Source organism: Empidonax traillii, unplaced genomic scaffold (genome assembly GCF_003031625.1).
Source record: "Empidonax traillii isolate 1590-97213 ecotype Southwest subspecies unplaced genomic scaffold, ASM303162v1 scaffold69:size3087049, whole genome shotgun sequence".
NCBI lineage: Eukaryota > Metazoa > Chordata > Aves > Passeriformes > Tyrannidae > Empidonax > Empidonax traillii.
The window spans coordinates 1,407,518-1,551,696 of NW_020955262.1; the positions used below are offsets into that span (position 1 = coordinate 1,407,518).

General features: G+C 39.7%; 1 protein-coding gene and 1 long non-coding RNA gene across 6 annotated transcripts; one reads left to right on the plus strand and one right to left on the minus strand.

The window, feature by feature from the left end:
- Positions 1–7,686: 7,686 nt before the first annotated feature.
- Positions 7,687–94,183, plus strand: NR5A2 (nuclear receptor subfamily 5 group A member 2). Of its 5 annotated transcripts, none has more exons than XM_027880407.1 (8): positions 7,688–8,005; positions 18,204–18,341; positions 19,917–20,035; positions 21,294–21,435; positions 24,131–24,777; positions 57,796–57,915; positions 67,598–67,745; positions 90,948–94,183. In XM_027880407.1, the coding sequence occupies exons 1-8, from the start codon at positions 7,942–7,944 to the stop codon at positions 91,193–91,195; spliced, it is 1,626 nt and encodes a 541-aa protein (XP_027736208.1). In that variant the 5' UTR covers positions 7,688–7,941; the 3' UTR covers positions 91,196–94,183. The 5 variants fall into 5 exon arrangements, with proteins under 5 accessions (XP_027736211.1, XP_027736208.1, XP_027736210.1 ...); XM_027880409.1 differs by lacking the exon at positions 7,688–8,005 and adding an exon at positions 17,062–17,084; XM_027880411.1 differs by lacking the exon at positions 7,688–8,005 and adding an exon at positions 17,483–17,579.
- On the minus strand, positions 35,799–39,441 carry LOC114055854. Its single transcript, XR_003570850.1, has 4 exons — positions 38,858–39,441; positions 37,821–37,857; positions 36,776–36,942; positions 35,799–36,150 (listed from the first exon to the last, which is right to left on the minus strand). It is a non-coding gene; the product is annotated as an uncharacterized LOC114055854 (long non-coding RNA).
- Positions 94,184–144,179: the final 49,996 nt, after the last annotated feature.

Sequence of the window (144,179 nt, forward strand, 5' to 3'; positions counted from 1 at the left end):
AAGCATTTTGCTTGACTTCCAGTCAAAATCCCAGAGTCTGTCACAAAACTACAAAAATTTTCCAAACTTCTAAAATTTCAAAAAAATAAAGTCTCCGTTCTTGTCCCTTCTCAATATTTTATACTATAGCAATTCGACTAAAACAGTTTTGACCAGGATAAGTTCGAAAAGGATTCTAGGTCATTATTTCTTTTAATAAAGAAAACTATAGAGCTGGCTGAAATCTCCACCAAATGAAGTCAGTATCTCTATTTGCCTGAACACTGATCTTGAGTCAGAAAGAACTTCCACTCCATTCCATCCCTCTTCTGTCATTCAGTGTTTGCCATTTCTCTCAGTGTGCTTTGGATAAATAATTGATAAACATTTATTTATTTTAAGCTTTACGGATATTTGCTCCAAGACAGAAAACCGTCACAAACATGTATATATTTTACAGTCTGTGAAATTCTGATGCTTTCATGAGAGAATTCTATTCAGCTTCTTGAGATACAAGGCAAGGTCCTGGGATAGGCAAGTAGACTTCTTTCACAACCAAACAGGAATGTCTACACCAGCATCCTACCCTCACTATCAGATTCAGAACTTGCCATGCCGTTAATATGAAATGAAAAATCAATAGCTATTGTTCAGCCATTATCCCCCATCAACTGATGCAGGAGTGTCAAACATGGCAGCTGGTTAATGGTAAAACAAGGCACAGGGATTGTTTTTCAAAAGCATGCCTGAGCTGCACTTTACGCATGTGCTGGCCCTAACTTGCACTTCATCAAGTGTTCTGTCAACTCTTGAGACATTGGTGAGCAACTAGTAAGGGTTGTGCATCCACACAGCAACCACCTGGTTGGAACTGGTGCAAGCTTTTAATAAGCAAGATCTTGTGAAGGTCAGCAGTGTCCTGTCCAGGTATGAGCAAAGGGAAAGAGCGTGGTCTTCTTAACCAGCCGTCATTGGGAACTATACGAGCAAAATCCTTCCCCCTCTTATTGAAGAGGAAAAAAAAAAAAAAAAAAGGCAAACTAAAAAAAAAAACACATGTCCATAGGAAGAACCCTAACACAATCAGAATGCTCTCTGAAAAACCTCCACATTCTAATTGAAAAGCACATTCAAGACACCAGCAAGTCCCTGGGCATCATCACAGAAGTACTTACTGCCAGCTCACATGAAGGAATGAGAAAAACACCTACAAAAGCTGCAAGGGCCAGTTGCACCCAAGGAGGCAAACTGGGAGCTAAGGGAGCACGAACATAGAGTGGGTAGGAGACTCACCAGAGGAGCGCAGTCCTGGAGCAGAGGAGCCAGCCAAGCAGAGTATTGCCCAATCCTACCAACACTCCAATGGTCATTGGGTGAAAGCTGTAAAATCTGCCAAGGTCTGTAGTCAAGCCAGAAAATCCAAAGAGTAATTTGCGAATGGGTTCCCATCCAGCACAGCCCAAGGAAGGGGTCTGTTACCAGCTGGGGCTTAAATGAGCAGTTGGCCCAGGGGAGCACGTGGGTGGGGTCCAGGTGAAACTGCTTAGGGCCATTAAGGCCTGTCAGCGACCTGGGGCCCTGACAAGGCTTCTCTTTTGTATCATCCTACTATTGATTTATTAAAGACCTCTAACTGTGTATACATATCTTTGTAGGACAGCATTTTCCAGAGGTCATGATCAGGTCTCCATCTTAACTGTACACTCTTGTGTCTGGACTGCTGAAAAGCATTGCAGTCTAGTGGTGACCAGAGGAAAGAAAGAGAGCAACAATTTTAGGATGAGAATAATGTGCGTTTACAGATAATAAGGGCACCTGAACATCTGTTCATATTTCTTGGTGTGGTAGAAGTACCCAGAAGCCCTAGTCTGAGACAAAGAACTTGATCTAGGCACTACACAAACAGAATGTCTGAACAGGCACTAAAGATTTGCATGCCACTGCAAGTGCATTAACAGTCTCATTTACAGCTGGTCCTGAAAGTCAGGACTCCTCAGAAGTCCCAGGTGCTACTGCTTTCCCCAGAAATACAGGGAATTCTAGGGTCATCTGCATATTTTTACTGCGATCTAACCACGTGAAATGAGTATACCCTCTAACAACCTGTGGCACATTGTATAAAAGGATATAAAAATATTAATTAATGTTATACTAATCTATTATTCATATAACTGAATTAGGGAGACCATGTGCTTGAAGGAATTAAATATTTCTCAGATGTTTAGTCTACTTGGTCTTGTTTTTAAGACCTGCAATATTTAACAAGAGTGGTGCCTAGATGACTTGGAAGACAATGAAAAAACTGTGTTTCTTCAGTGATATATACTTTGGAAATATATCCATTGGACAAAATATATACAGCCTTTTATTATGAAGCTTATAGGTATAGTAGATTTTGTTGTTCAGATTTTGGCATATGCCTCCAGAAACCAACCACCTTAAATTTTAAATTGCCAAGAGAAAGACTAGTGTTCTGTTTAATTATTAGTGCCATAAACCAGAACAATATTTACCTGCCTCTAACAGAGCTTAGGAAAATCCACTTATCTCTCCTGCCAGGTGCTACATTTCTCACAGTTATTAATAAAATGATCAGAAATCTTTATTTCTGAAAGGCCTTTACCCCACTTTTGTCTCCTGTCAGTGTCCTTCCCAAAAGTCAACTTGGAATTTGGAACAAATTCTGCACTTGCTGACTGGGAAGATAGAAAGAAGTGGGAGCGCTCCTCTGCACCAGATCTGACCTACCACTTGATCACTAAGCCTTGATTTCTCCTCCCTCCAGCTGGAATGTGGCCCATCGAGCGTGTGTTACACACAACTCCACAGTTCAGCAGCCTCCAGCCTGCCTTCTATTCCTGGTTCAATAAATGAGTTTCAGTAAGGAGACCCCGTCTGCTTAGACATGAAATGCCACTCTGAAAACTGCTTTCTTTTGCCAGTCTTTCACCTCCCATTAGCATTCAGCTTGCATTTGCTCTGTGGTCTCAAGCAAAGCCAGTCCATGCGTGGCATAGCACACGTGCAGCTTCCTTCAGGAGTAGAAATTAATCAGAAACTCATCAGAACTCACCAGGGTCTTTCAGAATAGAAGTTCTTGACTCAGTATTTCCATCCTGCCTCAAGCTAAGGTTTTGGGAGGTTTTTGGGTTGGGAGGATGGGGATGGGAACAGTCATCCCTGCACATATGTATGGATCTTAGAAAAAGAACAGATAATCCAGATACCAAGTTCAGAAGGTTTTAAGTTCCACTTAAGATCCACTTAAAGGCTCCTTCTCACCTCTTTTGCCTCTCCTCCTTACCAAGTAATAAATTCCTGATGTTTTATTAATCTTGTTCTATGAAGAAACTGTTGTATGCTCCCGAGTGCTATGTGAGATGATGGATGAGTTCACAACACCTGTTACTGATACATACGTGGAATTAATTTCCCTCTGCCTGTTTCACAGAAATCTGTTCTTTTCTCACAAAGTCAAACACTCTGCTCCTATTTCTAGTAAATATCTCCTAGATAAGCTTTGGAAAGGTCCATAACTATTTAATAACATTTCTCTTTGTATGCCAGTAAGGTAGATTAGTGAAGAAAAGGAGGTGTTCAAGAAATTAAAATTGAAGCTACTTACATAGTAGACAGACAGGCAGATAAAACTTTGCTAGATAGCTCTCCTCACCCCATGAAAGTTCTATTTCTTCAGTGCAGAGTGCTAGCACTAAATCTGGGTCCCACTAAAGCTTATGCTATCCTTCAGTTAAGGCTAAAAGAGGACTTTTGTGATCCACAACTGTATGTTCCCATTCGCACAGGACTGAGTTTTCTTTCTAAGTAGTCCTGGAGGTTACTTGACTGCTCATTTAACCTAAAAAAAGTGCTTACAAATGTCTGAGTTTGCCTCCTCACCTAGACATTAATTTACAAAGAGAAATATTCACTGAAATAATTTTTGTAAGTAATTATTTAGGATAAGTCACAGGAAGCAACGTTGTAATTCCTACAATTCATTAGTCATCTCCAAATATGATTTATATTAACTTGTATTAATCCAGAGAACAGAAACATGAGAGACTAATATATTCTGATTAATGTAATCAAGTAAAACAGTTCATATTTTGACACCCAGGAAGAAGGTACTATGCTTCTGCTCACCAGAGTTCCATTTCAATATGCTGAAAATCCCAAGTAAAGGAGTAGCATGTGCTGAAATGTATTTTAATCCCATTGCATTCTACTGAGGTGATAAATATAATTTGTAAAATATATACAAGTAAGAAAACAAAACCAACAAGACATTTAATAGGGAAGTCATACCATAAGAACAAAGAGGAACTGAGAATCAGCTGAAGGAAATCACTCAATAAATGAGACCTTCAATCTCAGTACTGTAATAATTACTTCACTGAAAAACCAAAAGGTAAAGATCACCAGAGAGATCAGATTCTCCTAATTTCCTTTACAGAACTACTAGGGGAAAGACATAAAACTATATTTTAATGCCTTGGTTTTGCACACGTGAAATAATATAAAATTCATGAAGGTGGAGAAAATACACTGAAGCATCCAAAAGAATTTTAAATGTCTGTGATAGATCAGGAGGAATACTGGCACAACTGAAATGGAGAAAAGTTTTTAAAGAGTTATTTCTAGATCAAAGAACAGAGTTTGCAAATCTCTTTCCACCTAAGCAAACCTCCAGCTGAAACCAACTGGACTGCTCTCAGGAGCAGACAGCTCATGCCTGGGAGGAACCATGCCAGGATCAATGCCACATTTGGCCTGAACTTTCAGAGAATGAGGATCCCGCCCCTCATTTGATACGTGCTGTGCTGAAGACGTACCTTTTCTGAGGTCTGCAGATAATGACAATGACAATACCTTGCGATGGCATAGAAAGATGGCAAGGAACAGGCTGAATACAGATATCCAAAATATCACAGGACAGTTACAAAATTGTGACTGACGTCACTAAATTTGCACCGAGATATACAAGTCAGGGATGAAAATTCTTTGAAAAGGTTACTATTAATCAGTCCATTTTCAGAGCTTGTTTCTTAATATCCTTACATGCCCAAATGAAATGGCACTTGTGGAAATGCCCATGGGAGAAGAAACTCCTTCAAACTCCATTATTGTGGTAAACGGTTGCAAAATAATTTGATGTGCAAGAGTCAAGGGAGGGATTGTTGCCAAGCTTTTGAAATCAGGTACAATTTCTTTGAGGGACATTTGCTCAAGGGACAAACAAGGGACAATTTCATCATACAAGAACTGGCTAAACAAAAAAAGACACTAAAGGTTTATCAGTTAATTATCTTCCTGAAAGACCTGAGAGAGAAAAGCATGTTGAAAATAACGAAATTACCTTTCAAAAGCCTTGTCTCACCTATCCAGGATGAAAACAGGGGACAGTGGGGGGGGGGGAAGGCAGGGGAGGAGCAGCACCGAAAAACACAGAGATACCAAATGAGTCTATAATGCTTCAACCACAGGAAAAGCTGTTCTGAGTGAGGTCAGTGGCTGCCTTACCAGGGACTTACACATGAAAAGCTGCAGTTCAAAATTCCTGGTCAAGCAAAGCATCCAGCCATAAACTCAGGTACTTCTCTTCAGTGGCACAATTCGGACGCCTCATTACACCTCATACCCTTATATATTTGTTTCAGTTGGGGTCCAAATGTATCACTGCTAAATACATCAAGCTGCTGGATCATAAGCTGATATAGGTTTTCCTAGAGTTTCCCTATGAGTTTCTTTTCCCCTACTGGACTAGGTATAAAGAAAGGCAAAGAAAGCCTGTCTGGCTGTGCACCTGGCATACATTCCTCTATACGTGGAGACAAAGTATCAGAAAGGGAAAAACAGAAAATTTTTCAGTGACCCTGACATTTGATACTGATGCAAAAAAAGGAAAGGAATTACAGTGTTAGAAGCCAAAGGCATGAAGTTTCTTTATATTTCCTATGATTTAATATCTCTCTCCCCCCACATACGGCAGATTCCTTTATAGAGACTCTTGAAGATGGGCCAACAGTGCTCCAGCAATGTCTCTGATGACATGGTGCAAAGTTTCTAACCACAGTATCATTTGCAGCATTTCTCATTTTTTTATCCCCACTCCCCAAAGACATACTTTTTCTGATGGAATAAATGTTTCTCTTAATTTTTTATGAATAGTACAGAAAATCTATTCAGTGACCAAATGACTTAAAATAGACACCGAGTCCAATTATTTAGGTTTGTATGAAATCTGTTGTAAAAGCTGGCTTCCAGATTTCACTCAGTCTAAAGAGATAAAAAATATCAGCAACCCTGAAAAAAAAGTCATAGTACCTTTTTAACCAGATCTGTAAATTAGTTTTTTCCTTTAATAAATATGGAGATAAGAATTTGGAAAATCAGGCCTTCCCTCTACAGCCTGTCATCCTTACTACCAGAGGCTCTAGGGGAGGGCAGTACTGCACAGAACAAGTGATAATTCAGGCTTCCTGGCTGTAAGGCCCAATCACTGCATGGTTTGCCACATCAACCCCATTTTCAGACCCACTCAGAAGCTCTCATCCTAGCTGAGAAAAGCAGTTCAGTTTAAGCATGAACTAACCTGTCTGCCACTGTATCACCAAAGTCTAACCATCACGACAAAGTATATAAAAAAGCATGTGCTGCTTTACAGCCCTCTGCAAATTTAAAGAGAAAAAACTCCCACTGACTTCAAGAGGCTTCAGATCTAGCCCACAGTGGAATAGCTTCACTCTATTTTTCAAGAGACTTGAAATATCAAATACCATCTGATTATTCAGGCTTGAGTCTGATCTCACAAAGTGTATGCAGGCTTAATCTACTGGGCTAGAGCTGCAAAGGCTGTCGGTGGCACTGCAGTGCACTCAGGCTGCTGTGAATGTAGCACAGCGTCACCCTGGGAGCCGACGTGTCCCTGCCTTTCCTCTGCTGGGAGTGAAAGCAGAACATGATCCACTCACAGCTGAGCTGAAAGATCACCCAGTTATCTGCACAGCTGCACACCTTTGTAAAAATTGTTTAAATGAAAACACTTGACAGCCATTCGACATGCTGTGAGTAGGTGTTGAACCTCCCAGCCCTAGGGGTGAGCGCAATACTGTCCACGTATCATAATCCCGGGATATCAATGTTTAACCACGCTGGAAGGCTCTTTAGTGAGAAAGCAGTGTATGCTTTTAACTAAATGGCTACAACCTGGAGCTAGGCTCCAGCCTGAGGACTGGGGCAATAAAATGGTTTTGTCTGACAAACCATTAGCAGAGATTTGCTAGTGCTGTTAGTCAGAGCGTAGAATCCCCAGAGCATTCAGAAGCCTCCCTTAAGGAATTAATGCTTGATTGTTTTGCCATCCAAAGAATGTTTACAGAAGCCAAAACAACCATGCTTGCTGTCCACTGTGCAAAGAGGTGATGACATCAAGAAGACAGGTCACAAGTCTGAGTTTATAGTCATTACACTTGTGTTGGTATGGCTTTTCATCCACTCAGTATGATCTTATGACCCCACAACTTTACAACCTTCCACTCTCTGGGCTTCATAGCACCTCTCCACTCTGGGTTAATCATTTCTCTGCCATTATCTGCCAACAGTTCTTATCTCTTTTGCTGTCACTTTATAACAGGGTCTCTTATCAAGCTGTACAAAATCACGTGATGATGCCAAACCTATCACAAGTTCCAATTCTTCTGATTAGAGACTATCATGAAATGGGATACATGGTTTACAGCAGGTCACTAATGCTGGAAAAAGTACAGAGTCCACTCAAAGACATGCTTGTTACTTTCTGAATTCTTGGATAATTTTTTTTGTTGTTGTTCATCACGCCGACTTTCACTGAAGGCTATTATAGCCTGGGTCTCAAGGCCAGAAAAGTTTACAGGCTGCACCTCTTCTGCACTCAATGCTGTACACCTTGTACCCAAGGGTACGGTATATTTACACCTAATAATGTCTTCTGGTTCCCACACAGCCATCATACAGGAATCTATAAAGCATGGACTTACATCAGTTGGTAAGTAACAGTTTTCCAACTGTTTTGAAGACTCTGCATAAATATGTTAGATTTGGGGCTGTCCAAACTGGAAAAATCACTACAATAGGACAAGTCAAAACTGGGTAATTTGTACGTGTATTTATGCAAGATAGAATTTTTACAATTCAGTGTAAAAATGTAAGAAAACAGATGATGATTCATTGAATAACAATTTTCACTAGAGACAGTGCCATTATCAAATATGTAATCAGATAATTACCAGTATCTTTATCTATTACCATTGATAATAACTGTGAAATTGTGTGTGTGCATGTATAAACATTTGCATAAATTAGATTTAAAATGCTTCTGGCCTGATTATTCTTGTTGAAGAAAACCTCAGGAATGTTTTTGTGTCTTTTCTGTAGTACTGTAGTTTCTGTCAAATGCAGATTCTTTTTTATAGCTAAAAATGAAGATATATCATGACTCAGTGGGGGTAGGCTGGATAATAAAAGCCAGTTAAGACTTCAGAGCAGCAAATAAGTGAATACTTTCAGTAGCATATGGAAACAGCACCCACTCCCCTTCAGGAAGCCATCAGGCATGGGTTTCTCTGGCTTGCAGGCACAAGGGGCATTGCACAGCCAGCTGCCCTGGGCTGTCCCAGGCTATGCGGGATGTGCCCAAGCCCCAGCCTTGTGCATCTGCCCACCAGCTCCCTTACCTTCTCTTCACATTCCCTATCTCAGGCCATTCTGGCTCTCAACACACACACCGAGTGAGGTGTCTTCCCTTTGACAGGGCAAGAGCATCCCCTGCCCCACCAGCCTGTGCCCAGGTCAGGACTGGGGCCAGACAGGGCTGGAGAAGGCTTACCAAGGCAAAGTTTCCTTCACAGAGCAGAAGGTGCTTCACGAGCCAGCCCAGCAGCACTGCAGGTTCCACAGCCCAGGGTTCTGCAAGGTTGTGCCTCAGCACAGCAGTTCCTGGCAAGGGTGAAAGAAGGGATCTTTGGCCCTCATGCAGAACCAGGGCACGCTCTACCTCCTCCTGCCCCAGAGTGCGTCATCACACGGCAGGAGAGGAGCTCGCCCTGATGCTGGGTGTGATATGGGCACCTTGCCATCAAGGGAGGTTTAGGAACTGCGGGGAAGGAGAGTGCAGCAACAGCTGCAGGAAACAGCCTCAAAGAGAGCTGATCTTTATCTTCTGGGTGGAGCTGCTGCTTCTCCCTGGAAAGGGCTCCCACCTGACCTCGGACCCAGCTGTGTTGCAAGCAGCTGACCCCCAGGGCACCTTCTTCAACTGCTCTAAACCTCCTGCACAAGAACTGTGCCCAACACTGTACCAAGATTTACTAGGCTGCAAATGTATGACTGGAGAACTAATGCCCCATGGATCACACCACCAGGCTCATGACTACCTACTTCCTAGACAGCTGTGCCTGGTGGCAGCCCCATTCTGGGATGGGTTCCTGGTGCCTGTCTTTAGAGGAAGTCTTGTGGTCTCTCTGGCCCTCTGGCAGTATTGTCAGGGTATTCCATTTACAACAAACAGAGGGCACAGGACATTCCTGGGCTGTTGGACATGACTGTGACATGTCAGATCATACCTGGGCCAGGAGGGATGATCCCAGCAAAGCCAGGAATTCAAAGCCAAAGCCCTTCTGGTGCTTCTCTACAGGTGTGGGGTGCTCCTCTGCACAGCTCTGCCCCCAGAAACACATGGAAAAGGAGGCAAGTCCAGCTTCCCTGCTGGCCCTTGCTTTCCTGGGCCTTGCTCTAACTGTTGCTCTTTCTGGCTGCCAGGGAGGGACCTTCTGGTTCCCCCTCCTGAGCCTTCAGTATGGGATAGTAAAATAATTATACAACTCATGTAACCAAAGAGTGGTCACTGAGATAAGGCTGAAAGAACACAACCCAAGGAGAAAGGAAAATAAGATGCTTATCTGTGATATCTGGACCAATAAACTGTCGTTTTCATGATTTCCAAAAGACTGGCAGGTCTGCGTTCCCCAAATCATGTTGATATGAGAAACAGACTGGTGGAGTAGCAGAGACTCTTGTCACCATACCTCCAGTATGCACTTATATGTGAGCTGTGTCACAAATACACCAGGACAGATTCACAAAGCATGGCCCAGAAAAAGCAGGTCTAAATCTTCTGAAACTCTCCAGAGTCCTGTGTGCTCTGAGTCAAGGGCAGGATTCTGCCCTTGCATGGCACTGCTCAGCCAGAGCCTGTGGTGGCATCCCTGAAAAGTGCATCTAACTCAGCCTTCTAAACTGATCACTGTGTACCTGCAAGGGTTAAATGTAACCAGCACCACCCTGCGGGCCTCTGCTTGGAGGTGGGGGAACCAAATAGGACAGAGCTGGATTCTGTTCTTATTTGCACTGGAGAGCAGTTCTTTAGGAGATAGAGCTGTCCTCCCAGAGTATAAGTACAATCAGCAGCAGGGTCAAGTGCTCTTAAGAGTAAATCCTGTCCTTGGCTTTTCACTTTTGTCCAGTCCCTCCCAGCATCTCCCTCAGCTTTTCTCTTCTAACCAAAGCAGAGCGGGTGGGCTTGTGAGGACTGCCACAGCCTCTGCAGCCCTCACCCCACCAGCCCCTCCAGCCAGGGACACGTGCTGCTTCCCACCACAGAGACTGAGAGTTGCCAGGGAGCATCTGCTTTGCAGAATGCACTCAGTGCATTCACCCATCTTGGGATAAGTTAGTTTTTCTTATAAACCAGTGACATGTCACAGCAAGAGCGACTTAGCTTCTTCCCAGCAAGGAGGGCCTCATCCCGCTCCCATGAATGCAAATCCAACTCCTCTGATAGAAACAGCAGTTGATCTCTCCCTCGAAGAGCAAACAGAATCAGCCTGAAGCTGGAGTGTGAGTGGGCATCACCAGTTGTTGACACTTGCTTTTAGGTTTACAGTCATATGGTCAAACAGGCAGCTAGAATTCACAAAATCTTAATAGTACATCCTATCTTCCAGATCATGCACACCATGTGGACTTGTAAACATTTTTATGGAAGTGCCATGATTTTTTTTTCTACTACTAGATTCTGAGGCAATACAAAGATACTTGACTAGTTTTATTTTTCCTCTAATTAGCCTCTTGTCTTAGTGTCATCAGGGACACTATGCAATTTTTATAAGCATTAGCTATGATTATTTAACAGAAATAACTGTTTAATTAACTAGAAAAATGGTTATATACGAAGAAAAATAATCTACTTGTGGTTTCCAGCTGTGAAAATTTTCAGCTTGTAGAATACTTACTGCCATCTTATTTTAATGTATGTCCTCAGGCAGTTAACAGTATTATAATTAGGACTCCTGAGTTTGGCAAGCTTGTTTTTATATTTAGTAGTAGTAGTAGCAGCAGTATTTTCATATGATTAAAGACACCAAATACTGTCTTTAAAAGTCTGGATTAGGATTTTGGCCAGCATTTATGCTGGCAAAGCTTCCACAGAAGCGAACAGTTTGGGCTGTGTGAGGACTGAAAGATATGCTGTAGGTTATTTTTTTTGTATACCAGTGAACTTTGGCTATTATTCTTTACTTTTATGAATTTCTTCCCACTTTCCTGTGGTTAGACTGCAAATGAGCTCTCTACAAAAGGGACAGTACTTACATTTACATCCGATTTTTTTCCAATTAGTCTGATTTTAAATACCAAAATACATGAGGCAAAGTAGCAATGTTTATGCTCGTGGTCTCCAGAGGGAAACCTCCAATACTGACAAAATGCCTCCAGCCACTTGTCCATGGGGGTAATTTAAAGGACAGCTCTCAAACTTATATAGAGTGAAAGGGAAGAGTTGTCTGCAGCAGGAGTTCTGTTGGGCTGTATTGTAGGGAAAGCCTTTAAAACTTCTCATGCCAGTTATTATTAACGTCTAGAGTTTACTCACATATTACAGGAGTACATTATTGCTTAGATATGCAACCTTATATATAATAATATATATTAATACATTCTTATGTACAATGAACAAACATGCATATGTACAAAATCCTTATCAAGATTCCTCAGTGTAAACTATGTCTGGTTTATCTTCTCGTGGTTTGTTTTATGATTTTACACTTATGTGTAAAGATGTATAGATATAGATGAGCTCAAACTTTTTTCCTTATAAAGATCAGCTATTAAATTATTTTTAAATTAAGTTTTCCAAGCTTTGAAACATGAGGTGGGGAGAGGTGGAGGAAAGAAGCAGACCTGAAACATCTTTTTTTTTTCTACCAGCAGATCAAGGTCAGTTGCCTCAGCAAAAGAAATTTCATTTTTAAGCCTGTCTGTGCAGGATAGAAATCAATTATCTCTTATGATACAGAGACGGGCACTCAGTCCTGACAGGAGCCTTGCTGTATATACAAATATATTTGGAGTTCTATTTCCAGACCAAGCTCTAGCTTTTTAATTAGAGGTTCCACGCTCGGCTCCAAAGGGGCAGAACGCGGGAACAAAAGACCCTCGTCAGAAAAGTAATTATCAATGCTGGGAAGGGGCAGGGGGATGGCGGCGGCGGAGGGGAGCGTCGGGATGGTCCGGGGCGTCCGTCGGGACCTGGCCCCGCGGCCGCCCCCGCCGGCAGCTCCGCGGGGCACCGCGCCGGGCAGCGGCTCGCTTCTGGGAGAGGGGCCCCTGCTGATGGATTCACCTCCTCGCCTCCGGTTAGGGGGGAAGCCGCCAGCCCCGCAGCAGACAGGAGCGATCAGGGCGAGCGCGTTTCCCCGTCGCGCCGTAAGCGGCAACAGGTCCAGGCAATGAGGAACTAGAAGGCGTTTTCCCCACGGAACTCATGTAATTTATGGCAGGGAAAAAAAAAAATCTACCAGAATTCCTGCTTGCAAAAGTGGATGTTTAAGTGTGGCGCGGAACAGACCGCAGTTCGCTGCTGATGGGATCGAAGCAGGGAAGCCCTCCCGCCGGCTCTGGGCACGGCTCACCGCCTCCCCAAGGGTGCACGGGGATGCCTTAGCTCTTCCACGCGCTCCAGTTAGATCGGCAGGATCTCCTTTGGGGAAGCCGCCTCGCAGCAGGCACTGCCCGGTCGTCCCTGCCCACTCGTGCCACCTTCGGGCGGGCGGCCCTGCGGGGGGAGCGCGCCCCGAGCCGGGCGATGCGGCGGGGACACGGCGGGGACACGGCGGGGACACGGCGGGGACGCGGCGGGGACACGGAGGGCCCGAGCCGGCGGGACGGAGCCGACGGCGGCGGGACGCGATGAAGTGTTCCGACACCTCACTGATGACTCACTTAGCAATAAAAGAAAGGCAATCGCAGCGATGCTTTACCACCCACTTGGCCCTGCTCGCTCCTCACTCCGAGTCCAGTGTCATCACGCTGCTGCCAGGTGTTCATCAGGCAACAGCGCATTCCGGCGGGCAGCACGAGCTTGGCTGGGCTTGAAAAATAGCTTCTCGGTCAATAATTGACTGTTTGGAAATGACTCTTTATGTCGGACCAGAGAGGGACGACATCTCCGTAAGGCAACAGTGAATGATTAGCTGCAGGAAAAAAAGGCAGAGGAAAAAAATCCTCTGTGGCGTGCGTTTTACTACTAAAGTATTTCAGCCTGAAGCACCCACTCTGTTTCGCTGACAGTGGATCAAAACAAAAAAAAAAGTAGGGGAGGAAAGTTTATTTTTGTGTTTCAGGTGGACTGGTTTTGTTGGTTAGGGATTTTTGTTCAGGGGTTTTTTTTGGTGTTGTTGTTGTTGTTGTTGTGTTTTTTGGTTGGTTTGTTTTTTTCAGTTCTCTAGACAGGACAGTTTGTTTTCAAAAGCCTGAGTTGGAGGCAGTAGCAACCCCCATTTAATGAATCCCTAGGAATTCAGTGCAGTATTGCCTCGGCAAAATGATGAGAGGAAACCGGTTTCGAGGTACTCTCCCCTTTGCACTCTAGAGGGGATCTGATTGTGACAAGGAGTGGAGGGGGGAAAGATGAGATGAAAGGGAGAAGAGGGACGAGGGACGAGGGGAGGAGAGGAAGGGGAAGAGGAAGAGGAGAGGAAGAGGGGAGGAAGAGAGAGGAAAAAGAAGAGAAAAGAGAAGAGAAGAGAAGCGAAGAGAAGAGAAGAGAAGAGAAGAGAAGAGAAGAGAAGAGAAGAGAAGAGAAGAGAAGAGAAGAGAAGAGAAGAGAAGAGAAGAGAAGAGAAGAGAAGAGAAGAGAAGAGAAATAGAGCAGAACCTGTACTGAAAACGCTTTTCCTGATGTAAACAGTCTCGTAACGCTGGGTGTGAGAGGTGTGTGAGGTGGAGCAGCAACCTGGCGTTATGAACTTTGCCGGCTGCAGAGGGATCCCGTGTCTGCCGCACGCTGCCTCCTCCGGGGCACTTCCTGGGCCGCGCCCGTCTGTGCCGCGGCCGCACCGCTGCGTGCCCGTGGCCGTGCCAGCCTGTGCCCGAGGCTCTGTGGCTGCGCCAGGAACAGGCTGCGTGGCGCTGACTCCCTCCTCGAGCCTGGCTGAAATCACAGCTTTCACTGAAGGATGGCTCACAGAAGCTCTGAGCTGGCGGCCAAACGGGAATGTTCAGCGGGAGAGAAAGTGGGACATGATGCGGGTTTCTCCCCTTTAATACTTCCATTTAAGTCTTTTTGATCGGATTTAGACTTCCCAGAAGAAGTTTGTTTATTTGTTTCATTTGCTTCTGCGAAGTTTGTCTTGAACATTTACCACCCCCACCCTCAAACGTTCACTTTCGCTAGTTTGCTGAGAAGATAAATCAAACCGTCTCCGGGACACTTCCCGACACAAAGCTCGAAGGGAGCATGCTGTTCGTTTCTCATCAAGTAGACCTTCCAAGTTGGAAATTTCTCTGTTCAGGGAAAAAGACTTGGAAATTTGCTCAGGTTCTGTGGACTCTTGGAAGCTGTAAGAAATCGGAGCTTGCCCAGAAGTATCATCACACAGAACCCTCTGCCTTGAAAAGAGAGAGGTGGAAGAAGCTTCAGACTATTTAAAATTAGACAGTGGGGTTTTTTTAATGTAAATGTACATACATTTAGATGGGGAAGTATAAAATATTCCAGGTCTTGCTCCTTATACTAATCAAGGCTGCTGGAGGCTCCCCGAGCCATCATCTTTTATAATTATAATTACACGCGTCAATCAAGACCTTCAGGCAAAGTCAGAACAAGGCAGGCAAACTCAGGAGAGAAATCGCATTAAAAAAAAAAAAAAAAAAAAAGTTTGGAGAACTTAGTAAGGAATGGAGAAGATATTAGAAGAAAGGGTAATTAAGGTTGCTCAAGGCAATCGTGAGAGCTAGAACTCCATGTTAAATTAAATGTAGCCACAAGGGACCAGGTATCATTTTTAATATGTACTGCCCTAAACTGTTACTTCGGAGAAATGTGGATGTGTAATAACCACTCCAAAGTATTTTCATCCATAGCGACAGCTCGCAGAGTGACTTTGCGATGCACAGTTAGAAATCTCTCCAAACCTTTCCCTGGCGGAATGACATTAAGCCCACGAGTAGGAGCGAAAAGCCCGGGCACCAGTGCTAGGGCCATATCCTCGGGGGAGTGTTGTCCAGGGAAAGCCAACCCGGCCCAGGCCACCCGCTGGCGGAGACACTTGGCCGCGCTGCCCGCGGGGGCCTGGCCCCGGCTGCGCTCGGGCTGGTTTCGCCTGCTCTGTCCGGACGCGGGATTTCCTTCGCCGGCTTTTCCCCCTAACGGGGATGCCTTCCCCGGAGCAGCGGTAACGAGAATGGCATCACGGAGATCTCCGTCGGGGTGTCGCCAAGCGGCGTGACCCACCCGGCAGGGAGCGGGAGGGAGGGGACCGGCTTCCCCAGTGGAGCCCAGCGGGCTGCAGTACCCAGGTCCGGGGGTGTCCTGGCGGTCTGCTGTAGATGCGTCCGGAGCTGTGCTCTGACAACACTTTTCCTCCGGGAAGGGCTGCGAGGAGCCGTCGCTCCTCTGCGAGCCGCCCCCGGGAGCGCTCTGGCCGCCCGTCGGGCCCAGGCGGCCCGGCTACAGGCTCGGAAGGCCGGAGGGCTGCGGCCCCGCCGCGCCGCGGAGACCCCCGACCCGCAGCCCCCGGGGCGGGTGCCCGAGCGGCGCCGCTCTGGATGCCGTCAATGTTGAGCCGCCCCGCTCAGCGCTGGGCGATGCTACACGGCGACGCCTGCGAGACAGGGTTGTTTGCAACTAATGTATCTGGAGGCTGAAACAGAGTCTCAGTCCGAGTTACTTCTGCCTAGAAACGCGGGCATTCCCTCGAGATGGTTTTCAGCCACCCCATCCTAATCATCGAGCTGTTTTCCCCCGCAGCTCGCCCTACTGCTGTCCTAAAACATATTCGCAGACGACTTGTTAAACTGTGAAATTATAACTTGAGGTATAAGGTGTTGATATAGTCCAGCCGCTCGCACTCCCGCTCAAGGGGGAATGGGAAAGGTGAGAATGGAAGGAGTCCGAGAGGTCCGAACCCCTCTGCGCTCTGGGCTGTACTCCGCTGTTGCTGGTGTTGGGTTGGCTCGGGATCTGCGCTGAATTAGCAAGGGTCTCCCAGCTACTGGATGCAAAAAGTTAAGAGCACAGCCGAGTCCACTCTCTGCATGTGGTGCACTTGTCCCACTGCAGGTTCACCCTGCGATCACCACCACTATCTAATAAGTTACAACAACGACCAGTTTTAACAATCTCTCTCCTAGTCGATGGGAAATGCCATACTCTGCGCTGGAGACAGTTCCGCGCCCCACTTCCCATCGGAAACAATTTTCACCGCTAAATATTTTCAGCTCTTAATATACACAACGGAGATTAAAGAGTCAGAGGAGTACGGGCAGCCGAGCTCTCGGATGGGGAGCTCAGATGCTTACCAAGGCGCAAATATCGCTCATCCCACACCACCAAACCTATGCGCCGCAGTGGGAACTGCGAGGAGCCTCCCGGACCCTCCCGGTGAGGAAGGGGTGGGAAGGGCAACGGGGGCGGGCAGAGTCCCGGCCCCACTCGCCGGGCGGTAGGCACCCCGTCGCCCTCCGGGCTCCCCCACCACGCCGCGCCGCGGGGCCGCCCGGCTCTCACCGCTGCGTGCGAGAAACGACTTCTTTGGGACAGTTTGGAAAACAGTGCCACTTGCTGCACTGTGAGCCGGGGAAGGGAGCGACGGCTCTGCCAGGGCACTGGCTTTTGTGCAAACGATGCTACCGGCACCGACAGATTTCGCAAGAAGTTTAGAGGAGGGAGACCTAAAAAGCCTAAATAGGTACAGCGAGCTCCAACGCGGCTCCCGCCCGCTTGTGTCAAACCCTAGGGCTGCGCCGCCGGCAACGTGGCCGCAAGGGCTGGGATTTCTGCTGTGTACCCCCGCCCGCCCCGAGGGAAGGCGAGGGCCGGGGTGTCCGCAGCCGCCGCTGACTGGGCGGGGGCATTGCCCCCCGGCCCCAAGGGAGCTTGAGTGTGGCTGCCCGCCGGCAAGGAGGCACGGCCGCGGAAGGGAGAGTAGGCGTAGCCCGGCTCGGCGGGGCTGGTGGCCCGTCGGGCTCCGCTGGGACGAGGAGGGGCAGCAGCAGCCCAGGTCCTCACACCGCAGCTCCGTTTAACCAGCGGCGGGTGACTGCGCTGGGCCAGTGTGTGTGCGGTGCGTGTGTGTGCGCGGGGGGTGTTGCTCATCCCGCCTCTGCCTTATTGGCTGTCAGGGCGGTGTCGGGGCCCCCCTTCGCCGGAGACCCCGCGCCCCGCAGCCCCCGGGAGCGCCTCCCCGTGGGCCCGGGGCTGGAGGTCCCGACTCTGCACCTCCGCACTTGTACCGGGGGGAAGCGGGGGAGGAGGAGGAGGAGGAGGAGGAGGAGGGAGGAAGGGGACGGGGGTGGGAACCCTGTCCAGCAGCACCAGCGGCGGCAGAGCGCTCCTGTGCACTGTGCCGCTCCGCATGGATCGGGGCGCCGGGCTGCCGCCGTGCTGAGCCCCGGGCGGAGCTGCTGCGGGCTCCCGGGGTTCCTCCTTCCTCCACGGCACCCCGGTCTTCCTCCTTCTCCTCATCTCTTCTCCGCCCCCCGCCGCCTGCAGCCCGACTACCGCTCCGTGGCTCCGCTAGCCGCGGGCACCCGGCGGCGCTTCCCGGAGGCCAGGGCCGCTCGGTGCTCCCGCTCCGGCTGGGCAAGGGCTGGCGTGGAGCAGAGGGAGGGGAGAGGCGGAAGAGGGGGAAGAGGCAGCGGCCGCCGAGCTCCCCTTGCTCCAGCTAAATCTGTGCTGCCGTGTCCAGGTGCTGTTGTCGCGGACGGACACGGAGCTCCCAGACCGGCCCGCAGCCGCCTTGTCATGCTGCCCAAAGTGGAAACGGAGGCCCTGGGACTCGCCCGGTCGAATGGGGAACAGGGGCAGATGCCGGAAAACATGCAAGGTAAGGGGGGAGAGGCATGGCGCTCCCCCTCCGCGAACGCTCGGGTTTCCCTCGGCAAAGCGCTCCTTCGTCCTGCCAAAAAAGTTTGTGGCTGTTGCTTGCGAGCTCCTCCGGTGCCGCCCGCTCCGCGCCTCGCAGAGCCCCTGCCTTCGCGGACCAGCTTGCAGGGCTGCTCGAGCGGGCACTGGGGGTCGGGGCACGAGGGCCGAGGCGACGGAAGGGCCCTGGTCTGAAGGTGTAACCGCGGCCGGGGAACCGTCAAGCACCTGGCCGGCCGCAGCCTGGGGTGCAGACGGCCCATCGGCCACTGCCTCGCCCTGCTGCAGATGCAGAGGATCTCGGTCTAATTCCCAATCCGCGCAGCGCCCGCGCCCCCAGCCGGGCGCCCGGTCCGGGGGCTTCGGGCGGAGTCTGAGCGCTCCAGTGCCCCTGAACTGTGGCAGCCGCAGGGTTAAAGACGAAAAGGCGACATCCTAAGCAGTGCGGCGGCGATGCCCAGCGCCTCTCGCCTTGCTCAGGAGTCCCCCGCTGCTACGGTGCTTGCCGACGAGGTCGGAGGTTTAGCAGCAGGGAGGGGAAAGGAAACCGGCCCCGCATCGAGTGGAAGGGTTTCATTTTGGGAATAACCAGAGCGGCTGACCAGGGCTCCTTGGAGGCGGAGGGGGCCCGGCTCGAGTGACCGCGCTCCCTGCCTTCATTCTGCATGTTTTAGGTCCCGTCCCCTCCTGACGGCTCCTCCCCGCCTTTTCCCCGAGCGGCAGAAACTTCAGGCGGTCCCGGCGCGCAGGTTTCACGCCCAAGCCCCGGCAGCGGGGGATGCCGAGTCTGCGGGCCGGGCAGACCTGACCGCATCCCCCGAGGATGGCGGTGCCGGTGCGCTGTGTCTCTGCCGACTCGCGGACAGCTAAAAAGTGACTCTCCCTGTCTCTCACGCGGGCCGTGACAGCTGGGGGGCTGCGGGCACGCAGCGCTCACCCAGCGGCGCGGGCAGGGTGCGAGGGCGAGCTGGCTCGGAGGAGTGGCGGGCACCCCGAGACGACGGGTTTAGGGGGGCGCGGAGCTGGTTTTGAGCTGGTTTTGCAAGCATCTGACTTGGGTTTCACGCGGTGCAAAAGTGCTAGGTCTGTGAGATACAGGTTTTGTCTAGGTAAATATTTGCAGGCTGATGTTGAAAGAAAACTTCAAAGGAAACGAATTGCTTTAAATATGCAAGTGACAGTCTTTTCTTTCTGCTTTTTTAAACCTTGCCCCTGATAATTTTTGGATTTAAATTCTTTATGTTTGTGATTCCACAAAGTAAGCACTAGGTTAAGGGCACTCTATAAATATAGATATTTAGAACATAAAACTTAGAAGCTGATGGTTCTTGCTACGCTTGCTAAGTACCATGCAGATTTGATGATGATGAAAAGTTGCATGTCTCCATGCAAGTTGTTTTTAAAAATAAAAAGTTTTTTTCCCCCCTATTTTCAATGGTGTACTTAAGTGAGCTTTCTCTCTAGCTGAGAACAGTTGAAGAAAATTTAAGTTAGTAACTTAAATTCTAATTGAATGTGCTATTTTTCCTTTCCCCAGTGTCTCAGTTTAAAATGGTGAATTACTCTTATGATGAAGACCTTGAGGAACTGTGTCCAGTCTGTGGAGACAAAGTGTCTGGGTACCATTACGGACTTCTCACCTGTGAAAGCTGCAAGGTTCTGTACTAATTACTCCATATAAACACAAGTACAGCAAATAATGTTTCAAATATAAGCAGACAAAAAGATAATTAAAGAAAACATATGTTGTTCCTGATATGTTTCTTATTACGCTCACAAAAAAATTAACCACCAAAAAGCTTTAGGATTTAAAAGTCTCTTTGAGAGAGATCTTTGAGAGAGATATTTGCACAAATGGAAACAACTTGGACTGGTTTGCATTGTAGTTTTGTTGTTGCTTTTAAGTATTTTGCTGTTGTCATGTAGTTCCAGAAGAACTTTCATTCCTAACTGTCCTAAATACTGGTTGTAGTTGATTTATATCCATTCAGAGTATTTATTTTCTTGGAGGATAAAGTAAGAAAATTATCCTCAGTACAGATCAGCTTTGCAAAATCTAATGCAGCTTTCTTAAGATTTTTCTTTCATCCTTCTATATTGTAATGTATATTTTTCTGTGACTGTAATGACTATGCATTTTTTTCATGCAAAGTAGAATGGTCAGAGCTCACCTGACACGCAAAGTCAAGTAACCAATTATTTGGTTAGATGATTCATTAATTTTGAAAATAAAATAAAATAAAATATTAGTAAATGCAACCTATCATATGGAAAAATGAATATATCAGCACTGTTTTATTATACTATATTATACTATAAGGTTTTAGTGTAAAATTTTTAAAATATTTTACAGTTACTTAAGTAGTGCACTGTAAAGAAAAATCCTTTGCCAGAACAATGCAATTTAACATTCAGTTGCATGAAAAAATGAATTTAGCCCATTATATTTTCACTAAAAAACAATCAATGAGAAGTGAACAACAAGCACTTACTATGCCTCTGGCATGCTCCACTGGGATGTACAGTAGCCAGAGGTATTCTGTACTTCTGTTATCTTTGCAACAGTGTCCCTACTTTCTTCACGTAAAACTACTTTAAAAGAAAGACTTTAGTAATTCTGCTATGATTGAAGAGTACAAAAGGAGCTGATCAGTGTCGCTATTTTCTGCCACCAGTGTCAGAGGCACAGAAGGCTACAGCCTTACCAATCTTTGACATGAGCCAGTAAAACATAGCACTATGACAAGAAAACCTTCTCTGGAGTCTGGGTTCAGATCACTCATTTAAAATAAACTGTGTTACTTTGTAAGTCGTTGAATGGATCTGAAAATTATGTTACAGTGATTTCCATAAAATAAAATACTGAAACACAATATTCAAGCAAAACAGGCTAATTTTTGTATCTGTCATACAGGGATTCTTTAAGCGAACAGTCCAGAATAACAAAAGGTACACATGTATAGAAAATCAGAATTGCCAGATTGACAAAACACAGCGAAAACGATGCCCTTACTGTCGATTTCAAAAATGTCTAAGTGTTGGAATGAAACTGGAAGGTAAGAGCTATAGTCTTGCTGATATCTTCAACTATACTATAAAATTATAGGATTAGATGTTGCTACATTCTATTTTATATTTTAAAAGTTACATATTTATGGGTTTGAAATTATAATAAAATGTTACTTTGTATGCTCAGTGAAATTGTTGCTTTATAAAAAAATCTAATGAGTAAATGGTACATCACTAGGAACTGTGATCCATTTTTTCATATACATTTCATATAGTTTGATATTTCAGGGGTTTAAAGTTTGCGAATTAATGGAGCTAGATACAGTAGTTTTGCAGCTTTCTTAAAAGGCTTACTTTAAATTAAACATAAAATACATAAGAAGTGTCCGGATTATAAAAAAAAATTATTTGTTACTATGGAGAGTGATCTGATTTTATTTGTATTTTATCTAGAGTTGATGGGGTTTTTAACATACATTCTTCTGACAATAAGGCAGAAAACAAAGAAACAGATAAAATAAGGGTTTTTTCTCACACAGACTTGCCTTTGAGATTAAGGAACCAAATAATCTCTAAAGTTGTGTCCTATATTTTTGTAATGCTACACCTGCGAGGCTATTGCAATTGAAAGAGAATAAGGCATTTTGAAGTACATTTCCTGACTTCATTTCGCTTTCTCATCTACAGAGAATAATGAGAAGTGTACAATACCCTTTGAGGTAACCGAATGCAGAAATGTCAACTTGAATTTGTGCATCGTACATAGTTCATTCTAACTTTGATATATAAAATACTGAAATTCAGATTTCACAGCAGATGACATTTTTCCTTGACCAAGGACAAGCTCCTGCATTCCTTATTGTTACAACTGTACTGAAATGACATTCACCCTAGATGCTTAACCAGGAAAAATCAGGCCAAAGGAGGGAAACCGTAAACCACGAAAGGAACCGTAAAGGATAAGACCCAGTCACCTGACTCTGGCAAAGGAAAGCTGTTGATATAACTGAAGATAAACAGAAAAATCAGCCTCCTGCAGTTTAGTTGATTCAGTACTGTTCTATTTGCCCACAAGACTGAGCTAGCACTGACACACTGCACTAAACATCTTGAATCACTGCATGTGTTTCCAAATTCAAATAGTACAATAATAGGACGTGTTAAATCCTTTTGTAATTGTTAACATTAAAGATAAGGATAAAATACATTTATCTGCTCCTACTTTTAACTCCTCTCACTTGCTGACAGTGATACAAGACCAGAATTTGTCTTTTGTGATTACACACAGTTCACCTTAAATTTAAGTAGGAGTTATACAAAAGCACTTGCTAATCCAATTTTCTCAGTTTTCACTTGCAGAATACCTGGGAGGATACTATGTATACAGATTTAAAATTAATTCCCTTTAGCAGTGATATCATTAATTTCTTGCACTTTGTTCAAAGTCAACAGCAATATTAGAAGCATCACTTGTACTACAAATTCAAGCAAAGTGCCTGTACTTTTAAAGATACTGTAGAAAATGTACTTTAGTTTCCTTATCCACACATCCATGCAACTTCTTTTTTTTTGTTTAGAAAACTGGAAGAGCACATGCTTCTATAATAGTAAATATTTGTGACATTTACGTGTGTATTTCCCTGACAGTCATATATATGTGGCCTTACAAGTCTAGTTCGTAAACAACCATGGACAAAAAAAAAAAAATCATTAAATGTTACAGTCCTTATGATAGGGTACAGTATTATGCATATCTAGCATTCATAATAAATGTTTAATGTCCTACTAATCCCTAAGATAAAAAGCTCAAGAACTTAACCTCCAGCAATCTCAGCAGTCTCAACATGTCACCAGGCTGTCAGAAGTTCCTCTTTCAATCTAATTGCTGTTGGGCAAGGTGGGCTTGGTGAAAGCTCCTTGCTCACTAGTCCAGTACATACATACCGTGGTGACAGACACTGCTGTGACAGAGACCACCAGTATGAATCCCAAGGCAGCTGTTGAGTAGGATTTGTTTTAATTATTCCTAATTCCAGAGACATTGTAAATCAGAATGGTGTCAATAGTTTCTGTTTCACTTCCACCTTCCATGTGGAAGGCAGCAAGCTGACAGCTTTCTCTCTGCACATTCCAACTGCAGCTAAACATTTCAGTAGAGCTGCTCAGCTAACTAGAAGTGCCCGAGTTTTACATCAACCTGAACAGAATCATCAGAAGGAAATATTTCCTTTTTGCCAAGAGAAATGTGTTCACCTTCATGACTACTGAATGTTTCACAATTTACATTTCAGATGTTTTGCTGCAGTGGAAGGCAGTAATGGAATGATTATAATGAGACAATATGAATACATCTCAGACACATTCTGGACATCAGCCCTTGTTCTTAATGACATAGTAGCTTGACATAAAACCAAATGTACACTGAGATTTCCACATGATCCCATAGCAGGTGTGAAATTCCTGCAGCCATCCATTGTGTTTGTCCCTCTGTCCTAATCAATATACAGAGAAGTCCTCCTTTTTAGTAATATATGCATGTGACATTTAAGTTACTAGAAAAAAGTGACACTTGTTAAGTCAAAATAAATCTTTTTCCTTAGGAATAAAAGTGCAACTTTGAATTTGGGGAAAAAAAGAGAGAAGTTATATTTTTACATTTCTGCTCTTTTCTAGTGTATGTTTCGCTACAGAATGTCTATTCCAAGATTTAATTCTGATTTACTTCCTCCTCTCCCCCGGCAGCTGTGCGAGCTGACCGAATGCGTGGCGGTCGAAACAAGTTTGGACCAATGTACAAGAGAGACAGGGCACTGAAGCAGCAGAAGAAAGCTCTTATCCGAGCAAATGGACTTAAACTGGAAGCCATGACTCAGGTGATCCAAGCAATGCCGACTGACCTGACAATATCCTCTGCAATCCAGAACATCCATTCAGCCTCCAAAGGCCTACCTCTGAACCATACTGCCTTGCCTCCCACAGACTATGACAGAAGTCCCTTTGTAACCTCTCCAATTAGTATGACAATGCCACCCCACGGCAGTTTGCAAGGCTACCAAACCTATGGCCATTTTCCAAGCCGCGCTATCAAGTCCGAGTACCCTGACCCTTACACTAGTTCACCAGAGTCAATAATGGGCTACTCATACATGGATGGTTATCAAACAAGCTCACCAGCAAGTATTCCACATCTGATATTGGAACTCCTGAAATGTGAACCAGATGAGCCGCAAGTCCAAGCTAAAATCATGGCATATCTGCAGCAAGAGCAAGCCAACAGAAGCAAACACGAGAAGCTCAACACATTTGGGCTTATGTGTAAAATGGCTGATCAAACCCTCTTCTCCATTGTTGAGTGGGCTAGGAGTAGCATCTTTTTTAGAGAACTTAAGGTAGGTAACAGTCTTATACTAATTTTTTAGTCAAGAAAATACTATTTCTTACAATGTTGTACTTCAAGCAGGAAAGCGTGGTTTACATTTTCTCCCCCCAAGCATCTCATTCTTTATTTATTTGGCTTGAAGTAGCCAGACTATTACAAGGAGAATCGTGATGTTTGTCTTCCTCCTGAGCCTGTAATTAGCTGTAGCAAAGAGATTCAATATTCAGTTCAGCTCTTCTGTATTTTAGTATTTATTATAACTACTGCTAACATCCAAAGGGCCTTGCATAAATTTTAAGCCTTCTCTGTCAGCATCACTCATTGTCTGGTTTGTATTCAGAGTTGTAGGCACACCTGTTACACCATTCCACATTCATTTATGTCATAAGTTCATTACCTTATTTAACATATGGGGGAACATCATTTCAGTCCATCTCTGTTCACACTTTATGTTAAAGTCCATATTTGGAATATTCACTTTCTCAATGGGATAGTATTTTATGCACTCCCTTGCATCTCATTAACTGTGAAGGCTGAATCGTAAGCAAGTTATACACCGAGCAGAAAGCAAGGAGGAAGAAGATACCTTAAGGACTCCTTTTGGTTCTCAAGACCACTGGTACACAAGGGATTCCTTTAGTCTAGGCTGCTAGAATAGCCTTTCAGCTCTTAATTTTGTTGGAGCACCCAGTAAACCCTCATGCACAGCTTTCTGGTGGCCAGAAATTGGTCCATTTACACTTTTCATAACTGTAAAAGCAGTTACATGGTCTGTTGTAGTCAGGTCTGAAATTTTAAGTCAGAAATCTGAGATCAGACAATAGATATGAGCTACAGTTTTTAATGACTTTCTTGATAAAGAAATTAGCTCTGGAAAGAGTAATATCTTCTGTCTCAAAAAAGCCCTCAAGATGATGAACTCAACTCAGATCTGAATCTCCTTATTATACTGCCAGTAACCGTATTTTTGTCTACTAGAGAGAGACGTTTTTGCCACAAGTATTTGCTGCTGAAATCTGTAAAGTTTTGTGGCCACCCATAATTTCTGACTGCTGTCAAAATAATTGAGTATCCAAATACAGCAATTACTGTAGAACTTCAATGAGAACTAAATCTACATGAATCAAGAGCACAAAAGGTAGATGCTATTAAAAAGCTGCAGTCAGAAAGCTTGCCACGTTTCTGTCATAACCATAATGACATGGACACATGAAATACAGCTTGATTACAAGAAAAGCAACCTGTATATGTTGCATTTACAACTCCAACTGCCCTTCATTTTTTTGTGGGAATGATTGCAGGAATCACCGAAAACTCAGTCTATATAAGGAGGAAGAACAGGGGAAGCTTACTCAGAGAGGAAAACCAAAATGCATTAAAGAGAGGAAAAGGATGTCACATATTTGCTATCTAAGCTGTACCCAATTTTATAGTAAGCTATAAGCCATGCTACCCATTTTAAATAATATAAAAATTGAAGTTGCAAATGTTATTTTTTCCAGTAGACCATGTTCTAAATATCTGAGACCAGATCTTTCTATCCATACACTGGGGAGTACTTTAGTCTAGAGCAACAATGTTAAAAATCACTGAATCTTGCATATACCTTTCAGCGTAAAAAATTTTAAGTTATGATCTACCTTAAATTCCATTTACGATTAAAGTGAGAACATGAAAAGATATTCAAGCAGTATTTTTGTTTTATAGTTCCATAGGTTAGTATAGAGGCAGATTTTATAAGTGTTCAACAAGATATACTGGGAATAGTTTTAGAGAGGCTCTTCACCTCCAAACTCAGCCTGAATGATACTCTTCAACAAACATATGTTCACTAGTATGGACACAAAAGAGGCAGAAATTTGTTTAATGTAAATGCTGACCAACTTCTCCTGGCTCTGGATGTCTGTATACACTACCATGTACATACAGCGTTCTGGAAATACATATATTCTAAAAAGTTGGTACATAGAGCCTTTGGCTAGTGAACTGATTTTCACGCCTTTGTGGAAAGCATTAGTTTCATCTTAGTGTTTGCACCCTTTACATCTTAGAAGCTTAGAAGTCCAACAGTTTCATGCCTTCTGGCATATCCAGATTATTTTTTTTTTAACTGGACAAGATCCACAAAATTGCACAGCATTCCAGAACAAGAGCAACTCACTTGGAAATCCGTCCACATTCAAAATTTAGGGACCAGATTATACACAATGCTAAGAGCTTAGAGCTTTTCAATTTCAAAAAAGAGAGGTGCTTAAAACACTTTTATATCAGACCCTACATTTTTAACAGTACTGGGTAACGCCATCTGACTTTCCAGTTGTGAGTACAAGATCAGTATTAAACAAAGGGTTTTCAAACCTTTCCTGAAGGCAGCTCTCTTCTATCCATCCATGGTTTCAGGTCCTTCTGACCAAGTTAGCAAAAGCAGCTATTTCAGACTGCTCCACAGAACATGAACATTTACCCTGTGGGAGAGGGTAAAAAAAATTAAAAACCATCTAAGAATACGACAGAGAGATTTTAAATGCAGAAGGAAGGGGAGGCAATTGTGATAAAGGTGCAATTAGATTTTCAGCACAGCTTTCTTTCCTACCTGTACACAACTGAGAAATATGCATTTGCTCAAAAAGATATTTTATATTTATTCCTACCTAAATGTCTAAGCAACTGAATATTAAGTTGTCTTTCAGATAGGACAGGTGCATTAGCAGATCTCTGGGACTAAAATTTTAAATTACTCAAATAATTAAGCAGTAGAAAAGTATAAATGTGTTTGTATGAAATTCGTCTTGACTTTGTCATCAGGAGTGATGCCTTGCACAACTTTCTTTGAGTTACTAGACAGCATGTTTGCAATTATTTACTGTATCTTTTCACTTCATTCTAAATTTTGTCTTACACACTCATCTCTTCAATTAATATAAAAGAGCAATTATTTTCCTTTCTTCTAAACTTAAAGATTTGTAGTTAGGAGAATTCAGGAGGAGGATATGATAAAAAATGCTGTCCCAGTCCATCAGTGGTTTAGGCCATATTTACCACAGAGATAATAACCCAGCACTGGGCTGCAGCTCTCAAGTTTTGGGTTTTTTCTTTTGGCTGAAGATTGGATTTTTTTAAAGAGATCTTAAGGGACAACAAATATGTTTTAAAACTTTATTTACTGAACTGTTATCAGCTTATGCTTATCCTATGTCTTCTCACTTGCTGCTCTACAAATTGTCCTCACCTCTTTGGAATCCGTTATCCATTTAAGGATCTAAAAGGTAAAAATACTGACTGGATAGAACTACCTACAGCATGCACTGCATTTGAATATGACCTGTGTATGGATTTAAGTATGTAATTTAAGGCTAATGTTCACACTTGCTGGGGAGCAGATCCTCTCATCTGCAGAAATTATTGGAAAAATTACAGAAAAATTAAAGAAGCGAACTAGTCAGGATTAATAATAATAATACCAGAATAAGATCCAAAGCAGCCAATTGTAATCCAGTAACTTTAACACCTGCTAAAATTTCAAATGTCCCTATCTTTCTGGTGAAGTTGGAATACTTTATAAGTAGTAATTACATCACAAATTCTGGAGGTTGACATTACATATTAATTTTTTATTCATAGTGAGAAATGCTTCTGTGTGGTTCTTTATACACAGATGAAATAAGAATACAGAGATAACCTTCCAACAGACTCACAATGATGTTATTAATAGTAATAGTAAAGAAGGCCTTTGTTTGCTATTCTGGAGTTGTTGAAAGCTCAGTAAATATAAAAGTAAGATATATCCTTCTTATCCTCAGCTAAGAAAACTCGGGAATGCCCTGGGGATGCTAGATTTGTAGCCAGCTGTCTTAGCCAGGTGAAAGGTCTTTGTACAAAGCTAAAAAGAAAATATTGCAAGAGTTCCTAGAGTCCAAAGGTTGCCTGGCCCCAAGAAAGGATGCAGACAGCTCCGCTGGACTGGTCTTTCCTCATCAGGCCGCATCAGTGAAAATTCAAAAACTACTTCCAGAGCTAAGTGTTCCTGAACCCATAAAAGAAAGCAGGCCAGGAAAAACACCTTGTAGAACAGTCCTCAAGATACCTTCTTCTGGCTGAGGATCAGAATCAACTAAACGTTAGTAGTTTAAAAAAAGGCACTAAAAGATCGGTGACTCACAAAAAATACTACCTCAACTTACTTGGCTATTTTAGTGAGGATGTCATAGGTCAAAGTACTATGTGAGCACAAACCCATTTAGGGAATGATTGCAGGAAGAGAGCGTACTTCATGTTAAAGAAGCTCATCCTACAACTATTCACTGAGTTGGCAAATTTAGGCCATTCACTGATGTCAGACTGTATCAGTTCCGGGGCAGGTTTCTTGCTGGAAGTCTAAAGTTGCCCGCGCTTACATGAGCTGTGACCTTCAAAGAAATGATGGTTTAAGCACATATCTCAAAAGGAGCCCATCTATAGAGCTTGTACTGTACGTGGCAACACATGTTTTGGCAGCTCACAAACTAACAAAGGCCTGGCTTTGTATGATGTATTTCTCGTAAGCACAGCTATGTTATCAGAGTTTCAGATTATTTCTCAAAGAAGTGCAAACTTAGTGTGAACAGGATTAACAGAATTCCTGGGATCTCTTAATTTTTTTCTGTAAAATCTATTTAGATAAATGTAGTAATGTAATACTTGATACATCAGCTTTAAATTCAAATTTCACTTAAGTATGAAGAAATGCATAGAAAATAAGGAATTACAGAAATTCAGTTATTACACAGGACTAGCATAGAATAGCAAAAAAACAGTTTTGGGTTTTGCCGAGTCTCTGGTTTTTGAGAAAAAAAGTCAGCTGGGAAATACCTTAAAAGATCTCCTTCAGGGTGATGAAAGGTTGGTAAAACATTTAGACTTTAGTAATCAAGTGCAATTTGATAACTTGAAGTGCTTTTGGACTTTGTAGTGTATGTATTTATCAGGACAGGAAATGTAATTTGCGTAGCTGGTGAAATAAAATTTCTGCAATGTTCTTTTGGTCAGGAACCTGCCAGAAACTGAGGTCCAGGACTACCCTTGATATCAGTAATCAAATCAGTTAATCTATTGTCATGTGTAGCTGTTGGTTTTTAATCTGTCTTTAGCATATCCGGATCTGAATAAAATACTTCTCAAACATTTAAAAATGTAGAGGAACACACTGTTAGAAGTAAACTTCATGATGATCTGGCTCTTCTCTGAGCAAAAGATGTAATTAAATGCTGTATTTAAGCATGTGGGCATGTCATTTTGCAGCCTTTTTAAACAGTTTGTTCCATGCTAAACCTCTGGCATGTTCTTTAGGCATAAAAAAGAAAGATGACATTCTCCTATGTCCTTCTATGTCACATATGGATACTTTCACTCTGCCATACGATGTTGTTATCAGCCCCGGTAGCAGGAGACTGAGTTCAGTCACTCTGGGTTTAGTAATTTTTCTATCTAATAACATTGAAATTAAGAACCATTTTCCATATAGGTGTTTTTTTGAAAGACTGCTACTTCTACTCTTGAGTGGATCTGCCATCAACAGATCACTAGCAAGCTTACTCAGGTTTTCATGAATAGCCATGATGGAGTAACGGAGTTTTATCACTTGTTAGAGAAAATTTGAGCAAATAACAATTCCCAAAGCTGCCCAGCCCATAAGCAGAGATACAATAGGCTGTAGTATGGACATGATTCCATAGCTACAGCCACTCCTGCTACATGTCCTGAAGCAGACACTGAGTTATTCAGAGTTTGAGGTATTTGTTACAGAAAACAGAAGTTTAAAATTACAGTTAATTGTTTTCCTTCAAAGTGTAAGTTTCCAATTTGTTTGACAATTGCCAGCGGTGACATAGAAAGGTTACTTGGGTGCAGTAGCAAATGCAGATCACATTGCTGTAGGACAAGATGAAAAAATAGTGGTCTTTAGATCTTGCACGCTGTGAGTAGTCCAAAGTGATGTTAAAGTTCACTCCAGCAATAATGGCTGTAGCAACAAATAAACCAAACAACAAAAGCTCAGCCACGTCGACAGTCTATTGTATTTTCAGACAATTTTTAACTGTTATTTTCTGCTATGAAGTTCTGAACTTTTTGCCAAGTGATGGAGAGCTTTGCACTTCAAAAATTAAACAATTCCAGTTTCTTGCAAAAATTATAGATTTCACCTGATTTAGCTTTGTAAAGTCACATTTTATTGTCAAAATGACAGACCTTCATTTGCAAAGGTCTCCATTTTTTGCAAGCTTCTGCAACAAAAAAAACCAAACGAACAAAAAAGGCAAGCCAGTTTTCCATCTGCAAATTATGACATTTTGCACAGCCAGGCAATAAATCTTACTACAGGAAGAGGACTTGTTTCATTCAGATCCAGAGTTTTTGTATGATACCTGTATCCTTCAGATCCAGCACTTGTGCATGATACTTGTATCATATTTCTGTTCTGTGGGATGGTTCCCAGTTACAGTGAAAGTTTGCCTCTATAAATTTATCAAGGCTGTTCAGATTTAAACAGTTTCTTCTATTAACCTGTAGCCCTTAGGATCACCCACAGTAAGGATGAAATCCCAGCCGTGCTGAAGTCACTTATAGACTTTCTATTAGCCCTGCTAAAGGCCTATAATATAAATGGGTGTTCTTTTATATTTTCATATAGAAGAGGTAAGCTACTCCAAGTCAAGGGATTATCATCTTTGTACACATATCACTGAGGAGACAATAGCTTCAAAACAATCCACTCAGGAATAGGGCTGAAAAATGCTGACAAATGGCAAGAAAAGCAGAGGAAAGTTTGATTTATGAAGAAAGATTAAAAATCCAAATATTCATAGCTTGATGAAGCATCGAATACATCCATATGAAAGCCTTGTAGAAGCACAACATCTGAACTAAACAAAGGCCATGGAGAGTGAGGAACTGTATAGTTCCTTACCTCTCGTGCTACCTGTGGTACTGCCAATAGTATGTTTTCCACAACACCCAGTCATCAGACTCATTATTGGAGAGAAAGCCTAAAACTGAGATCTTTCAAATTGTGTTGCAAGTTGTAAGATTGCTCGGAACAGGTTGGACACACTGTACAGCTATATAAAAGCACAGGAACATAGTAAAGGACTGAAGTATTTTCCATTTTCAATTTTAAAGTTATTATAAACTGGAGTTTCAAATAGAGGCAGTAAAACCAAGGGGCAGACTGCTTTTAAACATCTGTCTGGTATCTCCATACTTCCAAACTTTGGCCAGTATGCACTAACAAGTAGATTTTCAGACTTCTAAAATAGAATAATGCATCAATTGCCAGGGAAGTGTGTTATTTTATACTAGCCAAAAACTTAGTACAAGAGGAAGTAATATTTCAAAAATTAATTTAAACCTCAGCACAATTCAAGAAATACTCAAATCAATTACAACCATTTGATTTGAACTCTATTACAGCTAATGTGAAGCCAGTGGCTATGGCCAAAATCTGGTACTCAAATAAATGAGTGCAGTGCAGATCTTGGAGTAAAGCGACATATAACATAGCTATTGAATCCTTCCCACTTCTCCCACACCTGGCTGGAAAGAATAGTTAAAAGCAAGTTGGAGCACAACCACTATTTTTAGGGCAGCCTTTAACCATTCCCTGATACTTTTTTTTTTTTCCTAAAAGAAGTCTGTTAATTATCAAGTCTGCAGCCATTTCAACTCTGAATAAAAAACACAGTTTTGTTCAGGGTTAATGTCAGCTAAATCACAACACATCATCTTACCGCATTACAAAATGGATTTGAAACATTTACTCTCTCCTGTGCTCTCACTGGGTGTCACAGCCCCATCACCTCAGCCGGAGTGAGGGGCAGGGGCTGCCACCCGTCCCCCCTCCCCCAAACCAGGCCCGGTCCCGGGGATGCTGCCAGGACCGTCCCACCCCACCACCCTCACAGAGGCCCTTGAGAACCCCAAGGACAAGGCAGGATTTGAAGGGATGCGGAAAGGACACGCAGAGACAGGGAGCTCAGGGAGGGCTTCGCTGGATCCTGAATGGTGCCATGGGTGTGGCCCAGGTGGGGCAGGGCAGGGCAGGGCAGGGCAGGGCAGGGCAGGGCAGGGGTGTGTCGGGGTCGATACCCAGCCCTGGGCTCCAGACCTGTGGGGCTCCAGCTGCCCTCCCTGCAAAGGGGTCACTCCCTTGCCTGTGTCTCCGTTAGGAGCGGGCAGCACGGGCTGCTCTGCCCTCCACCATCCCAGCCAGGCGCGCTGCTCCCGTGTACAGCGGAGACAGGGACACAGCCATCGGCTCTGCCCTCAGCCCGTCCTCCATGTCCGAGTGGGTGGCAGCGTCAAGGGGAGGAGAAAGCATTTCTGCTGAAAGGCAAACCACCGGTTAGTTTTGCTTTAACATTTCCCCAAATCCATCTGCTTTCAGTAGAGTTGAAAGACTTTCACCAAATTTTTCGTTAAAATGTTCTTCATTTGCTGTTTCAAAATAGGGACTGAAATTTGTTACAGTTGGCATCACCACAGACACGTTTGTAGCACAACTACAGAAGAAATAATAGGGCAGATAAGAAAAACTAAGAAAGAGACATAATACAATGCAGGTAGGAAAGTGAGATTATAATTTTGTGTGGACATTCTCAGTGTCTCTTTTCCACTTTGGTAACTGATGGAAGTTCAGTTATAGCTGGTTAGGAAAATGCCAGAGCAAACAAGTATTTAACACTCTGTTTTGGAAACACCCCAATCATTATGCAACCATTACAGACAAAAAAAGGGATACCAAAAATTAGTAAAATAAAATACCAAATATTCATATTGCAGTGAAAAAAAGAAATTTAATTTTGTTTAATTCTGGAATTGTCTGCCATACCCATCACTCAGAGAGGGAAAGAAACTAAAATTTATTTTCGGAAATTCAGAAATAGAAAAATGCGTTTTGCATCTAAATACAGCTCTTGCATTTGTTGAAAGAAAAGTTACTTTGATATTTGTTGCTAAATAAAATCTTGGATCAAGTAAAATTAATTAAAAAAATTAGTTAAGGCAACAATAAACACAGGAAATATACATGAATAAAGTGTTCTAAAAGTCAGGCAACTCTTTTAAGACTATAAATATCACCTAAGCAAGGCCACTATAATTAGCAGAGGGTGAACAAAAGAAGACATCCAGAAATAGATGGGGAGGGGGGAGGTGGGGAGGGTGAAATGTCTTGGTTAACCTTATTTGAGTGTTCTTTCCATAGCATAGGAAATGGTTCCAGCTAGCTCATGAGTTCTGTTGGTATTAACTGATTTTTTAAAAGGACATTTCCATGTTGTCTCTATGCCAAGGAAATTCTTTTACTGGCGTGTTTGCTGAATACAGGAAACATCACCCTAACTAAGTGACACTGAATGTGACGAAGAATTGTATCTTTATTCTGGTGTTCCAGTCAACACTGTCTGTTTGTTTCAGCTGGAAACCTTTTGGTATTTATTGGGGAATACTTACTGCAGCCTCGCAGTTTGTCCTGAGTAATGAGCAAACACAGTGACTGGTGGTGCTGAGTCATAATCCCTCACCACTCAAGAAGCAGCTTGCTGCATCCCTTGGGCAGCAGCTGATTAGTCTGAGGGATGATCCAACACTTTAGGGGAGGTAGAGACAGGGCTGTGTAGTCACACGCTAATCTACTTCATCCCTCTTCAAGTATGGGCAGAAAAGACTAACAGTGCTGGGAATCTTCCTTGTCTCCATGCTATGGCCAGAATTCCTTGTGCAAGGAAATAAATTTGTGCCTACAACTGCTTACTATCCTAAATAGAGAGGTGAACAAGTCAGTCTTTTGTATATTAATTTTCTGTGTAAGTCAGGCTGTGCTGATAGGTCCAGTCTTGTACTGAGTATCAGAAGAAACCTTTACTGAAGCCAGTGAGAATTTTGTCTGGATGAGAAGTGCAAGTGAAGATCTTGAATTGTGTATTTCCATTTTCACTCACAGCATTTGCCAGTTTCCTGTTTTCTTCCATAAAGGTGCCTGTGTCAAGCATTTCAGTTTCATTTGCTACATGTTATTTCTGTACGCCCTTTTTATTATCTGTTTTCTCTTCTTTTCCCTTCTCTGGAACTGTGCTAGTGCCACAGCCACTACATAGGCAGCAGTAACTGCAATTATTTGTGGCTCTGAGCTCCACTGACCACAGAGATCTTCAACAGTCAGTGGTTTCAGTGACAAGCCCTCAAATTCCTTGTTCATACTTTTCAGAAAAGGTGAAAATATTTGAGAAAAAATTTCAGAGTGGGTGGTTAAGGCAGGCCAGCAGTCACAGTGTGATACTTCTGGAGCTCAGTGAAAATTGCAATAAAACCACAAAGATACTTAATTTCCTTCATATAACAGCAAAAACATGTAAAAAGAATAACAGATGACAATCATGCAAAGTTTCTGTTTCTGCTTCCATTTGTCTGTGCACCAGTTCTAAGGCAGTTAAAATTGTGGAAGAGGGTAGGGTTGTAGTAGAAAGGCTGCTTGCTGGGAGGCATGAGACTAAATTAGGCGGTAGTGCAAATCATCTAATGTGCAAGTGGAAGCCAAAACTAATGTGTAATTCATACCCAGTCACCACAGTATAAAATAGTTTCAGCTTCTTTTTTAAGGATCCACAGTAACTGATGTACCTTCTATCTACACATGGAGGAGAGAGCAGTAGATAGAAAGCCAGCTGCTCAAAAACAAATACTGATGGAGTATTGTTTGGATTAGTACACATCATACTCATGAAAAACAAAATCAGGCAATTTTCTGCATTTGAGGCTGAGACCTAGAATCTCCTAACACTATTTTGAATATTGGCCATATTGCTAAGATTCTACTCAGACTTTCTAGTCTTTGAGCAAACCAAAATTGCTATGAGGAGTAGCACTGCCTCTCTGCTGCAAGACTTTGAAAACAGTGGTCCTTGTTTATAATACAGCAAATAAACAAGAAGAATAGTAACAACAGCAACAATACTAAGAACAACAGCAACAATAGTAATAACAACTTTAAGTAGAAATAAACACACGGCAATCACTTTACATTGCTTTGGACCCATCATTCACAAGATAGGTTCTCGTTCAGCAAGTGTGGTCAAGGACAATGCTGTCTCCTGACTAGGAATGAACTTTGGGAAAGAGTGTTCCCAGTAGGAAGGTTTAGACCTCAAAGCGAGTGTTTACATGACTAGCTCATTTGGTAACACTGAACAGCATTTATTTTTAATTTGCATGCCTCTCCTTTAAGTCATACCCTTCTCCTCTTGACTTCAGTGGGAGCTCCACATGTTTTGCCTTTGATTCTGCTGCATGCTGACAACTCTAATTAGTGTTAACAGCAGTTTCAGTGGAGTTTCTCATTCTCTCCCTTTCTCTGTAAAAGAGTTTACAGATCAGGAGTTGGAGCAATATCAAGCTGATATATGGTACCTATCAGGAATGTATCTTCATGTCTTTTCTGTCCCTGGCAAAATGGAACTCAACCTTTTTTTTTCAGGCTGCGTAACAATGGTGGCCTAACTATAAGAAAAATGACATTGATCATTTTAACAAACTCCTCTCAGTTCTGAAAAGACTGCTTATTATTGTCTTTCATTTTTAATATTAAAAATTTCAGTTAGTTAACACAGTCTTTCTCTAGAAGTTGCTATCATAGTAACTTGGTGCAATAAATGTGAGTTAGAACAGCTCAGGGCTAAAACCTGCAGCTCACACTGAACCTCAGCCTGTTCTGCCCTATAGAAACTGTTTTGAATTTCAGAGATACTTTGTATAGGGAAGAAATACTGTTCGATTTTGAGGTTTTAATCTCAGACTTTCATACCCATACGTACAGACAGACACAATGAACAGGAGGCCCCTTTCTGCTTCTTCGTAAGAACTATTGCGTTTGGCTTTCAGTGCTCGCATAACCCTCCTTCCAATATTTCAAAAGACACAGAATTTCCCAGCATGATGATAAAGTTTTCCTGTGTTCCAATAATAAAAGTTGAATGTACCAGTAATTTCCAGTTCCTCTGTGGTCGGGCAGCCTGTGAAGACTAAATCAGAAGTACCCAACCTGCAGTATCAGTGTGGGAGTCGGAAACAGATGTTCACCGGACAATACAATTTGTTGTCACTGTCGATACTATATGGCACTTTTCCCAACAGAAATTGTCTGTAGCTGAAAAGGAATGTAAGGAATGATTCATGCCCCAAATTATTATTATTTGTTAAATTACTGTTAAATGTTAAACGCTCTTGGTTTGTTTTGTTTTAAATGTCTGAATCAGGGAGGCACAAGCACTCAAAATACAATTTCCTGGGATTTTAGCACCTGTATACTTTGTGAACCAATTAATTTAAGGCCTTTTTCCTCAAGACAGGATATTATATTAAAACTAAGAGTCAAATTCTCTTCTTTAGAATCAGGGTACCTTAACTTTTAATTTTAAAAAATATTTGGTCAGTAGCTATTTACACAAAAAGCACATGACAGGAGGTAAACGAGACACATAATTTTGTGCATATCTGAGTGTGTATCTATGAAAACTAAAAATTATTATTTGAATATAATAGTATTTTTATGCATATAATAACATCCTAAAGTAGTTTATGTCTTGGAAATTCTAATAGGCCTTTTGGGCATTCAAAACTGATCAAACACTCAAACGAGCAAAGTCCTCTATTAGCATATGATAGTAACATATGAGACCTAGCCTTGATTTCCAAATTTCATGAATATTACAAAAGCAGAAGCACTAGATCACACTTACTGTAAAAGGCAATAGATTGGGTTAGGTGCTTTTTAAATTAAATATTAATTTTTTCAGGGACACATCAAATAAAATGAAAAAAAAAAAGTACGTATAAAGCCTAAGTGATATCCAGCCTAAATACAAATTAATATATTCAGTGGAAGTGTCAAAAAGAGTTAAAGATCTGAATGCCAGAAACCTTGGGTATAGCACCTATATTCTACATGAAAAAGTAACACTAGGTATTTTCGAAAATTAAGACATTGGGAATTTCGAGTTCACTGAAACCAGTGACAAAACTCACATGCAGCTGCTGACTGTTGTATCTTGAGCAGGCTTTCCTTACAGATATTAAAAAGAGGAAAAGCAGTGTTTAATCATACAACCTGAAAAAGAGCAAATGATTTTAGCACTGTAAAATCAAACAGTTGTCTTATTTTTACAAATGCATGTGATAACACTTCACACTAATGTTTTTGTAACTGATTTTGCATTTACTGTGTTTACAAGTCAGCATATGACGAGACAGAATGAAATAGCTGATAAGGTAACATTCAGCACACACGTAAGCAGCGTGCAGAATTTTTGTATATGTGTCTGTATACGTGTATTTTCATATACATTCTTGGGTCAGACTGAGTTTTTCATCAACTAGGTGTTGGCAAGTGCCAAAGTGATTTAGGATTAGAATGGGATTTAGGCTGATCTAGCTACAGTTGTATTTCTCATTTCATCATCATGCCACTGTGACAGTTGTGGGTTTTCTTTAATTTATGAAATAGACAAAATTAAATGTCCATACCAGACACACCGTTAGGTTACAGGGAGTGAAAGAGCAACACTGGGTTAGGCCTTATTCTTTTGTCTGCACCCAGCAGAGTCTTGAATGTACAAAACAGCTGGGAAACTTCCTATGTAGCACACAGCTTGAAAAATGAACTCAAAATTTTTTTTTTTTGAAAATCAATCTGATTAGGCTTATTTGAAGGGACTGTTATTCTAGTTCTGCAGTGAATCTCTTTGTAAAATATGAATCAGTACAGAAGTGTGTTTTCTGGGTGCATTACATCATTTTAAATACTAACTCTACTCTCATTTTTGCCATCATGATAGTTGAATTCCTATAAATGTTTTAGACTTTGAAGACTTGTCATTGCAATACCGGAGACAGCATGCGCTCATACAAAGTTTTAGTACTACTCATAATTTCAAAAATTAGTGGGTTAAAACAGACCCATTTGCAAAATCAGTTAATCAGCCATTTTCAATCATTCTGCTTTTATGTGCGAATTTTTATCTACTGAATGGCATTTTGCTGTCTTTCCTCGTCAATTTAATTACCTTTTTTGAAAAAGAGAGGCTTTGGAAGGAGGCAAATTTTGATGTTCAGGTTACAGGAAAGATTTCCAAAGAGAGAAAAAGAGATTACCGAAATTAGCAGGAGTGTGTTCTGCCCGCCAGCCAGCGGAGTGAGCAGCATTTGGAGGAGAGGAAACCCTTGGCCACCTTATAGTGTGGCTGTGTACACCAGAGTTAGTTAGAGTGCTCTGAATCTCATCTTTTGATCTCGGGCGATATTTTTCTCTGTTATGTCACAGAGGTCACCTGGCTCATGTGTGACAAACTGCCTGCATAAGTCACAGTGCCAGTGGCAGAGATTTGTAACCATGTCCCTGGTCCATTGCCTTTGAATTATTTCGCAGGCCCTCTGCTTTACATTTACACTCTGTCGGAAGATGAACAGGGGAAGGGAGTAAAATCAAGGGCAGGGTCTCATCCTGAAGGACAAGGGGAAACAGGTGGAAGGTTAATGGCCCTGGAGCGTATCCACAAGCCTCTCAGGCTTGATATATGGGCCTCAGGCCTAAAACGGGCATTGGCTTTCAAAGATATATTATTTCATTTGAGGAGAGACATTCTGGAGTTCCTGCATTTGTCTGCTGATAGATGATCCTCTGTCCACAATTGGTTATGGCGTGTGAGTTTTCCTTGGGCCTGCTCCCGTACATAAAAATTTTGCTGAGCTCTCCAACCTTTCACATGCCTGTGAGAATGGGACGTGTGCGGGCCTTTTGGCAGGCGGCTGGATTTTTGTTGCTGCTATTTTCGTAGTTCCTTTTGAAGCGCCAGGCAAGTGGGGGATGAAAGGCACTTCTGTTCATTCATACGCGGCTGGGAAGGGGCAGCTTCGCAGGGACTAAAATGGGGCAGGAGAAGATGTGAGGGACCCATTATGCAGACGTGTGTCTGCAGCCCAGGAGGAAGCCACTCCTTCTGACCCCATATTTTATACCAGCACACACCCACCTGCAGAAAGATAAAAACGGGGAAATTATTTGCATAATTTTTACGGCCTCTCTTCTTTTATTATTATACAGTTCTGGTAGGGTTTTGGCATGTGCTCCAGCTCTTGGGCAAAAGAAACTAAGATAGTAACTCCATATCTTAAAATTGCATTTACTGGGGCCCTCTCCATAACTTTTACCTCAGGCACCTTATGAAAACGAGACATCGGTGCCCACGTCTTAGCAAAGGCCCAGAGGACCCAGAGCTGGTTCTGCTGAGTGCGACAGGACTGGGCTGCGGGCAGGGCAAAGCCCAGGGACCTGGCCCTGTTCCATCTGTTGTGCCCGGCTGGAAGAGGCACTTAGGCATGTACAGAGGAGCCTGGTGTGGCAAAGGCCTCGGTTCAGAGAGGAAGCAAGTCCTGGATTCCCATGGTGTCTTCTGTCATTGCATAACTGTTGTAAATTGTGGGAAAATCTGTTTAAATACCAGAGTTTAACAAAAAATCACAAACCCTGTAACATATATTATGTTGTAGTGTAGCCTGCATAACAGATTGCTGTTATCTTGATTTTCACCTGATTGTAGTTACTGTTATAGGATTGTGTTTTTAAGACCTGTTACTCCATGACAATATGATTTCAGGAAAGGAGGGTGTATATTTTTACTATATAAAGTATATTCATTTAGATTTCATAACAAACAACTTTTCAGTTTCAGTAGATATATTTTTCTGGAAGAAATTCACATTAACTATGCTTAAATATCTCCTAGTTCTACCTTTTTTTTTTTTTCCTGTGCTGCTAAAAAAGCAAAGTGCATTATATATATGTTAAGTTTCAATGCAGTTTGTTTGCTTTGGTTTTGCTACAGTAAAATTTGTACTTACGTAAGTTGTAAAATATTGGCACGGTGTTGTTTGAGTAATTAGGATCTGCTTTTGCTGTCACTGAAGTCAATTGCTAAACTGTCAGCACTCCATTGTGAGCAAGGTCGGGTGCATTCTGCATTTCAGTCACTTTCTGTAGAAAATGTGCTGGTGCAATGCAATTATTCTTTCTTCATTTAGTGTTCTGCAGAGTTTTAGTTAGACAAGTGAGCTAAAAACTTGAGAGATGTTTAGTGTCTCTTGCAACAGTAGGAAAGAAATCTGAGGACTTGTTAAAAGGAAAGATTGAGGAGCAGAAATTCTACAGAGAGAACTGAACAGAGTGTTAGCAGGCAGGAGGATCTGCTTTTCCACTTGTTGCTTTGATAACGGATAAAAGGCTGTCATGAACTGCAGGCTACCAGCTGGGAGCAGATAGAGTAATCCCAGCAGAGGGCTGGCCCCAAACTACACAGGCATTCTTTTAAATCTTCGAGACCGTAGGAAAGTTGTTTTTCCCCTACCATTGTCATCATTATTCATGATGATGTTTTCCACCCCAGTTTAAAATGTTGGTCTAGAAAATCTACTTTACAATACTTTTCTGTTTGAAATACAGGCAAATATAAGCAAATATCACGTAGACATATATATTTCAGCTATTTCACTCAACTACCTAATGATTCCCAAAATAAATTCCAGAGAACTGGATCTGCCATCGCATACCACTGCTGTAAGAAATCTCTGTCATTTGATTGTAAAGGTATATTGTGCCCAACGTGCAGACAGTCATAGGAACAATTTGTAACCTATGTCTTCCTTGTAATCAACACGCTTGATAAATGAAATCCAGAGGATGTGTTACTTGAAAGAGAATGGCAGGAGAATGTCATTAGTTAGAAAACGGGCCCAAGCGAGCCCTGCACGGTAGCCATGCAGGCAAACACAGCAAGAGACAGAGCCCAGCAAACCCCTGCCCACAGGGCCGTACTGATGTGCACTGGACCACCAAGGTCACGTTGCCAACATGCTTAGACACAGGCAGGACTGGGCCAACAGCATTTGTTAGCATGTGTACAGATGCTTAACAAGCTGTGGTGTTGCAGCCTGCATTATTGAAGAGAAAGAACAAAAATTACTTGAAGCCTTGATTGTCATTCTATACCGTTCATTTTAATGATATGTGTAGGGGTCTAGCTTACTTTGTATTCTTATGTGTAATTACCCATATAAAAAAACACCACTCATTAGTGTTCTGTTCCACTGACTTAATTATACCCCTTAATTAAATCTTGACTAACTGGGGGTCACTGCAGTGTCAGTGGGATTTGTCACTGTTTGTCAGCAGGTGTCTGGTCACATCTATTTCTGGTTTCCCTGTTGCTGTATGCTGTTTAAGAGCACAGTCTTTTCTAAATGCAAAGGACAATTATGCATTACCTTGCTGCGTTTTGTTCCTTAAAGAAACATCAGTGAATCTGTTCTGTAATACCAGTGTTCTCCCAATATTTATGTACAGGAGGTGGGGAATGTAGCAAATATAAACCTTTTCAAAACACAATTCATTACCTCACTTATGCTGCTTTTCAAAGCCTTATTCTTCCTGCACTCAAAAGACATGGTCTTATTAATTTATCAGATAATCTTGTGTTCAACAGGCATAAAACTATCTTGCAAATATCAATCCAGGGATACTTCTCCTGTTCCCTATCTCCTAAACATGAAATGAATTTGAAACATGACCAGCAAGAATCAGCTAAATCAATATTACATGCATAACAAATACTACATGGCATGTGCTGCTATTGCTGTGCTGCTCTGAGTCAGAAGACTGAAGCTCCCGACTCACTGTTCCCTGAATAATTCAGCTGGAGTTCTGCATGTGCAAGAAGTGCATAATAGTGCCATTTCTGTCTCTTTCAAATTTGCATGTTTTGGGCTTGTTATTTTAGAAAGTTACTTAGGGGAAATATAATTCCCCTGTTTACGCATATAATAGGCACCTAATGTTCATCTGAATAATTGATTAGTCAAGTCAGGCTTTCATAATTAGCTATCGGCTTTCCAGTGTAAGCCCACAAAACACTTGTCAATCTACAGACATTTTTAATTTATTAATATATATGTTATCAAAAGAACTGCAGTAGTTACCTAGAAAGCATTTATTATTTATTCTGTCAAGGCTGAGGAAGCATTTAGATTCTAGACATGTATTTTGAATCTGTTGTAACTTTCCCAGAAGATTATTTTTTTGTTCTGAAAGTTTTCATAAATGTTCTCTGCCTGTAAGTGCTTGCTTACAGTGGAAATTGGAAAGTGGGTTTAAAAAAAAAAATAATCCACTTCTAGGTTACAGGGAAGCTAGTGACATGTTTCACTAACTATAAAATAATGTATATTACTTATTTTTACTCAGATACCTAACAAACATCTAAATAGATAACCACTGGTAGATATCCTTATTGCAGCCACAGACTCTGTGACCAGACAGATGTATCTGTTGATAGCACAAGTGTGACAGTGATATTGCAATTATGAGTTGTGCAGCTATATGGTGAATTAAAGAATTATAAGATAAATTGCATTTATCATGAACTTCATAACACCACTTGAACTCTACCACTATTCCACTTTTGCTTCTGCATATTTCTAACTAGTTTTCAAGTGCTTGTTTTTAAAGGGAAAAGACATCCTCCTTACTCTAGAAGTGTATTTTGAGCCCAGTGGTTTGAAGTTTCTAAACCAAAACATTTGATTGTGAAATGCAGAATGATTGTTCAGTTCTTACGAGAAGTATGCTAAAGGTTGAACACCTGATAAAACAATAGGACTAGAAATCTTTTGATTTATTTTATTGGGAAACAAACTTTATGTTTCCATTGGGAGGCAGCATTTACTTCTAGGACTTCTTGAGTGTGAGACACTGAATTTTTAAAAGATAGCATTATTATTATTTATAGAAAAGATATTTTAGTTCTGTATATGCTATGTTTACTTTTCCTGACCGCTGCTCAGAAGAATAACCTTCATTTTAGGGAAAATATATAAGCATCAGCTTCCCATCAGTGAGATCAGGACAAGTGCTTTCCTGAATCAAAGTCCTTCTGATGCCTGTACTGTTTGAAGTGTATTAAGTTCTGTGCTTTGTAAGTGGAAAGATACAAACATAACATCAGAATTCTAAACCCCTTTTAGGTCTAAAACACTTCTATTATAGAATAGCTTTTTAGTTTGTTTGGAAAGAACATGATGAAAAAACCACAACATAGTGGTAGGAAAAAAGTATGCCCATTTTGGTGATGTGATTTATTTAACTGTGGTTCACCACTTTGAATTATGTGGTTTCACAGAATTCACACAAGTCCTCGAGCAATACTACAGCACCTTGTGTACCACAAGTATTATGTATATACTCTCATTTTCTACTGGAAGGTAGAAAAAGTATTAGAACCCTACTCTTTAAGAAGTTCAGTAACATACCTCCCATTGAAAAATGCAAATATATTTCTAAGGGTGTCATTATAAAGGCCCTCCTCTACATATTGTACTAATATAACATTCTGTTATCTATTTTATATCCATTGCAAAATAATCAAAAATTAAATGCTACATTGCAGAGAACATGATACCTATGTAGGGTTTGGAGCCGTGTTTGCAACTGCTGTTTTAATTTTCTCCATAACATTTGTACAGTGTTAACATATCAATCAGTGTTATAGAAGGGTTTTCTATTGGGATATTTTTAAGCATAGTTGTTTCTACCTGGAAAGCATTTATAATTTGGGCTGGTATGCTAATTAGGGATTTGAGCTGTGTGAGCGTTGAAACGTCTGCATTCTCACTATGAACGTGCAAAGTTCTCAGAGGTTCCCGTGTCTGTTACCCGGGGTTCAGAAACATTTCCCAGTGGTATTGTATGGCCTAGCTCGGTTCTTCCATTTAGATTTTGAAAGAGCATTGTTTTCACAAAGTGTTTTACAACTGGAAATAGATGTGTCTGCTAAACAGATTCATATTTGCATCATTAGACAGGTGATCTGATCACAGGGCGGAAGAGAGATCATATACATAAACAATGAATTAAAGCCCTGAATAGGATTGCTAAGGCTGTTTTTCTAGGTTACAGCTAAATGAGGGCCATTATGTGGGCTTTCAGATAAACTCACAAAGCTCTTATCTGTATAAACCTGATAGATCTGCCATTATTCTTAGTGACTAACAGAAGTTATATCATTCAGTTTCATTAAAAATGCATTAATCCTTTTTTAGTAACCTTTTCCTAATTCATTGATTCAATTATACAATGAACAATAAAAATGTTTAGTGTAATAAAAATACAGTATTAAGAGTGTGTTATATACATAAATATTTCATTGCAATGAAATTATTCAGGGTTAAAAATATTAACAATATTAATATCATACTCTGAGACAACAAAGTGTACTTTTTTTTTCAGCATCTCTGAAACTATAAATCAAAAGGACAAGTCTTTAAAATGAGAGTCCCAAAGTAGTTGGTTACAGTATTACATGTGGTCCCATATGCACACTTCCTGTACAGTTGGTGACACTTACCAGCACAGGTTGGTTGAGGAACAGGAGAGTACTTTAGAATGTATGCACATATTGCTCATAAATATCATGAAGCCAGGCTCCTTCTTATCAGATCAATTCTTCCCAAAGTCACTGTCTTCTGAGATGTCCTAAAAGAAAACAGATTGACTCCCAGGGTTGGACCCTGGGTTAACAGAAGTATGGGGAACATCTTGCTTGGTGAAGGTACACTCAAAGAGCACGGTACCACTCTGAGCAACTTTCACAGCAGTGGCAGCTTCCACTTACACCAGCTAAATAATTCAGACCACCAGGACTCCAATACTGCTCTCAATCTGGCAGTTCACCCAAGATGGTAATTGATTTTGACACAGTTAGTACTCTTTATCATTTTGTATTTGGTTTTCTTTATTAATTTTTGTGTCAGGAGAGCAAACTATCATTTGGTTGTGTCATACCTTTCTCTCAAATGCCAATAGCCCAGCATGGCTGAGTGGTGTCTGTGCGACAAAGTTGATGTTGCTGCTCCTGTGAAAACCTGATGTGATTTCTGCAAGCATTCCAAGACCAGAGGAGCAGAAAGCACTTCATATTTTCATTAGTCATCCCTTTACAGATTTACTTTTAATTCTTTCAGCAAAGCAGATTATTAAAAGCAATGACCTGAGGTCTTCATTCAGATATCAGACTTGCAATCCTGTATAATGTGCGCCGCAGGGCAGAGGTCACACTGACGAGTCTGTTAATGTAGTCACTCTGGGATAAGATCAATCTCCATACTTCACCATATTGATCTAATAGCTCATTGGCACTTCCCTCTTTGAATTGATTAGCTCATGTGTGAAAAGAGATTGATGCGTTTGTGACCCTGAGGAGTCTGTCAGGGGCACACCCATGGCAGGGCAAGTGCATGTTTTCACTGCTTCATTTGGGTGGCTCATTATCTGGACGCCTCACAGGGAATAAGGGTCATAACGTTGTTTTATGAATTATTTACAAGAAAATATCAGGGGCTTGTTTTATTTGATGCTCTACCTGTACTGAATTCGTTCTAAACAGAGCATGAAAAAATACACGTAAATGGCCAAAGGTACCAAATATTTGTGTAAAGGGAACCACGACATATAAGTGACCTTAAAAAGCAATTTTACTAATATAAGGTAATCATAATAGATATGAGGGTAGGAATAGACTTCATGGGTCACCTAGTCCATTCCCCTTACGCAATGACAGAATATTGATGATATCTAGAAATGAATTACATTTTAATTGCATATTCTGGATAAGTACTTACAGTGAATCTAGTTCAGACATCTTAGGGAACTTCATATGCACATTGCACTGTAGGAAGAGGCAATTTGCATGCAACATGTGAGCTAAAAAATAAACTATGCACATTCCTCAATTGTTAAAAGTAACCAAAAAACCCCCAAGATTCAACTCCATTTGTCAAATAGTCATATATTTGCAAAATGCATATATTTGATACAGTAGATTGGATTTTGGTGCAGTGTGTGTGCTCATGCAAGAGGAAATATAAAAGGAGCTGTCGCAAGAAGCAGAATTTAGAAGTTGGCTTATGTTAGGGTGTGCTTAAAAAATGTAGGCATTATCAAAGCCTTTACAGAGATAAAGGAATAAAGCTGAGAACTGGCTCCTTGAAGCCTTTTGCTGAAAACCAGGCATTTTTTTATTTCTCTCTGCATACAAGGTATAGAATCAGTCTGAAGGACATTCATAATGAAAAAATCTCTTGTATGCCATCCAAGCTCTGGATACTGCATAAACCATACCTGGGATGGTGTTATGTAGGATGCCAGGTTATGTGACTATGCCACAGTGCAAAAAAATATTGAGAAAAATATTTTCATGGTGTCATTAAGCTGATGCTTATATTTATGTAAGAAGACAGTAAGCTTCACTAATAATATCTTGTATTATTTAACTGGACATTCTGGGTTTATTTTGCAGGCTAGCAGTTAAAATTGAAAAACTGATCATTTTACTTACAGAGAAGTGTCGATATATGCTCTATACAGTCGGGCATCCCTTTCCTACTATTTGATTTATAGTAACATAAACAGATACTGCTTAAGACAGTAATAGTCAGTCCTTTCCCTAAAGACGTTATACTCTAAAAGAAACAGACCCTCAGGCAGATTAGTGGAGGGGGAAAAAAAAAGAGAGCCAAAGAGAGAATTCAGTCCATTACCTGTCAGTGACATAATGCTGAATGTTTGCATAATCTTGCAATAATTTTTACTTCTAAATCATTCAGTTTATTCTGCGTACCAGGAACATTGCCCTGATATAGACTTATGTAGCCATATTTTAAAAAGTCTTAATACACCTCAGGAACACTTACTAGAGGCAGAGTTGTGATCTACTTTCCTTTGGTAAGACTGGGATAAATCTGGGATTAATCAGTAAATCTTCTTACATTTGGGTGTCAAAGTAATCTTTTAGTGAAGTAAAATCTTCAATTATAAAATTCCAAACCTAACTACAAACCAAAGTAACTAGTACTTAGACCTAGATTAATAGTAAATTGCCAGACACTTGAATATAAGCAATGCAAAATAAGATTTTTTGAGGAAGAAGGTTGCCATTTTATCGCAAGCTCTTGCCTACTGACCAAGCCTCTGCCAGTCTGATTGAAACTTAACTCCTACAGTTGTGGTGTGTGGTGTGCCTGTGGGTGAACAGGAAATAATTAGAACAACCTGATTCTGTTGTTCATCATCCCTGCTGTCATTCAGAAATGAGCTAAGAAAAAACTAATTAATTAGATGTACATATTCCCTCCATTTTTCCTAAACACACAGCTAATCTTCTATTGCATACAGACATGTAGGAACCCAATTTAGACATTCACAGTTTTGATACCTATGCCCAGCTGTGACAGCAGAGAAAGTCAGAGGCTGGCTGATTTGTGTCAAAGCCATGGACATTTCTGCTTATAAGGTTCCTGCTCCTTCTGTGTTCTGTACTGCAAAAGTTCCTGTGAACAACATAACAAACACCCCAAATAAAACCAGTACCATCAAAGACATTTTTAAACATTAAAATTAATCCTAACTGCAGTGCTAATGACAATATGGGATCTGGGTAGAGTTGTGACAATCTTATTTTAATGACACTTCGGAGATTTCCAAATTAGACTACAGGAAACAGGAAGTAGGAATAAATGAAACAAAGCCAAATGAAAGGATGAATGGGAAAAAAATTAATACATACTTGCCAGTTCCTTAAACATTCATTCAACCAACACTTCCTGTGATTTTTAATAGCATGGCTCTGTCTGCTCTTTTAAACTTGACTCTGTTGGGAAAGGAGCTAATTTTTTTGAGGATGGTGTTCATAGTTGAAAGGATTTAGCTGGATGGTAGTAGCTGCATGCCAAGAGCCTCCTGCAATGTTTATAAGATATAAAGAGAAGTACTAAGTCTTTTAGATCATCCCCATGTACCTTGTTGGGTTATGCATCACTACACCTCCTCAACCTACTTGTATGACTTTAGCTTCCTTTGGTGGTGTTTTTAAGCAATTTTTTCTATCAAGTCAGATGGATACTAGTTTAATACATGACAACCTCCATTCATAATGCTGATTTTTCTTTCACTTTCTCCGTTAACATTGGGTCTTCTTTCTCATTTAGTCTCTGCCTCAGTGACTTACTGTTACTGCTGCGGCCCTCGGGATGTAAGACAACATTTCTGTACTTTTTCTTCATCAGTATACTGACTCCTTTCACAGCTTGACTGAAGATACTGTTTCTCATGATTTCTTGCTGCTTTTGCTGTGGCTTCTTTTGGCTGTTCTATGACAAATCAGAGGAAAACACAGTGGAATACATTTGTATGACAAGTGCAGTGTTCTACAGTAACTGTGATGTCTGTTGCCAAAGGTGGCTGTTGTGTTTAGCACACTGTAGCTCCCAGTCTTGAGACTTTAAATCCTTATGTTTCACTGATTCAAGCATGGAGAAGGAAATCCCTGCATTTACATAGTTGGATGTTTGTCAAAAGTTTTAACAAGACTATTAAATAAAGTAAAATGTAAACTAACATACTTTGATTCCTGAAAAAGATTGCAGTGCTGTGGAATCAAAATATAAAGAGCATTTTAAATAAAACAACTACTGATTGGATGATAACTGCAAATGGTATGAAACATCTAATGTGGTTTGTCAGTGTCGAACCCTGGGTTTCACTACTACTCACCTGGAAAATTATTATTCTCTGATTTACACTGTCGTAATGTTAGAGTAACTTCTTGTTAGCCATGACTTCAGAGGATTATTTGCATATTCCCATCTGTATAACTGTGAATACAGTCCCACACTGGGTACACAAACCAACATTTGTAGGTGTCACCTGCTAAAAGAGACTAAGATTATACTTCTCCTATGGCTTGCCCTTTTCCCATACTCCACATCCACTTGAATAGGTCTACTGGAAATAAACACTAACCCCATTAAACAGAAGAGTAACCACACTATGATTTAAAAGAGGGATGACTTAAGTTACTCTTGTGGTAGTGCATGCAAAAAACCAGTGTTCTGGGGTAGGCAGCACTTGAAAGAATGGGACCCTTAGTGTTACCTGTTACCATATTAAAAAGTCTTTCTGACATAACCATGTCTCTTGTGTCACAAGTTAAAACGTTTTTCCATGATGCTTTACTTGAGTTTTAATAGAATATTTATTTTGTTAAAAAATAAATTTAGTTCTTACTAGAACTTTGTCTTTAATATTAACAATCTACCCCATATGTTGTATTGATCTGTATCGAGATTTGTTGTTGCTGATTTCTAAGAAATTTTACAAATGAGAGCAAATGTAGGAGGTGAAGTTTACCCACAGGCTCTTAGAATAAGTGTCAGCTGAAAAATACAGTAGCTGTAAGAAAAATTAAATCATAATTTTTCCAGTGAATCACCAGACAGGAAAGGAACATTATATATTAGAAATTCTTTCATATAATGCTAAAATATGTGTGACTTGGAGAAGACCACAGATTTTAATCCCAGGCTGCTCTACATTAGAGTGAAACTGCTGATTCAGTATATTGAGAATAAATTTACCAGCAGTACCATAAAGTTGACTAGACTCAGTCTTGTCTTCTGATTCCCTGGAGGACATAATTGTGCATCCTAAAAAAGCAGATCAGACCTGCAAGGTTAATGATGGATCAGGTGGGCCTAATTCTGATTTTGTTTTATGTGGAAGACAAAAGACTTACGTTTGTGCAAGTTAAGAATATGGTCCAGCATGATTTTGCAGTTAGTTTGTTGACAGCATTAAAAACAGGTGTTTTTCCAGAGAAATTCAAGGGAGCAAAACAGTTGTGGTACCAAAATTGCTACATAAACTATATAGTCTTATCTAATTCTTTTAAAATTCTAGACCCAACTACACATAAACTTAGGCTGTACTTAACATCAGTAAAGACACTCACAGAAGTAGGATTGTGAAGGTTAATTCTATTGGTCCAGTCCTAAAGAAGGCATCTCCTTCTTCACTCTGTGAAAAAGATGCTGAGAGCAATTAATTTTCCTCTTTCCTTATCTTTGCATTCACTTTGAGAGGCAAGAAACACTGCATTGTAAGCAAAATTCTCAGTTGTGACTAAAAAGAAATACTTTTTCTTATTTTCAGTTAAAATAAAAAAAAAAAGACCCGAAAAGAACCTAAGAAAAACACATTTATAATTCATCAGAAATAATGCTGACTGTGAAATACTAAGTCATTTTCATGCAGTTTGCACAGAGATAAATGTGAGGAAAAGGAGAAGAAATAGGAGTGCTGTACGTTGCATTTGACGCACTATATAATATATATACACACACCAAGTTTATTGTAACAGCCCCTTTCATCTGATGCTTGTAGAACTGAAATTTGTCATTTACCTTCTCCTTAACAGAGGAGAATTCTCTCTAAATGGAGTCCAAAAATCCATGAGAGAGATCCTATTCTGTAGTAGGATCACCGTCTGCTGCCTGCCCTTACTCCTTCAGCAGTCTGAGGCCTCCAGACTCATCCACCTTGTATTCTATTCCTGCAAGAAAACAGGATGAGTGTGAACTGATGCTTTTCAGGGCTGCTTTTTAGTAAAGTGTTTTGACTCACTGGAAGATTAGCACTGAACCTGAGAAGTGGCAGGTCAGTGATGCTCTGACCCCCTCTTTCACGGTGATCTTGCACGTAGGTGTTCAGGGACATGGGAGGGGAGAAACTGCGGCAAAGCCATCGCTCTCCCCATGTGCATTTGCTGAACAGGAAATACCACACGCCTTTCAGAGCGTGGGCACCTCACCTTCACCCCTTCACAGTTCATAGGGTAAAAAGTTTGGGGATTTTCCAAAGGTATAGTGTTGCTTTGTGCTATGAGGTCCCTGTCTGTCTACTTTAAAAAAATCAAAACTGGCTTGATATTCCAAATACTGGTGGTTCTGTGAGCAGGGAGTTAACAAAGCATTTTAGTCTTTCTCTCTTCCCCTTTCTCAGTTCCCTGCTGCTGAATACAAGGTGAGCATATTAGCCTTTCTTTCCGTGAGGTATCCAGCAGTTGCTTTCCTCTGTCTGGACACCGATTCACACAAAGCATATAGGAACTTAATATCTTGGATAGATGAACTTCCTGTTGAAATAATGTGACTCTGACTGATGGATTCAGAAGTTACTGAAGGAGGAGGTAAGCACACACACAGGCACACTCCAAGTATAATTGCACCCTTATAATAGCCTCTTTGCATGTTGTAAAGGAGCAGGAAAAAACACACACTGAAATATTTCTGTATTTCCTTGCATTTTTAAGTCAAGACAAACGTAAAATGCTACCAAACTTGGACAGATTTTATATTCTTTTCACACTAGAGCTAGATGGCAACAGGACAATCATTTAACCCGACACGGGCTTGTAAAGATCACTCCCTGACTTCACATAGAAATTTTATATTGCACATAGGTTTCTAGTAAAGAGCTAGAACAATCATAGTTAATATTAAAACATTTCTTCTTGAACTTTGTAGCATTTTATTACTGATGTTATAGGTAGTAATCAGATTTTATTAGGGCATTCACTGATTCTGAAAGTTATGTGCATTCACTTCTAAAACCACACTGGCTGTAAACGTGCTGCTTTTTGACAGCAGCCTTGCACAGGAGGTTTCCCACAATTAGCAGCAACCCAACTGGAGAGTCCGAATCCTCCCCTACCTGTATAAAGATTTGGAAACCATTCATGCATTCACGACTAAAAAATAACCTCTGGAGTGCACTTGTCTTATAAAACTTTGATTTGGGGTGATTTGCATCACTACAGCATAAGAAGATGGAGTAACAACTCAAACTATATGTCTGCAATGACTTGTAAGTGATCTGCTAACTGCATTTGAAAGAAAGTTCAACCATTCCTTGAACCTGTATGCTTCAGGCTGAACAGTTCAGGCAGATGTTTAATCACTTCATATTCACTAGGAAATGGCTATTCAATAGCCATAGAATTTAAACGGGCACTATGAGATGAGTGCTTCATGTTATTCTATATTTGCATTCTCTTTTGGAAGCATAAGTAAAAACAATTCAGCTGAATCCAGCACAGTTTTATCACATAAATTTCAATTACCATATTTTTTTAAAATCATTAGATACCCTTTTAAATTTTTAGTAGCAGAAAAGCCCAAAGCTATAGTGGCAAGTTGATGCAAATGAACAGAGATGAAAAAGGATTCTCCAGCTTCTGAGAAAGGGAGGTGTAGACTGGGTAAATGTGAGCACATTGTTTAACCGAATCTGCAGCAATAATTATAATGAAAATATTTAACTTAGAGCAACACAAAAAAACCATGACCCTGAAATTTTTAACAGGTAATTCATCAAGTGTCAGGCTGAAAATACCTCTTCAGAGGAAAAATTGTAATAAATCTGCTGTTGTTGGTTACAGTATGCTAAATATTGTGAAACATTTTCCTAAAAGAAAGACACAGTGTGGTTTTGATAAGATTAAGGTGCATTTCAGCAAAGCATACACATTTTTCTTCATCTTACTGTTTGGTAATTTCAGTGTTGTTCTTCAGAGAAAACAAAAGTTTATAATGATTAACGTTCTGTGCTGTGGGAAGCATGCATTCTACAACAATACTACTCTTGTGTCACACCAGCCTTCCTCATCTATAACATCAGCACAAATAGTTTTTCAGATGAGTAACCAGCATTTCTGAGATAAGTCCTTCCTACAACTGATAAGGTGTGATTGTGCATTTCAGTGTCAACAGAGGCCTCAACAAGACTGACAAACTTTCATGGAGTGCCGTATCAAAAGCTCAGGACCCAGATGAGTGAGAGTCCAGAGTGTAGCAGACAAACGTGGCGCCACCATTCCCAACCCCAGACCATCTTTATGTCCTGCCCAGACATAGTGTGCCACCACAGTACTCAGAATAAGACCTTTACACCTCAAATTGAGAGTCCGTTTCCTTCACTCCTGGAAATATTCTATGTGGCCTGCACTACACTGGCAAGATAAATTATGCACACTTATAGGGGCATCTAAGTGTGTTCCCATGCCTGCCTGTTTTCTAATCCTTTTTAGTGGAGAACTAAGAAAAAATGTGATTTAAATTACCTTATAATTCCGGCTTGCATTGAAGGAACTCGGACATGCAGCATGGAATTCTGTATTCAAACACGTATTTAGATACTCAGCAGAATCAAGTTCACTGTGCAGATGAGCAATACTACATCTGTGCTGATAACAATCACCATCCTCTGCTTCTCTACAAAGTACTTGCTCCTTCTCTGCCCCAGCAGCATCACTTACTGCCACACAGACCCTTGAAGTCTGCATATCGTTATCCTCCCACTCAAGGTTTTACCCACACCCAGCTCCCCTTATGTCTTCTCACACCACACCACCTTCCCATTCCCCTCATTTAAAGCCTTCTCCTAAGCACTCTCTTTGCTTCCCTTGTCACTTCACAGTAGGATGTTTTTCTTATCTCATACTCACAGCATTATTACTCTTTCACGCCACCCTGCATGTTGGAAATAATCTCCTGTTTCTTTTGAGTCACACATCCTCTCTTACTTTCTTCCACATCTTTCTTTAAAAGACATTTCTTCAGCAACAACTTCCAGTTATATCGTCCTCACTGCTGTGTCTTCATCTGAATGCTAATGGCCAGAAAGGACCTAGACTTTACCATGTGGACACAGGATTCACTCACACTCTTGCTTGAGAGTAGATAGCGGTCAAATGGGCATCTTGTTTGACAGCTTGCTTAGGTGAGACATGGGTTACATCATCCTTGTGTCGGTGTTCTCTTGTGGCAGGGAGCAGCTGCAGATCTGGGCAGTGTTTTTGAAGGTTCTCAGGCAGTTCTCAGCCATATGATGTTTAATTTACAGGCTTTCTCAGTAGTTGGGACAACAGGCACTTTTTTTTTTGTTGATGTTAAAACATTGATAGTACTCTTAAAGATCTCTACAAACTGAAAACCATCAAAATTTGGTCAGTAGCACAAGTTTTTGAGTTTGTTCTAATTCAGTATATAGCACAATTGAAAAATTTGTTGATTATGGATAGTCCCAGACTAGAGCTAAGTTATCTTGGTGGCAGAATCTTGTCTTTGCTCCTGCTTGCCCTGGTAGTGGCAGAGCAGCATGCTCTGGCTTTGGAATCAGGAGACGGAAGTCCATGAGAGGCTTTTTCTGCAGATTTTCCTCTTCAGAACTGAACTTAAGCCTCTTTGCCTTCAGGATCAGCTTAAGGCACATTCAGTTAAAGGCGTGCAGTTGTTCTGGTGAAAGGCTGATTTTTTCATTTTACCAGATAATTCACTTTCTGCAACTCATTTATCAACGTGCCATGGACACACTGTTAGTGTACTGGCTGAAGTTACACACATCATAAACGTTACCACCACATTCTAACATGCAAAGTGACGCGTTACCGTTTTTGTTCAATGCGATCTACGTTATTTTCTGGTTTTCGCCTCGAATGCATTATCAGAGATAAAGTGTGTGATTTTCCGCATCTGCATGTCTTTCAGAAGTGGGCTGGAACTATTCACTTGCCCTGCATTTTAGTAATCAGTGATCCTCCTTGAAGTCTCTTTCTTCCTGGCACAAACTGGGAAGCACTCTTCTGCCCCATCAGCTTTCTTAAAATGGCAAAAGCAGCTGGATCTAATAGTCTTCAGCAGGCAACACTGTGTTTGGGATGTGTATTGTGCTTTTTATTCTATCCATTTTATAGGCTTTCACTGGTTAAACTGCAGTGAATACAGAGGAGCAGATTTTCTGAACCACCAGCAGATGTTCACTGTTGCTAGTTTTATGAGTCTTGTAGAACAGCAGGAACAGACGATGTGCAAAACAATTTTTTTGTGATTTTGCCATCTCACACTGTTCTCACAGCGCTGGCACGGTAATGATATGATAAAGCTTGGGAGGTAAGCTTTGATTGCAGACTGGCTGCTGTTGGGATCTTCAGAAAGCCAGACCTGTAAAGTGTAGTTTGTTTTCAAAAGCCTGTGGGTGAGACAGATGGGTTAGCTGGAAATATGTCATTTATAGTAGAGTCAAATGCTTGACCTCTTATTCAGGTATAAGTTGTTATGACATGGTTGCTGAATGTTTAAACTGTCTCACAGTTTGTTTCCTTCAGATGTAAGCTCTGATAGCTTTGTGTGAAATGTTAATTTGGGATGACTGGCGTGTTAGCATGATTTATTTGATTTTTGTTATTTTTCCCACACCTTTTTGGTCAGAGGAGAAAATTATCACAGAGCAGTTTCACATAAAAAGCAAGAATAATAGAATCTGTAAATTTCAAACATATTTTTCAAATAATTAATTTAAAGGTGGCCCAAGTGTATCAATGTGGTAATTTACTGTCATCTCTTGAGCTAGCAAATCACTTGGTTTAAACAGTTTTGTAGTCAAATACATGTTCACAAAAAGGAAGAGATCTTTAATAGAGAAATCAGCCTTGCTCTGTGATCTCTGTAGGAGAATGGCATCCGTGGCACACAGACTCTTCTGCCTTTGAAAAGTTAAGAGAAAGTTAAGATAAATGAAGGAGGCAAACAGAGATTTTAATGTTTCAGATGTCAAAGTCTGAGCTATATGGCAAGTAACTGGAAAGAGAGAGACAATACTAAGTAGCTATTACAGCTGATGCTACAAACATCTATTAGTGACAAATGTCACTTCTTTCTCTGTCACACAACCGGAAAACAAGCTTGAAAAAATAAATTTGAGAAATTCATTAGGTCTTACTGAAGAAAATTGAAAACATCTACTGCATTATCTAGTTCAGCTCATGCAGGATTACTCCTTGTAATGTGGTTTCCTGTGTATTACAAAATCTATTTCTAAAGGAATTGAAACTAGAACCCCTGAAAAGCAGTTTTAATAGTTCCACATCTCAGAAATTGTAGATATCGGCCCACTTCAAATATGCTTATTTATTTTTTACTTCTTCTGATTTATAGCCTTTTTAATCGGTTCAGCAATTACTGTCTATGAAGATTCTTAGAGTCCTTTCAACTATATACATGCTATGACCACACTTAATTGTAGCAAGGCTAATGTATGCATCTCTCAGCTCTTTCAGGGCACACATCTGAAGTCAAAGACTTTGTTTCACTTTGAAAAGAAGTCAGTAAGCTCAGTAAGAATAGGTCCACAGGATATTGATGCTTGCCATGACTTAATTTCATGGTCTGCCTTCCACTAATTTGTGGATTTTTTTGCTCCCATTTCCATGGAAATCCTAATTATTTTTCATTCTTTGGGGGAATAAAATTAATGCAATCCAGTTGCAATTGGAGTCATTTTAGGGATATATTTCATTGTTCTCCAGTATGTACATCCCAAATAACTTTACGAATCTTAATGTAGGTTGCATGTGCTGAGTGCCCAACACGTTCCCTCTGCTCCCAAATACAATCAGTGGTGGGTCTCACTGCTCACTGACTTGTGAACTGCCCTTTCTTACCCTACCAGTGACCCTTGAAGCTGCTTGGATTCTGTTCATGCAGAAGTGTTCTCTTCTCAAAATTCCACAGCCATTTTTAGAGAGTGTTTACCTCTCTCTTCACTTTTTCCTTTGCAAGGGATGTATCTCTGACTTGGGCTTGTAGCAGCAATAATGCTCTTGAATCTGCAGATTCCTTACCATTTCCAGAAGCTGAGGTTCAAAGATGGGGAGTATGGGAAAGTTCATATCAGCATTATTTCTGCACCTCTTGTTTTGGGTAAAAATAATATCCCATTGCCTTGAGCATTTCGTAAATACACAATTATTATTACTTTGCATAACAGTGCCATAGTTCTGCTTTCCATTAATCTAACCAGGAGTAAAATTTCTATACACTTTATGGATAAAGGTTTCAGCAGTGTCCTGTTTATTCAGCTAAAAATAGCAATTTTGTGGGAGAATCATTCTAGATAGCATTTCTGTTCTTATGATGTTAGCCACATGCTTAAAGGAGGACTGCCTCCATGTTGTGATGTAGACCTGCTCCTAGAGTGATGCCACCAACCTTCATGTTTGCTTTACAGGTTGATGACCAAATGAAGTTGCTTCAGAACTGTTGGAGCGAACTCTTAATTCTAGATCACATTTACCGGCAAGTGGTACATGGGAAAGAAGGCTCCATCCTTCTAGTTACCGGGCAACAAGTGAGTATGTGGTCTTAGAGAAATATTGATGTCCTGTTTTTATAAAAATTTTCAAAATAGCAGGAGTTTAACTTGGTCAGAAGTGCTCCTGTGTTCTCAGAGACTGTCCACAAATAATGTAGATAAAATGACTTGTGCACTCTGTTTCTAGTCTGCTGATTACAGTTAAACTTACAAAAGCAGATATAATCATAAGCACTTTGCTTTCCAAATGTACTTGTATACTTCAGTGATTGAAAAATAGCGGATGAGAAGTGTTTCTCAAGAAGTTATATTTCCTTGGGGCTAAAATGGTTTCTGACAGCACCAACAACACTCCTAAACCTAATACTTTAGGTTTAAGCAAGTATAGCTTATTTCACCTTCAGAATTGTGATTTACCAAAAAGAATCACTAACTGGGTCAGAAATCTAGAGAACCTTCAGCTCACTCCTCAGAAATATCTTGCCTTTAGGGATGTACACACACGTGACAAACTGGGCAGCTGAGACATCTAATCACAGGGAAATTATTCAGTTCATAGGCTATAAATGCAGGTATTGTATCAGGGTATGCACCCTGCAGTTTCTGCACAGCTTCCCAAGGGTTAATTTTTTTCAGGTGTCAGATACATAGATCTCCCAAAATGCAAGAGCTATAATCTGGCAAATATTATGAAAACAGTGAGAAAACCCAAAAGAAATAGAAAGTTTTGTCTTCCTCATACTTTCCAAAGCCCAAAGAACTTGACAGTAAAATAAGAATATTTTTCCTAAGATTATTATTCTGCTTTTAACAGGGAAAAAAAAAATCACAGTATCAAAGAAAAGCAAACTGTGCCTGGACAACATGTTTCTGACTCAAAGTGAAAACAAATGATGGCTTATTGGTATTTAAGTAGCTGCAAACCAAAGTATCTCAATTTATACACACTTGGGAAAGAGCTCCTTTTTCTGTGCTACATTTGTGTCCACATGCTGTGGAATCTGCTTGCAGTTTCATGTATAATTTTAAAACTGAAGCCGTTTCTTGACACTGAGAAGAAGTGTTTATAAGAATCAGAAGGAGAAATAACTGTTTGAATTTATGATTAAAAGGTCTAAAGTAGAAAGGAGAAATGATCGACTTGTCCAAGAAAGGAAGTGGGAAAATTCGAATTCTAGCTCTGGAACTGACTCCTGCACCTTCATGGAAAGTCACAGGCCTGTCTCAGATAGTAGTGAACTCCCTAATTATATTAGCAAAAATTATTGCATTGCTCTTGATTTATATTGATATTTTTGAGAAAATGACCGATCCCCTTCCTAGTTCATCATCTGCAAAAGACAGACAATTTTACCAGCAATTATTTCATTTAACACACAGGGGGCTTGCTTATTCCTGTGTTTATAAAGCTATAAGTATATTGACAGTTTTCTGTTCCTGAGAGAACTGCTAAATTAGTGTCTCATTTGTTATGTGATTAGCTAGTTTTTAATGGTACTGAGTGTCTAAGTCCCACTGAAATCCTTAGAGACATCTGAATATCCTTACATTCTAGCCATTGTCCCCATTTTCCCATGGTAATAATTTTTACCTTACAAGCCATTCTTTTCTTGAAAAAAAACCCCACAGCTGTGGGAGTTTTTTCAAGGCAAAGCAAAGCATTTCTTCCCTGTTGGACAACAGGTAGCAGGATGCTTATTAAATGTACTGCATCCAAATCAGCAGCTGGATTTGGAAGCTGTGTATTTCCAAGCAGTCTACCTAAATTAAAACCTGGCTAAATTGAACCGATTACATCAATTTTTTTCCCCAGGTTTGTAAAATAGGTTTCATACATTCTTCTTTAACCCAGTTTCACTTTCCCATGCCAAAGTTTGTAATTTTGAAGTTGGTGCAAGACTCCCAGAGTCTCCCATCATTTTCCATACTTCACTCTTTGCACTTAGGCCGTTTGGAGGGCAGGGAACCATATTACTAGACTAGCAACAAGAACACCACAGTCAGTCCTTTTCCTTATGGATGGACTCCTTCCCATTTCACTCTTGCTGGCAGCAGCAGAACACACTCCCATGGATGTGCCAGAGATTTCTTTGAGAAACAGGAAGACACTAGACATGAAGTAAATATGCAGGCTCTGGCTGCTGATTTTGAACCTCGAAGGATTCTGAAATCTACATTAACACCACTGTCTTATCCTGATTTCATTCAGCTCTGGTCACTGCCATCCTGGTGGAAAAGCCAGAATGCTTATGGGAGCAGGCACAGCTCTCGCTGGACTCTGTATGCCACACATGCTCACAGAAAGGCCACTGATAGTTGAGGTATTGCAGAAATGCTGGGACTGTGCCAGTACCTGAATTGTATGCAATTTATCATTCCAAAGCATTTACCTTAAAACATCATCTATTGAAATTATTTTCATGGGTAGAAATAATTTCTTTGAAGAACCTCTTTTATTTAGATGGACAAAGCTGGATGAGCTAAGCAGAAGTTTTAGAATACCTAGAATTGCCAGAGCCACAACTCTTTAAATCACAAAATAGTCCAGGCTGGAAGGTACTTTAAGGAGTCATAAGTCCAACCCCCAGCTCAAACCAGGTTTCCCAGGGCTTTGTTTAGTTGGGCTTTGAAAACCTCTAAGGATGGAAACTGCAAAACTTCCATGCCCAGCCTTACCATTTTCATGGGGAGAAAGTTTTTCCTTAGTGCTGGTCTGAACTCTTTTTTTTTTTCAGTTTACACCCAGTGCTGGTCACTCTTCTCATCCTTGAGCCCTGATGCAAAACACAGAGCCTGGGAGACCTTGCTCGTAAAGACTGAGGCAAAGGCAGCACTGAGAACCTCAGCCTGCTCTGTTCCTGCTGCCACTAAATCATCATCTGAATCCAGCAGCCATCCCACATTATCCTTGTTCATCCCCTAACTAGCAATTTGACATCCCTTGGAAGTTTCAGCTACAGCTGAATGCTTTTGTAATGTCATCTCTACATGCCAGCGGGCATGGACAGAGCTTCTGCATTACTTGCCCCGAGCCATTCCTGGCTTTGGCAGCTCTACATCTGCCTTTTACATCCTGGCTAACTTATGACTTACTTTTTTAGACAAGTTGTTCCAATCCAACTGTTTCTTTTCTTAAATGTCAAGTTGGACCATCTTCACAGCATCAGCTCAGATTGTTGCATTCTAAGATGCAGCACCAGTTCAGATGTATTTGTGAAAGGACAATTACGACTGTCTGTGTTCCCTGTAACAACTATAAAATAATCCTGGAAAACCTAGACCCGGGCACTATGAGTCTTTGCTAATGCACCAAGTGCTGCATACTTTCTAGTTGCTGTCCTGATCTTTTCACTTCCTGCAGTAGAGACAGGGAAAAAACATGCAACCATTTCATAAAAATTAATTGATTAAGGTTTGGAAAGGACTCCGACACTTCTGATGAAAAGTGCTTTAACGTTTTTTATTTCTGCTACCAACAAAGCACTATGAGCAAAATTACAGTCAGTCATCTGGCTTTCAAAGATAATAACTTTAAACTGAAGACCTGAGCTAGATTGCCAAGTTTATTACCTGAGAGATCAAGATTATTGTCACAAGTTAGTAAATTAAGACCTCAGAAGCCTCACTCCTCGCTTTCCTTAATATATCCCTCCATAAAAGCTACTCATAAACACAGTCTTTTTTACAATCACAGTCAAGGTGGAAGCTGTAAGAAGGGAACTTACCACCACTTAATTAGAACATACCTGCTCTCTCCACTTAGACTGCACAGCCTCTGTTCCTCAGACACAAAAGCCAAACTTCATCCAGCTCCCCAGGGCCATACTACTGTCAGTTCTGTACTAGGTATCTAAAATGGGCTAGTAGTCAGAAGCATACTTGATAATTTTCAAACACATTGGCTCAAAACCCATTACCTTAGGGCACTCCTATCAAATTTCCATATATCTGCATTTCCCTCAAGCCACCGGCTTACGAGTTTTACCCAGTGTCAATCCACTGTTCCCACTTTGATAGGCAAAAAGTATAGTCAGCAGCAAAGTAGCAAGCTTTGGCCCTTGCACAAAAAGAGACTGTATTTTATTTTATTTTGTTATTTATTTGGTTGGGGTTTCATAAATGAAGCTCTTTTGTGTGTATGTTTCAAGAAAGCACTTTTTTCAGATCATTACAATTCCTCAGCAGTTCCTCAGAAACAAGTTCATCCCTGTGCTGCACACTTCATTTTCTGCACTAAGTACTGCCCCTCAGCAGTAGCAATTACCATTTCAAAAGGAAATAAAGCAGCACAAATGCATTTTACAACTCGCGAAATTTCATAATAGAAAACAGCTAAGGAGTGATTTGCAATGTAGTGGTTAATTGTAAATCACTGCCAATATGCTCTCCACACACTGAGTTTTGTAGGGTTGCCATGCGGCATGTAATTTTAACAGACCATTTCCAATTACAGAACTTTAATTCCTCCATCTTGAGCACTTTTCTTGTGTAACTTCTACACCAGCAACACACTGCCAGCTTCCAAGGCCCAGCACACACAGGGTAGACACCAAAGCTCTGCACAGAATATCATTGTTCGTGCATTTTCATGGAACAGTCAATACGCAACACCTGAACTGTAGCCTCATCTGGGCAGACACAAGCTGCTGCTTTTGTTCATACCTACACTCTACTCGTTGCCAAATATCCCCTCTGCTGAGTTTGGTCAAAGCCTTTCTGAGTTGGCATAGCCTTTGATTTGTTACCCAGACATTCACAAAAAATTTCCAATGACACTCTGTCTTCAGATGAAGTGTTTTGAACATTCAAACTCAGCAGTGATTTCATATCATACCACTTCTATACAGAAACCACAGAAGTGCATTACAACACTTTGGTAAAGAAATGGATTCTGTTGTACTCTAAGCTTCATCACTTCAGCATCTTCATACTCATCATTTGAAGAACTCAGTAGTCACCATTGCTAGAGTGGAAAATTTAATGGGACCGATTAAAATAGCTATCCGAAAGAAACTCAACAATACTTTCATTATTATGTGTTTTATAACATCTACTATAAATGAATTTATAAACAATCAACTACAGAGCATAGAATTTTTCCAGTCTCGATGTATGAGTTTTTCTGAAACTAAGTTAGAAAAAGTGAATGCAGTACTTTGGAGTGTTACTATTTGCATATTATAGCTAATTATCAAGCACAATAAACATCATCCTAGGGGAAAGGTCCACTGGCAGCTTAATTCATTATCTTCTATCATTGTGTATCACGTTAAAATGACAAGCTTCTTATGCTGCATAAGTCAACACATTTTTAATTAATATATCCAAACCTGATAACCAGCAGATACAAGCATATCTGGTGGTTTCGTCCATGCTGAGTCCTCCTCAATTTTTGTATGTAGGTGCCTCTTCAAAGCGTTTTCCAAGTTTGCTTAGGAATGTAACAGAAATATTGTTTTTAATGAAAGCATTAATTCTATGAGAAGCTCAAAATGAGTTTAATAACCACCACAGTTGCCACTGAAATACACAATTCAGGAAACAGTGGAAAGGTAATTATGGTTATGATAGTAAATTAACTTGTTTGCTATATACTGTGCTGAATGCATCCTTCTGAGAAGTAAGACTCATCCACCCACATACCATACACTCGAGCCAGCTCACGGGCTCTCAGCAGGGTCAGGACTCCAAAACCCAGGGCAGGGCACTGTGGGGACCTCCACAGGCTTTCAGTGCAGTTTGCAGCTGAGGAGGGAGCAGTGGGGGAGCAGCCCCCCAACAGCAGCAGCCAGATGTGCTGGCCAGGGCTGCACTGAGTAGAGCAGGGAGGAGCAGGATGATCCCATTGCTGCACCCAGGCACCCACTACCTCCTTCGCATCTGTGCCCCAAACACACAGTAATCTAATTTACTAAATTAAATATGAAATCAGTCTTTCATTAGCTCGAACTGCCTTAGTCTACTAGAACATTCATTCATTATACAGGTACTGTAGAGAGCCACAGCAGGGGCTTTATTCCTTAGGTGTACAATTCCTGTCTGGCTGAAAGGAATGGCATTCAGGGATAATCAGCACCTCATGAGAGCCATCAACAACTAAAATCACTCTAATCTTATATTCCTGAGATGATTTCAAGCTTGCTGAAGCATTGAAAGGTATAGTACAGTTCCACACAATATTTCCACGTGAGCCCATGATCATATTCTAGAAATCAAATACTGCTTAATTTTAGGATTTTAATTCCACAATTGACTGTTAGAGTCTTTTTTGTGAGCATAGAAGGGAGTTGATACCAGAGCCCACCACCTGAACCCAGCAGAAAAGTTGCCATCTGAGCAAAACCAGGGATTTGTCTTCAAGAATCATTCATTACCATGATAAATCATTTGCAAAACAAAAAGGCACAGGTGCTCCCTCCCTCTTTGGCCTTCAGCCACAGCATTAATTTAGCCCAGGGTACAGGAGGAATTCACACTCCTGTTTGTCTGTGCAGCCATTACTTTACACCCGTCATTTTCCTTCCAAATCAGGTTATGTGGAAGCTTTGCCAAAGCTTCTGTTTTCAAAAATGCCAGTCAGCGTATCATCTTCAACATCAAAATCAACAGTGAAATGAAATAGTAATAACTGGAAAGCAAGAATAATTTACTTCAGTTGTGGATTTGGTTTTACCAGAAGTAATCAGTGGTACAATATAAAGTAAATGCTAAGACTCCATTATGTAATAAAGCATTTTGCACAAAATCCAAGCTGGTTTAATCTTTGTCTTTTGAAAGTGCTTTTAATCATGAATTGGAAGGTATAATATACCTTTTAGTATCAATTTCTGCATACAGGCCCAAGCAAGCAGGACAGCATGCTCTTTAATGTGACCACTTTTTCAGAATAGACATTAACTGAAGCTTTTTCATGCACAGTTGCTTTTGTATAAACTGATTGACACCTTTGGGGGTCGTCTTTCCACTGACTCATAATTTTGCTCACTCTTGAAAAAAGCCTTCTGCACACCTAGTATTCTCTAGTTAAAGCTGAAAATTCAACTCATCATATTTACACAATTAAAAAAAAATCCATTCTGCGTTGTTTTTAATTGCAAATCCTACTCAAGGGACCAATTCTCCTGCTTAGGAGGCAGCCCTGTGCCTTCTACTAGAGAACCAACTGCAGTCAATTATGGTAATGAAATGTCAATAAATATAAAAATTTAATACAGCCTGTTCCTGGTGAGTGGCAGATGAGGACTTGCCTCCCAGACAAATTTGCTGGTGCTGCAAATATTAAATGCACCTGAAAGAGTAGCAGGTTGCCTGAGAGCTCTCCAGTAGAGGGATGGTGGGAGATCCAGGCATCTACTGGGTTTTACCATTATGGCATAATCGCTGCACTAAGGCCACTGATATTCTTGACATTCAGACATTTTAACTTCTTATTATGAAGTGAGTAGCATATTTTCCCCACAAACTGGAACCTCAGAGAGGGATTTGGAGCTTTTTTCCCCCCTCTCAACAGTTACAAAAGGGAAATTAAGTTGTGAAATTTCATCTTTATATGTGACCAGTTTCTCGATACGAAGCAGTTGAATCATGTCACTACATTAAACTGCTATTTGAGTAAAAAGTATTTGAGGTATGCTACTTTATTTTTTCTTATTGTTTCTGTAAGTATATATAGATAAGGAACTATGTATGTACAGAAAGAGATAAAAAAAGAGATGAACTAGAAAGTAGTTTTTGAAAGACAGTTTGGCTGGGATTTCCAAAAATGAGGTCCTGATTTTATCACAGATTTCTTTGGCCCTGAGTAAGGGATTTAATGTCACTACTTCGAATTTCCCCTGGTGTAAAAGAGAGCAATATCACAGGATACTTAAACATAATCCATTGTCTTAATTGAAACATAAGCACAGCTTTAACTGCTCCAACTCTACAAAGCATCGGTATTCTTAACCTCCATACAAAAAGTGTAACTTCATTTTTCTTGTGCAGTTGCCTTCAGTCAGTTCCTTGGGAGCAGTAAGAGTACATATAAAAGAAATATCTTATTAAAAGTCGGTAATCTATTGATTATAATAAGGTCTTTACTAGGAAAGGTTATTTTTAGTTTTTTTCAGTTATCTTTCTGTCTTTCCTGGGTAAAATTTTGTCAGGTTATAAGTATTTTGGGATTTTTCTTTTTGTTTTGCTGCTGTTTATACTTGGAGCAAAATCAATAGTTTTAAAATAAAAAGAAAATAATTTCAAAATACATGTTCCTTAACAGTTTGGAGTTTTTTTGGGGGGAAGGGTTAAATAGATTTTAAGGGATCAGAGCTTGGAAAAACGAAAGTTTGTGGTATTAGTCTGTTTCCTTTGATGATACCTGTCCACTCCTTATTAACTACTTTATTATGAGAGACCCTCAAGGTAGGATAAGAGCATTGATACCATTAAACAAATCACTAACCCAAAGTGTGCACTTACCATTGTGCTTAGTCTTAAGTTTACAGCCAGCCTTCACTTACATGTGCTCACATGAAGTATGGTCAGCATTTGTTGGTGCTGGAGGCTGCTAACAGAGAAAGGTGTTGGTAATGTTAGAGCACCCAAGCAAGAAAAAGGCATTTTGAAAAAGTGTCACTGACCTATTTATGCCTCAGCCGGTTGGCCAGGAGTGGTTCCTCACGGGAGCAAGCAGCACACCAGGCCATTTCCATGGGACAGTGCCACTTGTAAGGGGTATCCGGCACTCTGGTGAACAGTGGGCTGAGCATTTCATCTGAAGCAGTTGCTCAGATCCCCCCAGTTCTGATACACCAGTTCCACCGTGCTCCAACCCGCACCACTGCCCGGCCTCACCGTCACAAGGCTCAGCCCAGCCCCTGCGCTTCAGCTTCACATCGTGGCACTCCTGCAGGCTGCAGCACCCTTCTCCACTGCTCCCTGTCCATGGCACAGCTCACAGACAGGTCAGCCTGCCCTGAGAACAAATGGGCAGCATGACCAGGGCAGCAGATCCCAGAGCAGTCCCTCTTGTTTCTCTTCCCCCAGGGAAAGCAGCTTCATGCACTGCAGTTGCTGCTCGTGACAGTGTGAGTGCAGCTGGCCCGTGTCACACCTGCAAGCTCCTCCTGCCCCCTTAGCAGGGCAGGACTGGCTGGGACAAGTGTGTTCAAATCAATTCCAACAAATAGCAGGATTTTGTGTAGCTAAGGAGAACAGAAGCCACCCACGCAATACCTCTGTTTCCTGTGGGAATACACTGACATTTTTGGGCTTGAATAGATGTTTCTGGCAAAGTTATGGACACTGGACCGATTCCCACTAATATCATTGTGTCCCTGTGGACTAGTACACCCAGTGTAGGCACGAAGCTCACTTCATCAGCCTTTCTTCACAAGCTCTTACAGTTACAATGAGACCAAGAGACACCAAGTGAATAAAACAGCTACAAGTGTCGTAAGCAGTTTTCGTGTATAAAGCTTCTACACAAAGCTAATACAGACAAACCAGCACTCACAGTGATGTGACATACCATTAAGATAAATGGTTTAATATTATTTTCAACACTGCTAAAATTGGTTTATATATAAAATCACCTTGACTTGATAATATAATTAAATTGAGAATGATTCCTTTATCCAGGAGTATCCCAGGTGTATACGATTGCTTGAAACAATGGTTTGCTTCAAAGTGGTTCTGTGGCGTGACAACCAGACAGGAATACAATTCTCTTTTACAGGTGGATTATTCCATAATAGCATCCCAAGCTGGAGCCACCCTCAACAATCTCATGAGCCACGCACAAGAACTCGTAGCAAAGCTTCGTTCCCTGCAGTTTGATCTACGAGAATTTGTATGTCTCAAATTCCTGGTGCTGTTTAGTTTAGGTAGGTACATTCTAATCTTCATACTTTATGGTGTTGTTGTTTGGGTTTTTTTTAAAACATTGAAAATATTTTGCTTTTCTTAAGTTTTTCATGAAACACATTTTGAAATAGATTTAATGAGATTCACAGTAACCTAAAAATTATTTTTTAATTATCAGTTGCAGGGAAATTATGTATAAGGACTAAAAGTGTGTTTCTTCAGAAATAACTCCTAAAACCGTGGAATTTAGTGGAGTATTACAAACTTTCTTTATTTCTGTATGAGATTACTGAATTTTCCAGAACAAGGATAAAATTCTATTAGACATTCTAGAGAATGTTCTTCTATGATATTGAATTCAGTTATGTAAATCAGATGGAGTGGGGATATGATTGAAATTTCCCTCTTTTTCAAAGGCATCTGAGGTGAGTATAAACAATCTCCTTTGCATATGATGGTTGTCGCGTTGGAACCCATAAAAACCAGGAATGTATCTCATATAGTTTTTTAAAAAGTGAAAGGAACTCCCAAAGTGCATATTAATGATAGTAGCTTTATGACAGATCTGGCCAGGAAATAACCTCTAAAGCGAAGATTGTTTTGTGCTAGTGGAGAGGACAGAATGGGAAAGATACCTATGCAAGACAAATTAGTTAAACCAGTGCCCTCCAATAAATCAGTCAAGAAAAATCACTGGTGCCAGGAATAAAAAAGGGTTTAGGGAGATGGATTCCTATTGACTTCATAGGAGGAGATTTTTCTGCCTGTCCTCTGTTTCAGGTTTGCCCTTTTTTGGCTCAATAAAGCTGGTCTAAACAAACTTTGCCCAGGTGAATTTTTGTTTACTGACAGACAGTCGAAAGGAGAGACTTAAAAATATAAATAAGGTTAGACCCAGCCATATCTCTATAGCAAAAACTCCTGTTTTACTGAAAAGGTGTTTTTGTCTACAAAGAGAGTGAATAGATAAGCCAAGCACAAGGAGAGATAGCAGCAGCTGGTGACATTAAGTAATACTTTTCTTTCATTTTCAGTTTAGAAAAAAAAAAATCTTCTGTAAAGGAATAAAATTCGAAAAAGAGGTTATTTTAACACAATTGCAAGTAGACTAAAAAGAACAGTTTCAGTCACACTGTAGAACATCAATTACAGTCTTAAATATGTCCTTCTGTGGTGTTATAGAATTTGAACCTGCCTGAGAAAATTTAAGATTAAGCTCTCTTTAAAGGTAGGGAGCAAAAAAAACTAATACTTCAGAGGTACAGGACACAGTACCTGTAGAAAATTAAAAAGAAGTATTTTACAAATTAGAATGAAATGAGAATGATGCTGACAGAATTGACTGTTATGAAGTATGTCCTTTTTGAATCCTAGGAAGAAATTATGGATTTCCCTGGTAACTGTTAACATTTTGTATTCAGGGCTTCATTGCTTTCCATGTCTCAGATTCAGAGAAGCAAAAACAAACCATCTGTTGCAGAAATTATATTTTGTGAATTAATCTGATATAACAAGAATTCGTATTTCCTAATTCTTAATAAGTAGATTTTTTCAGTCATTATACAGTGGCACAGAAATATCTGTAGAGCCTGTAGCCTTCTTCTGATAAAATATTTAGAAGAATCATCTCAGTTCAGCAGTATTTTAAATTAGCTGAATAACTGAAGTGCATTTGGAAAATTCACACATTTAGGTGGTCTTTTTGTTTGATCATTTTCATCAGCTGTTCTAGTATTTTTCATTGATTTAGGACTCATTCTCACACCTTCAGCTCTTCTAATTCTGCCAGGTACTGTGCTCAGCCTCTGAGGCAGTTGGGCAGGAATACCCTACAGGCTTGTACTGAGCCAGGTTAGCCAGTTTTTCTCTATGCTACTATAAAAAGAACTAATTTTGCTGCTAATAGGAATCTTGTAGTCACATCGCTTGCATATTAAAGTGATGTAGCTAAGAAAGGTTCAACACCCTTGAAATTGATTAGTTAGAATTAGTTAGAATTGATTAGAATTCTGTTTGCTAATAGTCAGAGCTGCATGTTACTGTGAAAAGAGTAAAATGTAAAGAGGGTACCACTTAACCCACAGGACGCAGGCAAATATTTGATGTGAATGATGACAAAAATTAAATGAAAACCACAGATGCCCTTTCCAGCTAAGTACTTAAGTTTGTGCCCAAAAGAATGAATGAATCATCTAGATGAAATGAATAAGATGCCTCACATCCTAAGAGTGAGTCAGATTTTAGAAGACATTGAAGTGTCTGACAATGCTGGTAGGCATTCAGCAGGGCTGTCAAAAGTAGCTAAGCTTCAAATTCTGCATAAATAACGGGGAGCAATTATCATACCTGAGTATCTAGGTGCATTTAACACATATCTACAACTCTTAGGTATTTCAACAGAAAACTGGTCTTAATGCCAAAAAATATCACTTAATCAAAAAAATATTTCAAAAACCTCAGCTGTTTCTTGTTGAAAATCTGACCCTGTAATGTTTAATGGAATAAAAAGTGCTTCAAGACATACCAGCCTTTTTACATTTTAAGGATGTTCACACCAGTGTTAACCAAGCCAATAAAACCTTATACTCTTGTTCTTTAGCACAGTGCTTGACTGAAAAACTAATGTCTAATATAAAGCCTCTCAAGGGCAATATGGACTCAATAATCCACAGAATTAATTTAATGAGAAGAAGCTGTTTGGTTTTTTTATAACCATATAGATATAAGGCTGCCTTGTATAGGTGTTTGTTATTCATGGCTGTACCACGTTATCTGTCTCCTCAAAAGACAACAGACTCCTTTAGGGCGAAGAACCCGGTCTCTGCCTATTTTCTTCTATTTCACAAGTTGTTGTCTTAGTAAACTAACAGTAAAATAATGTTCAAAACCCAAAGCACTTAGAATAACTATTTGAAATAGAATTAAATCATATCAGTTTTGCTTGCTAGATTTTAAATGAGAGAGATAATTGTTCGTTATCTATTTGTGACAAGTTCCAAAGGGTTGATGCAGGAAAACCCTTTTGATTTTTGCAGTGTTAAAGAAGATGCTGTTGAAGCATAGACAGATGCATGTTTATTGTAGCCTTTGCAGATAGGAGTCACAACTCTTCTGAATCAAGCTGCAGGTACCCACTTCAGTGAGCTCAGCTCCTTTCTCCAGTGGGGAGTCCAGTCTGTATGGGCCCATCTGACCAACACTGCCCAGTACATGATGGTACAGTTGACTCAGCAATTATTCAGCAAGCCAGAATAGTTTGACAACCAGTCTCTTAAGTTTGACATCTCTTTGGTTCAGTGCTGTAGAGTACTTATATACCTGGAACTACATAACTCTTAAATTCCCTCTCTTAGTTGTAAAAAGCAAATGTCTTTCCAGCCAGGTAGTTCTTACCTCTCTGTATGTGTAAGTCTTTCATGTCCACAGATTTTCATGCTTCAGGGACTGTCTACCCTCAGTTGTTCCTCATGCCATCTTTTAGTTCACTCACTGCTAATCTCTGGAGAGGAGTAAGTCCATCACACCAGGATTACTGTTCTCAGCAGATAACCAAGACGGAGTAATGATAACTCAGCAACTGTAATAACAAAGTTGATGGAAAGTTAGTGGCCAGGCACGGGTTGCAAAACTGGGAAAGACTAAAGAAATCTTTGACAGACTTGACTGTTAAACCTACCTTTAACACTACTCAATTAACTCATGTCCAACACATGGAACCTCTGAAAAACATGCTGAACACCAAATGACAATAAGGATCTCCAGCTTTCTGAAAGTTGACCAAATTGAGGATAATGTGATTTTTTAACCCTAATTCCAGGGTAATAAACACCTAATTTTTCTGTGGCATAGAATCAGTATAGCCCACAGTACATATTATCAAAAAGTAGTCCAAAAACTAAATGCAAGTGATTTCTTAGTCGTTAATAACTGCTGGTTTGCATCAAAATACATGACAGATAGAAAAAGCAGATGTGTCAGTTTATCAGCCTCTTTGAATTTTCATTACCACATTTGACAGTAGTTTTAAAACTCCCCTCTTAATTTGTCATAAATCAGAATTAGAAATAAAACAAATAAATGAAAACAAAAAACTCATACCATGTATGCTGTAGAATTCTCTAATTCAGAGGCTGAAATAGATTCAGGTGCTCCACTAGGCTGAAATTTTGACTTAACTTAAAGGCAAAGAGAATTTCACACTCTTTTTACCAGAGCCCAAATTTGCTTCCTAGCATAGAATAAAGTTCAGATCAAATTTTCAGTAACTAAATGTGATAAATGACTAAATCTAAATGATGCTTGAAGAACCAAATGAGTGCCTTAAATGGTATATTTTCTGTCATCTTCATTTTACCATCCAGCAGCTGTACAGACTAGTCACTTAACCTGAAATCAGCCTTGGTTTTCTCTTTATCAAAACTTCCCATTTGTCCTGCTAGTTTTTATTATCTGAACTCAGCAAGGATGATTTGTCAAACCTCCCATCAGAGCAGTTTGTAAAGTGAAATGCCAATAGGAAGAAAGTTAGACATCATTTGACCCATGTCCAGGCACTTGTCCAGCTGTGGAGCTAAATGCTAGACTAGGCAGCAGCTGACTGGTCCTGCTCCCTTATCACTGTCAGGACACAGATAAATGCACTTCATTTAAGAAATGAAGGCTTTATCAATGGACAAATAATTGCAGAGCCACTATTGATCTCATATCTCACTTAACATGAGACAAGAGGGTCCAGTAAAAATAGTGGTGGACATCAAACAATGAGCTCTTGCTTAAACAAACAAACAAAAAAACCCTGACAAAAAAAGAGTTGAGTTTTTAAACAAACCACAGCCTTACTTAAGGGTTCAGCAGAAATCTATCTAAATCTGCAACACTCCGTTCTCATTTCTGTGAAAATGAGAGGAATATTAGCAAATTAATCTTTCCTTGCCTTAAATCTCCCTAAATTATCAGAGCTGAGATAGGGGGAGGTATCTGAGGTCCTGGGCTCCGCTATTTGCACTTTGGGAAATGTGCTAAGATCTTCATACAGATGCAACAGGCTGAAATGAAGCATTTCCAAGGCAGACTCTACTCCACCACTCACAGAACTAGAAGGAGCAAACATGCACTCGAGCAGCAGCAGCAGCACAAAGCCTGCCTGTGCTAAATTTCACCTGGTTCCAGTGACTCACATCGGTGCAGTCACATAACAATGTGTAGCTGAACAAAAAAACCAACTCCAAAACAATATTTTAAATCAGGTATCGCACTTTTTAATGCACTTTACGTAACAACATTGTCCCATTCATTGTTCTGTTAGATTTACAGACTAGCAGAATCTCTGCCTCAGCGAGCTTGCAAGCCAAATACACAGAAAAGATAAGACAAAAAACACAGCAGCAAACCATGATGAAAGATGAGGTTGTAAATATTTTCACTTTCACAGTTTTTGCTGAGCATTTAATTTGGGATATCATGGATGCAGATAGGAAAATAAGAGTATAAGCATCAAATGGAAGTAATATGACAGGGAAAATCCACTAAATTTTTGTAGTACTTACGGTGCTTAGGAGCGCATTACATCTGCATTCAGAAAAATTCTTATTGCACAGTCACCTTATCCAGGCTCTTATCTCAACCTTAATGTCCAGCTACAGTAAGCACTGGAGGGTAATTCTGGCAAAGAAACACTTCCTAAACTTCATGTAATCACTTGGAATTCAGGAAGGATCGATTAGTATTCAGGAGATGTGACTGCTCAATATTTATACCATAGAGACTTGGCAGAAGCAAATAATGGTACATAAAGCTGATGCTTGTCTTAATTAAATGCAGTATAATAGGTGTTGGAGATATTTTTTTAGTGAAGAGAGCAGTTTAGCGATGATCAGATATAACTCATTCTGAAGTTCAGAGTTTAAAACTAATCAATATATATTTATAACAAGGGAGGAACTAAATATCATTTATTACTAGAAGACAGCTGACTAAATAGTAAAATCAAGATTTATTTAAGTACTTTTTCCACATACTAATTTCTGACAAAAAAAATTGCTCCCTTGGATTCTTGATTTTTTTTTTTTTTCCCCTGCACTGACAGTATTTCAAATAGACTTTTTGAAATGACCATCTCACCTGCAGAATGCCTGGGAACGAACCAAAGAACGAAGGATGAGACATCTAGCTAGGGTGATCCTTTCACTGGGACAAACTTACTAACAGGAACATTTCCTAATTTTATGATAAGGAATCCTTAATGGCAGGTGACATTTTTAAATGCTCCTTTAAAGTATGCAATCTACATATGTGATGACGAACAGGTGTTGATGGGCAGACAGTGCAGGGGTGACAGGCACAGTCCCAGCACACCTACACCCCAGGCTTGTCTCAGATATCACAACAAAGTTTTGAAAGGGAATATGAAGAAGGTGGATAAATAGATTTGGCATATTAAGCATGAGAAGCAGAGAGGAAAAAGTGGGAAAGTGCTTGGTCCGGAAAAGTGGTGGGTAAGAAATGGAGGAGTCAGAGGCAGGAGACGACCTCGTGATGTTGAATGACTGATGATACGTAAGGCAGGAACTGCTACAAGCCCTTGAAAGTTAACACAATTTATGTCTGATGTGGCAGGGAAAAGGAAAGAAGCCAAAAGACAGGGAAGCAGTGAGAGATTGGAAGGGTACTTTGGCAGCCCCCTTTGCCAAGGCCAAAGGATGAAATGCTGTGGTCACTGAGATGGAATATGATGAAGCAATTTTTTAAAAATTTAATCAAGTAAACAATGTCTCCTGTGCACATCCCGTGGAAGCCAATGAGAACACATCTGCAGGATTAGCTCTGTAATATTAGTTTGAGATTAAATATACTAGAATTAGTATTTAAGAGTGAAGATCACAACCTTTTGGAAGATCTCACCTCTGGGTATAATGGAGGCTCTGCTTCTTGAAATCTGAAGTCAAGATGTTGCCTCTCCAAATTATTAGGATACAGCTCAGTCAAAAGCTTCAGACTTTATTCCCAACTGTGGAAGGAAACTGATGGCTTGTATTGAGCAGAAGGCTGAAAAAAGGTAACAGTGATGATTATAGGGATCCTTTCTTGTCAACATGAAAATTTTATAGGCAAGAATTTGAAATGTATCGTGGGTTTCCTAATTGCAGTTTTGACAAACATTTCTCCACATGGCAAATTCGAATTTGATAACTTTTAATGTGAACAGTTGTCAGCACTCTTATACAGTCCCTCACTGTTGCATGTTCCACATTCCCTTGGAAGCTGTGGTTACATCTCTTACTAGAGATTAAGAGGGCAAACAGAACAGTTAAATAACCAAGCTGCTCCTGGAGCATTTAACTCTTCTCTGGATCTCAAGCAAAGCAGCCGGGCTCCTCCACTCTGCCACTAGAAGAGCTATTCCACTTTTAACCCTCTGGGAAAGCAAAGCAAATGAATATGGACAAAACCTCATTTCAGAATAATCTCATGAGGGACATTCCCCTTTCATGGAGGCAGCATTGCCCAACAGAGAAATCAACCCTTTTGTTTCTGACTCCGTTACTTTGAAGTCTCTTGAATGATATCTCAACTATGCAATCTGGGAAAAGGAAACAGGAGTTATCTATCTTTGTAAAGAGTGATGAAATCCAGAGTATTAAAGATACTATGTAAAGTAAAGGCAGATTGAAACAACACTGTTTGAAATATCTAGAGATACCATAACAAGGATACTGTTAACAGGAATCTGGTTTAAAATATCTTGAATAGATTTTGAGAAAATTTGATCCTTTATTTTATAAATTACTCAACATGAAAGTCGTTCCTTGCTGTACTTCCATATTAGGGTCTAAAACTTTGCAAAAAAATTTGAAAATTCGTCTTTTGAGGGACTATTTTTAGAAGTGAATTTTAGCATTTTAGCACATGCAGGACGAAGTGGATTTTCTTTTGCTCTTTTTTTATTTCTTCTCTTTTTTCTGACTTCTTCATAGAGAAACAAAAGCAAAGACATATTCGTTTCACTTTATCTGTCAAAACCCATAGTAAAGCCAAACAATTAAAAATCAGTCCTTAAATTTCTTATGGATGCTAAATCATGATGTATGGAGTGATGACTTTGATAAACAACGCTCTGCTCCTGGGAATGCTTTTTCAGTGAGCTGACAGGTTTTAGGCCAGCCTCCCATGCAGGTTCCACACATGTGCAGGCAGTATTAAAGAAGGTAGGACAGTGTCTATCTTACAGGGATCTAAATAAGTGAAATCTCCAATCAGTTATTTTTGTGAAAAAAAAGCGCACATAATATAAAAGGAATAAAATACAAATGCTAGGGTTATAAGGTACAGTTCAGAATTAAACCAGTAGATTTTAATCAGTAAAACTTGAATCATTCATCTCAGCCCTGGGTGTAGGAGTAGTGAATGATAAAATTCTTGCAGGAATTTCCGAGATAGCCTTCTGTTTTATGACTGATGGAGTTTTTTGAATAAACTACACTAATTAATAGAGGAAAGTTAATAATCACTGTTGATTTGTCCTGATTTTATTTCATTAAATGCAATGAATGTTGCAAATTCATACCTCATATAACTGTTGAGTACAATGGCATTATTGAGGCATGAATTTGATTCAGTCTGATCATTACTGGGTTATGTTGTCTGCTTGTCTGACAGCTTGCAAGCCATGGAAATAAGATCTTCAGCAAGTACTTTTTCTTTTCATGTTGTTTTTTTCCAAAATGCATATTTAACAAGGTTTTGAAATAACAATAGGATTAGATGCTTGAGAGAAAATTAGGTCATATATTTGTTAGATACAAATCTCGCAAGTAATTAGAAACATGGGTATCAAGCAATATTTGTATTCTGTACAGTTGCCTTTGTGTGGAGACAGTGGGGATTTCAGAATAACCCAATCAGTGTGCTCTGCACTTTTTCCCTCTCTAATATGTTTGTAGAATATTAGTAAGTATGGCTTTTAAACAGCCCCTGAAAGGGGAGAACAAATTACCTGCATATAACCCACATTTACTGGTTTGTCTACTTTTAGAATACTTTTACAATTTCTCTCCTGTTTTTTAATATACATTTTAGATATTAAAGTGCAATTTTAAACGTATTACATATGTAACAGAGGAAATGTATTATTACATAGAATCTTCTTAGCCGCTGATGGCTGAAATGTTTGATATCAGTGACTGCCTTTTGTTAATGAAGTTTCCCAGCATTACATCAGAATAAATGGCTTTGTATTAAAATTGAGATAAGTGAATGAATATCCTTAACCTTGGGGCCAGTAATACCACCCTATAGTCTTTAATTTGAACATGTGCTTAAATGTTTCACTGAATGAGGAACTTGCTAAAGGAATATAACGATTAAATTCACTTTGCAGTAGTAACAGACATCTTATTAAATACTTTTAAACACAAAATATATTAACTAAAAACTGCTTCTTATGCATTTCTAGTTAAAAACACAGAGGCTCTTACCTGAAAGTTTATACGTGGGTGAGTGGTGGCCATTTACTGGAGATGCACTGTGGACTAAATCCAGTTCCCCTCTTTCTCTTAACCCTTTGCTGCTTGTGTAAGATTGAACCCTGGAAGAGAAACAAAAGCAATGGCTGTGTCTGAGGGTATTGAAAGAGAGAGGTGAAATAATGTAATGCAACAATGAAAAGAAGTCACAGGAGAGTTAAATAGGAGGTCAGGTGAAAAGAAAGGATCTGCAAGAGTGATGGGAGAAGAGTGGCAGAGAAGAGGCTGTTGGGGCAGAGCAGGAGCCAGAATCAGTCAATGAAAACAAGGGACAGCAGTGGTGTGGATCAGAGGAACAGAGGGAGACCAGAGGGCTTGAGATAGGAGCCGAGAAAGCAGAAGGGAAAAGGCCAGGAAGGAAAGAGAAACCATAGAACTGTGATCAAAGGCAAGCCAGAGGTGGAAAGGGAGGAAACAGAGGCAAACAGGAAAGAAACAATGAAGGAAAATTCACAAACAAACTTTATGGCCCAACCTTGAACGCAGCTGGAATCATGAATTGGGAGACAGAAGGGGATGATGCAGAAATACTCATTTCCAAGCTTGTGGCTTGGAGCATGTCCCAATGACTTGTGCTGTCAGTACTGTGGAGAGGGATGAAAACTGCAACTCCTTAGGTTCTGGCAAAGCTGGTACCAAGATTGGATGAACCTCTAAGAGCAGGAGTTCCCAGTTTTGCTCTGGTCCTGTGCAGAGCCATTGAGTATGAGACAAACTGAAAGAGTAAGCCCCAAAACAGTCCATGTGGCTTACAAAAACCTAATTTGCACGTGGCCATCATCCTAAGGATATTTTAAGAGTTCTTTATAAGGTTATTCAAAGATTAATAAGGAAAATCCTACATTTAATATAATTTTCAATACTGGGAGGGTTTGATGTGCATTATAAACATATGGCACAACACCTCTCTTTGCCAAGTAAAGGAAAGCCTCATCTCAGGAAAGAGATTTCAAGGTCAGAATGGGAAATGACACTACAAGAGTGTTTTTCCTCCCCAGCACCAAAAAACGTAATAGAGATCAGTGAACTGCTCAGGACAAGATAGACAATGCTGTCCTTTGCCAGGAGAAAACCCATAGCCTAAGCAGAACAAATGATACACTGTTCTTCAGGCCAGTCTGAGGCAGGCTGGGTGGGTGGCAGCTTGAGAAAGTTCTTTTCTCTTATCTAAGACCATCTCTTCTCAGACAGATTTGTCTTTAGAGAACAGTCACCAGTAAGGTTAAAAAGGACAGGTATCAGGCTCACATGCCCTTAAGAAGTTCTGGAAAACAACTCCACACACTGGAAATACCTTTCACATTGTTCAGGGGTTACTGTGGCAGCAGTGTCACCTGGACTGCAGACTGTGCTTCAGCTGGCCAGCTCTTACCTGCGTTTCCTCCTCCCTTTCTGCTTTGAGACAGGAAAAAAAATACCCTCACAATTAATTAAAACCATAGATAAAGCTACAAAAGATAAGCCGGGGAGTAAAGAGAGAACAAAGCAATTAAGAACTTTCCTGGTAAAAATTCACTAGGCATACTGTAAAATTCAGAGATCATTGTGTCCCTCAAAAACACAGCAGAGAGAAGCAGACACATAGACAAGCTTTCAATTACTTCCATGCCTTTGGCTCACTTTCAGGATGCTGTGGAACTGGGAACAGCTATGGTAAATGTATTTTCTCTGCATTTGCCTTTCTTGACAAAACAGCTCCAATATTTTGATCTCAAGAATAATCAGCTCTTTTGCATTTCCTTTTAAACTAACTGCAGACTTTTGCAAGTTAAAAATTAATGACAACTTCTCTTCCTTTCTTTTGTTTTTAAACAAAACTCTTCTGTGCTCTTTTCTGGAAAAAAAAAAAATTCTTTTTCCTACAACTTGTAAGTATTAGTCTAAACAGCATTCCAACCACTCTTTCTCCCTCCTTTGTAGTAGCACACAAAACGAATTCCACCACAACAGCCTAGTTCGTGGGGACCATTATTCTGGAGATGAAACATTGTGCTGTGTCCTTTACCACTATTATGGGCAGTCAGTCTGTTAGAACATATTGGGCGATTATAGGTTAGTCTTTTTAGAGAAAGCCATGGGTTTCAAGTCAGCAGTAACCATCTATCAATTCTTGAGATTATGCCATGATTTACTGTCACAGCATCATGTATTCTCTGATTTTCTGCCTCCTGTGAAACATTGTGCTTTCCTTTTCTATTGATGTATCAACTATAACAGTTACAAGCAGCTACAGAAAAATCAATAGTGAACTTTCATTACTGTGCACATAGAATACCATGCTGTGAGAGCACCTAGCTGTTAAATAGTCACCAGCAATAAGGTACACTGTAGATGTCTGTTGTTTTGGTCTAAATGAAGAATGTCTGCATTTGAAACAACAGATATCTAGGATTTTTGACACCGCTGGATTCTATGACAGTTTTTTCCAGTATATGATTTTTTTTCCCCAGTGTCAGGCTTGATATGTACTTTCTGTACCGTCATCTGTGTATTTTTTTAAGCTAAGGCTCCTGCAAGAAGGTAGTATCAAAATAAACTGCTGGGTTGTGCTTAGCTGGTTGGTTGGACAGAAGTGGTTGGACAGAAGTGGTAAGAATTGTACTGATCTTTGTTGAATTAATCTATCTTACTAGTCAAAGCAAGCTGACTTTAAAGTGAACAGACCAATAATATTTGTGTTAAACACACAGAGGGGATAGAGTTGAAAGAGGCACGGCAGTGTTAGCACGCACTCAGAGGTGCTCCTAGGACTGTGCACTAGGAGAAGCATTGAGTTGCTTTTCAACGTACAGTTTGGGAAAAAAAGTACAATTTTTGGTTTAAGTATATGAATTTTCCTCTGAGAACAAATTAAATTCCAATTAGTGAAGGCTAATGAAGAAAGGCAAGAACAATAGTGCAGCATGTGAGCATTGCCTTGAAAAAGTCCAGGCCACTTAGCATTTCAGGCCATTTCCCTAGGGCAGGTGGGCAGCTCTGCTGCAGGAGTTAGTGGTTACTTTGGCATTTTGAGTCTATGTTGATTCACAGCTGTAAATGCAGTGTTTGATGCCCAGTACCTTAGATTTGAAAGCCTGTGAATTTTCATGAAACTAAACCATGACAATACACACATGTACTTAAAAGAACTGTATCCTGCCAAAAGCATATCCCACTGCTTGCCGTGGCCACGAGGCCACAGGAAAGCACTGTTTCTTGGCTAATGGGAATCTGGAGCCCCTTAATTCATGCTCCTTGTGTTAAACCTATGACTGTATTGTCTGTGGAAACATCTCATCTGTATCTGACCAGATATTTCAGTCTGAGCTGAGCAGTGAGCACAAATCTGGAGTTTACATGACTTATTTCTGCCAGTCCTTACTGAGCAATTGAAACGTTAAAAATGTGCTGAAGCATGCTGAACCTTACATGAGAATGTCTGGTCCTTTCTGATGGGACTTCCTATCAAGAAATCAGAGGTAGCTAAGAAATGAAACTCTGTTCTAAGAACCTCATATTTGAAAGGCAGGTGTAATAGTATTTCTTCTCTTACCCTCTGAATAACTGATGGGTAACTGTGTTGCCAGAAAGACTTTCAGGTGGGCTTTTCTTTAGCTTTCATATCTGTATGTTTAAAACTGTAAGCAATAAAGACAAAGAACTACACATCCAAGTCTTTGGGAAAAGAGTACAAAGGCTGACACACGTCTAGGTGCCTCTCCTGTAGGCAGCATTGACACTTGCAGAGTTGCAGTGTAGTGGCAGATGTCCCCATTTGGGCTTCTGTCACTCTCATTTGCCCCCATCTGGTCATTTGCCAAACCACTTCCACGACTACGCTCAGACATCAGTTACAGTAAAGAGTGAGATTTGCAGCTTCCACTCAGATCAACATGCAACGTCAGAAACAATATGTTTTGAAATACTGCAGCAGAAAATTATGTACCTAAGTTGTGTTTACTGTCCATGCAAGCAAGACTGGGAGTACAAGAGAACAAAGGGGTTTTTTTTTCCACCACCTGGCAGGAGGTCTGGCAGCCTGGACCAGCTGGGGGGGACAGGGCAGGAGCCCTGTCTCAGGGCCACCGACTCTGCTGTCGCTCAGTGAGGAGCACCAGTGCATGGGGCATTGCATTTCAGCAAATTCATGGGCTGCTCCAGTCAGGTGTGGTACTGATCTCATGACTGGTACAGCATGAATATGATGGGACCAAACTCACTGGGTCTTTTCATCTGTGCCAGCAAGTTCTTTTGTCAATGCTAATTTGATAGGGAATTGAAACAGCATCAGCTTCAATCTACCATCAACGATCTCGTCTGCAGTTACGTTTATATAGAAAATAACTGTAAATGCCCAAAGTATTTACTAATAATAGTAAAATTCAAATATTGGGATAATAGGAGTAACATATTTGTTTCTATTGTAGTGCTTTCTGCACTGAGCAATTAATCCACTTCTCATATCTTAGACAGACAGAGGTGATCATCTTTTTCACGTTCTTTCCAAACTAGAATCAGCTTCCACTGATATAACTTAGTTCAGTGAAAAAAACCCCTGGTAGCTCAAATATTAGCACATAAAACTAGTCAAGCCATGCCTTGAAAAGTCTCAGAAAGGAAGAGAAACAGGTTTTTGTAATCAATGTCTTAAAAACAGTTAGTTGTCTCATACTAAACCTTGTCTGCAAATAGTGCAAAAGTCTTAAAACTCTGAATTATTTTTCAGTTATGGTGACAGAAAATCATAGTAGACTATTGCACATCACTAAAACACTTTTGCTTAACTGTCTCTCCTTCTTTCAATCAGAATATATTGTAATAATTTTTGTTCGCTTGGGACTTTGAATCTGAACAAAACAACAAGGCCAAGCAAAATTCACCAAGTAATAAAAAAGTGAAGTTCTACCCATGTCTGGAAACCACTATAATGATATAACTGGCTGGTCTAATATTTTTAACCAAGTTCAAAAAAAGTTTGGAATATAATAATTAAATGCAAATACAGTCCTGATCCCAAAGACCAGAAGAATGCCTTTAAGCTAGTATTTATAACAAGAGCTACTCGACTGAGCTCTCTTGTAAATTTTATCATACCTGAGGCAGTTTTCCTCAGTCGATTAGCTGGAAAGCTGAATATATCCTGAGGCAAACCAGACATCTAGTACAGGCTAAATTCAACTACTGGAGCTTAAATTTGGCTTAATATATCCCCACTTGGATCTGCCTGTTTAATTCTCTTTCATATGATAACGTTGGTTTATTCATAGTCTGGACTTGCCACCTGAACAAACTGTACCTCATATCTTATTCTAATGGAATAAGAAAACTTTGCAAAAACCACAAAAGTTTCTGACTGAAAATCAAATGCAAATTTGGGATTAAAAACTGTTTTGTAAAGTGACTACAAGATTAGTACAGAGAGATTTTTTTTCCCTAAGGAGTACTGCTTTTTATGATCATGCATTTTTTATACTCTGCAGAGACAGATGGGCTTTATAAAAGGATACAGCCTGCTACTCAAAAGGGTTTTAGTGGCAGCTGCATTTCTGTGTTTTAACCTCAGCAGAAATTTATATTCTATATTTTTCCAGAAAATATTTATATTTCTTCTTTTCAGACTGTATCACCTCTTGGTGTAGTTCCAGTGGCAGCAGTAGAAATACCTCTGAGATTAATCTGGTCCATTATGCCTATTTTACACAGTACTTGAGAAGCAGGAGGGGATAGAAAGGGAAAGGACAGATAATGATTCTATGATTCTATGTGCAAGCTTCTTATCAGAGCAATAAATCCAAACATTTAGAAAAGTTACAAATGCCTAAGCAAAACCATAGAAGTTTTTTTCTAGGTAAAAGCAAATCTCTATAAAATTTCCATTCCTTATTTTTTAAATATTCAACTTCTCATCTAAATAGTAGATTGTTTCTTGCTCCTCTTAACATTATACCATACTGTCTATTATTGCAAGTTGCATATAACACCCCTTCTGCCTCAGTTCATAACTTCAAGGACTTTGTATGATGTCCCTATCACCATTCCCAGGAACTTCATAAATATTCAATGCCTACAAATTGTAGGCATTGAGAGCCAGTTCCCTTAAAACACCAACAGTCCTGGGTGCTATTGAAGATTAAAATGATGTTTGAGAAATATACTGGGGAAACCCTTTGGTTCAATAAATTTATTATTTATTGTAATTTTTTTAACCCTTATCAGAGGCCTAATTTTTGCTTTTATCAAATGTGATGCTAGTGCTCTGGTTAGTAGATTTGCTTGCATTTAGGCATATATATGTGTAAGGTTACTGATGGCATGATAATTAGCATACTATCTTTCTTATCTATGCTTTTTCTAACTGAATATTCAAAGACATTTCTCGCCCAGAAATATAATATGACCCTGGGATTAGGTGAGGAGTTCGGGGGTGACTTTTTTTCTCAGTTTACCAGTGAGACCTTCACGAAATAACTTCTGCCCCATTTTATCAATGTGCTGGCATACAAATATGACCATGGCTCCACAGGATAATGGTTACACAATTTTTTCCTGGAAAAGAGATACTTAGATTAAGACTTTTTTTTTCCTAAGACTGATCTGTCACTTACCTTAAGTGGTCACTAGGTCAAACACAAAAATCTGGAAGGAGGAACCAGAAAGCCACATCAGCCCAGGCAGGTTCCCTGACCGCCAGCCTACAAAGGCAGGCTATAAATTTGGGCTTCATCATCTAGGGTTAATTTTTTCAGTGCACCAGCAGAGCTTCAAAGACTGGAGCACACCTTCACTGACGACAGCCTGCAGCAAGCAATAGCTAAGACCACCCACTGGCGTGGTGGGAGACATGGGAGGCAGGTTGTTTGGGGAATTTCCTTGAAGATACAAGCAACTGCTCTTCAAATTCCTGTTCCTCTGTCATGGCTTCAAATAAAGCAGCAGCAACTCTCTTTCATGGAACGTAATCCTATCAGTGAATGCTTAAGCATGGATTGAAATACCTACACAAAAAACCTTTGGGCAATAGATGGGCTGCCCTCAGTCCCAGATGAGCAAGAGACAAGCAACATGTTTCATTACTGACCCAAAGCAGGAGCCAGTCCTGGACTTCAGTAGGGGAAAAACTCCAAGCATGAAAAACGTTTGAGAAAGTGAAGGAAAGTGAGGAGGTACTGGAGTTGAGGTATGGCCAAGATGAAGGGCCAGCAGTGGAATCACTGCTTGGTACTGTGGTCTGTGGAGTGTCCTGGCATCTCCTGGGCTGGGCCACAGTTTCATCCCAAGTGGTTCTTCATACCCTTGACTGTGTGGCCGTACCTGGTCATGCTTTACCCTCATTAGTTTCAGTGAGAAACACTGGACTTTGTATTTAAGGGCGTAGCTGGCTGTGGACTTGGGCCAGGACCTGTGAGCAACTCTTCCGTCAAAGAGGCCTAGCAGGATCTTGTTTTATTGTGTTTTAATGACCACCATATCGCTTATGTCTCATTTGCAAGTAATAAGGATGTTGGTTCCTGGGGTGTCAGGACAAGAAGCGAGTGCAGATTTTGTTTGTTTGTTTAACTTCCAAGACAGTAAATTCAGCCTGAGCTGTTGAAAGTCAAACTGTTTTATTTTCCTGAGTGATGACTCAGTAATTACACCGGTCATAAAGATTCAAGAAATCAAATTAAGCTTTGCCCTTTGTCTTTACAAGGACTGTAAGAAAAGAAACAACTGAAATGTAGTAACATACTTCCACACTCCCACAAGGAAAGTAATCCACGTTATTTCCTCATGTCTCTCTTTCCATTGCAGAGATAACAGTAGCAAAAGTAATTATAAAATTACTCACTAAAGTCAATAAACATGGTTCTTAATAGGCATCAGGAGCTTTTCAGTAAGAATCTATCATTTGGCAATCTTTTTGGAACAGAAAAATAGGGTACAATACTTTAAATGGCATTAGAAAGAAGCCTACTGCTATAAAACAATATCAAAATGTTTTAGTTAAGTCTGACGTGTTTTGAAAGAAACAAGAGGTCCATCAAGATCAAAAACTGAAAAGATGAAATAGGATCCAGACTAAGAATTACAGCTTGTTCTCTTGTAAGCATCTTATTCTCACTTCAAATATAGATATAATTTTGCCCAATATATAGGCATGAATGAAATACTTTGCTATAGCAGACCTGAATCAAGAATTTCAAAACAACGTGCCCATTAGCAGGTGTTATGTTCAACTGAAAATGAAAATTACTTTATGGCCCTAATAAACAGAGATCAACTGTTGCACTGTTAGAGACAGTTTAACCCCTGCCAAAAATGGAAGGAAAACTTTTCTACGCATTCAGTTTGGACTTTGGAGTCTTAAGAAAAGTGGTTTCTGTTGTTGTAATGTTAAGGTTTTTCAAGGTTTGGAAAGTGCTAAATATAGCAGCTTATCACTGATTAAGAAACATCTATCAAGAATTGTTTCCCCTGACTTCTAAGTGAATAATATTCAGCACAATCCCGCTGTAATAAAATGGAGGGGAATTTTGCAGTAAGGAGCTTATCTTTACCATAAATCTTCCTTCATTATGGCATTTTGACTGTCAAGAAGGCTTAGCTATCGAATGACATGCATCTGCCTTCATGACAGATGTGCTGTGTGGAACCGCTGTTGTTGCCATTAGTTTCAATGAAGGAGAATTGTGGGTAATTTTCAGAGATTGGCACTTTATCAACCATTACTACTTGTGCCTTCAAAAATATTTTTAGCACATGTCAAAAATCTACCTGTGTTTTAAGTCCCGTAACCCAGAGATTTTGCAGGAAAGTAGGAAAAAAATAGTAAAAAAATGCATTTGAATAGAGGAAGCTTTGGTAACGTTACCTTGGTCCTGGTTAATTCCCTTTTTTTGAACTACTCCGGGTTAAAAACCTTCATCAAAATTATTCCATCTTCAAGGTCAAATGGGAATTGGCCTCACACTAAAGCCCCTGAGGGGAACCCCAACTTGGTGAGGAGCCGTGTTGTCCCTTTCCCTGGTAATGGAGAGGCCTAAATACAATCTTATTTCATCCCTGCAATTCCATGACTTGCAGAGAGGCAGCCGAGCTGTCTGTGTTCACATCTCTTCATTGCTTCATGTAAAAACATATCCAGTGAAAGACACGAGCAGTAAAATTTAGCTGTCTTTTTGTGGGAAATATTTACGTTGTTCCTAAGGAGTTGCTATTTTCCAAATTTAAATCTTTCATTCTGTTTCATTTTTCTTTTCAAAATTCCCAAACCAAAGAGAAACTCTCTATAGAATAGTACACCACCAAATTTTAAGTATTTCATGTTTCAAATATGAGAGGGAAAAAATCTCTCTGAAACCTAAATATTTTCCCCCTCTAAAGACCAGACCCATTTTGGGGGAAAATATGCAAAAGTGTTCTCCTCGGGCTGAATGTTGTATGCAGTTTCAGCTTAATGCACAGCTTTATGGCAGATGTGGAAAATAATCAAAATGGGGAGATATCTGGGAATACTGGCAGGTCTTTACTGTGACTGCAGAGCAGACCATGACATGCTGTAATACTGGTTTTGTCTTAATCGTCAAAAGTAAGCTATAGAGAACAAAAATTCTTTGTTTGACAGAAAAGCAATTGCTATTTCTTGTAAAACATATAATATATTCCAGAAGACCTAAGGGTTTACTTTTCAATAAGGATAGAAAAAGATGCGCGCCCCACTGTGAGCTCACAGTAAGGCTGTTTCATGTAAAAAGTTGGTAATTAGTCCCTGAGTGAATAAAGTAGAAGAGCTAAGAGACTGATACTTACTGTAGCAACACAAAACACTTTTTCTAGCTGCTAGGATTTAAAGGGTGTGTGGGTGGGAGGGGGGGGACCTACTCCTACTCATTTAATTTACAAGCATCTAAACCTCAGAAAATTATTTCGTGCATTAAGCTTAAACATATGTACTTTAAATTGTTACTAATCGATGTAAAGATTGAGAAGAGACACTCCAAGTTTAAAAAGCAGACAAGAATGAAGAATTATGTGAAAACGTAAAAAAATGTACACATCGGTAGCAGATTTCATGCTCATTGTACACCACTGCCTTCAGCCGAGTTCCACCCGCATTGCTTGATGTCTCACCAAGTTAACTCATTAGCAGTCAAAGGAAATACTTGAAAAACGAAATCATGTCTGTTTAGCCAGCATTACATAATAAACACTGACAACAAAACCAAATCCAAACCACAGGAAAACCATTTACTTAAAAACCAAAGTTATTAATCTCATTTGTCTCACTATTAGCACTAAGCATCAGAAGTGAAAACTGTACCATTTCTTGTTCTACCTGCATAACTTGGATTTACTGGAAATAATATTCACATGTTTTCCTTTGTTATTACTCATTTTTAGTATAGCTAGAGTTTGTGATTCTCCCTCAAAAAGAAGGACATAATTGTTATTGCAACTATGTGTTCAGCAAACCTATTTTTGACGATATACAAAATATATTTGAGAGCTTGAGAGATGACAGGGGAGCTCACACAGTGCTCTCAGCACATATCCTTTGACTCTGTTTAGACTGCCTCTTTTGCTTTACTGCATCATTTATTGTTAACAGACACAAGGTGAGAGCACTTATCAAAAGTCATATCCAGAAATCTCAGTCACTTCATGAAGACTCACTCCAAAATGCATAACTGGTCATCAGGTTGCATCTACATCCCCACTATTATAATTGCATTTCTGGAGAGATCTACACAGAGATGAATTGTGTAATAATTCACAGTCCTAAACTGTAGTCAGTTGGACTGTGAGTATCTGATTCAGTATAGAAAGTCAGGAAAATCTCTACATGTAATGGTTAAATAATAATATCTTGTTTAGAAGCACTGAGCCTCACCACAAATTTGTTTAGAGGAAACACATTAAAAGTATTTCTTCATGTTGAAAGTGGTATAGAAGAGCCCCAGGACTACTTATTGTTTACTGTTAGTATCAACTTGTTTTTATATCTGACTTCAGCGCTTATGTTGTCACATATGAGTATTTAAAGAACTTTCCACTGACATGAGAAAAGAAAACCAGACAGACCTTCCCCTGTAGTTCTGCAACTTCCATGGAATTCAGCCAGGCCAAGTAGCTGACAGGTGTACAGGAACACAGGTACACCTACTGCCAAAAGCCACCAATCCTGTGTTTGGGAGTGATGTAATATAAAATCTTATGCTGCTTCTCGACTTTGAGTATGGTGTCAATACAGCTGAAAACAGAATGCATCTCTAAAAACATACATAAAATTCAACACTTTTGTAGAAAAATACAGAAATTTTGTTTTTTCTACATCTCTGTAAAAATTGAGTTTGTGATTTTTCAATGAATATATAATTCATGCAATAACATAAAAATAATAATGAACCTGGTTTTCCTACCATACAGTAGGAAGGAGTTAGATGGCAACAGAAAGATGTCCCTTGAATTTAAAGGGGGTTGAATAAGCTAACCATTTTGATGTTTAAAGTTATTTTTAACAGAGGAAAAAAAGTTCAAAATACTGATTCTGAAATCATCATACATTTTATCTTGCTGTTTAACACAGTTTAATTTCCAGCATAGTCCCTGTTTTCTGTGGGCATTTCCAATGTTCTAATAATTCATACATTTTGCATCTGAAACAACCTATTTAAATTAATTGTGGTAGTTGATACTGTTTCTTTATCAACTTTATAAAAATATGCTTAGAACACCCAATTTTTAAACCAGGTTACCCTAGCTACAAAATGCCTTGGGAGTTTTCTGTAGGTATGTAAAATAATAAGCAGCTATATTTTGTGTGAGAAAATGTCCAGTGTAATACATGAAAACATGATTATCCAAAGATCTCCAGAGACACTGGCAAAAAGACTTCGGATAAATGAGTTTGAATAGCTAAGGGACCAGGCATAGCAGCTTTGAAGTTTCCAGTTCTCTTCACTCGGGATAATGCAAAGTTCAGACAATTCTTGTTGGACAGCCAACATAATTTAAGCATTACCAGCGAGATCCTTAAGCCAGCCAGCATAATTTAGGTGGATGTCGTGTCCACAGCTCCCAAACAAGCGGCACAAACCCCGGAGCCACTTGCTCTATTTCCACAGTGAAACTGGGACAGGAAAGAGGCAGGCAGGAACAGCCACAGCAGGAAACACTCGCCCCCGCTCATGCAAGAGGGAACCTGAAGTGCAGCTGGCAGCCAGCGCATTCCAGAGGGGCTCCTGCTCAAAGCCTGGAACTCTGGAGGCTGTGCGTGCTGCCACAGGCTGCCACTGCAGTCCTTGGCATCTTTCCTATCCTCTTATCCCAAAGACAGTGTTTGCCTCCTCCAACCATTTCCCTCATGTTCCAGCACACAGTTATGTGCAGGAACCAATATTTGCTCTGTTTAAAGTACTTCTAGGAAAAGGTGCAGTGAGACCCAATTTACACAGCCTCCCGGGTTCCTCATGGATTGGGGGACCAGCGTGTTCCTGTTTTGCAAAGGAAAACAACTCACTTCCCCTACAATCAAAGGCTGGCATTTACAATGAACCAAATTCTGCCAAACTCCCCACCTCCTGTGCTCCAAGAGCATCCACAGAACAGATTTGTCTTTACCCAAAGTGAATTAACAGCAGTTATTCCCAGTTGCACCACGTTTTATCTTTACGAGAAACTGTTACGGTACTCTACTGATGGTAAAAGTGATCAAGCACCAACCAAAACAAGTTCTCCCAGCAAGGGCACTTTGATCAGTTGACTCTTTCAGCGTTAATAACAGCACCCTAATTTGCAAGCTTTAGAATAACTTCTGCATTCTCCAGACATGTCAAAAATAATGCCACTGGAGTGATTTTACACAAGGAAGCAAACACTGAGGAGATAATATACTTCCATTTATCTCTGACAGGCATTTCCAGAGCTTGAACTTGCTATATAGGAACAGAAGATAATCAAACAGAGGCAGAGTGAACAAACTGTACCTGTCATGCTGATGTAAAAGCCCCGCTGTCCAATACCAAAAAAAAAAAAATCAGTGTTGGATTTCAGAAACCATATTCAGGTTAAAGGGCACCATTCTTATCTAGTATTCCACCCAAAGGACAATGATTTCATTTTATAAAGATCATTAGTCAGTGAAATATGTATTTTAGAGAGTTTTTAGTAGGGAAGATTATTTTGGCAGTCATTGGAGTGTACCAGATGGTTCATTAACATAGGCTAGACAAGTCAAAGGCTTTCAGAATCATTTAGAAAATGTCAAACAGAAACAAGAACGCTGTCACTTTTTATTAGAATTAACTACATCATACCCTGGACACAGATTTCACCTTGGGTCAGAAAAATTAATACAGAATTATATGAATTGTGAAACATACTAGGTTAAAGATAGGGCTTCCTCTTGGGACTCATTTGCTAGCAATATATTATGGTCTTCTACTTTAGGAATCCTCAACCTTTCTTTTTGTAAGCTATGAAAAGAGCTGACCTTGCTCAGACTCCATTGGTGTCTAATTGATTTGAGGTATATGCAGAATTTCAACAAGACACTCCGCTAAAGCTCTTTTGTGATCATTTTCCCAGGAAAGTTGGCAAAAGGGTTCGCTGAATATTCAGCAGCTTGTAAAGTATGCTTTTGTCAGGAGGTAGAAAAAAATACATCCATTTAGTGAAACATTGCCTTCATAAACAGGAATTAAAATGCAACTGAATTGTTACTTTTTTTCTATTACCATTCAGATGTCAAAAATCTCGAGAACTTCCAGCTGGTGGAAGGTGTTCAGGAACAAGTGAATGCTGCTCTGCTGGACTACACTATGTGTAATTACCCACAGCAAACAGATAAATTCGGGCAGCTTCTCCTGCGACTACCAGAAATCCGGGCCATCAGTATGCAGGCCGAAGAATACCTCTATTACAAACACCTGAACGGGGACGTGCCATGTAATAACCTTCTCATTGAAATGCTGCATGCAAAGAGAGCATAAATTATAACCATTAGAGCTTCTGCTTTCAAGGAAAAAAAAAAAAAAAAAACAAACACATATTCTGAACTGCTCCGAGCAACACTAATTAAAACGTGGTTTTAAGACTTTGCAAAATGGTATAATAATCAAATACTAATAGTAAATAAGTGATGTATCAGGGTATTTGTATTGCAAACTGTGAATCATGTGCTACACATCCCCAAAGGAATCTATATAGGACTTTATACTGGAGTGAACTTACCAAGTGGATACTATCACCAGTGACAACATGAAAAAGGACAGAACGATCCTTGTATATTTAACTCTGCTGATGGCCAATATGAAGAAACCTAGGTGAACAAAACTGAGCTAGATCATCGAGCTAAGACAGTGGGGAATTTGAGTGCACTAAATTTCCTTCACTGTATAGCAGGACTTCTAAAACAGTTACAAGAGATGCAGATGGCATCTATAGCATCTTCTGTCATCCTTCCAAGGACCCAACACTTACTTCTGTGATAAATGATGTGGCATCCGTTCAACAAGCTGTAAGAGAGAGCTGGCCTAGGCCATGTGCTATGTAGTGTCGCCACCACATCCTCAGAGGCTGGTGTTGACTGTCAGTCTCTTGGGCCTGCGGACCACTACTCTGAAAAGTCTGTTATCCAGTTAGCTTGGCATTCTTACTATGTTCTGAAGTTTGTTTTGTTGCGTGTTCATGTTGTTCTATCAGGCAGTATCCCTCTTCTGCTGCTGTTATTGGATAGCTATTAAATAGCTACGGAAATATTCCAAAATTCAACTACACGCTTAACCAGGGCAGTGGCTAAAATATGGCTCCGCTATATATTCCTGGCCTTTTCCAAATAAAGGAGATGCAGATATTTTAGCCATCCCAAACAATAGTGGTCTTGACAGGAAAATAAAATTTAGGACACCGAATACTGATGTTAAAAAACTAAAGATAAAATGTTTAAAAATGCATTGCGTGATGCGAGAAGTGACAAATGAATTGTACACCCTGGTGATGCCATGGGGCTTATGAAGAAACGATCTTTAAAACTGCCAGTAGTTAGGAAACCAAATTTCAACTCAAACACGCGACATCTAATGAAACCTTCTGTTTTTCAAGTTAGGTAATACACATATTTTACGCAAAGAAAGAAGAGTGATACTGCTGTGTCTATGTAGGCCAAAGTCTGCTGCAGAACAAATATTAGAAAAGAACAAACACTTCTCTCTCTGTCCAAATGAAGATATCAGTATTAACATGTAGTGCCACAGTTATAAGTCTTGCCTTATTGCATTACCCGTAAAGGTAACTGTGCAGGTGTAGATCAACATACATTTCAAAATAAAGTATTAATCTCTAACATTAGCAAAAGCATAGTGTTTACATTCTTTAGGTCCTGTGGGGAAAAAACTGTGATAAAATTGCAGAGCAGTGATTTCCTTATTATTTCTTTTAAATTGGTAATTATTTTACCAGTACTTAATTACTGTATGTCGTGAGACACTAAAATCAATAGGGGTATTTCATTTTGACTTTAATTTTTGAGATTATTGGCTGCACAATCACTTGTAGAAACTGTATAAAATCCTAATACTTTAATTTTTTTCATGAAGATTGCTGGCTTTTGAATAGTTTATTTATATTGTATATGATAGTTTTCACTGTAGACAATTATGATGCTAATTTATTTTTCTTTGGTTTCATCTTTATATAAGATATAGCCAGAATGAAGAAGCCAAATATATGTGTTTACTGTAGCATGTCTTCAAGTTAGTGGAACATAGTTCAGGGACACAGAAGGGTCTTTACAAATTAAAATCATTCACTTGATTAAATGTCTGTAAATCTTCATAATCCTAAATGTAGTTTATTTAAATCTGTTGTAAATTATGTGAGTTATATCTTTTTCTGTTTCATGTGAACTTGAAAAGGTGCGTTTCTCTCACTTTTGTCTAAACGTTCATGCATTGTATACCAAAGACATCAGCTATTACATCTGCATTAGCACAGAGCACACTAATTTAATTGCCTGTATTAATCAGCTCTCAAATTCTGTCCATGCATAGGGTACCAACACAGCAAAGCCTGGTGGTGTCTGTGACTCCTGCGTGCCTGTCTTGTATCGCAGCACGTCTGGACTTCCGTACAGACCACGAGCAAACCAAGCCCAGCTCCCTCAGTCATCCCCAGGGCAGCCATAAGCATTATTTAAATAACAGCATTCTCCCTCAAACGAACTAAATGAACAGTAAAATGCAGAAGGCTGTTGATGGTGGCTGTGAAATACATGTACAAGATAAGCGTGGTCATTCTTTCCTTATTGAAAGAAAAGCAAAGCATTATTTCAAGTGTTTGCATTCTGTATTTTCTCTATTTTTTTTCCTGTTGAAATGCTACAGTGAATCTCACTGAATTCTCAGAAAAAAAGCTTAAGAAGGTATTGCTAACTCTATTCACAGCACCATTATCTGTATACAGGACAGAAGAATTAAAATAAGGATGTAGAAGAAAAGAACAATTCAGTTTAATGGAAACTATTTCAGATAAACTAACATATATTTGCCCATTTCTTTGGTTCCAAGAATCCCATCAGATTGTCCAAAGTACACAAACAAAACAAAACAAATCACCAAAAAACCCTGCTTACGTTAATTGTTAACTCCTTTGTAACCAGGCATTTTCTTCTGACTGCCTATTACTAAAAGCAGACTAAAATTCAAAGGGTTTGGCTTTGGTTGGTTTATTATAGTTGTTCTGTGTTTGTAAACAGACAATCTGTAAAGTCTGACTATTTGTATTACAGATGTTCTGCAGCTGCCTTGGATTTAAATCCATGCAACTTTTAGAATGTGCAGTGAGTTACTTGTTGAAGTTGTAAGTTCTCTTACTGTATCGGTGAAATACATATTGTCATGTCAGTTCTTGCCAGGAGTTTCTCATCACCAATGGAATTTTTTTTTTCAGTATTTCAATAAATATTGATATGCCCGTGCTGATTACTTTATAATTCTCTTTATAATACCATTATTCCACTGACAGGAAGCACCAGTCAAAAATCAGTTACTCAGAAGAGTAAAATACAGGAGAAATAAGAGTACCAAAAGAGAATTTGACGCAAGTGGAAGACACAGGTGTAGTGAACCGCACCTTCAGAATCTCAAGACAGCAATGGTGAAATTGCTTAGGCTCAAACCAAGTAAATAACAGCTAAAACAGATCAGAAAAGCTGAATTTGTAATAAAAAAGTAAATTACCACTTAACACTCTCAATTTAATGCCTCTGATCTCATAATGTACAAGTAATTTTCACTTTACATCTACCCATAAAGAGTTAAGTAGCCAAAGCATCAGAGAGGGAAAATGACAGAACAAAAGAAAATCAGGTAACGGGATCCAGCGGAGCTCAGGATAACCTCTCAGCAATGTAAATACAAGGCAGGGCCAGGGGCAAACCCGCAGCTTCCAACACAACTGCCAGAGGAGGCTGCCAAGGAGACAGATGTTACTGCTACTAGAGAAAAATATTTTCCTAAAGTTGCCCTCTGGCTCATCTGATTGCTGTCCTGAGAGCAGGAGGTGAAGTGGTCCAAGAGAGCTTGTCAGCAGTACCCTACTGTTTTGTGACCAACTGCACTGTTTCCCCTGAACTCTCTGATAGTTTACATGGGGCTGTCTGTGGAGGTGCCAAATGTTAATGCTTCAAGGGGAAAAATACAGGGCTGTAATTAGTTATTTAGAAATCCTGCTCTTGAACAAAACAAATATGGGTTTAGTGTTGCAATAAAAACAGAGTAAAACACAGAGGGTTAGGTGGCTTTCAAGTGAGGAAGGATTATTTTAACTTTTAGGAATCAGAACTGAAAACCATGATTTTGCAGAAGACCCAGAGGAGGTTTCAGGGCTGATAAATTTTAGATCGTTTTCCTTACAAGAGATATATTTTAGGGCAATATATTTAGTATATACACTACATGTTTAAACTATGAGGGAATTTATTTTTAACTGAGCGTGATACTGGTTCTGGAACAGCTAACACAGGTCAAGTCAGTACAATACTTGGTGATCTTGACAATTTCCTGGAATACTGAATAACACTTTATATTAACCCCTAATTTGAAGCCCGTAGTCTAGATACATTGCAATATTCAAACAACATTTCAGTTTCCTCTGTTACAGTTGCTGGGTTTTTTCCAGGGAAATTCTATATAGGTGCATCTGCCAGAATTTGGAATGGCAGACAAAGAGCATTAAACTAATAGCAAACTAAGAAGGTTACAGATAAACTTTTAGGGGCATCAGATCCTAGAGCTGTATTACTCTGTGATGCTGGCATGAGCCCAGATACTTCTGTGTCAGTCAAGCAAATTCAATTGCACTTGAGTCTGTAGAAAAGAGATTCCTTTTGTCAGGGTAACTTGTCAACAGAAAAACCTTTGCTAAAAGATAAAGGCAAAAGGTGACCTGACCCTCAGATGGAATACAGTCATGCCTACCCTGATGTCAGTGGATCTCAGCTAAAGACAGCAGTATTAGAAATTACTTGCTAGTTATAGTCTGGTCTGGCCCACATCGGTGGGACCAGATGAAGATTCTCTACATCAAACATGCTTTGCAAACCTCTTGGGTTTGTGCCTCTACATCGTAACAAAATCCTCTCCATGTTACTGACAGTCTTGAAGTCTGGCATGCAAGCTTGGACTTGCAATACCAGGTGAGTTTTCACTATTGCTCCAGGAAGGTCCTGACCCCTGTTTCCTATTCACTGTAACTGCTTTAAGTCCCACATTAACTATCAAGCTTACGGCAGTTTCTGCAATGTATGTCCTGTGCACACCCCGGTGGATAATCCAGACACGAGGTAAAGCAAGATGGTGGAGCACAGGCTCCTGATGCAATCCTGTATTCACAGAAGCTCAGACCCCTGCAGCTCTGCCTCAGTAAGGACTACAGGTTTTACCATAAGTTGCTAATAAAACACAAGTGGAAACAAACAGCTCTGGAGTCACAATTTTGTCCATGCATAATCTTGCTCTTCCTATGCTTCAGGATCACCTACAAGAGGGTGAAATGCTTCTCAGTCTGGGATCAGCATGTCAGGCTGCTTGCAGTAACACTGGTTACTCATCGTGCTGCTGCAAACCCAAACCTTCCCAGCACAAGAGCCTCCCTGTGCGGCATTCACATCAATCACCCTGTGACTGATGCTGCTGAGCATTTGCTGGATACTACCAATCCAGGCTGTCAGTTGCAATTATGCAGTAAAACAGGGACTCTGCAGCAGAGGGAATAAAGCCTGTTTGTGGGAAGGACCCCAAGCAAGCTACTGTTTGTACAACACAAACTGCTGATGGCCATCCAGCAGCTGCTGGCACGCCTACACACGTGTGCACACACGCCACATGCCACCTGTGGGAATTCCTAAAACATCCTCCTAGAACGTGCAGTAGTTCTGTTCCTATATCAAATCTTTTATGAGGCACTGCTCCCTGGGGGACAACAAGCTTCAACAATCTGCATGGCTCGATCCCTGTTTCACACTGCAGTCCTTCCACTGGTGTAAGCAGTAAGTTTGGTGTAGAATAGCAGAAAAGTGAGGTAGGCCTTTCGAATCAACACCTCGGTGTTTATACCTTGCACTGCATCACTACAGCTTCTCCTGCTCTTTACAACTTGATCTCAACCAACACGTACCAAAGAAGCAAAGTTCTGCAAAGTGCTCTGCTTCCCATAGCAAAGCAGCTAACTACAACTGGATGTTAAGAGAAAGTGTGTGTAGGACTGCCCATGTTTGAATTCCACAGTAAGAAATGTCTGTTATGATCAGCCCATAAACTACAGTGGAAAGCAAAAGAAATAATGGGGAGAAACAGTTTCGAAAAAAGGAAGCACATGGGCACGGAAGAGACACAAGGATATTTATGCTTCATAAATATTTAATCTTAATTCACTTTTAATCTGAAGGAAAAATCCCTAAATAAAATATGTTGGATTATTATCATTGCTTTGAAGTATTAACAAGGCCTGAATAAATTGTCATGTATGTATTGTAGGGACCTGCCACAGTAAGTGATACTGGTTTTAATATTCATTTAATAAACATAGTTTTACTTTACAGTGTATATAGATTTCAGATAAAAACATGACATGGAATAGTTGATTGAGTATGTTTAATCAATTTATTCAACTCATGCTGTGAAAACAGAAGATTATTATTGGAGTATGCTTTTATTTAAAATCAAACACTACAGCTGCCTCACGAACTATGTCAAATGGTTTTTCTACTTTGAAAATTCAGTTGAAATATTCCACAGCAAAGTCCTGCTCTTCTACCTTTCTATGACTGCCACAATACTTGGATTTGCAGTTGCTACCTCCCCCCAGGACCTGCGTGCCTTTGCATACAGAGCCTTAGAGGCTGAAGCTGAGGGAAGTGCTGACCATGAGAAGGTGGGGGTGGGACACATCTCAGGATTTTTGTTTCTTTATGTCAGAATCCCTCCTCTGCTCACTTACATTACTGAAAACCCAGCTGAAGTTCCCCATGCCCTCCCAGTCAGAGCCCTCGTTCTTCAAGTGAGCTTCCTGCTGCCTTTCCACTCCTTTTGTACCACTCAGGTTCCCTCCACCCCCATTCGCATTAGTCACATTTATTTCAATTTTCCTTTTCTTTGTATCAAAACCAAAACTTGTAAGTCAACTTTACCAACATACCAACATGTAAGGATTTTCAGGAGAGTCTCTTATATGTTGGGGAGTGGGAAAAGTCAAGGATATAATATTGTCTGCATATCTGAAGCAGCAAAGTGACCACAAATGTCAAAACAGGAAAGTAACTGCTGGGCCTGATCACACCAGGCTGAAGAAACCCCAGCCAAAAGTAAAACAAGGTCACCATCAGTGCACTGACCAGCTCCACAGACCCAAATAATCAACAATTCTTACCAAACTTTGTTTTCGAGAGAGAAAATAGGAAACGTACAAGAATTTTAGTTCAACAACAGCACAGAAATATTAATAGTGGAATCTAAACAGAGGAGTGACATCAGAACTGGGATTCAATTATTTTAAGAGACTTTTTTACACCAACAACACGCTTTGCACTGTTCAACATAACCAAGAAAACAGCTGTTGCCAAAAAGAGTAGAGGGAATAAAATTTTTTGGGTTTGTTTGTTTGGTTTTGTTGTTGTTGTTTGGGGTTTTGTTCTGTTTTTTCGGTTATCAAACTTCGACCCAACTTTACCCCTTGGGCATCCTGCAGGGGAAAAAAGAAAACTATAAAGAAAACCCACTGTACTTTCTGTGGTGACACATTTGAGACACTTTTCCTTGCTGTCAGAAAAACTGCCTGGTACCTCACCTGGTGTGGTAGAGAAAGTCCAGCAGAGCAGTAGCAGTGGTGTCTCAGCAACATTTGTTCAGAATGGAGCAACAACTCCCAGGAGGTAACAGGGCACTCACTGCAAGTGAGCACTGCACAGGCTGACTGCTCCCGGTGTGAGGGCACAGCACAGCAGTGTCAGCAGTTGCCAGCCTGGAAATGGAGAGAGAAGGGAGATTTAGAGATTATCTGCTGGTTTAGAATTGTGCTCCCCCATTAATATACCTGGAAGTGATTAATAACACTTAATTAATAAAGGATCACTGTACTGATGCTATTAGTTTCACCCCAGCTTACCTCTCACCTAATTTTTAAGTTTACATTTTGGCATTGTTACGATGTTGATTTCATGTCAACTACACACAGAAATACTATACACAGAACAAGAAAAAAAACTCCAGAAAGGAAGTGATCACTTTAAAGTGACAACATCAAGACCAAAGACACTAGAAAACCCTTGTTTTCTTCCTGGTAGTTACTTTGTAGTTGTTCTGCTTTGTTTTAATGCCTTCTCATGAAAGCTGCAATACAGACTAATGTAGCCAGGAAGAAAATGATAATTTGTTTGTAGTTTAAAGAATTATTTTAGAAAGAAGCGTATATACAGACATACTTGACGTGTCCCAGGAGATAGATATAAGAGCAAAAATTCTCTTCCTTCTTTGTTTACAAAAAAGATAGGATAGATAGATAGATAGATGATAGATAGATAGATAGATAGATAGATAGATAGATAGATAGATAGATAGATAGATAGATAGATAGATGATAGATAGTCTTCCCACCTGTATCACACAGCCAAGGCTGACCTACATCCTGTGTTGTTTCAGAAACATGACTGTCACAGTAACATTTCAAACCTGTAATAAACGCAAAAACCAGTTGATGAGTAGTGTCAGGATGTGCCATGTTCTGGTGTATCCACACCCTGGACTGGAGGGAGCCTGGCTGGCTTGAGAGCACCCAGGTTGCTCTGAAAGGGCAGCCTTGGGAGACTGGATTTACCAGGCTGCTTTTGTGTGCAACTCCTGACATTTACAAATAACGTGGGGCTTTGGAGACGGTGTTGTATTGACAGACTCCCCCTGTCCCAAGGTACTTAGGAAGGAAAGATACAGAACCAAAGAACAAGGCAAGCTCTCCTGGGAGAGAACACAAATGAGGACAAATTCCCTCTTTCTGTTTCAAAGGATTTTTCTTCAAGTTATTTGATATCATTTCTGTGAAATGTAAGCAGAGATTTTAACATGTTTCTTCTGAGAGTATCAGTCTCTCCCCTCAGATTTCTCCAAACACACAATATGCAGTCGTCGGCGTGCTAAGTTAAGTGTTCCTCCCTTAGGTCATTATTTCCACTCTTTAATTGTTCTATCCACCTTCTGTAGTATTATTGTTATCCAGATTGTGTTGGTGGTGCTTTCCAAACACAGATGAGTAACAGTTCCTGCCCTTAAGAGTGTATATTCTCGAAATAAACCTTTCAAATTCTCCACCCAAGACAAAACACACCAATTACAGCTGTAACAGTCTTCAAAGGTTTTTCAAACTCTCTGAATTCCTGTTTCTGACATGAAGCCAAATACACATCTTTTATTAACGTAAAACTAAGTGGGGCCTTTTCCAAGGAACTGAGCTGGCATTACAAAACTGATCTTAAGGATCTGAACTTCCCCTGAAATAAAACCCTTGAGTTTCAGACCTTTGCCATGCCTCTTTCCCCTAGATATCATCTACCTCAGAAACTGCAAAGGGATCTCTGTGCCCCAGTCCAGGTTTGTTTACGAGCAGCACTTACATGGCAAGTGTATGATGGGTGCAACCAACAAGACAGCGCTGATGGAAATCTTTCTCCTTTCACAGGCCGAGCTGCTAAAAGGTAGTTAGCACACCTGTTGCACAGATCAGTAAGAGTGGAAAAGTTGAAAGACAAAACTTTATAAGAAGCCATGCAAGGCCACAACAGAAGGGCAAGAAAAGCAGTTAATTCCAATTAGAGCAAACAAACAAGCTGAGAATGACTCAGAGCAACCAATTCACGTTATTACACAGAAGTTTATTTCCACAGCCCATTCACATAATATAGTTTATTTGGTTTCTGTTCACTGACACACTTCAAAATGTAAACTCCACAAGCTAATCCACACAAGAGTACATTTTTCTGCAAAAGTCTGGAGGGAGGGTTGCATGGTTAGGAATGGGTCTCATTCTGTATTTGCTGTTAATGCGCTTGGTAGTATCAACACACTGTAAAACCACTCCCGACCACAGTGATCTCTGATTATTACTTGTAGGTTGATGGGCACTGATTATCTTGATTTTTTTTTTTGCTACTGTGTAATTTCTTCTAAACTACATTAAAAATAAATGCCTACTTAAGTCATGGGAGAACATTTTCACAGCACTTGATGCGCAAAAAGTTTTACTGCTGAGGTTTCAGAGGCACTTAGCTCACCATGCAGCTACTCAGTCAACTGGGTCGCTGACCTGAAATAAAAGACATCATTAAGTGAAACATTTGATGGAGGTACTTGGCTCATTGGGTCAGTGGTTATAGTTATAAGGAACTTCTTGTGAAGCTAATAGATAAAAAAATTATTTTGATTTCCAAGACAAGCATCTCTTTTCAAAGAGGAATACATGGCAGTTGCTAGTAATGTAAGACATTTTCAGGAAGATCACAACCAGCAACAATATTTAGGTCATTTGCATGCATAATCAGCACTGATGTCATTAAATTACCTTACAAAACTTGTGGGACCCCATGTCATACTATTATGGTCAAAGTTCTGAGAGTTTCACTGACTTGTAAGAATTCACTCTCCAAATCCATTGCAATGGGACCAGACAAATGCACTGAAATGTACCATTTCCAACAGCAAGATGGTATCTCCTGTAAACTCACTAGAAGTTTGTGCTTCACTACTTTTACTGAGCTACTTCATTACTAGAGCTACACCTCCAAGACGGTAGTCACAGAAGCCACCAGGCTCTTCCCCCTGCCCCACCTCCTCTGCTTTGAGATGTCCTCTCAGGACAGCCTGGTTGTCCCTTGCCTGTGCTGGTCAGCACAGCGACAGGAGCACGACTGAGCCCAGCTGTCCTGCCCCACAGGAGGGAAGGAAGTCACCCCACAGCACACACTTTAGAAACGTTAAGGCTGTGAAATCAGAGTGAGAATTGATGGATTATTTAATGGTATTAAAATAAATGTGTTGACAGTGTAGTCCTTAAATCCATCTGTAGCAGAAGAGAGAGTGTCCTGGAACACAGTTTCCAACTTTCCGTGAAGAAAGGAGAAAAATCTGGAAATGTATCCCTAAGAAAATGCTGCTTTGGACCTCCCAGTTCAAATACTATTACAGAGATTATCAGAATAAAAAATAATAAATAAATAAATAAAAAAAAATAAAAACAACCACACACAAAAAAACCCAAAACAAAACAAAAAAACACACACACAAAAAACACCACAACAAAAAACCAAACAACAAAAAAGATGCAGTCTGCTAAACACTGTGAATGCATAACACAGTAGCTGGCAAGGCCATGCTCTGGTGCCTTCCACAGGGTATGTCTGGGCTTGCTGCAGGTGCAATCTCAGCCCTGCGCAGTCAATTCAGAACTGCCCAGTTGTAGGAACCTGCTGTGTAGGTTGGGTAATTTCTGCGGTGACTGTGCAGCAATCAGTGAAGAGTACCCGAAAATTCAGCACTTGGTTTGGTCCTAACGCTGAGAACTTGAGGATTTTCTTGTCCAGCTGGGCTCCTTGAGTGGCAGGAAGGAAGATGGGGGCCACTGGAGGAAGAAGGCTTAGGCATTCTCCATCTCCTTCCACTTACACTGACACTACCAATGCCATCTAATGTTCAAGATACTGTGGTGTAAAACAGTGAGTAAAGTTATGCAAATACTGTGTGGAGTGAAACCTGAGAAATACAGCTTTCTTAACTGGATACTTTACCTTCTCATCATAAAAAACAGAAGAGCAATTTATACTGGAAAGGTTGTTTTTCAGTACCTGTAAATGTTTCCACACTTCCCTCTATATAGGTTCAGCAAAGAATGGTATTTTGCATCTGGCTCCATGTCCTTCTCTTTCTAAACGTGTCAAAGGAAAAAAAAAAAAATCAATAATGGGCAAACCTTGCACCCAGCTCTATAAATGAGGGGGAAAAAAAAACAGCCAAGAGATTCATTAGATTAAACAGTAATATTTAAATTTAGTAAGTATGTACCACTGCAAGACCAGCGCAATTGTGAGCTGAATTTTCAATAAAACCAAGTATTTTCCATTCAAGGACATACACAAAGTCAATAATATCCATAACACAAAAATGCAAGGCATTTAAAGAAGACAAGAAATAAAAAGTTTACAAGGATAAACACACACTTAACACATTAAGTCTTTTTGTTGGAAAACAAGAAGATAACTGTTAATCATCAGTATTTAATGTGCATTGTAATACCTTTTATTCAAGTTTCATATCAGGTTTGGGGTGAGGGGGATTTATCAGTTTGCATCAGAAAGCTTCTCCAAAGCTTGTCCAAAACTGGGTATGGTAAAAATAAACCTTGTTTAAAGATGATCACTGCTTACCAGAACTTACCTTACTTTCCTTTCTGAAAGAAATAGCTAAAACATACAACAAAATTTGATGAATAAAAGCTAAGGCAAAAGAGCTTTTACGTCTGCATAAAATCTATTCAACCTAATTTTCCCAGAAAATATGATAGCAAATAAAAAACACTCTGGAAAAAAAAAAAGTATGTCAAGACATTTCTTAAAAATGCTGAACTTGTTCATGTAATAAAGCACATATCACCATACTCTTTGAAAGGGAATGGAAACTTGTCATTGGCTCCAACAAAGGCAGTTTCTCCTTCCCTCCACGTGTTTCCTGTACATTCAGACAGAGATTTTGCAAGCACACAACTCCAGCCTCAGTTTTGGTCCCATCCAGCTCAACCATCTCTTCAGGAGCCCCCGACTTTGAGATCTTCCTAACTTGGTCTTACACATGCAAGATTTTTTCAACTTACACCGTAGTTTTAGGTATAGAAAGACAACTTCATACACACAGATGGTTTGTGTGCTAACCCAACCAGTTGGTAATGTTTTGAGTAATGCATCATAAGAGCTATGGCACCTTAACGATGTATTACATTAATACATCATCAAAGCTATGACACTCTTATGATATATTAGTTTCATACATCATAGCAGCGCCGTATCTCGGACAATGTATTACTCCAAAACACGGCAACAGCCAGAAAGCTCTCAATATAAGTTTTGAGGGTTTTTTCAACTTATTTACATTACATGAGTTTGGGTGGGGTTTTTTGTTGTTTTGTTTCATTTTTTAAAATTTCTTAGAAATAAGAGTTCACAGGGGAGAGAAGGTTGTAGTTACATATTGATAAATATCAGTATACCCAATAAGCTATTTCACAGTCCTCTAACTAATACACCTTAAGCCACTGGATGGATTATTCTGCCAGGGTACATATAGCTGGGGAGGAGGGGAGTGCTGATGAGTACCTGCTTTCTGCCCTGAGCCCCTGCACACAGCACAAGGGCATCATCCCTCTGCAGTCACACTGAAATGCTGCACACAACCAACTCCTCCTGAAAAGCACCAGCAAAAGCATAAAATGAAAGGTTTCTTACAGACAGCCTTCCTCAAAAAAGGGTGCTAGAGGAGAGATGGAATTAATTTCCAAACATTTCCCTAATTTTAAATACTCTGGTCACATTTGAAGTGACATATCAAAAAACCAAAACAGTCAGATTTGTACTCATTGCATTACTCACGTGCTACCCAACAATCTCTCTCCTCTGCTGGTAACCTATGTAAAAACTTAACAAGATAAAAATTTAATCTTTGTAGTTACTCATTTCATAACATAGAATGTAGACCATAGTGTAAGCTATGTGTTAAATTACTAATAGAGATTATTTACAGGAAGATGAAGGGGGGAACCTCTTAAAAAGAGAAGGTTTCCACATGTTTTAAAACCTTCAAGAAAAACTTCAACTTATCATCAATATCACATGTCTTTCCTTGATATTATGAGGCTTTAGTTGGTGTAGATGGTAACAATCACCTAGCAATACTGGTAATCTTAGTACAAATAAATCCCTCTTTCATTTCTCTGATATAACACAGTTGCATTCCACTGTTAGCACAGAATATGTAGGTCTCCTCTAGCTGTTTTCTTGCATGATTGGCAAAAGTACACCAAAAATCAGTGAGTCTATAAATCTACAAAGTAAATCAGGTTATGAAGGCAGTGTATTTTGGGAAGGGATATTTTGCAAAAGTTCAAAGGTCAAAACCAGCATACCCACTGGAATATAACAGAAGAGAAATTACAGAAATTTAAAATAAAGTACCTGCAGCAAAATCAAGACAGAAAGGAGAAAACACAATTATAATCTGGAAACAAAGAGAAAGGAGGAGTGGGGGGAAGAGAGAAAAGAAAAAAAATCCTCACAAATAAAAATCAGCTGATGGGAAATGAGAAGAAAGTACCCTCCTCAAAAATCTTTCAGAAAAACTAAACCCAGGCAACATCCACAAAGGCAAATTTCAGGCCTGTGACTCCCTGTCACTGTCACTCCTCTAGCACAAACAAAGCAGAAACCAGAGCATGGGTAGGGAGCTCTCAGAAACATCAGTAACTATGAATGCTGTATCTGAACCTCCCCCTTTCAGATAAAGTCTTGAAAGCTTTCAGGTATTTTGATATTTGCTTGGCTCTGTTTTCAGGAAAAACCGATCCTCCCTTTTTTTCTCCCTCTCTCCAACAGACCTTGCAAGACACTGAGACTGTCACAGGAGGCAGCACAGCAGAAGCCCAAGAGCATCTGTCACCCAGGCTCAAAGCCTGGTGGCAGAAGGGAATTGTGCAGAGGGGTTGAGTGAGGAAAAGTGCCCATCACTTCACAGACTAGTGCCCCATATCCTGACAAACAACTGACCGTGAAAATTACGTGGTAAAAAGGAAATAAAAATTAATGATGGCTACTTAGTAGTTCTTTGTGGCTACAGAGCCTAACATGCACAGGTGAAAGCTTCAAAGCTTAATCCAAAATTATTTTTATGGCTCAAAGGTAAATCTTTCCTCCTATTATTTATTCACACATTTTTCATTGATTTCACCAAAGCACTTCAAACACAATTATTGCTGAAAACAATAGTAAGATATACAAATCCTTCAGCTGCATTCCCTTTCCTCAGCCCCAAGCTCATTGGGCTCCTCCTTTTCTGGCACCAGAGAAGTTCTCTTAGACACCAGCCCTCTACGATCAAAGCACTGCCCGTTTCCTAAGGGCACAGCTCTTCCTAGACAGGAAACAAGCATACATTTCATTTTAAAGCACTTGGATGAAGTTCCCATGAACATCCCCCATGGTTGAGCCAAGGCCCCTCCTCAGGGACCTCCCCCCCACCCCCCCCACGCTCAATACCGTGACATGTCCAAGGCAGCACATTTCTCCCACCAGAGAAGACACAGCCTGTTTCAGTGTGCAAATTGCTTTCCATAAGGTCCAGGCTCTCTGTGCTCCTGCTCTTGAGAGGTGGTTGCATTTGGCACACAGGTCACTGCTCCCAACAACTCTCTGGCCATTCCTGCTATGTGTGTGGTGTGTGCTGATGGTGCTGGGATCTCTTGCAGCCTCTCTGGGTGTCCTTTGTCCCTGCTCAGGGCAATGGAGGACCAAAAGCCACTGTCAAAATGGTAAGAGCCCAACGCTGCTGGTGTTGACAGTCCTCAACCTGGAGTCCTGCAGTGCCTCCACCTTCAGACAGCCTTGTGGAAGTCACGTGCTGGCATCAGGGTCCACCTGCATGGGCAGCTGAGCACACCTGAGACAACACAAGGGGAGCAAGAATTGCTGAGGAGGGAGGAGGACAAAGGGAGAGCAGAGAAGACAAACAGGAGACAAGGAGGTAATGCAGAAGCCTCTGACAGAAGCCAGCCTCCTGAGTATTTGGAGTTAACTGCACCCCTGGTTCCATTTATACGTAAATAAGCAAATTTTATGAAGGCCAACTTGTTTTTTCTGGTTTTATCTCTAAGATTCCCTACATTACTGTTTTCCAATGGTCTAATGTAACCTGTAAGAAGCACTGTTTTCCCTGCCTAACACACCACATGTCTTACTGTTTGCATGCAGGATAAAGCACATCATACTAAGCTACAGTTAAATTACTTTCTATTAAATTACACTTGTACACATTCAAATAATTTACAGGCAAATATGAGTCTGGATTCAATTTTTTCCCCCTTCATTTTAACACATTAATATTCTTCTATTTCTTTTCTACACAGCATTCTATATATTTTCCCACAGTACTGAATCCTTCAGAAGCAATAAAGCATAAGTAGTCCTAACATTGCAGGGGGGGAGGGGGTAAATGCTACTCAAACACATTTGAAAAGTCACAAGTAGAGAAGGAACAAAGTACCACACAGTAGCAGAGGGAGAGATTCATAAGAAAATGTAGCCAAGAAAACCAAAAGGCTACTTAATTTTCAAAGGATGGGAAAGGACTCAAAAACAAAACAAAACAAAACAAAACAAAACAAAACAAAAAACCAAAAAAAACTTTGCTCATGTCTCAAATCAATTGCCATATAACAAACCTGAAAAAAAGCAGTTTCACATATATACAGTTTTCCCAGTAGGTCCCAAAAATATTCCACCTGGGTGAATCCCACCCTTAACAGCTGAAGTGAGGGGGGGAAAAAACAACAAACAGAACCTCTCCAACACAAGTGACTTCCAGGAAATTTTCAGAGTAGTTTTGAGATTGTGGAATAGAAATGGAAAATAAACTGGGTTTATATCCTACCTTGTCCAGTATTCAGAATGCATCCATAGGACCCTGCCCTTCCAGCTACACCTGAGAGCAGAGCTGGAGCAGAGGCAGGAGATTGCAGTCGAGACCTGTGCTGTCCACCCACCAGTGGGAAACAGAGTCCTGTCCTCCATACCCCTTTCCCATGTCCATTCCCAGATCAGAAGATGCTTTTTGCCTGGTTACCCAGCTTGGCTTGCTGATATAGCTAAAAGATCACTCCCTCCAGTGTGCTGACTTTTGAAACCTGCTAAGCATCTTCAGGTCCTAATCTTGACATAAATACTCTCTATCAGAATAAATACTAATGGCAACATCATCACATCTGTGAGAAGGAAATATGGAACAGATCAGATGCTGAGGTACTAACAAATCAGTATGTTTTAGAAGCAGCAGATATTATGCAAGGATCTAGAGCCTGGCTTACACATTGGATAAATTGAAATTATATGAAAATTTATTTTAATTATAAAATACTAATCATAAAATATCAGTACCTAAGTGACTGACAGACTGCCTTCCTAAAGGCACTGACAGGAAAGGTTATACAGATAATAACATTTCACTTGAAGAACTATAGTTCAAAAAAGAGTATTCCCCTCCCTTAAACATATTCTACAGTACACAGAACCCTGAAATTTAATAGATGAAGAGAAGGATTTCAATTTAGTTTTTAGAATAAAAGATGACCTACAAAGAAAACCAAAACATTAACCCAAGCACAGAAATAAGTTCTGCACACTAAGGGTGAGTGCAGAAATAACCTCTGGAGAAAAGGGAATTTATGGCTCCTGCAGAATCCTCCCCCCAGTTTCAGGTTCATACTTGACACTTTGAGTGCATCATGCTGGAACACAGCTGTTGCACTGAGGCAGAGCATAAAGCAAACAGGGAATTGCCTGGTTTTTCATCTGCAGGACAGCAATGAAGATGATAATAGAGAGGAGCCTTTAAGAACTATATGCCATGCCAGGAAATGCACAGTTCTTATCAGCGATGCACTGGGACATTTCAGCATATTAAGGAATATTCAGGTGTCTTTGGTATCAACAGCAAACACTGAATTAGCTAGAGGACTTTATTGGAGCTATAAAGAATGCTTTCCAGAGGGTTTTGGATTCATACACTGAATTCTCCCCTCTTATACTGCCCCAGATAGCAAGGGAGCACAAAGCTCATTTTTCAGTGTGTCAGATCCGTATGGAAGTTGGCATTCTCGGTTATCTTTAAGATAATGCCACAAAAACCTGTGGCCAAAACTTACTACTGTTCTCAACAAACTGGGTTTTTTTGTGTTTGAATTTAAAAGAAAATTCTACACCTTTTCATGAAGCCATCTGTACTGTAGATGCAACACAAAAACATCAGCTAATGATAAGAATTTTACCCTACCCTGTATCTGAGACCAGCGTTTCAAGTCCTTGTAATTTTACCTCCATGTAATTCAACATGTATTTAAATTCATCTAGTGTCAGCTCTCCCCACTAAGTCTTGCTCAGATCACCACAGGAATTTATTACAAATTTTGCAATGCTTTTGACCTGTATCAGCTTATTAAACTTTTATGAAAAATCAATGGAGTTCAATCATGTTACGAGCTGTTATTCACACATGTGTCAGTGGCAAATGGAGAAGTCTATTTATCCCAAAGTCTAGAGAGAAGATGTTGAATTGATATAAGTCTCTAATCATATGAACTTAGAAACAAAAATTTAAGAGGATAAAAGATATGCAGCTTTGGAGAAAAAAATATGAAACTGAGAATTTTGGAATCAGTGTTTCTGAAGGAGGGGTGGGTTATAAATTAGATAAATGAAATTAAGTAAATGAATAAGATGATGGCTCAAAGAGACACCCTAAGGAGGTACATTTTGATTCAAGGGGAAACAGGCAACTTGATCACATAATTGCATCATTAGAAGAAAGAGGAAAGAAGATGGAAGTATACTTTCCCATTTTCTTTCTCACTAAGGCAATCTTTATCAGCACAAGCAGATTAAGGGGGGTTGTTTGTGTCTGGGCTGGTGCAGTCAAAGGACAGTGCTCTCCTGGCACCCACTGTAGTTCTGCTTGGAGAAGGAATCCAGGGTAGTCCAAGCACCTCAGGGAAGACTTGGCAGGAGAGTGAGACACCTCACACATTGAGGGTACGATGAACACGCAGGTCCAGACAGCCTGACATCACCTGTGATCATCACCTGGTGAGTCCCATAAATACCAGTGTCTGCAGGAGTATGACAAAAATAAATTAATAAACAACCCCCTCTCCAAATACTATCACACCCTAAACATGGACTCTGGGCTGCAAGGCTACTGCTGCTGACTTACTGCTTTTTTACCTGTATTTTGGGCACACAGGCAGGACTGGGGTAGTTCAACACAATGTTTCAGTTGCAGAGAGTGAAATAACTAGGAGCCAAATTCTGCAGAAAATCTCCTGCAGAAGTTTTAATACTTTAAGCTCCAGTATATTGAATAACCAGAGCACAACACATTAAGCTTTAAAAGAAAAGATAGTGTCTCTTGTTTGTTCTATTTCTTTATTTTTCTTACCTATTGTTTTGTTTTTAATTTCCGTGAGTAAGCAGTATTGATATCCTGCTGGCTTCCTGCTTAGCCACAGGAGAAGGAAGGGGAATTTTTTGCAATAATTTAAAAATACACTGAAAGTATGAAAAGGTTAAGAATTCTGAAGAAAAAAATAAACTAAACAAAGGCTAAGCGCCATGTAAAAGTTAGCATTTATCAAATTATCAGAGCACATGAGAATTTTACAAAGAAGAAGCTATCAAAACTGTAAACATATGCCTATGATATTTTAAAACAAAGCTGTGAACACACCTTGTTTTGTTTGCCTTGGTTTTATTTGGTTAGTTTTTAAAGTAAAACTTTGACAGGTATCCGCTAGCCATCCCAAGGTGCATAAAAGTGAGATTACTGTTCATATTTCTGAACTAGAGGCATAATGCAATATTCTACTGCAAATGGAAGAGAAATCTCTTGATAAACAGAAAGACTGTCATTAGTTTCATCTCACCAAATCCACAGGTCATTTGCTTTTATGCCAGCCAATTTTTTTCCAGGAAAAGGCGGCCAGAATGCTTCTTCTAGGTAAAACAGGTTTTGTTGTAAACGAAAGAAAAAAAATTAGTGCAAATCAAAAGAGCAAAACAAATACCATGTTTTAATACCATTTTCAAAGACTTGAGTATTTCACAACAATTCTTTCACCTCCTAAATTAAGGAAGGCATTAGGCTCAGATGGATATTAGTTACATTAACTAAAACATCTGGAAGGGCTATCTGCATGCCTTCTGCATTTAATTAAAGCCCAAGACCTTTCCTGCTGCAAGGATACCTTAGCAAAGACCTGCAGGTTTACTCAGCTAGAGTGGACAAGGGTCAATAGACCAGCTTTGACCAGCAACAAGTCTGAAACTCAGGAGCTTTATGCAGAGCAGCACATTTTTATTAAATTATTCTGCAGTCTTGTGCTTTTTAACTTATCTGCTATCACTGTAGGAAAGTGCAGTCACACTGCAAGATATTCCAAAGAGGAACTAGTAGCAGAGCTCAGTCTGTAACAAATGTGGAGTTCATTTTGTTGCTGCATCCTCTGAAGGGAATGCTGTTTTGCTGTCTACAGCCTTGATTACTGTGGGGAAAAGCCCTAAATGGGATATTCTTTTGGCTTGATAGACAAAACATGTGTTGATGCATCTCACAATGTGAACATGGTCACCAAGGGAATTCCTGCTTAACCCTCCTAAAGTTAACTTGAGGACTGCAGGGTGTTTTTGCATGATCTTACATGTACTGAGAACACAATTGAGGGGGAAAATATTTGAAATGCTCTTTTCTGCAATTTACATCAAGTACACCTATAATGTAGGAAACAAACAATAAATGATGACAAAAGTAGAAAATTATAGTCAAACAATACTGACACTACTCAAGATATAAATATTCTCATCAGCTGTTATTTAAGAAAAATTAACAAGACAACAAAGGAATGCCTGGAAAGAAACTCTGACCACCCTTTTGACTTCAAACATCATAGGAAACAAACTTGATTGCATTTAATTATTAGTTTACCATCTATTAAAACCAAATTTCTAAACCTCAGCTCTACTCTATCATTAAATATAATCAGCCTTTGGGAGAGAAGGAATTCAGTTGTGTATATGAAAGATTTTTTTCTGCAATGACTTTTCCAAAGCTGGCTTGCAGCTTGCAGTGGTTTGTTTGGGGTTTTTGCTTGCCCTGGGTTTTCTTTTTGTTAGGGAGGGAGGGAGTTTTGCATGGGCACAAAGCTGAGAACACAGATTTCAGGTGTTGAATCTTTGGTACTGAAGTTTCTAGGATGAGTGGAAAAACCAAGATCTTAAGACATCTCAAACACTCTTACACTAAGTTACACAGTACATAAAGTTGCTTAGTTTAAGTCTGTAAAATGGGAACAATTAGACTTTTCTGCCTTATAGTGGTATCACTAGGTTTAAACCCATTAATTCTAAATAGGAACTGTTTAGATGCCATACTGATATAAACCATATTACTAAGTAAAGATAGCCCTACCAAGTTTAATGGAGTTATTCACAAATGAGGAGTAAGTGATCAGAGGCAGAAATTCTTTGTTTTCATTATAGCTGCTTTTCTATTTTTGCCTTTTTGTCTTAATTGGTATCTCACAGGTTATATTATTTGATAGTGTAAAGGCCAAAGGACCATTAACTTTGAAACAAGGCCAGTTGACTCCAGCTGAAGATCAGGTACAATTCTGCTCCTACTGAGTACAGTGAAAATATGACTCCTAATTCTCTCAGTTTTCCAGAAAAGCTGAAAAATGCTCTTTTTTTCCTTGCAATTATGCTGGTTCAACATACTCTAACTTTTTATACACTTACTCTGCTCATGTCATACATCTATATTTTATAGGAAAGTCTACTCTTAGATTAATACAATCCCTTCCAACTTCAATATGGTAGTCTATATAAATTAGTGAAGCATGTGTTAAAGATCTAATTTCTAATTACAGTAAAGCATCAGAAGAGGTTGAGGGAGAAATATGTAGTTCATTGTCAATCATTTTATCAAATAGCCTCCACGTTTGCTTGGAAGTAAGGCCTAATCAGCAATCTCCTCTCTCAGTAACTACCCTTCTTTAGTTTTTAAGCCGTGTAGGCAATGTAGGCAATTCAAAAAAGCTCTCTGTTGAGAAAACTCATTAAATTTACTAAACCTTTATCTCTAAAGAAAGGCATGATTTAGCCAACACCAAACAACTCTGATAGCACTAACAAGGCTATCGTCAGATTTCTCACTGTGCTCCAGTTTAAGGGGAAAGGACAAAGCACTGTGAGCTGTCAGGTATGTTTGGCTTTCAGTTCATGTTACTGGATGGAGGAATTAAAAATAAGTTTAAAAAAAGAGGACTAAAAAGATGACTACTTAGGAGCTATATTGGCAAACAACAAAAATATTCTTACAGTCTCTGTCCATGGAGGAACTTCATAAGCATACCAAGCAAACCGGTCATCTGAGAATGTCCCTTTATGGTGCAAACATGTTTAATTAATCTTATGACAGATGGAAAAATGTAAATGTGTAATATACAAAAAGTTTATTTTAAATTACTAGACCAGGTTTTAATTGCTGATAACCTCAGGTCAGATATACAATAGGCCAGGCCTCTGTGAAGCTGTAAACTTGGCATCGGTTCTCTACATTCAGGCATAGAATGATCAGATTTTGTTTTGCAAAGGTCCTTTAATTAGTAGTATCAGTAACTCTTACTACCTTAATTTATCTTCCTTTAGCTAATGATACCATTTTGCATGTGTTAAGTAAAACAGGAATTAACAAAATTCCAATGGCTTACTTAAATGATAAATAACAAACCATTTTGAGGAAGAAATCTCCTAGGGAGTGCGGAAAAACCTGCAGCTGAAGGCAAGCGAGTCAGGATGTGTAACTCTGCACAGGCATAAACAGGAAACGGAGCAGCTTGCACTTGGATTGACAATCTGGCTCCAAAAGGCTCATCTACACTGGGCACAAAGCTTGACCCCTGTCAAACATGAGAACTGTGGTTTTGTAAGAGTCTCCTGTCCTGATACCTCTCTGGGTTCCCTTACAGAAAGTAAAATATTTTTTTCTCTATCGTTCTATGTGGCCAAGAAAGGTCTTCCTTAGTGAAATACTTAAGATTAATGATGTCATCTTCATTGTAAAACATTTCCTCATGCATCCACTTCCTACACATTTGGCAATAAACCCCCTGGATTTGAAACATCAGAAATTAATCATTTGGTAATGCAGAATAACATTCCGTTCTTTTATGGTCATGTTCCAATGTAACATAGGAACTAGCTTGACTGTCTAGAAAAGACATCTCAAACGCTACACCTACCGGCATCACCAGGGTTTAACCCTACTTCTGCTTATTGCCAATGTTTCTGATGCACTGACCCCATAAGAATTAAACATTGTGCAACCTCATTCTGCCAAACCTTACCCTGGTGTTTCCAGAGCACATGCCCTGCAAGCAAAGTTCACCATAATGTCAGGAGATGATGTCCGTGCCAAGCAGTGCTGTGAGACCTGCCAGGACAGGAAAATGACCCAAAACACTCAGGACAATAAGGTGAATCACAGACCTTTCACAACAGAGAGTTGTATCAGACTCCTTCCATTATATTCCACAGATAATGACGCCTGAAAGGAGTCATTTCATCTCTAAAAACAATATGGGCATTGCAGAACTCGAAGGAAATTACCGGCAGTAACTTTATTCCTAAGGATGTTTGCCATCCAAGGCTTTGGTCTTTGTACAACAGACACAGCACTGTGGAAAGAAGATTAAGCCATGCAAAAAAACCCAATAACAATAATAGTGACAGGAGCATGAAAAAAAAAAAAAAAAAAAACAGGAGTTTGTTCTGGTTCTCTGAAACTTTTTTGGTGGGTGCGGGAGAAAATTTCACAAACAAGATTTTCAAATCAATAGCCTAAAGTTAAGTATTCAGTGAAGCTCAAAATGAAATGGAACCAACATGAAAAAGTTATGCAAACCAAATTAGGATCTGGGAACCTTATGTTCAAAGCTTCTGAAAACGGGAACTGGTCTTGTATCAGCCAGAACACACCAGGAAAAATGCACTATTTGCTATATCATCTTTGCAACTAATAGTGAACCCAAAAATTAAAATTTAATATTTTTTACTTACCCTATGGTCAAATAGTGTGGTCAGAAAAGAAAATGGTTCTGTAAAACAGTACATTTTAATAGAAGTACCTCTGTTTTGTAAGGTTTTAAAAACCCCAAGCAAGACTGAGACAGCTTCAACCACTTATTCATACACTTACTTCTTCAAAAATCATCTCCATAGTATAAACATCTTAGAAACAATATTGCCAGCATACTCCATATAGATCTTGAGAACATGTTCACAGTAGCCCTGTTATGATGTTGTAGAGCTCTATTTATTTAAAACCTATAAAGTGTGATGGGATTTCTCTCTCAGAAGAAATACACCCAGTTTTGTCCATTTTGTGAAAGTTAGTGCTATCACTAACAAGCAGCTGAATGACCTATGCTGGGATAAATACAATTGGTTTTATAAAGAAATAGTTCATGCCAATTCACATGCCAGTTCATGCCAACCAGAGACTCTTGTGGTTTAAAAATGTTTTTCAGGTGCCTTTTTTTTCTATTTTATTATTTGCACCCTGGTGACCAATAACAGCTACATCTACAGGGCACAAACCAAAAAACATTAGTGGCCCATTTTGATCTTCTCTCTAAGACCTTAATCTGATATTTAAGTGGAGGAGGAAGGGCTAGTTAGGCTTCACTTTAAAATTAACTGAAAAAACAGTTGATTTGCATTTTGCAGACAAATACTCTGCAAATGAGGTGATCTTTCACTCATATATTTGAAAGAGTATTATATCTCCCAATTTTTTAAATCAATACAAATAAGAGATATTTTTAGTGCTTCAAGCACTTTTTGGTAATTTTTTTTTTCAAGAATGGTATGTGATTAACTAGAAATCATTCTCCAAAACTACAGCACTGTTTTGGAAAGATTTTCTCAAAGTCTTCCTAATAATTTTATTGCAGCCTCATGAAAAACAATAGACTGAGCTAAGCTTGTGTCCCACCAATTAATCTATTTTAGCAAGTAGAAGGCAGGGATCTGGACTTCCAGTAAAGTGGACACCAGGAACAAGGGTCAGAGGAAGGAGATGTAAAATGCCCATTTGTCACCTACACATCTTAATCACTAATAAGACAGCAGTGGATATGTCAGAGTCTTTCAGGGCAGAAAGCAAACCACACCACGGCCCAACATCTCCATCAGACGACCAGCAAGCACCAGTGGCACACCCTGCTGAGGCAGCAGTGCCATCCAGCCTGGCAGCCACCAGCTGTGAGCAGGAGAGGAGCTGGCACAGCACGGGACATGCACTGTTTGGTGGGGGAGGTGCTGGAAGGAGGCTACACTGGGGGAAAAGCCAGGGGAAATTAGACGGGACAATCAATTACAATATTTGAAAGCGTGTGATTAGCATACAATGACCAATTTCCTTTTTAAAAGAAGAAAAGGAAAAAAAAAAGTTCAGTGGCATGTATTTAAGGCATATTGAGAATGTTATTTTAACACATAAGCAACAATAGTTTAGAAATCCCTACTACGAGCCGAGGATGAAGCTAAGCACCCCAGTAGTGACACAATATAAACTTCAGCACATGAAATACTGGAAGTTGATGTAAACAGCTTTTAATAGCAGTGAACATTTGTTCACTTTGTTTAGACCATCTGGATGTTCCATTGTGTTCAGTTCAACACCGAGGGCCGGCGGGTGACAGTTGATATATGTTAAGTACAAGCAAAGTGCCTCAGCCCACTCCAGGGACCCCGAGGAGAACTTTGCAGTGCTTTGTGGAATACGCTGTCAGACCGCAGCGCAGTCGCCTGCATCCTTAATGGCTCTGGGCCAAAGTCCTCTGGGTTTTGTTGGTGGTTTTGTTTTTTTTTTTTTTTTTTTTTAAATCAAAGCAGAGTTTTGCTTTTACTGTTTGAAAGGTTAGGAAAACTATGCCAAAGTTCCTCCAGGCAGCTTGGAGAGCATCAGCTGACAGGAATGATTTTCAATATGGGGCAAAGAATAAAGAGAACCAGTAATCCTGAGAGATTCCAGGTTCCACTCACTTTACATGCCATGTGGCTAACAGCTATGTGAATGCCACAAAAGAAAAAAGTTACTAATAAATGCAGTGATGTAACTGTTCTGAAGAAAAGATAGGAAACCAACAGTTAGAAGCACGGAGACTTTCCCATGCCCATCCAATAATATATTGCACTATGTGCTGCCTACATTTTGGATAGTAGGTAATACATCCTCTGCAGGCAATCAAAGCTGTCTTTCAGGTACACTGGCCATTTCAGATTTAATCACTGATTGTGAAATCCTTTGACTCCTGAAATTAAAAGAACTTTGTAAAGGAGAATTATTATTATTACTACTATTCTACATCTTTACATAACCACCACTTCAGTCCAGCTTTATACAGAAGCAGAAAAGGCAGAAGTCTGAAAGCTTATTCAGATCCATCCACATACGAGAAAAAGTATTTTAAATTTTAACGTAAAAAACTCGAATAGTTGTCCCAGTCCTTTCTTAGCATGTTGATCATATAGTGCAGAACCAGTTTTCCATCTCCAGAAATATTATTATTTACTAAATCATGTGATGCATCTGGAATGCCAGTGAAAATATAATTCAATTTTTAAATCTCAAATCAACAGGCACAAAACATGGAAAAACATGAAAAATATGGCAAAAACCACCCTAGATGTGCATGGCATATGATCTTCTCTTAGTTACACTCTTAGGTTATGTAATCTTTTTTGTCACTGGCTTTTTCCTGCAAAGCTGAGCTCTCAAAAGTTTGGCTCTTACAAGCTGTTGCAATAACCTATTTATCCACCAGAAAGGTAGCACACAAGCAGCAACACTCCAAGGTTTTCCACATTATACCTCAGCTCTAACAGGGGCCAAATGAGTTTCCATTCTGCTTTAGCAGCCTCAGGAAGGCTATTCCAAAGGGTACCAAGTGATACTGTGTGTTACAGAGCTGTCCATGTTATACCATCCTGCAAGAATGAATATTGTTTCATCTGCTTTAAAGCTACCAAGCAAATACTATGTGCATGGCAATTTAAATCTCTATTTGGAAACAATCTCCTCTCTCTCCTCTCTTTTTTTTTTCTTTTTTTCAGTCTAACCCCCTCAAAATTACAATAATAAGAATAGAAATACCTTCTTCTAAAAAGATTAGAGAGAGCCTCCAAATTATATTTGAATTCTACAGAAAATTGTCCTGCAAATTATATGCATTTGAATTAATGTCATCCTTTTCAAATGTAATGAAAAGAAACAATGCCTCTGAGTGAAGTTAGAAAGTATTAATTTAAAGAAGGCTTTACATAACTTCAAAAATATACACATCCTACAGAATTAGGTAAAAAAATAAAAAAAGGTGATCAACACACTCTGCATTCCAGCTCAAAAACATGATCACATTACAACATTCAAATATAGACCACTATTACTGTAAAGGAGTTGCTACAGATGAAGTTAATATTTAGCTCAAAATCAACGGGATAACTAATTCAGCTGGATTCCTGCTAGAAGACAATACTATACCTACATTTCCAGAATGTATTTAACTTCTAAACCTTCTCTTCCATCATTACAATCTGCTAGCTTCTATAATTCTGCAATAGTTAACACAGGATTGCCTCTTTTCAACATTATTATTAACATTATTAACATTCTTTGGAAAGCATAATGCACAGCCAATTAAGCATTAAGAAACATATACCACGTTTGTGATTTGAATTTATATTTATGCTAGGATTTCAAATAGTTTTATAAACATGAAATAAGTGCTGCAATACTAAGAACTGCAACTACAACACAGTAAGTTTTTTCTAAACTTCCAGGGAGGTAGAAAGGCACAGAGAAGGCAACTTAGTCAAAGGGCATATGATGTCCAGCTCTGGCTCTGTTCCATTGAACACCTATCCCAAATGCTGCTCATGCTCAGGCACTACCAGTGTTACTCTCTGGCTCATGGTGTGACTCCCAGGGATGGTTCCTGTGCAGGGCTAAGGGTTGGACTCGATGATCCTGATGGGCCCTCCCAACTCAGCATATTCTGTGAACACAAGTACAACAAATGCAATGCATTGTTATTTTCTTAGCGTAATATTAAGATGTAAGAAAATTATCAACCAATTACTATTACATCAGACAAGAAATCTATTGTAAATTAATAAATCATGAAATAATTTTCTCTTTGAAAACCAATATAATCAATAGTTCTCATGCTATTGTACACCATCATGTAGTTAAGCAGAAGAAAAATGCAGATATTATCAAAATGCATTCTCTCAGAAAATGTCAAAGTTTCTCCTTTGTTTTTGAAAGAATGCAGTGGGTATTGCAAGTTCATGAGCACTCACACACAAACCAGTTGAGTATTTAATTTTTTGCACTTCTGTAGCAATGCAATATTTCAAAAGAAATTTAATCGGACGCAGAAGTTATTCAATAGATGATAAATGGATGTTCTGTAAAATGTAATGTCACCTAGTTAAAAAAGAAAAGAGAGAAGATGCTAATTCTGCTGATGAAGATATTGTTTTTCCCCTCTTGTGCCCTATTCATTATGCAAGGCTGCAGAATATGAAGTGTAGTGTGTGATCCGGGCGATCTAATGATCTCCCACACCTGCTCATCTGGTACAATTTTAATTAACACTCCAAGGAGGTTTGTCAAGAGTAATCAAAAACATTGTCGCTTATAAAGCTGTGGCAAGAAATCAATAGTTTTCATCAGAAAAGGTAAGGTCTGGCATAACTGAACCATTTAATTGCTTCATTCCAATAAACAAAAACTGCACATTTTAATGACTTGATTTTGGAGATCAATATCTAACCACATATTGCATTAAACAGCAACATGTGGTGGGATATTCACAGCCATTTCAATTCAGAATGAAGCGTTCCTCTTTTTTTATTTCATCCGGGATGGCAATAGGTTGCTGAGCCCATGCAGTGCTATGATTTATATCAAATGAGTGACCTCTAGGGCCGTAAGACTAGAACGGGTGACTAGTTCTCAATGGTAAGCTACTGGCACTTGACAAAGTGCATGAAGCAGAATGAATTTACTTCTCTTTTCCTCAATCATCAACAGGCTCTGCCCTGACCCCCATACTGACTCCTATAACAAGATCTCCTGTCTCTGACTGAAAAATTTACTGTCATGTCTACTTTTCATTGAGCTCAAGTGAGTACTTCTGTCACCTTCAGTGAACTGAGTCTGTAAAAGATTTAACTAAACACCAGTCACATTTTAAAAACTAAGCAAGAACAACTCGTATAAAAAATACCACTTTTAAGCGCTTCTATTTCTTAAAAGTCCAGGAGCTGTGCCTTTTTATTACAGCTCTGCTTCTTTAAGTGTTTGTCATTAACCTGTTAAAAGCTACTACTCCACCAAGAAATGAATTAAAGGCCCATGGTACAATGCAGGTATCATAACATTAGTAAAATATAGTAGGACTGGAACGCTACTCCAGGACACAAAGGCAGCCAAAGCTTAAGTGCTCATGAACTACGAAATATTCAAACGTGAAATTTTATAGAGAGAGAGATAGCAGCTATAAATAGCACAGTCATTTCAATTAATGAACAGACTTGTATACAGTGTACAGCATCATCATGCTCAAAATAGGTCTATATAAAGTCATGTTATTAACAAATTTTTTTACTATTCAAAGATACTTAATTTTAAAGTAGTGTTTGTAAAACATTTTGTCCACATACTTTCAATAATAACAGTTAACACAGAATATATGATACCTATCTACATATAAAAACATACATAGTATATCTTAATCATTTTAACTAGTATTTTACTAATTCTTTAACTTTATAAACTAAAAAAAAAAAAATATTTCAAGAACCATGTCTATCAACAATGAGGCAATTAAAAGAATGACACTTGATGGTTTATTCCAACATCTCACTAAAGCCTTACACAAAATTTTCACTCCCTCTTTAATTTTCAATTCTTTTACCCTCCCTGCTTCACAGCTTCTGGCTATTGGCTTTTACAATCTGTCCCTAGAGAGCCAGGAGTTATTACCCCTGTCGATGGAAGAGAAAGGGATGTTATTCCCCTGTCACCCTCTCCGGCTCCAGCAGATTCCTACCTCTGATCTATAGCCTTCATTGGAGAAAAGCGTCTGACATGCTGTTAGTTTTCAACCCTGTCAGATCCATCTACCCATGCTACTGGCATTACTTACTGGAGTCAGAGTCACAGGAGTCAGACCAAAAATTTCAGAAAAAACCCCCACTATATCCACTCCTATTTGAGTAAATATAAGAGAGAAATGTCTATTGCTAAGCATGTAGGGTTTCAGGAGGCACTATGTGCCTTGTACAGTTTGAATCTGAGCTTAGAAACAGCTAAAGTAGTATGTGAAATTATTCATGTTTCAGTAGAAATATTGTATAAACTTGGTAGCAGCAGCTAAACCCAAAGGATATAGAACAGTTAATGAAATGGACTTAAGAAGTTTAACAATTCCTTCAATACTGTTTTAAAAAGCTACTGCTTAATATTTTAATGCTTCCTTTTAATCAACATTCACATGACAGCTACATAAAATGGGCACCTTAGATAGTGGTGGGGAGAGGCAGCATGAGACAGCTATGGGTTTTTTTACTTGTGTGCTGCCTCTTATCCCACAAGGCAAATCTACACATCAGCACTTGGCATGCATTATTTTACAGGACTTCAACAGTAAATTAGCCTTTAATGGTAAAATATCTGTAAGGCAACTGTGTAGATGGCTGGTTTAGTTCTTATACTCCACATGCTCAGTAAGAACAATGACCTCCCTGCCTCACACAGCTGCCCAAACAGTGCAGAGCTTGGCTCTCCACTGCTTCCCTCTGCTCAGGTACTTCTCTCACTTGGCTGTAGCCAAAAACCCTGTGCTTGCTGTGACTGTCAGCAAGAGGTGATGCTTGATCCCAATAGGCACAGCTTTTGCTCACACCATCAGCATTTGTGATACAGGCAAAACTGGGAAGTCCTGCTACAGCAGCACTGAATGCCTCTTTGGCAAGTGGGGGCTCCTCTCCTCACCAAGCTCCTCTGGGCAGAGCTTTCATGCATCTGTTTGCTCTTCCTTGCCTTTTCCCCCACCCCCTTCTCCTTTCTCTCTCTTCCTTTTTTTTTCTTTTTCCCATCAAGGCCATGGGAAGAAGAGATTTGCTTCCCCTTTACATCTTTTAGAGCACCAGCTCCTACTTCCCATATTTCACCATAAGCAAGGATGCTGAACAGGGAAGGTGTTGCTCTTTTCATTTCCTTTCTCTCTCTGTACTCAATGAGAAGTAGAAGCAAGCAAGCTATTATTGGAGGAGATAAGGGATTAGAGACAAGACGGTGACTTTCAACATGAAAACACAGTTCAAACCTTCAAATGCAGAAGGAAGTCACAGAGAAAATACAGGAAGAAAGAATGAGAATTTGGAAGACTTATTGCAGAGAAGACTGAACAGGAACAAGCAACAAGGAAAATGAAGGAAAATGTGCAAAGACCAACAAAAAAGTACTGACTGAAACCTTGAAGCCCAAGGATGAAAGTTTAAAAAAGAGAGAGAATACTGCTCGAACAAAACAAAAGAAAAAAAAGGGGCAACAGATCATGCAGATTTTGCCTTGCAGAAGAATCTGTTACTGACTTTATTCAAGTATTAAAAGAAAATGTGATTGTAGTGAAGAGAGAAAGAATCTGACGATTCACCGGGCAAAAATTAGCAAGAAAAGAAGCAAAATAAAGTGCAGAGGAGGCAGGTTTATGTTTAAAAGGTGTAAGAAGGAAATGGGAAATTTATCTGGAAGCATTCATGAGGTCAAGAGATTTAATTGTTCTGGACAACACAGAGTATACTTGACAGAGCATGGAAATTCCCATCCATTAATTTTATTCTCCTTTTAAATCCCCTCTCTAAATTACTTCAGCATAACACTGGAAATAACAAAATTCTCCAAAACAGCAAAATCCCCCTCTGAACGCTAAGTCTTCAGCCACTTCATGGCACAATACAAGGCCAACCCTAACTACAATTTTGAAAAGGTTGTAGAGGTCTATATTTCTTCATCTGAGCTTGATTATCACCACTTCATTTTAGTTCTTAATCATGAGCTAAACCATCTTCTGCATATTGTGTTATAAACACGTTACATTTCAACATTACAATTTCAGGCCTAATTGGTTAATTTCAACTACTCTAAGCACTTAACAAATTATATTTCTCTCTGTACTGCAGTCAAATAGTGGAGTCTCCCCAAGAAGATGATCCTAACCAACACCAGCTGTGCCCAGCTGCCATTAACATTGCAGATCCAGCACAATCTATAGAGAACTGACAATTTAAAGCTCCCTTTTAAGAGAATATCAAGGTCATAAAATTGAAATCCCATATTCTAAATCCATTTCTCATCAGCCTTTGCAAGTCACAAAAAAATCACGTGATTACAGTTGGAATTAAAATTGGGCCTCTTCTTTAATCCAGCAATAACCACCATATGCTGCATTATCCTAGAATCAACAAAGAATGGATGCATCTCAAGCTCAGCAACACATCACATTAACCCAAGTGTTTGCTTTCGCGTATTTTTTTTTTCATTTAAAAAAATACACAAACCAAAAACGTCATTAATCGGTGGCAAATTTTGTTTCTGATACAGGTACTTGCTGGGAACCTTATTTGTACCTCAGAGAGTACCAAACAAAACTATTTCCATCCTTTCCAGGTGCACCAAAGCAGAGAACCTGGTAACAAAACCTCTCAGCTTATTCCTCCTCTTCCGAGATCACAGGAAGAGTTCCACCTTACTGCAGAAGCACATACCACTGCAGGAGTAATTGCAACTGGGGGGGTGGACGACAGACAGAAGTGAGAGAGATGGAAGAGGTGGGAAGGTAGAAATTTGGCCTAATCTATTATTTGATATTCAACAGGATGTGTAGTGAAATGCAGAATTACTCTCTGAGAAACTGATAGAAGGAACCATTTTGAGGGGGAAGAAACCTGCCAAATACCAACAGGGCTGGGATCTCCCAGAATGAAGCGTGGCAGGCAGTGCAAGAGCTCCCAGGACTGGCCCATCTGTTACAGCCACCACTGTGCTTACAGTGAACATGGATTTTACTGGGGTGTGAATCTCTCCTGCATCCTCTGTGCCCTCACACAGCTCCATCCTGGAGCACCGTTCTGCTCTCTGTAGGCACAAAAACCCACTGGTGCTTTCACTGTTGTTTCAGCTCTTCAGTAACTCTCAGAATAAGTTGGGTGATTTCACACAAAACATACAGCCCTTTGAAAGAAATGGGTCCTTAGTTCCTCTTGAGAAATGTTTATTGCCCTCAGATTTCAAGGTCTCTGCCATATTACTCCATGAAAGCATAAAATCTGAGTGATAATTACTCTAATTACCGTAAACCTCTGCCTAATGCTGCAGCTTCTGTAGACAACACTGCTTTGGAAATGCTCTTTATATTTGTTGTTTTGGAGGACAGATGGGAGAAGTTAATCTAATCTTTACAGTATGGTTATTTTAAACACATTATACAATGGCCTATCATTTTTATTACTTTCTGATCAAGCAAATAACATGTAATACTTTACTTATATTTTCCCAGTAAGAAAAAAATTAGTATAGGGTGAAGGTTAAATTCAACTTGTATGCCCATGTGAAGAGATATTACTATTGTCTCATAAAGAAGATACATAATTAAGCCTGTGAACTGCATGATCAGTTCCATCGTTAGCAGAAGGGATTTCTGAAATCTATATTGATTTTTGCCTGTGAATCTGCATTAGCCTAATCCTCATATACAAGCACTATGAATCCACAGAGGATTGACTTTTTCTCTTTAGTTCACAAAAATCTCACAGCTCAAATTTTTTCTGAAAACTGATGACAGGCCTAGGTGTTTTCCAAAAGCACATATGCAAAAAAGTAAAAGTTGTAGGGGACCTTCCTGCTGCAGAACCTGAGTTGAATATACTGTCACCTCTTCCAGGCAAATCTTGTTTTGTTTTGCACTACTTTAAAGGAGATCTGAATATCATCCACTACAAATGTGTAGTAAATGTTACACACAGCATGCTATCAAAGATATAAATAAAGAACAGAGGGGAGAAATATACAATGTTAATTGGTCAAGTTCTGCTCTTAACTATACTGATGTAAACACCTTACAACCAGATGAACCTGATGCAAAAATTATTTTCATGTCCTCAGATTCCCAGGAACAAGCAACAGTGGTCACAGTTGTTTGCCATATATCAGTGCTGAATGCAGTGAATCACTGAAACATAATTTATTTATGACCAAAAAAGAAGGGGGGGAAAATTATGATCATTAGCCAAACATGCCCAACTCTCGGAAACCAAAAAATCTAAATTATAAAACATGTCACTGGGTTTGAGTGCAAAAACTACCTGTGTCCCCAGAATTCAGTTTTTGAAAAGCAGGCTGCTATTCAAACCTACAGGTTCTAGTCTCAGACAACTTCAGAGAGTTCCAAATTCACCAGAAGACCTTACCTTCTGCACAGCCTTCCTGTGGCCCAAAACCCACAGCGTGACTCAAAGACCCTTCAGCTAGGGGGGAGATACTTTTCCACTGCCTTGAATGTACTTTGGTTGCCGACCCTTATGCTCCTCTGGTGTCCCAGACACACCTGGTGGGGCAGCTCCTCGTCCTGCTCCAGCTCAGCAGGGTCCTGTGCACGCTCCCCATCTACACCACAGAACTGCTGTGTCAGCATCTCCCTGCCCCGTACAAATCAGTACAGTGACTGTCTCATACAATACATGGCCACAGCCTTTCTTCACTAAAAGAAGTATGAAACATCAGGTGGACAAAAAGCAAATAATTCAAAAATCAGTTTCTCAGAAATTAGATTGGTTCTTGAAAAATACCGGCAACCACAAAATGGCAGTGAAAACTGCCCTTTGGCTAAAACAGACACCATAAAGAATCATAACGCTGACTTCCTAACAGCAACCTTCGCACCACACTCAAGAATTTGAAATCGGTGTCTTAGAAGTCAGCATTTTTTACTTGAAAAAAATTGCTTTGGACCTAAAGTTTTCAATTTTGCATCTGAATACCTATCTTGGTATACGTACATTAGTTTGCTCCCTCCCCACTGCATTGTTTTTTGGGGTTTTTATCTTTTGGTTTGTTTTGATTTAGTTTTTAATAAACAGAAGCTGACCTGTAACTACGGGGAATCCAACACATCTGTGAAAAGGTTGACAAAGAAGGGAAGTCAGATGCTGTGATAGATTCCTAAAAGAACAGTAAAATGAATTTCTAACTCCAAGAGGCAGCATGTGTTATTAAAAACAAACTACTTGCGGTAAAAATCTATTTCTGGGGATTGTTTACTGAAATGAAATGTTTATTTGCCAGGACAGTATTTAAAGCTCCACAGATAAGTGCAAATTGTTCCTGAAAAGATACAAGATGTAATAAAATGCAAAAGGGAAGTGGTGACAATATTAGCTTTGCACCAACTCATTTACAGCAATTTCAGATTTCATATATGTAAATTAAAGGAAGTTTCCAATCACAGGCTGCTTCCATGGGGAAAGGAGGCTTGCTCTGTTTGCTGTAGGATAATTTCCAACACTTTCAACTTACTTCCTCACAGAAGGTTCAACATTATTTTCAGGACTATTTTATAACTGAGGCTGCATAGAGCAAAGCATGACATTGAAAAATAGACTTAATTACTCCTACAAAAAATTCTTGGCATAGGTTCACTTCATATCAGCTTAAAATACCCTGTGCAGTTCCATTGGCAGGATTGTATGTTTACAAGCAGTGGATTACAGGAGTAACCACACCTCCAGGCTAATTTAAAACAATTTCTGCTAAATGGAAACACTAGGCCCCGGGTTTCTTTAATTTGGAAGGGAAAGAGGGGAGGAAAACAGCACAGGATACAAGAGGAGATGTTCCTGTTATAACTCCCAGCTCACCAGAACACCGCACAATAAAGGGCAAAGGATCCCTTTTAATCCAAGGTGATGCAACAAGACTTAATTTGAGTAACAAAGCTTTTTTTAGGTTGACAAAGAGCATAAAAATAGACTCTGATTTGTTAGGGAAAATCACCTCAGCACACTCCTCCCAAAGTATTCACAGCAACTCCTGCAAGTTATTAATTTCTCACAGGATATTTTCTCTTCCTAGCTAGGTACGCTCCAGCAGCAACAAAGTATTCTCAGAATGGCTGCAAACCCTGTTCCAGAATGAATATGTACTTATGCAATTCAATAGTTTGCAGCTGCTTTTGGATTTTTTCTTAGAAATACTCATTTAGATGCAGTATTACAGTATAGCAGTGAGGAGGAACAATTAAAAAAAAAAAAAAAACAGGAAGAATTCATGGGTTTTACTCTGTCAAAACGAACATAGTCTAGGCAAATCTTTATCATTTTCCCATTTTGAATCCAGGTCTGAATTCTCATCACTTGACCCACTGACACTCAGGTTTTCAATCCAACACAAACATCAGAAGCAGCAGAGCCACCCAAGCACAGCACTCTGCTGATCCTCAGCCTGGCTGAGATGCTGAAACTGCTGCCACCAGTACAGTGGGAATGTTTAAGCACTCAGATGACTCAGGACATCTCCACATCACTGCCAGGAACACTGGAGCAAGAAAAGCACAAATTCCCAAGGTAATCATCTGTAGTAGCTGAGGTGGCTATTTTTGCTCCTCTATTTTGCCCTGAATTACAGGACACCCTACCACAGACACAGTATAGAGGCAATAGCCCTTTGTAGCCATATTCTGATTAGAAGATAAAAATTTTAAAACACTGAGTTATTACTAGTGTGAAATTCTAAAATAGTTTCCTTTGCCTTAAGGGCTTTTCTCCACCTTCTCTCTCTGGCTCTGTTTTCTGTTTTTTCGGGGTTTTTTCCTTCTTTTTTTAATAACCCCTATTGACCATTGCACTACTGACTAATATCTTCTGCATCAGAAGGAAAAATGCTGAGGATGTTTGTCAGCCCATACTGTCACGAAAGTCAAAAGCAGATATGTAAGAGAAGAAAGATTATCACATTAGACATAGAAAAAGAAAGATTAACCTATGAGAGCTGTAGAAGCAGAAAGATGAGCAAAAAGTGGGGGACTCAGTGGCTCCAGGGGATTGGTAATGGGTTGGACTGCCTTTCCCCTCTAGATCACTGGCTCGCATCCAGCCCACATCAGTAGTGACTGAGTGTCATTACCACCTGATGGATTTTTGGTGACCTCTGCAAAAATGAATTGATGGTTTCAGTCCAGCTGAATAAATGTTCCCATCATAGCAGGTACACCACTGTCTTAGCAGAAGGAAAGGATCAAACACGGACAAGAAAACGCAGCTCTATCCCTACAAAGCAGTTTAATGCGCAAGAAAGTCCACTTACAATAAACGCCATGGAGATTTATTTAATACTTTCATAGCTAGAGGACTGTGCTTCTTTTTGGAAGCCTTAGTGTTCACCACTCCTCAGTGTTCCTCATGCTTTTGTCCTGGATTCTCACAGGCAAAAGGCTGCCCATGATCAGGTCAGTGCAGCAGCACTGAAAGTTTCTTAAGGGACAATCTGAATTTGAAATTATATTACACATAATATGATTGTTGCTAAAGCTCCTCTCATATGAAAGCACACTAAGCTAATATAGCTTTAAATGTGCCTCTTAAAGAGTTCTGATTAAAGGCTGTGTAAAACTAACTTGCCCTGAATTAAAAGAATTAAAAACATGTTTTCTCTGCAATTGGAAAAGGCGACTCAGGTGAACGCTGTCTCCAGTCTAAGTTTCAAGGCACATGCATTGTCTCAGAGCATTGCATGTGCACACATAATTAAGAGATTTTTAGATAATTCCAATAGAGGAAAACACTTGAAGTCTCTGGTCCCTTCAGGCAAGAGTTTAGCAGGTTCCTCCTCTCAAGCAGGCAGGAACCCAAATGGTCCCCAGCAGGCTTTTGGGATGCTGTAAGCTGCTCCATGCTTATCTCTGCAAGAGAGCCCAGGAAGAAGGCTCAGTCCTTCAGGAACCCAAAGCACAAGCTCAAGCCCTGGAACTAAATGGCACCTTTTTCTCCAACCATAACCACAGGTGATCTCAAGCCTGGTACAGGAGGGGATGCAGTTCAACAGATGTTACCACAGAAAAAGTGATACCGATTGTTATTTTTTTGGTTTACATTTTTTCTTTCCCAATGGAAAAACTATTTGAGGCTGACTTATTCTGCAAAATAAGTATGCAGAGTTTGTGGAGGAAAGAAGGTCCTTTTTACCATGAGAGCACAAGATTTCCAAATGTCGGGTCCTTTCTTTCATGGGTGGCTTTTAGTGAGCCAGAGTAGAATGGGACTGTGACACCAAAATAAAGAGCACTGTTGCTCAGAACTGCATTTCACTAGAAGAAAAATGACAGAAATTCCCTCTAAAAAGAAAGAAAGAAAAAAAAAGTGGGTGGTTTTAAGTAGAACTCCACATTTTTTGTTAGCTGTCTCTGTCCTGAGCACCAAGAGCAAGAACCCTCAAGTTCAACATGTTTTCATTCTCTCAGTAAACCCTATTCTTTCATAAACAAAAATACAAAACCAGGAGTTGAGAGTAAGAATTTCTGATCTACTGGAAAGAAAAGCCCCCATCGCTCATCATGGGGGTAAAAGCCTTGACATTTAGTTTTCTTTGTCATTTATTCAAATGTTAATAGGAATTCTTGCAGCCTCACTGATCCTGTTTCTTGAATTTATTCTGGTTTTACCCAAGGTGAATAAGTCTCTGCATTTTCCTATCTCATGACTTCTTCAGAGGCAGAAGTTCCTTTTTAGAGGCAATGTAAAAAGTTGTGTAAACTGGCTGAGGAAAACAAAACTGTGTTGTGAAAGAATGAATTTTTTTGTTTGGTTTGTGGGGCTTTGGGGGAGTTTTTGTTTGTTTGTTTGTTTGTTTTTTGGGGGGGTCGTTGTTTGGGGGGATTTCTTGTCTGTACACTATTACCTGATATTGTCAGGAAAGATGGAAAGGAAGCAGTGACTGGCTTTCCACTGATCTGAATAAACTGAACAGCTATAGCTGAGAGGTGTTGTAAAGCAGTAAGGTTATATCACAATATGTATGCTCATAGTCACTGCAAAACCTCCATGAGAAACCTTGACTTCACCTCTTCTTCAAAAGCAAGTATTTCATTCTAAGCTTTTATCATCAGGTTTTCTTTTAAATCTTTACTTGTTTCTTCCCATTTCTTTTTCCCAAGATGCGAAGCAGTTTCAAGCCTCAGAACTTTTCAGATGTTGATGTTCTGCTTCTTTAAAGAGGGCAGGAGAGAGAAATATATCCCTGTTTTAACCAGTCTAGGCAAACATTCTCATACGATGGAAATGCTGTCTTAAGAACATTTTTCCTTTAATACTACAGAACCAAACAGAAAATACCAACACGCAAAAACCTTAAACTGTATACTTCTGTGCTGACTCTTTGTTTATACGAGGCAAAGAGAAAATCACTAGCACATGTCCTAGCTGTTGCAAATTAAAGCTCAACTTTGTCACCCTGACTAAACCAAAGAGCAATTATTCCTGAAAATTACTACAATGGCACTATTCATTCAGGTAAATACTGTTCCATGTAAGGATTGCAGAATCAGGACCTTAAAGAAAGCAACACATTTTAAATTGCCTGGTTTATCTCCATTTTCAAAGGGAAAATGAAGATCAGTCACTAAACCCGAGGGATAGAGTCATTATTTGAAATCTGAATACACATATTCAGAGATTATTGCAACTGCAAATTAAACTTCCTACCAAAAAAAGAGAATATATAAAAATACATATTATATATAGTTATATATTTTATATACATATATAAAATAATATATCTGAACCTTCTGATTCCCTTATTTGAAACGTAAGCACCTGATTAATGTGTAAGTGATACACCTTCAGACAAGGCAAAATAAGCAATACTCCTGGGGGCTATAAGCAGCTAAGTAGCCTGGCTCAATTGTCTTGTCATACCTTATACTCTCCTCAACTCCTTTGTTCTGGTATCCACAAAGCTTTATTAAAGTAGAGTTCAGTCATTTGCTCACTGCAATTCCAACAAACTGAGCCAAATGAACTATGTTCAGCCATCTGGAACCCCTTCCTCTGGAGTTTGCTCCCTTTGGGCTGCAGAATCAGTCTGTTCCCCCTGCATGACACGATCCAGAAACTTGCTACCACTACAGGACCTCAATTACAATTCCCAGGCCGGGCATTGCTGTCAGGGATTCTGCAATGCAACAGACACTGCATTTGTACCTCCCGTTACTGCAAAGCTATTAAAGCCTCTGCACTTGGAATTCTTGGACAACATTACAGGGACTATGGACCAGAGGAGAAGTCTGCACTGACTCAGTGGGGCTTAAGGGTGGCCAAGAGCACAGAGGAGGATCCACAGCTCCACAACTGGATGAAAGCAAACAGGCAGTTTTGCCCTGTCCTCTTCCCTATAGCCAGTTACCACAACAAGGGCACTAAGCTGGTTGACACACTCCCTTCCTGGCAGCACTGGGACAAGGACAGATTAGTTAGAATAAAAGGGAGAGAGAAGGGAAAGAAGAAAAAAAAAAAAAGAACTTATGCTGCTAACGTGTCCCCTGCTTTTCCCCAGAACACACAAGGAAATTTTAGTGCTGGCAAGTCAATATCTCTTAACCACCTCTGACACTTGATTCACAGGAAGACACACGGCCCTCGAGGCTCTTCTACTTGTCAGCCAGCACACTCTCAAGAACATTCAACAAGGAAAGAAGGATGTTTCCAGACTAAGAATCTGATCTCCTGGAAAGAGGGCACTGACTGCACTGCTCTGTCCTGTATAAAAGAGTCACTTTTGCATCAACATGCAGGTCAGGGAACAAAAGGAGGGTGAGGTGCTGTGGCCAGCTAACATGACCACAGCAGTGATGAAACAGTAGAGGTAACCTCAATTTTGAATACACTTACTCTTTCGTTATGATGGCAAATACATTGAAATCAGAGCAAGCAAACACAGAGAGCATTATACCGGCCACATCTTTTCAGATGCAGTCAAGAGAGAAGGCTTTTCAAACATGTCCACTAGAATGCCAAAGCAACTTTTATTTTTTTTCCCCCTCTCAATGTCAGCATTCCTAAACAAGGCTAATAGCTTATAAAACCATACTGGTCTCAGTAAATCATCCTATCTAGCACCTCAAAGTATATGAGCTCAGCAGCTGACTGCAGGGTAGTTGTGGGCCAAGTTGATAGCCCGACTAATAAAAAACCCCACTTATTAATTATCTCAGGAGACATCCTGTCTTCTGTTTGGCAATGTAGCTTGTATGTGTGTGCACTATTAATGCCTTATTGTAAAAATAAGGTTTTTTCCTTCCATTGAAGCTGGTCACATCATTTGTGTTAAGGAGAAGCCTGTTTATCATCATCACTTCAAATCTATCACTACACAGCAGCTCTGGCCTCACCAAACATTTCAAAGCATTCTCTAATAAAACATAAAACAAGTGACATGTAAGCAGCAACAGCTTTAATCCAAAACTCAAACACCAAAGCTCCAAAAACCTTACCCATTGCTTGAGTCCTGGGGACTTCCTCTCTTCTCACTCAGCAAAGCAAGGCAGCTGCACTGAGGTCTTTTCTTAAAAGTTTCTCCATTTCTATATTGGCTTTTTCTCTGCATACCATGTGGCACTGGTCTCAACAACAGAATGATCACATTGCTTACTGTGACCTGCTACCAACAACAATCATCTGACAAACCACCATCTCTAACCAATTCCCAAAGCAGGTCTGTCAGTACCTTATGGCAGCAACAGAGAGCTGGCAGCAGCAGAACATCCCACTCATCCCACTTGGTCTCTAAAATCTCTTAACTACAACTAATAACAAATGAATGGTTGAAATGCAGTTTACCACATGCCCCAAAACAAGCCAAGGACGTGCCACCTGCAGCAGCGCTATGCCCACAGGAGAACACTTCTCTAAAAGTCCAAAAGAAACCTGAGCAACAAAATATTTGAAGCTGGACTAATGCTACCATAATACAGTGCTAATTTTCAGAGAGAAAAGATACAATACAGAACTTCATGTCACAAACTACAAAAAAGGCATTTACAACTTTCACACATACAAAAAAAAAGGGAGAATGCTGCATCCAGCTGCCCTGCACAGCAGTAGCTGGAACAAGCCTAGCAACACTTAGCTGCATTTCTTCTCAGTACAGAGGATGAATATCACACTGGCCAAGCCTCATCTTCTTATGAAAGCATTATACTAAAATATCTCAAAGCAGTATTTGAAGGGCACTACAGTTCTGTACAAAAACCTGCTCATATGAAGAACAGCTCTTTGTTACATGCACAGACTGCTGTGCACATGATGTTGTTTGTGTGTTATTTATTCAAATTGCAAATGTCCAGAGCTTCTGTGCAGCCCTCAAGACGCATATTTGGGGTTTGTTTTGTTTTGGTGTCAGTCTTCTGGTTTTGTTCTCAGATTTAGTGCTCTACCTCTGTTATATATTGAAGAAGTAAGTCAGAGGCCATGCAGTCAGAAACTCCAGGGCCAACCATTATCAGCCTATGTGATGCCACAGAAGTCCCCAGAGACCCTGTACTTCAGGTGCCCTTCTATAGTATTCCTTACCTCCACAAAGCACAGTAAATAAATACCTCCATGACTGATAGTGCTCACATGTTATGGGGTTGAAGGCCAGATGAAGGCAGAAAGAAAAATAACATATTCAAAGAGGGGACTAGAATATGCTTCTCAGTGTTTTCAGCAGCTGGAATAATGTGCAAGTAACACAGAGTCATGATTACTCAAAAAAAGAAAAAAATTATAGTCAAAATAGAAACAAGAAAAAAACACTTGCTGGCATACATCATAAGGCTTCATAAAATTAATGTTTTGGCCTGTTTTTTTAATTCATCCAATAGAAATCCCTTTCAGAATTAAGGAGATGCAAGTCCCAGATAAATAGATGTGGCACTATCCCTGCAGCATTTGTATCTTACTCAGCTCCCCCGGTTGCTAACCAGTGGCATGAAAGAACAGTTCCACCAGAGGCTTGACCATAGTGTCAGTGACAAAACCATGCAATATCCCAGCCCTTTAATCACTGAAAAATCCACCCCACACTCCTTTTTGATCTCTCCTCTGCACGATGCCACCATTTCTGGGTTACAGTCCTCCTGGCAAGCACCACCAGATCCATAAACTACCTTCACAGAGTAGTGAATTGCTGTTGCTGTTTCTAGGTTAACATTGACAAGAACTAACAGAGTCTTCAAAAACATCATAAACTTTGTTTTAGAGCTGACACACAACTGCTACATAGTGCACTGCAGGAACACAGAGCTGTACGAGCAGATCCAGCGCTGGGCAGATAGATGGGGTTTGTCATCATCTAAACTCTACCTCTAACAGAAGGGGGTGGGGAGAAGAGGAGGAAGGAAGAGCTTGAGGAGATGAAAGGTCAGAAAAAGAACTACTAGAAACACTTTAGACTACAGTATTTCTTGTACAGATCTGACCTGTGTTATGTACAGCGATGTAACCTTGAGGGGGTAAAAAAAATAAATCAGTAAATAACTCGGAGTACTCTATAAGTGAACAACACTGTCATCTGGGACACTCAGCTTCATTCATCATTATGGTCTCCTGTCTCTCTCCCCAAGTCAATTGGGACTCTAACTGCAGTGGAGAACAGCTCATTCATCCATGGGGGAAAGCAACATGCTTCTCATTGCTAAGGAGTTTGCTGTGATTCTCAGTGCCCAAGTATATTACCATTTTCTTCTGACTGAGAAAATAGGAGGCATTTTACAAGCCCCTTTAACATTTGTTCATATCAGAAACACGATTAAAGAGCAATCCAGGCTGCTAACAGACCTCCACCAGCACTAGCACGGGCATTCTATTGGCAAGCTTAACTCCAAAACAAACTCTGCAGCCAGTTAGAATGGAATTACACACATGATGAGGTTCATTTCACCTATCACAGATTACCAATGGAAAGGTGAAAAACAGTTGGTGAGGCCTTTGAACTGAATAACATTAAGGCTTCCTCCAGCAACACCATGCAGGCAAGGTCAAGAAACAGTGAATGGGAAAGCACTTGCCAGAAGCAGAAAAAAGGAAAAAATGTTCATTCTTCAAGCAGTAGTATTGACTTTCTGGGGGTACAGGGGAGGAAGGAAGAAATAAACATATATCCTCAAAAAAAAGAAAAACTCAGTACAACACAAATAAGCTGTATTTCAGATGATTTCACCGTGATCATAAAAGTGATATGTAGCAGCAATAGCTACTAAAAAGGTTGTTCTCCAAAGCAATCTGGCTTGGTCAAAATGCAGAACATTTCTTTAGCACGTCCTACTCACAAAAATAATTACAAGAATAACTGAAGACAAACCATCATTGCAAAGTCATTTCTTTTTCTTCCCTTGGAAGTTATTAATCAAAACCTTCAGTGAATGGCAGACAGCCAGCAGAGGATTCTGCAGAGCCTGCTCTGGCCCTGGCTAACAGGAGGAGCAGCACACAGTTTGCAGAGTGTGTCAGGGGTTGATGCAGCTGATTGAGACTTGTGTTATCAACTGCCACTCCCTGCTCTGGGCAAGAGAATATTTGGCTTTACACAATCAGACATTTGCTCAGTCACTGAAGTTTCACACACAGAGCCCCACGTGTGACACTCAGAATCCCCTGCGCGACTTTCTGCGTCTCTTTTTGCGCAGAGCAGGCAGCAAAGGACGGCTCTGATAGCGCCATTTCTTACATGAACAAACTATTTCTTCATTATCAGCGACGCAGTTCTCCATTTTAACAGGTTTCCCCCGTTTTTTCCACCCCTGCACACGAGCCCGGGCACGGACAGTGCAGGGGGTGCTGCCACCTCTTGGTCACGCGGAGCAGGGCGAGAGGAAAACCCGATAAACCTGCGGTGTTGAACGAGGAGGGTTGGAACCCTGACCCTGAGCTGCGAGCGCGACAGGGACCACTTCTGGCATGATGTTTGACTATGTATATTACGTGATGAACAAATGACAAAAATCTTTTGTTTACACTGCTTCTCAACTTAGTTCTGTTCGTGCAACTTAGAGCTTTTGAGGAATTTTGAACAAATGCAATACAGAATTGAGCTGTAAGTCCAAGGAAGAGGAAGGCTAACCAATTGCTAAAAGAAAGTCTGCACTGCTGAGTAAAACTAGAAGAGCTTCCAAAGAAATATACCTGCTAGTGGGTAATTTAAATATATTTTATGCTATGATTTTTGAACTTACAAGAAAGGCGTTTGCACATGGCTAATCAAAACACTCTTCAGCCAAGTAATCCATGTCAGAGCCCACGGTAGAATTCTCAGATTAACTTCTTTTTCAAGTGTTGATTTGCAGGTAACTTTACAGTAATGTTCTGAAAGGACAAGAATTTGGTTTCTTCTCAAAAAGGATATGACGGATTAAACAACATCTTCTCTGTAACGTACTGTTAACATATCCATACTCAAAAATTTACATCTACCCATACTTCATTCAGTCTCAGGCTTTCTTCCAGGACCAAGCAACACAGTGACAGACAGCTGTCTTTAACAAGTCTGTTTGGACTATGGTGACACTTAGTTCAAAATCACCCAGAATTGTCCATGTCAGTAATATGCAGCATTATGAGTGACCCAGATCTGTGAGACAGGGTATGTTACACTATCATCTCTTGTGCTACCCCATTCCTCCTCTCCTAGCTTCTTCCTCTACACATTTTCCAATTTGAAAATTTTGTTTAATATCAAGTTTTACACATTTTTTTTTATACTTCCATTCTTAATTCAATTTCTCAGGTCAATTATTGAGAATCTGAAGCCTCTGCTCAAATCTTTATGAATTTCAATGCAAAGCAAATACATTAGGAGACATATGGCTAAACAGTTTTTTGAATGAGTTAGACTTTTTAAGAAACAGGCAGGAATAAGACCCTAAATGTCCTGTTATGTTGAAAGGTAAGGAAACCTCCTCTATCATGTTTCAATGTTCTCAGACTCTAATTAACACACTGAGGTAAAAGTTTCCAAAAATATGAGTTTACAGTAACAAATTTCTGATCATCTTTGTAACAATAGTTCTCAGCACTGGCAAATATTCTCTCATAAAAAGGTTTTAGGGTTAGTCCATTTGTCCTAGAACAGTAATTCCACATGGTTCATCTCATGGGGTTAGCAATGAAACAACTAAAAAACTGTCTGGCATAGACAGGCAAGGAGTGCAAATCCAAAGGAACTGCTGGCAAATCAAAGGCAGTTAGACACCTGTTTCTCTTGCCCATTTTCTGTGCAATTCTACTTATCACTGTAATTTGGGCAGGGGATGGTTTGGGTAGGATGAAGAAGGCACACGGTGAAGTGAAACAACAAATGCAGAGCTCCAGGAAACACCCAGGTGCTTCATCACTGAGCTGTTCTGGTCTCACAGCTCACCCCCAACAGGACAGGATTCTGCAAAATCACAACAGAGCACAAAAAGCATTATAGACCATATTTAAAAATATGTACATAAGTCTGAAATGGAAAAAAAAGTATTCCTGTCACAAGAAATACTATTGATTCATAACCTGGGGGAAGGAGCGGGACCTTAATGCTTAAATGCATCCCAAACACAGCCATGTACTGCTGCTGACAACCCCAGTCACACAGCACATGGAAACAGCATCTCACTGTGCCAGCAGGAGTTCACTCCAGGAAATCTGAAAAAGGACTTCAGCAGGAGACTCCTCCTCATTGCTTGTGGGTGACAAACACCACGCTCTCCACCCCTACCCCACTTCCCAGGGCTACACTGGCCATGGGCTTTAAAATGATCCCTTCAAAGAGGAAGATAATGGCGTTTCCTCCAACGATCTCAGCAAGGGGGCATCTCAAACCACCCAGGAGGGCCAAAAGATAATCCATTTACATCACTTTCACACCACCTGAAAGGGCAAAACTACAGGCATGGAACAAACTCATAACACAGTAAAATACATTTGACCTTTAATACAGTCCAGTGCAGACCAAGTAGATTTTCCCAAAAGCTTTTTTCCTTCTTTTCATTTCCAACAACTTGAGGTCCAATTTGTTATTGATTTAAATTATTTTACTAAACTTTGGAGTTATATCCTGCTCCAAGGGAGATAAAACTCTGCTAAAAGCACATCATCACAGTCTTCTTAGAGATACTGTGCAAGACAGAATTTTCTACATGATTTTACATATTTTTGTTTATGAGTTAGCACAAAAGAAAATCTTGTATTTCCTACACTGCTTAGAGAATATCCTGATTTGCTGAAATTAAACTAAGACTAATACCTTTGTAAAAACGTTGTAACTTTATCCAGAAAAAGTGTTTTATTTCTAAGACTTCAAAATCAAACATATGCCGTGAAAAAAACCCTACTCCATTAACTTGAAAGTATTTTTCAAAAAAATCAAATTAACAAACCTGTATTAGTATTAGACTAACTACTGAGCACTTAGAAGACTAGAAGAGACAAATGAGAATAACCAAACTAAAAAGCATTTTAAAATAGTTATATGAAATAATTTCCTCTCTGCTGCAACATAAAAAGAATCATTTGCTTGCCTTTTTTTTTTTTTTTTTTTACTTTCTGGATTTGTCATATTTTTTTCCCCCAGTACTTGTTTAAATACCAACCACTAACTTGTCATTTTTTTAAAATAATTTTTAAAATTGAACAAGGAGAAACAGTTAATGATGTTAATCCTAGACTGAGAAGTTTAAATTCATTTGATTTCTATTTTTGATGAATACAGATGAAGACTGAAAGACTGTGGTGATCAATTTAATATCCCTTCCCTTCTATTTCACACACTATGGAGCCATCATACAAAGTGGATTTTGGTGATTTGGGATTTTCCCCCTCCCCTCTCTAGAGGTTTCCTTTTGTTTGTTTGTTTGTTTCTCCTTCAGCAAAGACTGAAAGTAAGTTACCTAAATTCTAGCACTCATAGGCATGTAGCACTGCTCCCTGAAAACTCTTCATTTCATTTGATTAACCACTGTAACTAAAAGTATTCATTTCTTTTCTGACCATATAAAGTTTACAACAAGCAGAGAAGAGGTAATACGATCATTCTTATTTACACTATTGCTTTAGACCTTAAGCATTTCAAATAGAGAGGAGAAAATATGGCAAAAACTGCCTTCTTGTCTGCAGTATTTACATGCTTTACATAGTTTAAAAATATGTGGCTTATTAACGACTGATTTTTCAACCTCTCCAATAAGCTTTTTATTAACATGACAGTCCTTTACTTGCAAGTGTCAAGCAATTTCATACTGTGCATGTATCCTTTATGATGTTTAATATAAAAGATAGTACAGTATTTATATCCCTCACAATAAGAGAATGGATTGTTTTAAGGTTATACAGCCTCGTTGTGATAAAGAAAGAAGGAACCTTACAAAATGATAAATATTTTCATTAAAAAACTTTAAAACTAAAAGTTCAAAGATATGTTCTCCTCTCTTATATCTTGTCAAAACATGACTTAGGACCCAAAACTAATCTACTTTCAATTTTATTCCATATTTCAGTGCTGTCATAGTACTGAGCAGAGAGTATTGGAATACGATCATTTTTTATTTTGTTGATGTTACCGACAGCTTTATTTCACAAAGCAATCTTATACTATGTCTACCACTGGCAGGTCACAAAGGTCAAATAGTCTATCCTTACAGGTAGAGAGCTTATTAAATGGCACGTCTATTAAACCCAATGGACAACATAAAGAAACATTTCAGCCAAATACTTCTAACATAGTTCAGTGAAGACACGGTCAAAAAGGTATTAAAAAATTTGAACCGAGACCAGTAAGGATTTTTTGATATGCACCTTCAAAATAATGATTCATACAAAGCATTTCAAACAGTCAGTAGGAGAAAGACCTGCAGAGAGATAAACTTGGTCTGTACAAACATTTACTTTGCATTACGCATTTACAACTGCACACTCACAGCACATTTAGTGCTAGGTGGCTCACCAAAGATAAGTTTATGCTTTCTAGGATTGTTATTTAATTAAACATTCCATTTTAAATCATAATGATAATTTACATGATACATACTTCAGCAATATTTGTACATGTGCTTTACATACTATCCTGGGTTACTGTAGGATAATTCTTCAGAAGCAGTACATTTCTGCTATTTATTTTCAAATTAGGTAATTAATCACAGAATGGTTTGGGGGAAAAATTCAATTACATAAATCAGAAAAAGGTACTCAAATAAAATCTCCGTGCAGTGTCTTATAAAGTCCACATAATTCTTTTTAACTAAGAGAGGTTGCTTTGCAAGACCAGCATATTTATAGGCACATAATTGTGATTTTATCTCTCTCTCTCTGGCATCATTTCATTATTTCACTATTTGCCAGTTACCTATCATATCTTTGATCTTGTTATTTCAATAGTTTTATCTGCATGACTGCATTTACAAAAGAATAACAAAATAGTCATCTTTGGACCTGTATATCCAGAGGTTCATCTTCAGACTTAACCCTTGCAACTCCAGTTGCATTTTTAAATCATATGTACTTATTTCTGCATGGCTAAATTTCTGAATACCAGTATCCAGAGTCTGTGGACTCACATACAGTTTATTAGATACAGTACTTGGTTTACCGTTATCAGAAGACTCATCTAGTCAGATAATTAATAAGATACAGAAACATAAAACACGAGTTGTTAAAGTTTACAATTACCTTCCCTCACAGCTCCATTCTAAATGCACTGTCCTTGCTTTAACACATAGTAAATCATCTACCTAAATGTATTTGCACCCAATCATTTTTTAAAGTCACAATCTTTGTAGTGTCAACTTGTCAAGGGTCAAAGGGAAGAACAGGCAAGATTCCCAAATCAATCTGCTTGTAGAAACTGTCTCATTTCATTTCAAATTACCTGCTGTGGCTGAAGCAGGCTATGGACAAACTGCCTTCCTCCATAAACCATGACAGCACAGGTCGAACTTATGTGATCATTCATAAGGGGCAAGTCATGCTGGGTCTGTCATTAACTACTTTTAAACTGCTGTGCAGGGTTAAGTGATCTTGCAGGGCAGCAGCAGATATAAATACTATTTGGACAGTTTAATGTCAGGCGACAACTCCTCTGGGATTAAAACCATGTAACCCAATAGTGGTGCTATCAATATAAGGATTAAGGTACTTTGGGACTGTTTCTTGCACTCACAACTTTTCATATGTTTTGCACCTAAACGATTCTGTGTTAATAAGATATCAGATGCATAACATAACACTCCTCAAGAGGCTCCCTAAAATATCAGTGGCAACAGTCACCATCTTCTGTGGAGGCATTCCCAGTTGGATTAGTTTGGTTCACGTGTGGCTGTCCACTCCAGGAGAGGCTACTGCTCATCTAAGAATGCAAATACACTGCAGCAACTAAAAATACATTGGGTTGCATGATTCACGGACAAGGGGAACAGTTCAGAACCGACTCTCCTCAAAGTCAGTCTGGGCAGGCACCACAAAAGTCTGTATTAAACGAGGCACTTTCAAATGTGGGAGTGGAACTCCTAACTGAACCTGCTATGTAGCTAACTGGTAGAGATAGAAAAAGATCACTGCATGGCTTAATAAACTACACGAGCAATTACTGCATAACAACTTACTTTGTGCTTCAGTCATTTTTCCTCTGTTCACCATCACTGACACAGTCATGGAAGTGAGAAAGATTCTATTTAATAATATAAAATAGACATAATCTTTTTCAAAATCTGTGGACAAGAAAAGTCAGAGGAGATCTATTAAATTAGTGAATTAAGCTGGTCTCAGCATAAAAAAAAAAAAAAAACAGTTCTCAAAGGGCTATATGATTTTCCCGCTTCTTTCTTCACCACTACATTCTTATTTAATGTCCACAGTACCCCGGATGCATTGGTCTTCACTCATGAAGCAGATGGGTATTTTAACAAGAACATGCAGGAAGAGTCCAGCACTCCAATTTGCTGAAGCCACACACTCTCATCCTAAGATTCACTACTCACTAGTATGATACACATGCAAAACCATATCTGAAACAGCAGCCATCTATTTTAAATTACTACTCCCGTGCTAACACTACAGAAATATGTATAAATTATAAGACAATTAATATAGAAATAAGATTGATTTCAACCTGTGGCATACAGCTTACATGTATTACACAGCTACACCACCACTGTAAATTGTTTGGAAGGTCAAAGGAATAGAGAGCTGGTCCAGGTCAGGTCAAAAAGAGCAGAGTAATAAAAAAAAAAAAAAAAAAAAAAAAAAAAAAAAAAAAAAAAAAAAAAAAAAAAAAAAAAAAAAAAAAAAAAAAAAAAAAAAAAAAAAAAAAAAAAAAAAAAAAAAAAAAAAAAAAAAAAAAAAAGAAAAAAGAAAAAGAGAAAGAAAAAGTAGAGAAAAGTTGCTTGTTTGAAGATCATATTTCTCAAAGAAAAAATTATCTTTGAACCTTTTGTGAGTTACATCTGTAACTACTTGAAACAAGCTCATGCCATTATAAAATACAAAAAAAAAATAAACAGAATGACAAACCTTGGGTTACTTCCTACCTATCTGCAACAGCTCATTTGTTGGAAAATTAATAAGCAGTTTCTTCTCATCTCCCTTGCTATAGCTTTCTAACCTCAGTAACAGAGGGAGGATAAGGACAATTTGGGCTTATCAGGATTCTTTACTAATCAGGATGCAAATCACACTTAAATGCACTCTGCTAGATGAGCTTCCCTTTTTCTTAATTTTTCTTCACCTTTACATGTAGTGGTATCAAGAAAATAATTTACCAGGTTCGTTGCACTTCTTCAGCCTCTGAGGTTCATTTTGCAACTTGGTGATACTGCAGCACATCTTTCTGCTTTACTTCAGGTAGAAAACTAACACTTGGAGCTGTTCAGCTTCTCCCCAGTCAGCTGAACAGAAATTTAGCATATTCTCTACAGGTAAGTGGGGGTTGGAACTACAAAAGCTGTAAGGTCACTTCCAACCCAAACCATTGTATGGTTTTATGGTTCTATAGTTATTAATAAAAAAAAAAAAATCAAACATTATCTGCAGAATACTTTTCAGCTAAAGAGTATGAAAAGCAGAGTTGAAATGATAGCTAAGCATTTCTACAAAATATATAATTAAGTGAAATTATTTAAATACTAAAACATTAAGTCACCACAAATTCCATTCTAAAGGATTACCTGAAAGTTATCATTTCAGCAATAAAATTCTCCTCTTGAACTGTAAGCCATGGAGAGAAAGAATAACATCCAGTATCATCCCCATATGGAAAAGGAACAATGCTCATCACTGGGATACAATGATCAGATTAATTTACACACGCCTCACAGCATTGCCTAGTTGGTAGAAATGGTTGAAGCAAACACATCAAAACAGAACAAGCACCCTCCAGAAAACAAACAAACAAACCACCTCTAAGAATCCTTGACTTGGTAACAGTATCCTCTAAAATACAGTAAAACTTGCAAAACTCAGATACAACCGAGTTCAAGACTGTACCCTGGAACAATAGGCTATGACTCCACTGAATAATAAACTATCACAGGAATTTTGACGACCCCTCCATGAATGCCATCAAGTCTGTAGCTCCTGAGGGCTCATTCCTCACCAAGCCTTTTCTTTGAGGAGGAATGATTACAGGACACAACAAGTTTCAAACCTATTCATGTGCAGATGTCAGCAAGCTATGTACCTTGTTAGTAAATAGGAACAAGTACAGTCACTCTGCTAACACGGGATTCAATTACAATTAATATTTGAAATAAAAACAGATGGTACAAGTTTGATGGAGAAATCACATTGCTTGGCAGAGAAGTGCAACATGAGGAAATGCCTGACATAAATTTTAGCAAAAAAAATTATTCCTTTAAAAGAATACTGAAAGACAACTTCATGGAAACTCCCAATTCACTCCAGTGTGTCTTGGGCAATACTCTATTTTACAATACTGGAAAAACAAACAAACAAACAAAAACAAAAAAACAGAAAATAAACAAACAACCACTCCCCCAAAAAACCAAACCAAAGCAAACATCTTAACCATGACTGCTTTCCTATTTGATGGCAGGGAATACACATCTGTTGACTATTTTTCACATTTGCCTTAAGATGTTAATTCAAACTGCAGAAGGCTGAAGTTGATTACTTTCAAGGAACGAGCAAGGCTTTACGCTCTCTCAAAAAAATCCTTGGAAAGAAGATGCAATGGAAATATGGAACTCAGAGCCTCCAAAGTCAGTAAAGGGGAACAGGAATACTCAGCCCTTCCAGCTTGTCTTCGTCCCTCAGCACTTCACTCCCAGTAACAGGGCCCTGCTAGAAATGCTGCTGTTCGGCAGCGAGAACATAATCCCCGCAGGAATTTACAGCATTCCCACGTTCCCGACCGCAAAGCTGTGGAAGCCCGGACCGCAGAGCCACAGCCCCGACGGTCGCTGCGGACCGAGCTGTGGCCCAGCAGA

Bases quoted from the DNA above. Each gene is read 5' to 3' on its own strand.
- NR5A2 (XM_027880407.1), top strand. From the start codon at position 7,942: ATGTCTTCTGGTTCCCACACAGCCATCATACAGGAATCTATAAAGCAT. The intron at 24,778-57,795 runs GTAGGTAACAGT...TTTGCTTTACAG, and splicing joins TCTTTTTTAGAGAACTTAAG to GTTGATGACCAAATGAAGTT. The intron at 67,746-90,947 runs GTAGGTACATTC...ATTACCATTCAG, and splicing joins CCTGGTGCTGTTTAGTTTAG to ATGTCAAAAATCTCGAGAAC.